General features: G+C 39.4%; 2 protein-coding genes across 6 annotated transcripts; both read right to left on the reverse strand.

Moving 5' to 3' along the window:
* Positions 1-9,858: 9,858 nt before the first annotated feature.
* Positions 9,859-78,284, reverse strand: TAF1 (TATA-box binding protein associated factor 1). Of its 5 annotated transcripts, none has more exons than XM_014794880.2 (39): positions 78,076-78,284; positions 76,899-77,013; positions 76,640-76,756; positions 73,170-73,289; positions 71,805-72,046; positions 71,182-71,400; positions 70,572-70,790; positions 70,003-70,210; positions 68,594-68,770; positions 68,091-68,218; positions 67,886-67,993; positions 67,584-67,757; positions 66,947-67,120; positions 66,612-66,716; positions 64,571-64,771; positions 64,268-64,409; positions 63,747-63,877; positions 62,961-63,041; positions 58,612-58,761; positions 58,309-58,428; positions 57,846-58,021; positions 57,046-57,224; positions 55,402-55,612; positions 54,763-54,928; positions 53,150-53,361; positions 49,872-49,980; positions 49,540-49,638; positions 49,070-49,247; positions 43,354-43,421; positions 41,107-41,229; positions 40,244-40,336; positions 40,077-40,161; positions 21,815-21,882; positions 21,360-21,476; positions 16,798-16,923; positions 15,892-15,993; positions 15,467-15,623; positions 14,427-14,604; positions 9,859-11,749 (listed from the first exon to the last, which is right to left on the reverse strand). In XM_014794880.2, the coding sequence occupies exons 1-39, from the start codon at positions 78,253-78,255 to the stop codon at positions 11,530-11,532; spliced, it is 5,778 nt and encodes a 1,925-aa protein (XP_014650366.1). In that variant the 5' UTR covers positions 78,256-78,284; the 3' UTR covers positions 9,859-11,529. The 5 variants fall into 5 exon arrangements, with proteins under 5 accessions (XP_014650366.1, XP_014650367.1, XP_014650365.1 ...); XM_014794881.2 differs by having other exon boundaries at positions 55,402-55,615; positions 71,805-71,983; positions 78,076-78,283; XM_014794879.2 differs by having other exon boundaries at positions 55,402-55,615; positions 78,076-78,283.
* Positions 78,285-82,813: 4,529 nt separating this feature from the next.
* Positions 82,814-91,368, reverse strand: LOC101403005 (rho-related GTP-binding protein RhoG-like). Its single transcript, XM_087427250.1, has 2 exons — positions 91,276-91,368; positions 82,814-87,207 (listed from the first exon to the last, which is right to left on the reverse strand). The coding sequence occupies exon 2, from the start codon at positions 87,190-87,192 to the stop codon at positions 86,617-86,619; it is 576 nt and encodes a 191-aa protein (XP_087283376.1). The 5' UTR covers positions 87,193-87,207; positions 91,276-91,368; the 3' UTR covers positions 82,814-86,616.
* Positions 91,369-111,778: the final 20,410 nt, after the last annotated feature.

Consider the following 111,778-nt stretch of genomic DNA (forward strand, 5'->3'; position numbering starts at 1 on the left):
TACCACATCTTCCTTATCCATTTGTCCCTTGGTGGGCACTTAGGTTGTTTCCAAGTCTTGGCTATTGTGAATAATGCTGCAATGAACACAGGGGTGTACGCATTGGGGTTTTCATGTTCTTTGGATAAATACCCAGTAGTGGAATAGCTGGATCATATGGTACTTCTATTCTTAATTTTTTGAGGAATCTCCATCCTGTTTTCCATAGTGGCTGCAACAGTTTGCACTCCCATCAGCAGTGTATGAGAGTTCCCTTCTCTCAATATCCTCTCCAACATTTGTTATTTCTTGTCTTGTTAATTATAGCCATTCTGATGAGCGTGAGGTGATATCTCATTGTAGTTTTGATTTGCATTTCCCTAATAATTAGTGATGTTGAACATCTTTTCATGTGCCTGCTGGCCATCTGTATGTCTTCTTTGGAAAAATGTCTGTTCAGATCTTTTGCTCATTTTTTAATTGGGTTGTTTGCTTTTTTGTTGTTGAGCTGTATGAGTTCTTCATATATTTTGGATATTAACCCTTTATCAGATATATGGTTTGCAAATATCTTCTCCCAATTGTTAGGCTGTCTTTTCGTTTTGTTGATGGTTTCCTTTGCTGTGCAGAAGCTTTTTAGTTTGATTTAGTCCCATTTGTTTATTTTTTCTATTGTTTCCTTTGCCTGGTCCGACATGGTATTTGAAAATATGCTGCTAAGACTGACATTGAAGAGCCTATGGCGTATGTTTTCTTCTAGAAGTTTCATGGTTTCAGGTCTTACATTCAAGTCTTTAATACATTTTGAGTTCATTTTTGTGTATGGTGTAAGATAATGGTCTACTTTCATTCTTTTGCATGTGGCTGTCCAGTTTTCCCAACAGTATTTATTGAAGAGACTTTCCTTTCTCCATTGTATGTTCTCGGCTCCCCTGATGAAAATTAACCCATAGATGTGTGGGTTTATTTCTGGGCTTTCGATTCTGTTCCATTGATCTGTGTGTCCGTTTTTGTGCCGGTCCCATGCTGTTTTGGTTACTATAGCTTTGTAGTATATTTTGAAATCAGGGAGTGTGATACCTCCAGCTTCGTTCTTTTTCTCAGGATTCCTTTGGCTACTCAGGATCTTTTGTTGTTTCCTATAAATTTTAGGATTCTTTGTTCTATTTCTGTGAAAAATGTCATTGGAACTTTGATAGGGATTGCATTGAATCTGTAGATTGCTTTAAGAAGTATGGACATTTTAACTATGTTAATTCTTCCAATCTAAGGGCACGGAATATCTTTCCATTTCTCTGTGTCTTCTTCACTTTCTTTCAACAATGTTTTATAGTTTCCAGTGTACAGGTCTCTCATTTCTTTGGTTAAATTTCTTCCTAGGTATTTTACTCTTTTTGTTGCAATTGTAAATGGGATTGTATTCTTAATTTCTACTTTGTTGTTAGTGTATAGAAATGCAACTAATTTTTGTATATTGATTTCATATTCTGCAACTTTACTGTATTCATTTATTACCTCTAAAAGTTTTTTGGTGGATTCTTTAGAGTTTTCTATACATAAAATCAGTTCATCTGCAAATAGTGACAGTTTCACGTCTTCATTTCCAATTTGGATCACTTTTTTTTCTTTTTCTTGCCTGACTGCTCTTGCTAGGACTTCCAGGACTATGTTAAATAGGCATGGTGAAAGTGGGCATCCTTGTCTGGTTCCTGTTCTTAGAGGCATAGCTTTCAGTTTCTCTCTGTTGAGTATGATATTAGCTGTGGGTTTGTCATATATGGCCTTAATTATGCTTAGGTACTTTCCTTCAATACCCATTTTATTCAGAGTTTTTATCATAAATGGATGCTGTATCTTGTCAAATGCTTTCTCTGTAGCTATTGAGATACTCCTGTGAGTTTTGTTCTTCATTTTGCTGATGAAGATTAGTCCTGAGCTCACATCTGTGCCAATCTTCCTCTGTTTTATACCTGGGTCGCTGCCACAGCATGGCTGATGAGTGGTGTAGGTCCATGCTTGGGATCCAAACCCACGAACCCAGGCTGCCAAAGCAGAGTGCACCGAACTTAACCACTAGGCCATGGGGCTGGCCGCCTATTCTTCATTTTGTTAATGTGGCGTTTCACATTGATTGATTTGTGGATGTTGAACCACCCCTGAATCCCTGGAAGAAATCTCATTTGATCATGGTGTATGATCTTTTTAATGTACTGTTGTATTCAATTTGCTAGTTTTGTTGAGGATTTTTGCATTGATGTTCATCAATGATATTGGCCTGCAATTTTCTTTTTTTGTGTTGTCCTTGTCTGGTATTGGTATTAAGGTAATTTTGGCTTCATAGAATGAGTTAGGAAGCTTTCCCTCCTGTTCAATTTTTTGGAAGAGTTTGAGAAAGATATGTATTAAGTCTTCTTTGAATGTTTAGTAGGATTCACCAGGGAAGCTGTCTGGCCCTGGACTTTTATTTTTTGGGAGGTTTTTGATTACTCTTTCGATCTCCTTACTGGTGATTGGTCTATTCAAATTCTCTATTTCTTCTTGATTCAGTTTTGGAAGGTTGTATGATTCTAAGAATTTATCTGTTTCTTCTAGATTATCCAATTTGTTGGCATATAGCTTTTTGTAGTATTCCCTTATAATCTTCTGTATTTCTGAGGTGTCCATTGTAATTTCTCCTCTTTCATTTCTGATTTTATTTATTTGAGATTCCTCTCTTCTTTTCTTGGTGAGTCTATCTAAAGGTTTTCAATTTTGTTTATCTTTTCAAAGAACCACCTCTTTCTTTCATTGATGTTTTCTATTTTTTTTTAGTCTCTATTTCATTTATTTCTGCTCTGATTTTTCTTATTTCCTTCCTTCTACTGATTTGGGGCTTTGTTTGTTCTTTTTCCAGTTCTTTAGGTGCACTGTTAGATTGTTTGTTTGAGATTCTTCTTGCTTGTTGAGGTGGGCCTGTATCGCTATAAACTTCTCTCGTAGAACCGCTTTTGCTGTATCCCATAAATTTTGGCAGGTCATATTTTCATTTTCATTTGTCTCCAGGTATTTTTTTATTTCTTCATTGACCCAATAGTTGTTCAGTAGCACTTTGTTTAATCTCCACATATTTGTGCCTTTTCCAATTTTCTTCCTGTAGTTGATTTGTAATTTCATACTGTTGTGGTCAGAAAAGATGCTTGGTATTATTTCAGTCTTCTTAAATTTATTGAGACTTGTTTTATGGCCTAATAAGTGATCTATCCTGGAGAATGTTCCATGTGCATTTGAAAAGAATGTGTATTCTGCAGTTTTTGGATGGAATGTTCTGTATCTACTAAGTCCATCTGGTCCAATGTGTCATTTAAGGCCAATGTTTTGTTATTGATCTTCTGTTTGGATGATCTATCCTTTGGTGTAAATGGAGTATTCAAGCCCCCTACTATTATTGTGTTACTGTCTATTTCTCCTTTTATGTCTGTTAATAATTGCTTTATATATTTAGGTGCTCCTATGTTGGGTGCATAGATATTTACAAATGTTATATCCTCTTGTTGGATTGTTCCCTTGATCATTATGTAGTGCCCTTTTTTGTCTCCTGTTACAGTTTTTGTTTTAAAGTCTATTTTGTCTGATCTAAGTACTGCTGCCCCAGCTTTCTTTTCATTCCCATTTGCATGGAGTATCTTTTTCCATCCCTTCACTTTCAGTTTGTGAGTGTGTTTAGGTCTGAAGTGTGTCTCTTGTATGCAGCATATATATGGGTCTTGTTTTTTTATCCAATCAGCCACTCTATGTCTTTTGATGGGAATATTTAGTCCATTGACATTTAAAGTAGCTATTGATAAGTATGTACTTATTGCCATTTTGTTACTTTTTTTCTGGATGTTTTAGTAGTTCTTCCTTGTTTCTTTCTTCTTCTCTTGCTCTGTTCCCTTGTGGTTTGATGGTTTTCTTTAGTATTATACTTAGGTTCCTTTCTCTTAATTTTTTTGTGTATTTATTATAGGTTTGTGATTTGTGATTACCATGAGGTTCATATATAATAACCTACATATATAGCAATCTGTATTAAGTTGATGATCTCTTAAGTTTGACCTCTTGCTAAAAGCTCTACTCTTTTACTCCCCTCCTCCCACATTTTATGTTTTTTTTTTCTCCACAAAGGCCCCAGTATATAGTTGTACATCCCAGTTGTAGGTCCTTCTAGTTCTTCTACCACATTTTATGTTTTTGATATCACATTTAACCTCTTTTTTGTGTGTGTGTATCCATTACCCTCTTATCATGGAAATAGATAAGTCTAGTACTTTTGTCTTTTGACCTTCATATTAGCTTCATAGGTAGTTGATCTGCTACCTTTACTGTATATTTGTCTTTATCAGTGATTTTATTGTTTTTTGTTTGTTTGTTTTGATAATTTTCTTATTCCTATTTATGGTCTTTTCTTTTCCACTTAAGTCCCTTTAGCATTTCTTGTAAGGGTGGTTTATTGGTGACCAACTCCTTTAGTTTTTACTTGTCTGGAAAACTCTCTCTCCTTCCATTTGGAATGATAACCTTGCCAGGTAGAGTACTCTTGGCAGTAAGTTTTTTTCCTTTCAACACTTTAAATATATTACGCCACTCCCTTTTAGCCTATAAGGTTTCTGATGAGAAGTCAGCTGATGGCCTTATGGGTTTCCTTTGTATGTAACTTGTTGCCTTTCTCTTACAGATTTTAGGATTCTCTCTTTATCTTTAATTCTTGACATTTTAATTATAATGTGTCTTGGTGTTGGCCTCTTTGAATTCATCTTGTTTGCTGCTCTCTGTGCTTCCTGTACCTGGATGTCTGTTTCCTTCCTTAGGTTAGAGAAGTTTTCAGCTATTATTTCTTTGAATAGATTCTCTGCTCCTTTGTCTCTCTCTTCTCCTTCTGGGACCTATGTTGTCCCAGAGGTCCCTTAGACTGTCCTCATTCTTTTTCATTCTTTTTTCTTTTTTCTGTTCAGCTTGGGTGATTTCCTCTAGTCTTTCATCCAGCTCACTGATCTGTTCTTCTGTATCATCTACTCTTAGTCTGCTATTGATTCCCTCTAGTGAAATTTTCATTTCTCTTATTGTATTTTTCAGTTCTGATTGGTTCCTTTTTATATTTTCCAATTCTTTGTTGAGGTTCTCACTGAATTCATCCATTCTTCTCCCAAGATCAGAAAGAATCCTTATGAATGTTAGTTTGTACTCTTTATCAGGTAGATTGTTTATCTCTCTTTTGTTTACTTCTTTTTCTGACGATTTTTTCTGTTTCCTTATTTGGAACATATTCCTTTGTCTCCTCATTTTGCCTCTTTCTCTGTGTTTATATCTATGTATTAGGTAGATCAGCTATGTCTCCCGATCTTGGGGAAGTGGCCTTATGTAAGAGATCCCTTATGAGGTCCAGCAGTGTGCTTCCCTCTCATCGCCAGTTCCAAATGTTCCAGGAGTGTCCCCTGTGTGGGTTACATGTGTCCTTCTGTTGTGGCAGGGTTGCCCTTGCTGCAGGTGCCCATGGAGGCTAGGCTGTCTTCCTGGCTGGCTCGTTGTCATTCTCAGCTGTGGCTGCTATGGTCCCTTCAGTCACTTTATCGGGCATGGGGAGCCCCATCACAGTTGGCTGCAAGGTCGAATAGCTCATTCCTGCTGCAGTTTTTCTGTCAAGTGGGTAGGCCCCCAGCATGGCTGCTTGCTAGACTCAGGGGCCTACAATTGCTGTAGGCCTCCAGCCTGCAATGCTGTTGTCAGCTCTCTCAGTAGTGCAGCTGGGTGGAACTGGCCCCAGGCGTGGCAGCACACAATTGTTTCTGGCGTTGGAAGGTGGAGCCAATCCCCTATGTGGCTGTTTGAGAAGCACAAGTCTGCTGCAGCTGACAAGCCCCACCACCCACAGGCCCACAAGCTCTGTTAATGCAGTCCTGCCCCGTGTGCACCCCCTGCCCTGCAGAGGCAGACCCACTTGCCCTGCTGCAGAGGTCCCAAACAGTCCACCTATGCCGTCCCACAAGTTGCCTAAGGGCTTGCTGTTGGGTGGGGCCAGCCTCTAGAGCAGGCTGCATGCCCTGGCTGAGCTGGATTAAGTTGGTGCTCTAGTGGGTGGAACAGATCCCTGCACTAACAGGCCAGGGGAAGAACTCCCATGACGTCTGCCAGCGTCTGTGTCAGCATGCCTGTACTAGGTCACAATAATGGCTGACACCAATGTCTCAGTCCCTGGGGAGGTGCTCCCAGCCGTCTCCTGCCTTGCTGAGATGTGCCCAAAGCCTATCAAGTGAGTCTCTTTTCACCAAAGGACTGTGCACCTCTCTTTCTGGTGATTTTAGGTTGCTTTCTGAAAGGGGTGGATTTGTGCATGGGCTGTTTAAGAGTAGGCTTTTCTGTCTCTTATATTCGATAGCTTTTCTGGGGGTATTCCCCATTGTTATTAATATCCAGCAAAGCTAGATATTATGACACTCATCTTGGTCATGCTGAGTTCAAAAGCTGCTTATTGTGGCAGGCAAAACTCTCCCACTCAGATCCCCCTGCTCCTCCATGGAAAGTTTCATACCTTAAGATTACTCCCAGCCATGAAGCGCCACGGCTGGAATGTGGCTTTTTCCTCTCCGGAAAGGAATTTCTGCCTCTTCCACCTCAGTCAGTACTGTCCCTCGTTGGGGGGGGTTCTTTTTATCCAGTTTGCAGGTCTCTCTCAGGGGTGAATGTTCCAAGGGTAGTTGTAAATTTCTTGTGTCCATGGGAGGAGTTGAGTTCAGAGTCCTCCTATGCAGCCATCTTCCCGAGAATCTCCCTACTTCTCACTCTTATTGATTGGTTTGTTATCTGCCTCGCCCACTAAATTCTAAGCTCTTTGAGGGACAGGGCAATGTTTTATTCACTGTTGTATTCAGAGCACCTAGAATAACACCTGGCACTCACTAGCCTCAATCAATATTTATTGACTAATTAACCGAAATATCCCCCACATTTAATCAGTCATTTGTAGATTCTACCTCCTAAATTTTCTCAAATTTCTTCCCACTGTTCTTGCCTTATAACTGACTCATAACTTGCCTAAATGACTGCCACAACCATCTCCAGTCCTGTTCTCCTACAATCCATATTCCAGATCGCTGGTCAAGTGATCCAACTCCTTCAATAGATCCCAATTGCCTTTAGGATTAAGTCCAAATTCTCTAGCAAAGCATACAAAGCTAAAGCTCTCCGTGATCTGGACTCTGGCTAATTCTAGCTCTTTCCAGCCTCTTCATGTACACGATCCTCTAACTATCCCTAACTATTTAGTCACATGCTCTTTCCACATGCTGTTTTCTCTGCCTGGAATGATGCCCATTCCTTACTCTCAACGGCTTCTTTGCCTGGCACACTCATACTAGTCATCTCTGGAAGATCTGTCTCCCTTAGTTCCAGAGTTGGGGTTACATGTCCTCCTCTGTACCTTTATAAGACATTGTGTTTATCATTTCATTTATCACACTATTGTGTGGACTTGTCCATCTCCAACACTGTATTCACAGCACCCAGCACAGTGCTTGGTGCACAGTAGTCAAGAAATGATTACTGAAAGGAGATCCACCAATCTCTCTCTTATATCCAGGACCTTTTCTACTTCTACACCCTGACAGCTGTGTTGCTAAGTACCTTTGGAGAAAAACCACACAATAAATTGGTACCATCTCAAACTAATGGTCTTTAGCCTCATTTGTGTATTCAACACCCAGCAATCCTTTTATGGATCCCTAGTCAGCTCCAGCTCCTATTTCCCTCAGAGACCATTCAAAAGAAAAAAAACACTTAAACATTAATAGAAGGGTTTACAGTGAAAAGAACAAGCTCTCTCCCACTCTACCTCACTCCTAGAGCTGTTAACAGTTTGAAGTGCACCTTGCCAAATCTTTTCTGAGTATACAACATGGCTTTATATCCTCTTCGTCCCCCACACAAACGAAATCAAATGCTGCCTACTATTTTATGACTTATTTTTCAAGAATATCTTCCATATTAGCACACACATATTTTCCTCATTCTTTCTTAACAGTTGCACATTTTTTCACTAAATGGATGTACCATAATTCACCCTCTCTGCTACTGATAGACATTTATCTGGTTTCCAGTTTTTCATTCTCTCTCTCAGGAGTTCGACACTGTTATTCAAGCTCCCATCCCATTTTCACTTTTCTCACAAGGACGATCTTACTGATTTCACAGAGGAAACTGAAGCTATGAAGTGTGAACTCCTCCAGCTGCCTCTCTCCCTTATCTACACACTGATCTATAACCACATCCATCCTTTTCTCTATCTCAGGAGAAAAGATCTCTTCTCCTCCCATAGGGAATGCGAGCTATGCTAACGAACATTCCCTCCTAGAAGGACAGAGGTCTTTCTCACAATTATCCTCTCTTGCTTTTTTCCAACTCCTCCTTCTCTACTGCTTTCTCACCTAAGCCTACATAAGCATGTTTATTTATCTTCCATCTTAAGACTCTCTCTCTTCCATTCCTCACAGCCTAGCTTCTTGAAAGAGTACTCTATGATCTCTATTGTCACTTCCTCATCTTCCATCTCTTCCTCACCCTGCTGCTGGCTGGCTTTCAATCTCACTACTCTAAAACTGCTTTTGCCAGCTAAAGTCACCAGGGACCTCCTAGTTGCCAAACCCAAAGCTCTCAGTTAGGCTTCATTTACTTTACTTTACAACATACATGTTGTCTTTTTTTCCCTTAAAACTCCTTACTTGGTTTGAGAAATATCACTCTTCAGGTTTTTCTTCTATTTCTGACCACCCCTAAATATTGTTCTTCACCAGGCTTCTGTCCTCCATGCTCTTCTGACTCTACCTGTGCTTCCTGGGTGATCTCATCTACTCCCAAGGTTGCACAAACCCTCAGCTTTCTACCTATCATATTTTAAACTTAACATGCTTCCAACAAAACTTAGCTATTTCTCCTACCTTCCACTGTCAACCTGTTCAGTGAATGGCATCACCATTTACCCAGTCACCTAAATCAGAAACCTAGGTTCTGCTCTTTTTTTTACTTTCCATTATCCAATCAGTCACCAAGATGTACGTCTCATTCCATCCCTACTGCCAATGCCTCAGCCAGTTTAAGTTTCCATCACCTCTCATCTGGCATCACCCCTCCCCAGTCCATCCATTTTCACACTGCTGCCAGAGTGATCTCTCTAAAAGGAGCTGTTGGTCCTGACCCTTGTAATCACTATACTACGTATGTTCCCTATTTCTACTCATCCAGAACTACTTGTTCCAGGAACAGACCACGTAGTTTCATGCCCCTAAACATTCTGTTCTCTCTGCTTAGAATGTTCTCCTCCCCTCTCCTCCCCTCCCCTATGACTATCTGGCAAACTCCCCTACTCTTCAGGATCTATCTGAAGGGTCTCCTCTGTGAAGCCTTCCCATCCTTACTCCACAAGCTGAGTTGGTAACTCCTTCCTCTCACCACAGAACCTTGTAAATATTTATTGCAATGATCATTTTTTATTAAACTTATTTCCATGTCTCTCTCTCATTCTAGACCTTAAATTCCCTGCCATCAGAAACTATATCTTACTTCCATATCAGCATCTAGCAGATAGACTGCTTGATAAAAATAGGTGGCTTGACAAATGTTGAATGAATGAATGAGTACCATGTACCCACTCAATCTCCCAAACCAAACTTCTGGAAGCCACCTTCCATTCCTCCTTCTCCACCTGCAAATGCCAATTGCTCATCAAGTTCTGTTGATTCTACCCCCTAAAGATCTCTCAAATTCATCTCCCTCCTCCCCATCTTAATGCCACAGCCCTATTTCGGGCTCCTTTACCCTTTTACTTGAACTAGATTTGCTCCCCTCCAAACAAACGACTCTCCACACTACTGCTGGGATTTGAAAAAAAAAATTTATTACAAAAATAATACTTGTAAAAAAATTCAAACAATACAGAAATAAAAGCAAAATACTCCACCCAGTATACATATAACCATATAGCCCCCTCCCCTCCAATCCCATTCCCTGGAGGTTCTCACTGGGAACAGTTTAGCGTATATCCTCTTACACCTTCTCCTTTGCATATACAAGTATATATATAAACATGTAGAAATACACACACATGGTTTTGTCTTTTACAAAAATGGGGTCACACTTGTCTGTTACATATGCCGCTTCAATTTATTTCTTCATTCAATATACAGAAAATTTCTAAAACACAAACCAGATTCTATCACCCCATCAGAGCTCCTCATTTCCCATAATATAAAATGCACATTCATTGGCATCAAATTCAGAGCTCTTGATGATATGCTTCCTGCCCATCTTTCACTCTCATCTCTAGCCATTCCAGCATTAAAGGACTGGAACATAAACCACCTTAAATCCTTTCTGGAACAAGGCAGGTACAAACAAACAAACAAACAAACTAGGAACACACTCTGCCATTGCTAGACTTCAGCCTTTTCACTTCATGTTATACTCTGCCTGGACTTTTCCATCTGGCAAGCTCCTACTAATTCTTCAACAATCAGCTTAAAAATTACCTCTAGGAAGACTTTCCTGACTTTTTCAGACATGATCACTATTTCCCCCTATACTTTATTTCTAGCTTCGTAATTGCACTTATCTCACAGTACTATAATGATTTATTAACATGTTTTGAATTCCACTCCCCCTCCCCCAACTTGATGGTGAGCTCTTTGGGTAAAAGAAATGTGTCTCATTTACCTTTGCATCCCAAGGATTTGATAGAGTGCTTATCACGGAGCAGATGCTCAATAACAAATCTGTTGAGGATTTTATGATTCTAGGAACATTTATTGAGTACTTATTATGCACAGAACCATATCCTAAGCATGAAAAGAAATAGAAGACACAGTCTTTGCCCTTAGGAACTTACCATTTTCCTACCATTTCCCCTGGGGGGACAGGGACAGAACACATTTACATGGCAACATATCATTTCTGATATATAGGCTGTTTCAGAGATTTATAGTCATTTGCCTCAAATCCATTTAGGAACAAGGCATTGTATACTTAAATAAATAATAAATAATGGGCATTTTGTCCAATAGGTTTATGTTTTTAGTGTGGCACAGGGTCCACCAGAACTCAATTCTCTGTCCCAACATGGGGGCTGTCACCTGTTCCAGCCTGCAAATTAGAAAACTGAGATGATACCATGCTTGGAAAATTTCTAATACATCAAGAGGACATAAAGTTATTAGTCCTTTCATAATTTCTCCTCCTGCCCCAGGGAAAAATGATACTAAGAGCAATAAATGGAGTTAAAGGAAGGTACTGGAGAAGGAGGAGACTGCTCTTTTTGTTAGCGGAAGGGTTAAGGGAGTTGCTTGATTTTAAATCAAAAGGTGACATTGCCCCAGGAAGATCAGGAGAGGTGATTTATTATCATTTACTTACTATTTTTTAAAGGCTAAGGTGTTCGTTAATCTGGTGATTTCAGGATCAGACACTGTACAAATATAAACAAATTGGGGAAAGGTGAACCACCTAGGCTGGAGAACAGGGATGGCTGACCAAGGAGGGCCAAAGGAAGCCTCATTCATCAGAGTCCAAGTCACTGTCCCCAGCAATCGAGTGGAAATCCTCACTGTCCTCCTCGTCCTCTGACAGGTGGACCTGGCTTAGTACGCTCGGCCCAGAGCGCTGCTCTTCCTCCTCATCTTCTTCCTCCTCTGATACCTCATACCCACCGATGCTGCTGAAGCTTGTGTCTTGGGTGTTCGACTTGGGATCAGGCTCCTCATAGCTCCCATAACTGAGAAGAGAAATATGTCATCTCTCAAGCTCGGGCACCATCCTCTAGCTGACCAGTCCCATTTTCGGTGCCACCAAGGGATCAGCCCATCTCACCTCCCCTGGACACTAAAATGACTGGTTCTGGGCTGTTCTACAGGTTCCTGAGAGAAAAAAGAACCTGTTCAAAAACATCAACTTGCCAACTTCATATACACAATAACCTGAATGAAAAGAAACTCCCCTACACCTGAACAACACACAGACCATAAATGCTCTGATAGCCTCATGGTTTCAGCTACCACTTACAGCTTCACTCATCTACACTGCCAGTTAGTCAACAGTCCTGAAGATCCTACCTCGTCAATATATCTTGTCTCTATTCCCTCCTTTCCATCTCTACTCTGCTGCCTTGGCTCAGTCCTTTGTTATCTCAGGCCTGCACCACTGAAATCAGTCTTCATGCCTCCAGTCTTGCTCTCCTCCAATTAATTCTTCACACTTCTGCCAGAGTGCTCTTTATTTTTTGTTTGTTTGTTTATTCTTAATTTTAGTTTAAAAAAAAATCACACAAGTAATGCACGTTCATTGGTATAAAAAAAAAGTATACACCAGAAAAAAAGAAAAAAATCACCAATAACTCCACCACCCAGAGATAATCTTTTGATATATGACCTTCCAAATTTTTTTCTATGTACTTCACTTAGATACTTAAACATTTTTGTTATTTACAAAATTGGAATACTCTACATACTCTTCAGGAATCTGCTTTTTTCACTATTGATTATAACGAACACCTTTCCATGTCAATAAACATACATCTATAGTTATCATTTTAATAGCTGCATGGTATGCCACTGTATGGTTGTAACATGATTTAACAGTCTCTCACTAGGACATTTAAACTATCTCCAATTGTCCCACTATTAGAAACAATGCTATGATCAACATCCTTGTACAAACATCTTGATGAAGGTGTTTTACTATTCCCATAGAATAATTTCCTAGACATGGAATTTTGGGGCCAATGGGGATGCACATTTTTAAGTTTTTGATTTATAATAATAAATTGCTATACCTCTCTCACCCACTCCATTTTATCAATTTACACCACCAGTCGTTTGAGAATGTCTTTTTCCTCACACCTTTTCCAACACTGGGCATTATCATTCATTTTAATCTTTGCCCATCTTACAGGTAAAAAATTGCATTTCATTGTTTTATTGTATATCTTTGATTCTTAGGGAAGTTATTTTTCCATATATTTACTGGCCATTTGCATTTCTTTGTGAATTGTTAATTCATGTCTTTTGCCCATTTTTCTTTTGGGGCACAGCACAATCTTTCCAAAATGTAGATCTGATCATACTACTCTCATTCAATGTCTGCCCCAAACTTTCAGGCCCTTCATGATTTGGTCCTTACCTACCTCTTTAAATTGTCTCCATCACATGCACCATGAATCAAAAGCTCCGGCCACACTGAGCTACTTGCATTCTCTAGAAGCGTTTCATGCCTCTGTGACTTGACATACGTTGTTCTTGCTCTCTTGAGTGCCGCTGCCGCCTTCTTCATCTAGGTAATTCCTATTCCGACTCAGCTCAGTTTCCTTCTCTAACCAGCTCTCCTACCCCACTCCTACTGAACTCCCAGAAAAATCTAGTGCTTGCCCATCACAGCACTTTTCAGGATCATCTGTTTACCTATTTTAGGTTTCCACTAGACTGAACTCCCTGAAGGAAGGGACCATATCTTAGTTGCTTTTGTACTTGTGATAAATATTTGCTGAATGAATAAAGAGTCTAACTTCTTACAAGATACCTTTGGCTACATGTATCATATGTACCTCAAATCCAACATGTCCAAAGACAAATTCATTTTTATCCTCCTTTTGCACCCCATCTAACACCTGTTCTTCCTCTTTCCTATCCCGGTGACATTCCCATTCATTGTATATCTGATCTCCTTATCTCCTAAATCCAATTGATCTACCCTCTTAATAGCTCTTGAATATGCCCCCTCCTTTCCCCCTACTCTCAACAGGTCTCAGTTGAGATCCTTATCATTGCCCTAGAGTTATGCAATATGCAAATTTGATGTTACTTCCTTTTCGTTAAAGTGATGATTCCCATTACCCAAAATCTAAATGTCTTCACGTGACATTTAAGGTCCTCTATAATATAATCCCTTGCTACTTTGGGAGCCACAACTCCCAAGAACCTCCCTTGGCTCTGGAACATACGTTGTTATATTTCTGTGCCTTTGAACATATTGTTGCATCTCTAAGGATCTCCTCACCTGCTGCCACTTATCTACTTAGTAGACTCCTATTCATCCTGTAAGGCCCAGTTCAAATGTTCCCTCATCTGTAAAAAACCTTCCCTGATTACTCCAAGCAGAGTGAGAGACACTCCCTCTTCAGTGGTGACTTGGCACTTTGTACCTAACTTATGCTATAGCACTTATCACATTGTATTTGTAATGATTTTATTTGTATCAGTCTCTTCCACTAGACTGTGAGCTCCTCAAGGGCAGAATATGTCTTGCTCCTCTGTGTACCCCCAAGGGCCTAGCACAGTGCCTGGCCCTAGTAGGTGCTCAGGAAATGTTTGATGGATGCAAGTAATCTGATGCTGGGCCCTCTGACATCATAGCTGGGCAGTGACGCCACAGCCCTGTAGCATGTTGCTGCCCATTACCTGATGTTGCTATCCTCCAAACCATGAGAAGCCTCCCCACCGTCTCCCTCATAGGACATCATGCTTTCTTCATTTTCCATGCCCATCCTTGTGTTCTCCTGAAGCATGCGGGGCTGTTTGGGTCTTATCCCACCAGATCCCACATCAGAGTCACTTCCGCTTTCACTCAGCTGGATAGCTGTGAAAAGAGACAGATCCTGCAATAAGCTTGACAGAGTTAACATCTTCGGCTTGGTCCTCCAAAGCTAGTTACTCTCACACATCTACACAGGCATCTTGCCTGGACTCCTCACCTCAGAGGAGTGCCTCGGGTCAACACTGGTGAGAGCTGTAGTGCGGAAACTGAATCCAAATAACCACTTCCTTTTTCCATCTCAGTCCAATCTATTTGTGTTTTTCCTATCATCTCCTCCTGTACTTTTTCCCTGCCATTACCATCAACCCACAAAACATCCCAAAGCAGGATCTTTTCTCTTTTTTTTTTTTCGTGAGGAAGATCAGCCTTGAGCTAACATCCATGCCAATCTTCCTCTTTTTGCTGAGGAAGACCGGCCCTGGACTACCATCTGTGCCCATCTTCCTCCACTTTATGTGAGACACTGCCACAGCATGGCCTGGCAAGCGGTGCATCGGTGCGCGCCCGGGATCCGAACCCAGGCCGCCAGCAGCAGAGCGCGCGCACTTAACTGCTAGGCCATGGGGCCGGCCCCAGGATCTTTTTTCTCAATTTTCCTTCCCTATTGCCACAAATAACACTTCTTTGTCATCTTTCTCAAGCATTCATACCACAGCTGCTACTTGGGCATTGCCTTTTCCACTGTTATCTTTTGTACCTCCTGTGTTGTATTTCTTCACTTCCTCTAAGGCTACTGAATTTGATCATCCTCTGAGTGAGTACTCAGTACTCTGAGATAAAATTAATGGGACTTAAATAAAAGAGCAGCTTCTGGTAACAGCATATATGGCCAAGAGCTTCCTATCCAGTCCTGAGGGTGCTATGGTGAGCTACAGAGAAACAGAAGCAAATGAGCAAGATTTACCAGAGAAAGGATTATCTCCTTCTTCATCACTCGCGGCATCTTCCTCATCATCTTCTCCTTCAGACATAAGCAAATCCTCATACAAGACACTGGCTTGAGGCTGTTGTACAGTTCCTTCCTCTTCGTCTGCAAGATCACCATCTGCATCTTCACCTTCCTGAATAAGATCAGTTTGGGTCCAAGTCCCATCAGTCGACCAAGTAAGAGACCAGAAGCCACCACCAGCCCCCAGTTTGCTGCCTCACAAAAAGTTAAGTAATTTTGGTGCATAGTGTTATTTTGCTGGTTCCAAGGATTAAAGTCAGATTGGGCCTCACTATGGAGACCCTCTAATATTGCCCTGGGATTTGGCCTGCCCTGTACTGTTGGGGCTCCTATCATGTAAGGGTATAATGTAACCATAAGCTTTCTATAAGCATACTCACTGGGGCTGGAGTCTTAGGTTTCCCATCCTCCTCCTCATCATCAAACCCTTCAATATCTACATCAGAGTCTTCCTCGCCCAGCCTACCTCGGCCCTGGCGCATCTGAGTAAGGAACACAAATAGCACATCATTGAGGGACGTGCTGGTAGGAGGAGTTAACCAAAGGCTCTCACCCAGGACGGATGCTCCTCCCTGATAGTCCAGCCAACTCCACACCTAGTGGGGGCTGTTTACACTGCTCAAAGCATGTGCATTTTCCCCATTCATTCTTTGGAAATCATGGGTAGGAAAAAAAACCCAAAGAAGAGGAAGATCCTCGGTCTACTCTTCCTGTAGCATCACAAGGAGACTCTTCATTTCTAATCCAAGCTTTCCTTAGCTTCTGTTGGACTCTGTGGGACAGAAAAACCCTCCTGGGTTTTGTACTCTCCAGTGGAACCCTGACTGAGATCAGTTGATAGGATTTCTCACTTCAGATCAGGAGTATCTTCTGATACCTCTAGAAAAAGCTAATTTTAAAAAATTTAATTTAATTTTATAAATAATTTTAATTTAGATTATAGTATACATACAGTAAAGCATCAGGGCAATTATTTTGAACTCTGTCTCTGAATGCAGTTGGTCTTTCTAGTCACCTGTCAGGTTGCTCTGATGCCTCATATACTTTTCACATCGTGCCTTCCCTGAAGTTCTGCTGTGCCTGACTCTACCCATGGGGACAGACAGAAGACAATGCCAGTCATGTGACCTGTCACCATCCCACCTTGAAATCACATTTCTAAGCCTTCATTCTCAGGACCAAGGGGCCCAATCATCTTTGACACATGTCCTATATCACATCACCACTTCCCCATTCCCCACCCCAAAGCATACTACCAATCTCACAAGAGAAAAAGAACATCCTACCTGTGTCACCTGCTTTTCTGGAGTGGCAGTGGGAATATCCAGGACAGACATATTGCTCTCATCTTGAAATACAGAGGCATCTCGAGACATACTGAGGGATGTGTTGGTATCATACAAATCAGGAGGCTGTGGCACAAATCATACAATTTAGCTTCTATTTAGAAAAGGGAGTAAGAAATACAAAGAACTCCCCTTTAGAGCATTCATTGCAGAAAAGGGTCATGCAGAGCAATCCATTTAAAGTGAAAACACAGTTTGACACAGCTTTATGGACGGGTTTTTGGGAATCTTATAAATGTTGTTCATTCTAGCAGAGAGGCATCTGATGTACATGATCATAAGCCTGAAGCAGAAAAGTATCAAAGCTATGGGACAATTCTATGTCCTAACAGCTTTTCTGGTCAATAACCTAGTTTCTTCTAAGCTTTGTCTTCTTGTTTTTAGGCCTAGGGCTTCATAGCAGTGCTACTTTAATTGTCTGGTTTAGAGACATCTAACAGGAAATGGAATAAAAGAATTTCAATTCCAACAAGAGCATGGAATGGCTTAACAGCTTATGAGCTCATCAGAGGATGCTACGAGGCAAAATGGTGTGGTGAAAAATCATGGGCTTTGGAGTAAACTGTTCTGGGTTTGAGTCCTGGCTCCACCATTTGCTAGCTGAGTAACTTTAGCAAATTACTTAATCTCTCTAAGCCTTGGTTTCCTCAACTGTAAAACATGGATGATAATGTCTACCTCACAAGGTTGTTGGGAGAATTAAGAGATATGTGTAAGCTCCTTACTCAATGCCTGGTATTCAATAAATTACAGATCCCTTCCCTCTTCCCGCTCCTGAAGAGAACAAGGATTTAGCAAATGGACTATTCAGTGATAGGAGGGCAGGAGGGACTAATAAAGAACAGGCTGGGGGCCAGCCTGGTGGCATAGCAGTTAAGTTCGTGCACTCAGCTTTGGCGGCCCAGGGTTCGCAGGTTCGAATCCCAAGCATGGACCGATGCACCACTCATTAAACCATGTGTGGAGGCATCCCATATACAAAAATAGAGGAAGATGGGCACAGAGGTTAGCTCAGAGCCAAGCTTCCTCAGCAAAAAAATGAGGAGGATTGGCAACAGATGTTAGCTCAGAGCCAATCTTCCTCACACACACACACACACAAATAATAAAAATTAGGGGAAAAAAACCAAAAAACAGACTGGAGAAGTAGGAAAGAGTTTTCTAAAAAGCTGGTTGAGGGCAGAAATATTCTATAGCTATTAAAAAATCATGTTTTCAGACTCTTTAATGAAATAAAATGCTCATAATATAATGTGAAGTGAAAACAAGACACAGAACTATATTGACCAATTTCACTTTAAAAGTGTGTCTATAGGGGCCGGCCTGGTGGCGTAGCAGTTAAGTTCCCATGCTCTGCTTCGGCGGCCCAGGGTTCGCCAGTTCGGATCCCGGGCGCAGACCTACTCACCGCTCATTAAGCCATGCTGAGGCGGCGTCCCATAAAGAGCAACTAGAAGGATGTACACCTATGACACACAACTATCTACTGGGGCTTTGGGGAGAAAAAAAAAAGGAGGAAGATTGGCAACAGATGTTGGCTCAGGGCCAATCTTCCTCAAAACGAAAAAAAGTGTGTCTATAAATGCGCACACACACACACAGTCACAAACACACAGACACGTCACAAATTTGAAAGAAACAACAGAATGTTCACAGTGGCTGGTTCTTTCCACTTGGACTTGACTGGTGGACTTGATTTTAGGTAACTTATTTCTTCTTTATATTTTCCACTTTTTCACAATGAACATGTTACTTTTATCAACAAAAAAAATCCACTTATGTGTTACTTTGTGTTTTTTTAAAAGCAAACAAGCAAGGCTGATTAAGAAGAGAGTTTTGGAGAAAGAGAGGAAAACAATTCAAAGCTTTACCGAGCAGATAAACTAGTTTTGGAACAGGAGAAGAGAAAATCAGGGAATAAAAGGGTCTGTGGGAAACTGGAAAGTGAGTAGTTTTGGATAAAGTGATAAGCTGAATGTATGATGCAATATAAGCCAGGTGGAAACTGTTAAGTGAAAATACATTATTGACTACAGTAGTCCCCACTTATCTGTGGTTTCACTTTCTGCAGTTTCAGTTACTTGCAGTCAACTGCAGTCTGAAAATATTAAATGGAAAATTCCAGAAAAAAACAATTCATAAGTTTTAAATTGTACGTCGTTCTGAGTAGCTTGATGAAATCTCCTGCCATCCTGCTCTGTCCCACTTGGGATGTGAATCATTCCTTTGTCCAGTGTATTCACACTGTACACTACCTGCACATTAGTTACTTAGCAGCCATCTCGGTTATCAGATCAACTGTTGCAGTATCGCAGAGCTTGTGTTCAAGTAACCCTTATTTTACTTAATAATGGCCCCAAAGCACAAGAGTAGTGATGCTGGCAATTCGACTATGCCAAAGAGAAGCTGTAAAGTGCTTCCTTTAAGTGAAAAGGTGGAAGTTCTTGACTTAATAAGGAAAGAAAAAAATTGTATGCTGAGGTTGCTAAGAAATCTACAGTAAGAACGAATCTATCCGTGGAATTGTGAAGATGAAAAAGAAATTTGCGCTAATTTTGCTGTTGCACCTCAATCTGCAAAAGTTATGGCCACCTCGTATGATAAGACTTTAGTATAGGAAAAAACATAGTATATACAGGGTTTGGTATTACCTGCAGTTTCAGGCATCCACTGGGGGTCTTGGAACATATCCCCTGTGGATAAGGGGGGACTACTGTAGCACCATTTAGAGTTGGAAGTAAAGTGTGATTACTGTTATGTTTCTATACAACCAGAATCGTATTATGACAAGTTAAACTTACGCAAACACTCTTGAATAACATTGGGTTTGAGAGTAGTAATGACTAAGGACAATCACTCATGTGCATCTTCCACAGGTTAAGAGGTAATGAATTGGGCTTACTATTTTAAAATGTGTATATGTGAGTGAAGACAACGATGAGAGGGTGAAGTGAAATAATGAGGAGGCACTATCTACACCCTGCTCTTCGTAGGAAACCCTCTAACTGCACCAAACAACAGCTACTGCTCAGGAGGGAGCACAGTTGCCAGGTTTTCCTTAGCCCTTTGGGATGGTGACTTTTGGATCTAAGGCTTTGACTCACCAAAGGACCAGGCTTAGGCTGTCATAGACTAGAGCAACCCACGTGCCACTCAGTGGCTAGATTCTCCTGGGGAATGATGGCTTTAACTAACCAGAAAGGGCCTTGTGGATGCTATGGGCCTCTTAGCAAATAGGGGCTTCCTGGGCGACATCACTCACCCAAGCCCCCTTGACCCAATATGCCCACAGACTCCAAAAGCCTTTCCTTGTTCTAGGCCTGGAAGAAGTATCTTAGGGTTCTTTATACTTGACCCCTCAGTAACCTAGGTTCTGGGGTGAAAGAGGAAGTAAAAGATAAGACAGGGAAAGGGCATGAACGAGATAGAGACAGCATCAGTCCAACAGAGATCACAGAGGTTGCATTCTCAGTTCAGAGTGAAACCTGAATAGAATGAAAAAAAGTTTTCCAGTGGGAATTGGGAGAATTTTACATTAAAATATTTGGTTAAATTTGGAAGGGCCTCTGAGGACTTTGTAGACAACTTTCATCCAGATAAGGAAACAAACATTTACTGAATGTCTACTATGTGCCAGGCAAATGAACTCATTTAATGTTTACAACAATCCTGACAAGTACATTTCAGAGAAAAGGAAACTGAGTTAGAGAAGTTAACTTCCCAAGTTCACAAAGCTAGAGGGAGGCAGAGCTAAGACTCAAACCCAGGCCTATTGCCTGTTTTATGCCAAACTTCATGTACTTTCCACTTTACCATAGTGCCTCCAATACCAGAATATGCTATATTCTGGTAAGTCCTATTCTTCAAATATGCCAGCCCTCTAAGAGTATGGTATAGATAAAATATCCTCTTAGCATATTCAAGGGTCAGAAAAACTGAAACTTTCTTATTAATCCTGCTCTCTAGTCTTTTGACATGTAAATTTAAGAACATTATAAATATTACCTGTCTTCATTTACAAGGAGAGGGAGTCAATCCAGGAAAATGGGTCACATCTGAGCTACACTGAGATACCTCTGAGGGATGAGTAATCAGTCATCTATAAGGCACAGGAACAACGTGGCCCATGTCTATAATGGATAAGTCTATATTCTAGGCATGTCCTAGACCCCCAATTCACAGGCAAGGGAGCTCCTGACACTCAAGAGGATGCGTCTGGCCACAGCAGTCAGGGATCTGGTATTCCTAACTATTGCCTAAACAACTAAGACCCCACCCCACTCATTCATCCCACACCTGCCTCTTCTGGATTCAACAAGGCCACCAAGACCCATGGCCCTCACTCACCTTAGCCTTTGAGAAGACAAGAAAGCACACGAATGGCATATAAAGAGGAAGGACAGAGAAGAAGGGTATCTCAGTAAATATATCTGTTAACATGCTCCCAATTTCCCAAACCAATAAGAAAACTGTAAAAGGAGGTTCCCAGTCCTCAGACTCACCTGAGGTGTGTAAGGCCCTGGGGTCATTGGGTCCAAACTTTCTAATTCTGCTTCCTCCAAAGCTGCTTCTTTAGCTGTACAAATATCCTTCTCAAGTTGAGTCAAATGCTCATCATACTGAGAAATAAAGAAAATTAGTGAATTCATTCAACATGTGTTTTAGGCATTGGGGATACAAAAGTAAACAAAACAAGGATAAAAATCCCTGTCTTCATGGAGCTTCTATTCTAGTAGCAGGACACATGATAATTAAAATAAATAATTATACAGTTTGTTATAAACATTTAGTGCTAGGTAAGAAAATAAAGCAGGGAAGGAAATAAGGGATGTGGGCTGAGGGTTAGGGGTGGGATGTTCCATTTCAAAACAGGAGAGGCAGGGAAGGCCTTCTCACCCAAGAAACGAAGGGATTCCAGAAAGCTAGATCTCAAGGGGACCTCCTCTTTACCACCTACCTCAGCCAATGTCTGGTAACAGACATTCACAATCTCCTGGGCAGTCTTAGTATACTGACTCTCAGGCCCTATAAATGAAAAAAGAAAACACCATTACCTTTGCAAACTTCAGTTCCAGAAATTTACATACTGTCACCAGCAGGGGTGTTCCATTATCCCAGACCCACAAAATCATGCTTCAGCTTTAACTTGGACTCTTGCTCTACTTTTAGAGGTGGAAAATTTCAAACATATACAAAAACAGAGACACTAATATAATGAACTCCCATGTACCCATTACCCAGCTTCAATGATTATCGACACATGGTCAATCTTGTTTCATTTAAACCTCAACTTTCACAGTCCTCCATAATTATTTTGAAGCAAATTCCAGCTTCATTTCATTTCATCCATAAATTGTTCAGTATGTATCTTTAAGGACTCTTTTAAAAAATAACTATGTATGATACTATAATGATAGATACATGTCATTATACATTTGTCTAAACTCATACAATGTACAATACCAAGAGTGAACCCTAAGGTAAACTATGGGCTTTGGGTAATAATGATGTGTCAATTCAAGTTCATCGAATGTAACAATTTACCACTCTGGAGAGGGATATTGATAATGGGGGAGACTATGCATGTGTAGGGGCACAGGGTATATGGGAACTCTCTGTAACTTCCACTCAATTGTGCTCTAAACTGCTCTAAAGAATAAAGTCTATTAAAAAAACCCAAACAAACCAACTATATTACATCTAAAATAATTAACAATAATTTTTTAATATTATTAAATAGCCAGTCAACATTCAAATTGCCCCAACTGTTTCATAAATGTTCTTTTACATTTGATTTCTTTGAATCATAATCCAAATAAAGTCCACATGTTGCATTTGGCTGATGTGTCTCTTTAAGGCACTTTTACTATTAGGTGATTCTTAACCAAACTATACAGTTCCCCATATGGCCTTTGTCACAAGTTGCAAACTGGTGACTTGCAGGTCAATCCAATTTTGTTTGGCCCACATAAAAAGTTTAGTTTGCGCGACTGGATTGAGCTGTAAACCCATAATACAACACTTTTTTGTATGTAAATTATACCTCAATAAAAAGTTAAAAAAAATCTTAGTTGACATCATTTAACAACTAACAGATTTCATATAAAACCCCAAATGTCTGGCTTCTCTTAAAAAATTAAAAGATGTGGCAACAGGGGGTCAGCATTCCCACAAGATACCAATGGCTGGAGCTGAGTAGCAGGGACCCCTTTTAGATAAGGCATGTGTTCTCCAGGTTACCACAGTCCCCAGAAGGTTTACTTAACTCATTTATACCTGGACCCTGAAGGCATCTGAGTTTTTTAATCCCTGCCTTAAGTGCTTTATGATAGTCTCGAATATCATGTTCATTCAACCATTCATTCATAAAACATTTTTGAGTACCTTCTATGTGCTATGCATTATACGCTGAAATGAGTAAGATATAGACCATATCCTCAAGAAGCTTATAGTCTAGTACAGTGAGATAGACTATAAACAAATAGGGTAATACAATGCAATGAAAAAATACAGGGTTCAGTAGAGGCACAGAGGGGGAAGTGGCCCATTCTGGGAGGTAAAAGGGAAAGAGGAATTAGGAAAGGCTTCACAGAGGAGGTGATCCCTGAATTAAACCTACTGTTTATCAGGATGTAAAGGATAAAAAATATACTACATGCACGTGTGAAGCTTTCACGCCATACCTACTCTCCTAGCTTGTAATAATACAAGCTATTATATGAACAAAGAAGTCTCTTCCAGTTAAAACCTCTCACAAGTATAGGCCATCTATTTTTTATTTTTATTTATTTTTTTTATTATTTTTGTGTGTGTGTGAGGAAGATCAGCCCTGAGCTAACATCCATGCTAATCCTCCTCTTTTTGCTGAGGAAGACCGGCTCTGAGCTAACATCCATTGCCAATCCTCCTCCTTTCCACCCCCCCCAAAGCCCCCCAGTAGATAGTTGTACATCATAGTTGCACATCTCTCTAGTTGCTGTATGTGGGACGCGGCCTCAGCATGGCCGGAGAAGCGGTGCGTCGGTGCACGCTCGGATCCGAACCCGGGCCGCCAGTAGCAGAGCGCGAGCATTTAACCGCTAAGCCACGGGGCCGGCCCGGCCATCTATTTTTTAAAAGATATAAAATAAAGCTGTGTCCTGACACAAGTTGACTGTGCCAAACACAAATAAACCAGAAATAAAACTAAGTTGACCATCAAGATACTTAAGACACATATGAAGACAGCTAGAGCTGGCTCACAATCAAGAATAGTTTGAGTGATAAGAAGACTGCAGTTCAAGTTTCTAGAGTTCTGATCTCCTAGGGCTACCAGTAGGTTGGTCCTCAAAATACTGATGGAGACAGACCGCAAAAGTTATCAGACAAGCTTTCATGTCGACAGTAATGCATGAAGCTAGAGAAAAGAGGCTGCATACAGGTTACAGGCCTCCTTCACGGAGTCAGTACAACAGCAGCTTTTTACAGTATACTGGCTCTTCTACCTACAGGGACCTGCCTCATGGCTAAAATTCCAACCTACAGATTAAAAATTCAGCCCTTACTCTACACCTCAGTTTTGAAACCTAAACATAAACCAACCCTTCAACATCTCAGTGCTCTCCTTTATAATACAGGGGAAAATGAGTTTTATACATTTGCAAAGTTTTCTCTCTTACTTTAAACCATTTTGAAGATGGGACCTCTTCCCTCCCCATTTTCTTTGCAACACACAACTCTAAAGAAATACCCACTAATGATACCCCCAGAATATAAAAAAAATACACTTATTTACACAGCTGACACATTTGTCTATGTGTTTTGATTCCTACCTGTTTGTGTCTGTTCTCAGGTTTGACAGTCCATGTTCTCAAGAGCTGCAAGGGTTTCAGCTATTTAACTCTATTACTCTACTATATGCAAAGTAGCATTAAAGTATTTTTGATGAAAGATGGTGGTGGAGTTGTAAAACCACTGTTAACACCACCAAAAAAGGATAAAAATACCCAGATGTTTTCTTATCCCTACCTATACCAGGAATTCTTGAATGGGGTGGTAATGAGAGAGAGAGAGAGCCATGAACCTCCCGAAACTGTAAACAAAATTCTGCACGTAACATACATTTTTTCTGGGTAGAGGATCCGTGGTTTCTCATCAGACTCTCAAAGGGGTCCATAACCACCTCCACAAAGCTAAAAATATTGCTCTATATTCTGCAGCAATCAAGAGCTTACTAGAAGTAAGATGATCAGCTTTAATTTTCACAGCTTAGGAAGAAAAGAGTCCAGTGAAGACACATACAAAGATAAAAGGGCCTCTATGGGAATAATTAAAGTGCTGGTTTGGGCTACTGTGGGGTAAAAAAGAGTAAGGAGAAACTGAATTCCAATTTCCCAGTCCCTAAAGGGTTACTATACAGAAAATCAGAATTAATTTATAAAGTAATTTCCAGAATGACACAATAATGAATATGAAAGATAAGGTCATCTGTGAATTATTAGGCCTACAGGAGTATTCTCCCTACAGGAGAATAAGCTACCTATTTACAAAAATGAATGTTTTTCTGAATATATTTTGCTTTTTCTCTCTCTCCTTTTGCATGGCAAAGCAACTACAAATACCTTGTCAAAGAAATATATTTATTTATACTTTGCCTCATTCCAAATAAGAATTGGCAGTAGCCTACACAATATCACATATAATTCAAATCCAAATGTCCTTAAATAGTGGTAATTCCAATGACAGCTTTGGAAAGTTGATATTCCACGAAAATTAAGAAAATTCTTTTTGTCATTTCTAAGTTAATTTGGGAAAACAAGTAGTATTGCTATCTGAAAGGTTTCAGAGAAAAATATCAGTCAAGTTGGTGAGCAGTCTTGCACCACCAAGGAGAAGAGGAGGTTAGTGATCACTTCTAAGCTCACATTTCCTTTGAGAACCTTTCCCCAAATACTAAAAATAACCTTCCTCCTAGTGCTCTGCCAAAACAAGCATAAATTATTATCACGACAGGGAACGGTGCGGGGGATATGCATGTGTTAATGTGAACCATTAAAATTAAAAAATAAAATAGAAGCTCAGTAGCAGTCAAAAGCTTTTTAAAAAAAATCAGTGCCAGATTTAAAAAGAGAAAAAAAAGAAAGAAATCTGCACAGCTAATTCCTAATGAAACTAGAATTATTAAATTCAACTATGCATAGTCCACAGATCCCAAAGAGATGAGCTTGGGCTCTCCCAATTCTTAACTACTTATCTCAAATTAGATCCAGAAAAGGTAAAAAGAGAAGTGAATCTAATCTTTCAGACTGTAGATAGGCTCTTTACATTATGCAGAATGTGGACCAAATGCAAATTAAGATGTTTAGTTTCCAAGATAAGAGGTTTGATCTCTCAAACCAGAGTAACAGAACCTCACTCAGAATCTGGACTAGAAACTCAAGGAGCTACAAACTACCCAGAGGGAATTGGGGTAATAAATCTCACTGGGCAAGGGGAGGATTTACACTCAGGACCTACCTGATGAAAAGCCCCAAAGAACCTGAAAATGCTTGTTTTTCCCAAATGAACCACCAGTCCATTTAGCAACTTTAAAAAAAATATATAGCCTTGGCTAAATACACTCATCTCATATCTGTACAACTACTAGAAAAATAACAATATAAACACTTCAAAACACCTTTCCCTGTACAAATTTTTTTTTTTTTTTGGTGAGGAAGATTAGCCCTGAGCTAACCTCCTTGCCAATCCTCCTCTTTTTCCTGAGGAAGATTGGTCCTGAGCTAACATCTGTAACCATCTTCCTCTACTTTATATGTGGGATGCCTGCCACAGCACGGCTTGATGAGCAGTGCATAGGTCCGCACCCAGGGCTGAACCTGCGAACCCCGGACCACCGAAGTGGAGTGTGCAAACTTAACTACTATGCCCCTGGGCCGGCCCCCATAGAGTAAAATTTATAATAGGGTTTGACTCTTCATTTTTAAGCACTTACTATATAAGCCAGGTACAGTGCCAGGCTCTGGTGATTTAAAGATAAAAAATAAAAAACAAAGCAGAACAAACAAACAAAAAAGAAAACAAGTGACAGGTTCTTGTTCTTGATGCCCTTCATGGCCTCATGGAAGATACATACACACAAACTCATAATTTCAATAATGTATAAAGTACTAAGGGACTGTAGACAAAATAGCAGCTGTGTCAGAGAGGGAGGCAGTGTTCAAGAACTTCACTGAAATTGTTCTCATCAAGTCAACAGTGATATGCTAACTGCCAAATCCAGTGGGCATTTTTCAGACTTGACCTTAGAAGCTCTGTTTTATATTTGCAACGGACATTCACTTTTTCTTCCTTGAAACTCTAATCCCATGGCTTCTACAGTACCACTCTCCACTCTTTCCCGGTACCGCACCTTTATCTATTAGTTCATTTCACAGATAGTTACTGATACTGAGTAAAATATTATCTTAAGCACCAGGGATATAAGATAGACGTGGTTCCTGCCCTCATGAAGCTTACGGCAATCACTCATTAGATTTAGGCCACTAAGTCTACCTGTGCCCATTTTTCTTTCTATACTCTTAGCCCAACTCTACATGACACCAACTACAATAGCTTACATAGAATAAATATGAGGGAAGTTAGCACTGATTTATATCCTTCATGGTAAGGTTTTGTTTTGTTTCTCCTGGCACCACAAAGTTGCCTTGAAAATACATTATGGAAACTCCAGGGCTGAAAGCAAGCCTACTTTTCTGTGTCTCCTTTTTCTTTTAATAAATAAAAATCTTTATTTTCCCAAATGATATTTTGTTAAATGTGAACTTTGTTGTAGCCTTAATATTTTCTGGTGCATATTTGTTTACTGGCATATTATACTATCTCACTCACCACAAGTACAGGACTTTTGGTGAGATGCTGCCTTATACCAGATTGCTATATCACTAGCTTCTAGCTCAATACAGTATGTAAGAGAAGAGGGCTAGTTAAGTTATGGACATCATACATTTATTCTCTATCAAATTTAAGCAGAAATTGAATTCTTGCACAACAAAGCAGTATTCTCATAGAAATGAAATGCCAAATTACAATTACCACTGGGCAATCTCTCTCTACTTCAGCCACAGCATTTTTAAAAACAAAGCGGAAATCCAATTTAGATATTTTTTTCAGAAACATACATAATGACATTTAACTCTTCTGCCTTTTTCAGTCACATATGAACAGATTTTACCTAAACAAGATCACACACTTACATGAATGAAAACTTGTCCATAACATATGGTCAAGTGAAAGAAGAAAATTGTAGAACAGAATGTAAATATATGATTTAACTTGTCAAAAAAGAAAAAGTATATGGTACATATAGAAAAAGGTCCAGAATGCTTCACATCAAACCTGACACTGGCTACCCTAGAGAATGGGATGGGAAGAGGGAAAGGACAGAGAGATTTTTCTTTTTCACTTTATACAAGTCTATATGGTTTGATTTTTCTAAGTGAGCATGTAAATTTTTATGATGGAAAATTCTGGTTTAAGTTATATACTTGAATTTTATTTTATTTTTTATTATTATTTTTTTTAGAACATTCTTTTTTTTTTTTATAATTTTACTCATTTATTTTTTTCCCCCAAAGCCCCAGTAGATAGTTGTATGTCATAGCTGCACATCCTTCTAGTTGCTGTATGTGGGACGCGGCCTCAGCATGGCCGGACAAGTGGTGCGTCGGTGCGCGCCCGGGATCCGAACCCGGGCTGCCAGCAGCGGAGTGCGCGCACTTAACCGCTAAGCCATGGGGCCGGCCCTATACTTGAATTTTAAAGAAATAATTTGATTGGCAAAGATTTTTAAGCACTGATAATTCCCAGTGTTGGAGAGGGTTGTAGGAAAACAGGCATTCTCCCTCATTGTTATTTTTACTATAAACAGATACAATCTTTTGGAACACAGTTTCAGAACGTCTATCAAAATTTCCTACGCAAATATTCCCACAAGCATGCAATAATATCAATGAAATACAAAAAGAGGGAAAAGCTGCTTGCAAACCAGCATTACAGAAATACTTTAAATGCCCAACAGGGGAATGGTTAAATAAATTACAATATATATATCTATGCTATGGAATACATTAAAAAGAACGATATGTACTAACAACAAGACAGGATCAATAAGATGTCAATTCTCCCCAAATTGATTTATAGGCTTAACTCAATTCCTATCAAAATCCTGATAAGACTTTTTTGTAGATATAGATAAGATTCCTCTAAAATTTATATGGAAAGGCAAAAGAATAAGAAAACAACTTAGAAAAAGAATAAAGTGAGGGGAATCACTCTACCTAATAAGATTTACCATATAGCTATGTAACCACAGAGGTGTGCAAAGGGACAGATACATAGATCCATGGAACAAAATAAACCCAGAAGTAGACCCACACAATCAACTGATTTTTGACAAAGGTGCTCAAAGCAATTCAACGGAGTAAGGATAGTCTTCTCAACAAATGACAATGGAAGAACTGGACATCCACAGGCAAAAAAAGAACCTGAATATGAACCTCATACCGTATACAAAAATTAACTCAAAATGGATCATAGATTTAAATGTAAAACACTAAAACTATAAACTTTTAAAAGAAAATATAAGAGAAAACCTTTGTGACCTTGGGTTAAACAAAGACTTCTTAGAGATATATCAGAAGCACAATCCATAAAAGAAAAAACTGATAAATTGAACTCCATCAAAATTGAATATTTCTGTTCTTCCAAAGATATAGTCAAGAGACTGAAAAGACAAGATACATACTGAGATAAAATCTTAGTAAATCATATATCTAATAAGGGACGTGTACACCTAGAATAATATAAAGAATCCTCAAAACTCATTAATAATAAGAAAACAACACAACTGAAACTGGGGTAAAGACATAGACACTTCACTGAAGGAAACATACAGATGGCAAATAAGCACATGAAAAGATGTTTAACATCAACAGCTATTAGACAAATGCAAAGTAAAACAACGAGACAGAAGTACAGCTAAAATTAAAAAAAATAGTGATAATACTAAATACTGCAGAGAAACTGGATCATTCACACACTGCTAGCGGAATTGTAAAATGGTACAGGCACTCTGGAAAAAGAGTATTGTAGTTTCTTATAAAACTAAACATATGTTTACCATCATACTCTTGGGCATTTTTCCCAGAGCAATGAAAATTTATATTCACACAAAACCCTGTACAGAAATGTTCACAGCAGCTTTATTCATAATAGCAAAATACTGAAAACCTGAATGTCCTTCAATGAGTGAATGGTTGAACAAACTCTGGTACAATGGAACACTACTCAACAAATAGAAAAAGGGAATTATTGATACATACAACAATTTGGATGGATCTCAAGAGAATTATGCTCAATGGAAAAAGTCAACCTCATAAATATTGTATTATTCTTTATATAACACATTCAAATGTCAAAACTACAGAGATAGAGAACAGATAAGTGGTTGCCAGGGAACAAGGACAGTGCTGGGTGCATGTGGCAGGGGATATGGATACAAAGAGGGAGCATCAGGGAGTTAGTTCTGTGGTGATAGAACAGTTCTAAATCTCGATTGTGGTTGCGGTTACATGATGGCACAAAATTGCATAAAACTATACACACACACACACACATGAATATAGACTTGTTTTAAAAGGTGCAAACTGAATAAGGTCTGTAATCTAGTTAATGGTAATGTAGCAACATCAATTTCCTGGTTTTGATATTGAACTACAGCTATGTAAGATGTCATCACTGGAGGAAGCTGCTGAAGGGTATACAGGACTCTCTGTATTATTTTTGTAATTTCTTGAGTCTATAATTATTTCAAAACACAAGTTTAAAAAAGAGGATCAGGATATATTCATGATCAAAGACAGCAAATTACAGAATAACTATAAAAATGGCAATTTTTGTAAAAAAACCAAAAATTTTTTAAAACTATGCATAATTATTAAACATATTTTGTACAAGTACAGAAAAAAGTATGGAAGGATATACACTAAACTGTTACTTCTGGGGAATGAAACTATGGGAGATAGGGGTGGGAGGGTAAGCAGAAGCTTTAATTTTTAATTTTATATATTTCTATTTGACCTTTTGACCTTTCTATAAGAAGTATGAATTTTTTTTTTATTTTTTAAAAAAGAGATCTATCTGACAGGAATGTGAATGACAGGTTAGAAAGAGGTAAGTCTAGAGGTTGGGACATTGGCCAGGTGACTATTTATTGTAATAATCTAGGCAAAATATGAGGGCTTGAGTGATATATTGGAAGTTGGGGATTTATTCAAGGGAAAGAATCAAAACTCTGAGGTTTCTGGATGTAGCTACTGGGTGATGCTAGCGCCCCATTAAACCCAGAATAGAAATAGTAAAGGAGTGAGTGGAGTAAAGGACAGAGGAAGAAAGTTGGAATAGAGAAGGATAGAAAACATTCCATTTGAGGCATGTCTGAAGTTCCACTGGGACATCTAAGAGAAAATGTTCACAAGGTGGTTGGGGATATAGATCTTTGCCCAGAATAGAGTTGAGAGTCATCAGGAAAGAGGTGAGAGTTGAAGTTATAGGAACAGGCAGAAAAACATTCAGTAAAGGAGACTGAAAAGGAACGGTCTAAGAGGTAGGAGGAAAATAAGAGCTGAAAGTTATGAAGCCAATCATAATACAGTTTCAAGGAAGAAATGGTCAGTGATGTCAAATACTGGGATGAGGTCAAGATAAGGACTGAAAAGTGCCCACTATATCTGGCAATTACGTGATCCTATTCACTTGGTTATGGTGGGCAGGGTAGAAGCCAGATTAAAGCTAAGTGAGGCATAAATGGCAGGTAAAGAATAGGAGAGAGATGTTACATACTCATAAAGAAATTCTGATCCATGCCACAACATGGAAGAACCTTGAAAACATTATACTAACTGAAATAAGCCAGATACAAAAGGACAAATATTCTATGTATTGTATGATCCCACTTATATGAGGTACCTAGAAAAGGCAAATTCATAGACAGAAAGTAGAGCAGAGGTTACCAGGGGCTGGGAGAGCGAGGTTAGTGTTTAATGGGTAGAGTTGCTGTTTGGAATGATGAAAAAGTTCTGGAAATGGATAGTGATCAAGTGATGGTTGCACAACGTCGTGAATGTACTTAATGCCATTGAATTGCACACTTAAAAATGGTTAAAAAGGCAAATTTTTATGTTGTGTATATTTTACTACAATAAAAACATACAAACAAAAAAGTCTGGCTGTGAAGAGAAAGAGAAAGGGGGGCCGGCCAGGTGGCGCAAGCGGTTAAGAGCACGCGCTCCGCTGCGGCAGCCTGGGGTTGGCCGGTTCGGATCCCAGGCGCGCACTGACGCACCTCTTGTCAAGCCACACTGTGGCGGCGTCCCATATAAAGTGGAGGAAGATGGGCATGGACGTTAGCCCAGGGCCAGCCTTCCTCAGCAAAAAGAGGAGGATTGGCAGATGTTAGCTCAGGGCCAATCTTCCTCACAAAAAAAAAAAAGGGAGAAAGAGAAAGGGTGGCAACAGAGGCTGAAGCAGGATCGAGGGAGATTTTATTCTCTTCAACGATGTAAGAGACTTAACCTTTATGTAGGAATATTTATATCTTGGCCCCAATCTAAGAAGAGTAATTGACAGGAAAAAAAAGAACCTTATTTATTGATGGCCAAACTTACAGAGTAGTCTCATAGGACAGACTTAGAACCTAGTATACAGAAATACTTTAAGCATTATATTAACCAATGAACAATACTGAATCATCTATTCATATTCTTCAAACTGACTGAAACCTTTAGAGTTAATAACCAGTTGGGGGGAAAAAAACCACATGTACAATCGCAGCAAAATTTTTAAATCACCTAGGAATAAACTCAACAACAAAAAAATAGATGCTCAATAGCAACAAAAACTATAAAATATATAGGAATAAATTAAACAAAAGATGCCTAGAAATTATATGAAGAAAACTAGAAGCCTTTATCGAAGGACATAAAAGAAAATGTAAGTAAAGAAAGAAACATAAGCTCCTAGATAGAGAAATGTAATATTATGATATACACTCCTCCAAATTAATCCATAAATTAAATAAGATTTTAACACTGCTTATTTATTTATTTGGGGACAAGTTAGACTCGAGCAAAAATGATTCTAGAGTTTATTTAGAATAACTGAGTGAAGACAGCCAAGGAATTTATAAAGTCTGAGTGATGACCACAGTGATACTATCTGGTGATAATAGAGCAGAGATTAGACAAATAGAGAAATAAAACATAATAGAAAGCCCCTAAAGAGGTTAAAGAATATATAAGAATTTAGTACATGATAAGCATAGCATTTCAATTATTAGAAAAGGATAGACTATTGCATAAATAGAACTTGGACACTTTGGCTAATCATTTGGACGATAAAATAAGTTATTTACCATATACCTTAGATTCTATTTTTAAAAATTGATAAACATTCAAATATTTAAAATATTATAGGTATTAGAAGAAATTATAGTAGGATATCTTGGGGGTAGGGAGGGTCTTTTAAAGAATTATACCAAAGATAGAAATCATGAAGGAAAAGATTGGTAAATAGAACTACATAAAAATGAAGTTTCTCTATGTCAGAAAACACCATAAACTAAATCAAAAGACCTTCTGGGCATAATGGACTAACTGCTATTGAACTAGTTTTCCCACTGTAACCAGAAAATTGGAAATAAAGGAAGTGAGCCCTACAACTGTCCTTGTCTTTCTGCTGAACCCAATCTTACTCACCAAAAAAAAAAAAAAATTAAGATACCTAGCAAGACTGGATACTCATTTCCTTAGGACAACAATCAGATGAAATAAAGTACATACTGCTTTCAATGGAATATGTACTCTTCCAGTTTACTACAATCCAGACCTGGCCCACTTCACTCATTTACATTACCTGCCTGGCCCCTGTAGGCCACTGGAGTTTAAGATCTCTGCTCTTCACCTTTACTCACCATCATTAACCCATTCATATTCTCCAAGGACTTACACACCTGGCACAATCTTCCTCTTGGCTCTAAATGCCTCCCCACCATGGTGGGTTACTCTAATGTTCACATGAACTACCCATCCAAAATCTTTGCAAAATCTTCATGCCAATGGTTTGTACCTCCACTCCACCCAAACATATCCATGCCTATATCCAGCATATTGTCTTTACTGAAAACTGCTTCACCTCTGAAAGTTTCAATTCCAATATCCTACTTTCTTATCACAGCCTTGGATCTATCCAGTTTTTTCATTCTCTCTCTCTGATCTCAAGGAAACTTACAGGCCTATTAATTCTGGTCTCCCAACCTATCAAGCCTCTCCCTGGCTTTAGTTTCTTCCCTAATCAGCCCCCATGCTTTGAAAACTAAGGCAATGTGTAGCAGTATACTAAAGTAAGCTATAGGATTATTGTGGTATATCTCCCTTTATCAGCAATTTTACTTGAAGATGGAGGTGGGGGGAGATATAAAATAATTTGGTAAGAAATTTAAAACATGTTAAAGTACAAACAGATAAGCCTAATGCAAAGTTTGCATAAATTTTAAAGATAAAACTCAAACTGCCAAAGAAATGTCAAACTTTTGTACAGCTGTTTTGGGATACTCCCCTAAACTGGAGACTATGTAGTCACAATCTTCTGCTATAAAGGGTCCTTTGGTGACAAAGTTTGAGGAGCTCAAACTTCAACCTTTTTTTTTCTTGCTAACACCTTCAATCTCCGACCTTTCCAACATATCAAGAAAACAAAATCCCAATCCTGAATCGATTCTATCATCTGCCTTCTCAGTTCCCTAACTTGGTTTGATGAGCACTGACAAAGAAAATTACACAACTGTGCCAATGGATGCTGCTATAAAAATTAATGGTCTCCAACTTCAGCTTGACCCTCAAAGGCAGCTCAACAGTTGTGAAACGTCCTTAGTAAGTTTCTTTTCAGATTTCCTACAACAGATAATTCAAACCCTTATCTACATTCCTCTTCAAATTCCCTCTCCTACCACTTCACCTACTCTCAGCAAAAGACCCTGTTTCCTACTTTACAGAGAAAATAAGAAGTGACCAGGCAGAAACTTTCTCAATGTCTATTTTCCCACCTCCATAGGGACCACATCTCATATCCTTAATTTTCTTCTCTTTCACCTATACAAAGGTCCCCTCCATCCAACTGTCCTCATCACCTTCAACATGTTGGTTACAGTCTTCCTTCTTCCCTTCACAGGCAAGTTTCAGTCCCCACTTTCTTACTTCCCATTCATTCATATCCTCTGCAGTCGGGCTTTTGATTCTACCACTTCACTGAAAGAAGCTCTTCTAATGACCATTCTCTTTGGTCTTCTCTGTGGCACTTGACCTACTGGCCACTTTCCTCTTCTCTTGGTTTCCAGGATATTATTCTCTTCTGGTTTTCCTTTCATTCTAGCCACTCCTCAGTAGTCACCATCTGATCCCTTAAAGGTTGGAATTCGTCAAGTCTATTCTCATCCTACATTCTCTCCTAACTAAACAGTAGTTCCTAACTTTTTTGGGTCACATACAACTTTGATAATCTGCTAAAGCTATGGTCTTTCTACCCAGAAAAACATACAACCATATTTTACATACAGCATCAGGGGCTTCAAGGAATGTACCCTACTCCCTATTTAAGCTCATCTACTAATATTCCTATATGATGATGATTTGAAAAAATATCCATATTTACAGTACAGACTTCTCTTCTGAGCTTTGGACCTGTATATAGCTAACTATCTACTAAAAGCCGTCACTCGGATATCCTACCCCAGCACAACACACCCCAAATTGAACTCTACCACTTTTTCTCCAAAACCACTCCTCCTATATTAGTCAATGGCACCACCAGTTGCCCAAGTCAGAATTCTGGATGTCATCTGATTTATCCATCCTTCCAAAAATGAAAATTTATGTTTTTTTAATTACAAAAGTATTGTGTGCTCAATTAAAAATAATTCAAACACCTAAGTACAAACAAGTACAAATGAAAATTATCCTTTAGTAATTCTACTCTATGGCAACAATTGAGCTAAACAGGGACTGATCTCTTTCGATGGGGTATGTGCTCTCCAGTTCATCAGTCCCAATTGAGCCCATTTCACTCATTTATGTTACCCGTCTGGCCTCTATAGGATCTGAATTTGCAACCTCTTCTGTATATACTGTTGAGTAATCTAGTTTTCAACAATATATCTCGGATATATTTTGAATCAGCATATACAAATAAACCTTGTTTGCTTTAGCTAATCTACCATTTTGATAGCTAAACAGTATTCCACCACATAGATGCACCATAATTTATATAACCAATTTCCTACTGTTGGATATTGAGAATGCTCCCATGTTTCTGTGATTACAATGTTGCAATTACAAACGTGTACATTTGTACATATGCCTTTGCAAACTTGTGTGGAGTAGTTCCTAGAGGTGAAATTGCTTAGTCAAAGGGAATGAACGCTCACAGTCCTCTAAAAAGTATGTACCAATTCGTGTTTTCACTAAGAGCCTATGAGTACTTGGCACTATCTTGAATTCTGTGTGTCCTTTACCCATACCCCAACTTCCAACCATTTATGAAAATATCAATTCTACTTCCTCAGCATCTCTACAATCTGTCCCTATCTTTCTATTCTTATTGCTACTTGCCTTAGTTCAAGTCCTCAGTATTTTTAACTTAGACTGTTGTCAATAGTTTCTTTACCGGTCTCCATATCTCATTCCTCTCCTATCTATTCTTCAGATAGCTTCCAGAATGATCTTACTAAAATATCTGAAATGACCCTCTCTCCTGTTAAAGGCTTAGTGTTACATACTAGGCCTTTCATGATTTGGCCCCATCTACCTTTAAAAACTCATCTCTTAGCACTAAAACCACCTCCCACTCTGCACTCTAGCCAAACTCGACTATTTGCACTTCCCTATTCCAGGCATTCTCATCTACTTTTGCGTTTGTGCTCTCTGCCTGGAACTTCTTCCCCACCCTTCTCCAGTTGACTATTTGCTTGGCACAGTAGGTGCTCAATAAAGAATTAACTATTATAATCATCATCCTTCAAAATTCAGCTCAAAAGTCACCTCCTCGAGGGCCGGCCCCGTGGCTTAGCGGTTAAGTGTGCGCGCTCCGCTACTGGCGGCCCGAGTTCGGATCCTGGGTGCGCGCTGACACACCGCTTCTCCAGCCATGCTGAGGCCGCGTCCCACATACAGCAACTAGAAGGATGTGCAACTATGACACATAACTATCTACTGGGGCTTTGGGGGAAAAAAAAAAAAGGAGGATTGGCAATAGATGTTAACTCAGAGCTGCTCTTCCTCAGCAAAGAGGAGGATTAGCATGGATGTTAGCTCAGGGCTGATCTTCCTCACAAAAAAAAAAAAAGTCACCTCCTCTAGGAAGAGTTTCCTACCTTCCATACCAGTAGAAAACTTGGAAAACATACAAAACATGAAAATGAAGACAATTCTAACCCTACATCTCAGAAATAACCGCTATAATCACGTTGATGTGTTTCCTTCTAGTCTTTTTTCTATGTCTATGTATATATATCTTTTTTAAAAAAGCATAACTAAGATGAAATAAACAGTTTCATGTTCTGCTTTTCACTTAACATTGTGAGCATTTATGTCATTAGTTTTTAAGAAAAGAGCTTTCAATCTTTACATAATAATCCATCATACAGATGGCACAATAACTAACCATTCCCTTTATATTAACCATTCACATTATTTCTCATTAATGTAAATAACATTATCATGAACACATTTGTCTACATCTCTGCTTAGGACAGATTATCTTACCGTGTGGTAAGCACTTACACGCATTATTTAATCCCCACAAGAGCCCTCTGAGGAGGGTACTATTATTCCCATTTTACAGATGGGAAAGCAGAGGCTAAGTTACTTGCCCAAAGTCACATTGCTATTAAGTGGTGGGGCCCATATTCAAATTCAAGTCTACCTGACTATAAAGTCTGTTCGCTTAACCATTTTTAGGTCTCTCAATGCTGCCAGAGAGCTTTCCAGAAATGTCTTACAATTTTACACTGCCAACAGCAATTTGTGAGAGCACCTGCCTCACGTACTGAGGACTTTAATGAATACTTTCATTAAAAAAAAAAATTGAGCTCATCTAATAGGTGAAAAAATGGTACCTCTTTGTTTCAATTTGCATGTCTTTGATTACTAGATGCAACTGAATATTTATTCATGTTCATTAGCTATTTAATTTTTGTCTTCTGTGATTTGTCCAACTGCCCTCTGCTCATTTTTCAATTAGCGTCTTCTGGGTTTTTGTTATTGCCTTACATAATCTCCTCGTAAATCTGCTCTATATCTTAAGTCAGCCATCACCGGGCCAAGCAGCCTTTCTATAACACTCTTGCTTGCTTATCACTTGTTATCATCATTTTTAGACATCTGTGAGCCTACCAACATTTCTATTATCAGAATTCTGGCTGATGAGCTTCAGGTATTTTCAGGAGATAATAATGGAGAGACACCTAATGTGACCAAGACCATTTCCACTCTCTAATTTCCCATGAGCAATATGAAGAGCAAAGGGAGAAAGCAGATTCTTTTAACCCAACTCAGATGGAACGAAAATGGAAGACCCATCACCTACCATTTCCCTTAATGAAATATACAGGTTCTAGTCAAGTCTAGTTCCCCGAACTTGCCCTGTTCTTTCATTCCTCCATGATATTGAATATTCTGTTCCCTCTGCTCAGAATGCCCATTTCCTCATCTGTCTTTCTGGTTGTCTCCTCCTTTACCTCCTCCCTCCAATTCTCTGTCCCTTCTATCTGGCAAACTTACAGTCACCCTACTTGGGATGCTGAATATTGAGGGAGAAAAGTCATACAATCATGTGGATTTTTAGTTGAGACCTGAGTATGCTAGGCAATTCTCTCAAACGCCCTTAGCTCCCTCTTCTATTTTGCTTAAGGAGTTATATGGGATTGTCATTTTGCTGCTTAATTTCTTCAATGTCCTCCCACTTAAAAAAGCAAACTCTTAAGTATGGCATATGGCACACAAGGCCCTCTATGATTTGACTCCTGTCTACCTCTCTACATATAACCAGTCATTCACCAACATCGACACTTAACTGCAACCCCAACAACTTCTTTCTTAAGCCTATAATGTAATTTCAGGCCTTGGTGCCTTTACGTATTGCTGTTCTCTCTGTCTAGAATGTTTTCTCCTCCACATTCTTTACCTAGCAAACTCCATTGATCCTTTAGAACTCAGTATAAGAAAACTCTCTTCCAGAAAGCTTCCTCTAATCCCACTCTAATTTAGACATTCTGTTTCTGTGTTCCTCTGGCACTCTGTGCACGCATCTAGCATATTATTTAAGTTCTGTAATTTTTCTTTTCCGTTTCCCCAACTAAACTATAACCAATTCGGGAGCAGGGACCATAGCTAATTTGATTTTATATTTGTAGCATCTATCAGCACCAGCACACACTAGGTGCTCAATCAATGTGTACTTAACAAGTGAGACATTCAAAACTGAACTTTATTAGCTTGTTTATGAAGCCTTCCCCAAGCCTTAGGTTGAAGGTGCTCCTTCCTCTCCTCTAGTGCACTTTGTACATTCTTCTAATATAGCCCTTGTCAAGCTACATGTTAACTCTCTCTCTCCATCAACTGGATTGTGAATTCCGTCAGGACAGTGACTATGTCTTTTCCATCAGTAGATTAAGTAGCTAGTACAGAACCTGGCATATACTATTCAACCAGTTCACGTATTAAGAAAACACTCCACGCTCTGAGGAAGCTCACCGTGGTCTACAGTCACACATTTCCCTGAGCTCCATCTAAGGGCCCGGGGCATAGGTGAGTTTTCACATTTCATGGAAAGCAGTGATGGCTCAAAGCCCAAAGTAATATCCATTTGATTTTTATTCTCATCTCATTTCTCTGTGCCTTCCAAAGTTTAAAAAATAAATGTGCACTGCTTTTTCATATTAAAAGTTATTAGCAAACTTTACAGAAGACACACACTAAAACATGTGCCTGCTTAAAAAGCAGAGCAAGTCACTTGACTGATTCTGCTGACTACCCCTGCTCAAGGCTGCTTTATGCACTTAAATTTTAATAATGCTAACTAATGTTGGATGGACACATTGATGGAAAAGGAGAAAAAAAAGGAGAAATACCTACCATTGTACTTAACACTGTTGGCCAGAATAAGGTTGACATCATCTAGAAAGCTCTCTCGACTCTGATACTTGTGCTTGGAGATATTCTGAGATTAAAAGAATCAGGGACTTAGACACATGTACAAAGTTACTTGATTCCAAAAAGACACATTAGATCAAATCACCTACCTTACGGATAGTCTCTAAATCCATTGGACTGACAATCACTTTGTAATAATCTGGAACAAACTTCTTATTAACTGGGTGATGAAAAGGCCAAGACTAGTAAAAAGAAAGCATGAGAAATTAAATGGAAATCATCCTTTATACCAGAGATTCTCAACCTTCACTGGATCACAAATATTCCTAAGATTTCAACGAAAGCTATGGATCCTTTTCCCAGAAAGACACATAACCACACAAAAGTTTGTATATAATTTAAGAGGTTCATGGATTCCTTTAAGGGTTCCTATGCAGTGATAGGATAAAACCCCCTGCTCTATATTCACAATTAAATTTTCTTATTCCCTAGTCCCATCCAGAAGTTTTACAGCATTACACATACACAACATATGCCTACAACACAAAAGGAAACTCAGTTCAGAATTCCTAGAGAGGATCATTACAACAAAACGACACATAGAATCACTTTGTAGCCCTGCCACAAAGTTGCAAAAGACAAAAAATGAAACAAAAGAAAACAAACAGTGGCTAATTACCAAACTGTTATTTGTCAAGAAGCACCTCTAAATCTAAAGCCTCCCATTAGCTGGCATCCCAATTTCTGTCCTGGGCTATTCAGGAGCATTCAAATACTGAATGTCAACAACAGGAAGAAAGAACCTTTCTACATCCACAGATTCCTGGCCTCTTTGATTTCAATGATAACACATTCATAAAGCAAAAAGGTCGGTTGTTAAAATTATACACCAGTTTGACCTGACAAACACCACCCCCCACCAAACTCCCCAACATACATACACATGTGCACCCTATCATCCTTTCCTTTCCCCTGTACTATCTTCACAATATTCAGCATAGAGACTACTTACATCTGGAACTGCCATCATTTTCTGGGTGACAATGTTGTCCAGAATGAAAGAAAATGCCACTTGGTCATCATCATCCAGCAAGGGGTTGATAGCTTTCTCTAAACGAGCCAATTTGTCTTCTTTCTGGCATGAAACAAAGCAAAGGAAAGGTAGAGGTTTCCCTGAGGTGTGATCACCATAGAAAATTAAGGATAATTAAAGGTTCAGTTGTCTATTGTCCTTGCCCCAAAAAGTCTAACTGAATTGTCGACTATTCAGTTCCAGGCAAAAAGTCCACATAAGAGAAATTATATTCCGGTAAAAGGATGAAAAGGGGTGTAACAACTACTCCTTTAGGTATTCTATCTTCTATTCTTACAGATCACCAAAAATGTACATCCTTGGGCATCACTAGCTTAGCTCCCTGAACAAAAACACCTTCACCAAGTTAGGTTTTAATATCACACTGTTTTTGCTATAAAACTATTGCTGAAAACACTCAACACATTATTGCTGATTAGCGACTTTTGTGTAAGGGAATCTAACTCAATAAATTCATTTCAGACTGTATTAGGAAGAAGTGTGTGTTCCAGCTGCTCCATATGCTCACCAACACTTAGTACTGTCAGTCTTTTTGTTTGTTTGTTTAAGTCTTTTTAAATTTTAGCCTTTCTGGTGGCTATGTAGCGGTATCTAATCATGGTTTAAATTTGCATTTCCCCAATGATCAATCAAGTTGAGAATCTTTTGATGTTTACTAGCTACTAGTTATCCTCCTTTATGTATACTTATTATGTCTACTTCAATATTAACATCATTATCATACTTATATTTTTATAAGTTTATAAGGTGTCATTTTTTTTTTGGTAAGAAGATGGAATATAGATTATCTTTTTAAAAGTTAAGGGCCGGCCCCGTGGCTTAGCGGTTGAGTGCGCGCGCTCCACTGCCGGCGGCCCAGGTTCGGATCCCGGGCTCACACCGACGCACCGCTTCTGCGGCCATGCTGAGGCCGCGTCCCACATACAGCAGCTAGAAGGATGTGCAGCTATGACATACAACTATCTACTGGGGCTTTGGGGGGAAAAAAAATAAACAAATAAAATTATAAAAAAAAAAAGATTTTTTTAAAAGTTAAAATTCCTCCCTGCCAGGTTGGAGGATGGGGATAAGGGGTAAAAGGGCACATTTATATGGTGACTGACAAATAATAGTGTATAACTGAAATTTCACAATGTTATAAACTATTATGACCTCAATAAAACAAAAAGTTCCTCCCTGCCAAAACACAACCTCTTAGCTCCAGCTGACTTCCTGAGAAGTCACTTTCCTTGGCCCTTTCTCAAGAGTTATGTGGGTTCTACCTCATACACTGCCGCTGGGAAAGCAAACTGGTACAGCCACTATGGAAAACAGTATGGAGGTTTCTCAAAAAATTAAAAACAGAAATACCACATGATCCAGCTATCCCACTACTGGGTATTTATCCAAAGAACTTGAAATCAACAATTCAAAGAGACTCATGCACCCCTATGTTCATTGCAGCATTATTCACAATAGCCAAGACGTGGAAGCAACCCAAGTGCCCATCAACTGATGACTGGATAAAGAAGATGTGGTACATATATACAATGGAATACTACTCAGCCATAAAAAAGACAAAATCTTCCCATTTGCAACGACATGGACGGACCTGGAGGGTATTATATTAAGCGAAATAAGCCAAGCAGAGAAAGACAAATACTGCATGATTTCACTCATATGTGGAAGATAAACAAACACATGGACAAAGAGAACAGATTAGTGGTTACCAGAGGGGAAGGGGGTTGGGCGAAAGGGGTAAAGGGGCACATATGTATGCTGACGGATAAAAATCAGACTATTGGTGGTGAGCATGATGCAGTCTATACAGAAACTGATAAACAATAATGTACATCTGAAATTTCACAATGTTATAAACCATTATGACCTCAATAAAATAATTAAAAAAAAAAGAGTTATGTGGGTTCTAGATTTTAATCCTAGCTCTACTATTCAGTCATGATGCCCAGGGCAAGTCATTTTCTTCTACAGACCTCAGTTTTTCCATCTACAAAAGGAAGGGATTGGATTATATGATTCCTAAGGTCCCTTCCCGACTCTAACATATCAAGGATCCACTACTCCCACATTTCTCTACTCTTCCTTCTGTTACATGCCCTACTTTCTCAACTCTGCTACCTGCCACCTTCAAATTCCACTGTCTTTCTCTCATTTTAAATGTCTTACCTCTTTGAGTTTTTCATCACAGAGATCCAGCATGGATTGAGAGATCTGGGTCAATGAGTGCTTCGGCCCTAAATTACAGAGGAACAGTAAGAGATGGGACCATTAAAAACGGGAGGCAAGAGCTTCCAACACCTCCCCAGACTTTTAACACATTTACTTAAGCACCTAAATATGTGCCAGGCACATAGCTGCTGGGTTAGACAAATATACCAGTCTTATCTTCATTTTTCAGTGCCTAACACACAGCAGATACACAATATGGCTCAATCAACTAATTTTGACTCTCTTCCTTATTTGCGTATATCTACACATGGTAGTGCTATTGATACTGCTGCCTTTAATATCTTGAAAATGACACTAGAGATGGGGAATGACAATTTGTTTAAGGATGGCTGAGGAGATCAACGCATGATTTATAATCTTTCCATACTTAGCATACAAAATTTATGACTATAATTTTTGTTTACAGAACTCATGGTTTGTGATGTCCTCCCAATATACAGCTAACCCAAAGCCTTTGTCATAAAAGAATCTCCATTCCACCTCAGACTATTACTTTAGTTTCCTTGAAATCCATAACAGAGCTTCAGAAAATCCTCAAACTATCTCCTACACTCTCTGCTATGGCTGCCCTAATTTAAGCTCATCATGGGGATAGTTAAAACATTTTCATCTAGACAGTAATTCTGACTACTTCCTTTCAGTATCCTTTGCTTCATTATCTTCTTCTGTCTATTCTTTTCTATAAGTGTTCCCCAGAACCTAAACCTCAGCTCTATCCTCAACTACTAATTAGTTTAGCATTCATTTATTCATTCAACAAATGTTTAATGACTGCCTGTGATATGTTCAATGATGAGAATAAAGGGAAAATAAGACACAGTTCCTACCTTAGACAGTTCTTGGTTTTGTCAAAGAGAATGACATGAAAATAAATCATTGCAAGACAGAGTATAAGTACTTGAAGTATCCATGGATGAAATGATACGATGTCTGGAAATACAGACTAAACTATAAACAAGATCGGCCATGTGCTGGTAATTGTCGAACTGGGTGAATAGGTGCACTGAGGTTTATTCAGTCTTCTCTCTACTTCTGTAAATACCTAACAATTTCCATAATAAAGTTTTAAAAATCGAGTAAAAAAAGCGCAAATATAGGAATATACTGGTTGCTATGAAATATGGAGGGGTTGCATATGAAATATGTTGTAAGTTGTTTTACAACAACTAAATCTGCGTGCTAGGGAGGAGTAGGGAAGGCTTGCTGTGACTGACATTTGAGCAGTGTCATTAATGAAGAGTAGCAGTCCATCAGGTAGACAATAGGGTAGAAAGACATTCCAGAGGGAGGAAAAAGTGTGCAAAGACACAAATATAAGCTAATTCACTGAAACATGAAGTAGCACATTTCACAGCAGGAACCACAAGTAGTTTGGAAGAACTGGAATACAGGTATGTGTGGAGGAAAAACAGGAAATGAATGGAACTTGGAAAGGCAAGGGGGCCATATAAAAAAGGCCTAACAGGCGACAGAAAGCCACTGAAGGGCCAGCCCCAGTGGCTTAGTGGTTAAGTTTGGCACACTCCGTTTTGGTGGCCTGGGTTTGGTTCCTGGGTGTGGACCAACACCACTCATCAGTAGCCATGCTGTGGTGGCAGCTCACATACAAAAAGAGGAAGACTGGCAACAGATGTTAGCTCAGGGCAAATCTTCCTCAGCAAAAAAAGGAAGATTGGCAACAGATGTTAGCTTGGGGTGAAACTTGCTCAAAAAAAAAAAAAAAGGAAAGCCACTGAAGATTTTAAGCTGGAGAGTAATTTTTCAAATTTGTGTTTTAGAAAAAAATACCCTGTCAATGGTGTGAAGAATTAAGGCAAGCAGCAGAGGGAAAGTTTGGAAGCGGTTGTAAGAGATCAAACAAGAGATGACAAGGGCTTCAACTAAGATAGTAGCAATGGTGACTGAAAGGAAGGGGATATGTTCCAGCAAAATTTACAAGATACAATTTATGGAACTTAGTGATCTATGGAAGAGAGGGTAGAATCAATGATGGCTACCATTTCTAGGTTGTACAACTAGATGGATGGTAATAGTATCATCATCTAAAAAGGCAATCAATCAGGTAAAGAGTTGCCAGTAGGGCACTGAAAAATGGACATGTCTGGTAGGCAACTGGAAACACGAGTATGGAACTCAGAAGAGAGGTATGGGTTGGAGATAGTGATATCAATAGATATACGGTAGCTGAAGTCATAAGAATGAAAAAGGTAGGAAGTGATTAGAGAAAGCATTCCTGGAAAAGGGAGAAGAGAGTATCAAGGAGGAACAAGTGGTCGATAGTGCCAAATACACTCAAGTTCAAGAAAGACACTTCTAAGCACATGCAAAGATGCTCAACATCACAGACAAATACTGTATGATCTCACTTATATGTGGAATGTGAAAAAAAAAATCAATCTCATAGAAAAAGAGATCAGATTTGTGGTTACCAGAGGTGGAGGGTGGAGAAAGGGAGAAATGGAGGAAGCTAGTCAAAAGGTACTTATGTTTCTAAGTACTGGGGATGTAATGTACAACATGATGACTATAGTTAACACTGCTGTATGGTATACATGGAAGTTGTTAAGAGAGTAAATCCTATGAGTTCTCATCACAAAGGACAAAAAAAATTTTTTTGTATCTGTAGGAGATGATGGATGCTAACTAAACTCATTATGGTAATCATTTCATAATATATGTAAGTCAAACCATTATGCTCTACACTTGAAACTTATACAGTGATCCATGTCAATTATATCTCAATACAATTGGAGGAAAAAAAAGATGCTCTACATCATTAGTCATTAGGGAAACGCAAATCAAAACCACAATAAGATGCCATTTCACATCCATCAGGATGGCTAGAATAAAAAAGATGGACAATAACAGTGTTGACGAGGATGTGGAGAAATTGGAACCCTTACACATTATTGGTGGGACTGTAAAATGGTGCAGCTGCTCTAGAAAACAGTTTGGCAGTTCTTCACCAAGTTAAACATAGAGTTACCATGTGTTACCAGCAATTCCGCACCTAGGTATATATCCAAGAGAAATGAAAACAAATGTCCACACAAAGGTTGAACACTAATGTTCACAGCAGCATTCTTTATATTAGCCAAAAAGTACAAACAACCCAGATGTCCATAAACTGATGAACAGATTTTTAAAAATGGGGTATGTCTATAAAATGGAATACTATGTGGTAATAAAAAGGGATGAAGTACTGATACATGCCATAACATGGCTAATACACATTAAAATTGACCACTTCAAATGAGTGAATTGTATGGTATGTGAATTATATCTCAATAAAGCTGCTTAAATAAAAGATATTTCTGAAATGTGGCCACTTGATCCAGCAATTAGGAGGCTGCCAATACTCCTGCAGAAGGCAACTGTGGGGTTGTGACAGGTGTGAAGGGGAAGAGAACAAGTGGAGAAGAGTATACGGAGCATGGTGGTTAAGAGCACAGGCTCTGGAGGTAGCTATATCTGGATTCACACCTCTGCCACTTTTTAGCAGTGTGACCACCTGGTCAAGTCACTTAAACACCATAGGCCTGTCTGTTCATCTATAAAATGAGGATTATAATAGTACCCATTTCAGAGATTTCTTATGGTGAAATAAAGAAAATAATGCAAGTAAAGCACTTGGTGCCACTGGTAGTATTACTTTGTTGTTAGTGTCGTGGAGTCAATTCCAACTCCTAGTGACCCTGTGTACAATATAGCAGAACCCTGCCTGGTCTTTTTTGCATTGTCATCTCACCTTCCAGGGCTATATGAGACAATGCTCCACTGCTATTCACAGGGTTTTCAGGGCCAATTTTTTCTGAAGTGCGTGGCCAGATCCTTCTTCCTAGTCTGGAAGCTCTGCTGAAACCTGTCCAGCACTGGTGACCCTGCTGCTATTTGAAATACTGCTGGCATAGCTTTCAGCATCACAGCAACACACAGCCACCACAGTATGACAACCGACAGACGGGTGGTGTGGCTCCATGATCAGGAAATAAACCTGCACTGTGGTGGTGAGAGAGCCGAATCTTAACCACTAGACCACCAGGGCTGGCTGGTAGTATTACAACTACTACTATTATTAGCAGTTGGGTATGAGGAAGAAAGAAGAGTGAGCTAGAGGGGGTGTAAGGCTGTGAGAAAGTCATAACTTTTAAATTTCCAACTTTTTACTAACATCTCCACCTAAATGACCCACAGGTATCTCAAGCTCTACATACAAAGTCATCTCTTACTTTCCCATTCCCCTTGCAAACTGATTTTTTTTTTTTTTTGGCGAGGAAGATTGGCCCCGAGCTAACATCTGTTGCCAATCTTCCTCTTTTCACTTGAGGAAGATTGTCGCTGAGCTAAAATTTGTGCTTATCTTCCTCTATTTTGTATATGGGACACCGCCACAGCATGGCTTAATGAGCAGTATGTAGGTCCACGCCCGGGATCCAAACCCGTGAACCCCAGGCCGCCGAAGCAGAGCACAGGTATTTAACCACTACACCACTGGGCTGGCCTCATCTTCCAAAATGATTTTAGTTTAAGTATTTAGCTTTGCAACTTGAATGTCAGTTGGGCCTAACGAATTTATTCTTCCCTTGTATGTGCCTGGCACTCTGCTAGGCCCTGGGACTACAAGAGATGAATAAGAGAGAGTCTCTCTAGGAGGTCACAAAGTGGTGGGAGAATCAGATACATAAATAATTATATATAACACAGTAAGAGCTATAAAAGTTGATTTAATTGTGCTAGGGGGGCAAAGAGGATTGAAAAATGGATATTTCGGGGAATTCGAATGAGTTTTCATGAAGAGATGATATGAGTTGGTCTGGAAATATGAATGGCAATTCACCACTGAAAGAGAAGAAAGAGCATCCCAGACAGAGAGCAAAGACATGAAGAAACGGCATAAGATATTTAGTGAAATATAATGTTGAATGTGGCAGGAGTCTATAGTAGGCCTGCTTATGAAAGGTCTTAAAATCTAGGTACTACTACTGTCCCACATTTACAGATGAGAAAACTGAGAAGGCTACGAGAGGCCAAATAACTTTTCTAAGGTAACTCAAAAAGTGGCTGAGTTATGATTCGTACTCTGTTTGTACTCTTAATCTCTACACTTATATATGAATCTGTGCTCAGGATATAACTGGAAACCAGAAAACTTGATCCTTTACACACAGAAGCTGTATTGTTTCCCCCTCTTTAAGACTCAGAAAACAGATTTCTTCCTCCTTGCCTTTCCAGCTTTTGAGCAAAGTGGACATACAACAGCCCCTGTAACAGATCTGTAGACCAAATCAAAGATTCACACACAGCGAACATGGTCATAACAAGCCCATACTCTGCACAGGTTCCATCCACACCAAATGCCTCTCCCTTCTATTTCCCTAGGCCCACTTCTTCCTCCCACTGCTCCCCATGCAATTGTTTCATTTCAACAGATAGACTCCAAATTCTCCAGAGGATAAATTAAAAAGTGGGAATAAAAAGAAGCAATATTTATTAAATGACTAAAATGTTTACTACCTGATTTTCATAACCCCAAAATACACTAATACATTGTAGGTCCTTTCAGTCAGTCCAATCTAATCTGAATTTAGGACTAGTAAGGGATAAAGAAAGATCTGAAAGTGACCTCTGCGGTCAAGGAACAGGTGATTCTTACCATTGTAGGTTGCACTATTTTTCACAATTAACTCCAAATGCTCTCTGAACTCTTCCCGAGATGGGTAGAGGCGTTTACGCACATTTTCACGGAGTGTTTGTAAGTCCATTGGTCGAGTGATAATTTTGTAGTAGTCCTTTACAACCTTTGCATTGACTGGAGTGTGGAAAGGGTATGTCTGTGCAAATAAGAGCCAGCACCATCCATGAGCAAAGAACACTTGCCAGAGCCAATTCCTGAAGACTCTCTCAGATCTTAACTGTCTACCTGGCCATCAATTCTCAAAGAAATCTTTCTAGATAGAGCAGGTCTGAGTGTTTCCTCTAGTAAACTGTTAAAAAAATACTATATCCCAAAGAATTAGGAGTTCCAGGTACCTAGGACTATACTCTACTGCCCTCTATCTGAAATCACAGACAGAACAAAGGCCCTTGCTATCCCTACTGTAGATATGAATGCAATGAACTCACATTTGGAAGATCTCTCATGTCATTGATGATAGACTCCAAGATGGATGACAATGTCACCATGGGGTCTGTCCGGCGCCGGTGGATGGACTTATGAGGTCTCTAAGGAGAAGCAAGAAATCAGAATGCTTCTTTAGATAAAACAAACAAACAATACTTTCCAGCTAGACAAATATATTAAATATATTTTGGAAATCTTGTAATGAACAGTACACATAGTTTTCAGGGCAAGGCCAAAGGGAGAATCTAAAGCTGTGTCAGAGCTGTGACTTAGAGGGCTGGGGAGAATCAATGAGAACCCCATCTGGTCAGAAAGAAGCAATGCAGATACTCACATTCAAATAGTCACAGTGAACAGTGGTTCCAACTCGCCGTTTCTTCTTAGGAGGAAGTTGCTGTTTAGGGAACTTGAGAACCAGAGATTTTCTGCGAACCTCATCGGCACTGCAATCAATAACAGTTTCATAGCATGCAGTCTCTATTTCTAGTCCTCAGATAAAAAGCAACTACAATGAAAAAGTCCAAAGTACCTGAGCATGAGACAGGAGAGGAAAAAGCCAAACCAAAGGCCAGACATCCATTCTAAAGCTCAGATCAGGCAAGGCCTCACAAGATCTCCAAATTAATAAAAAACTAGACACACCATAATTTCACCTCAGTTTCCTATTTGGAAGATAAGGTAACTAGGCCAAAGGAATTTCAAGAATCCTTCTAGCTCCAACATTCTATCTTAAGGCTAAAGTGCTAGGAAACTTAACTTATTCAGAACGGAACAAAGTAAGAAATTAAAAACTGGTTTGAAAAGAAAAAACTAGTTTGAGTTTCCCTCAATCATTAAAAGCCCATCTACCTTCTTCCCTTCCACTGTATGAGATCAAGATACTACATTCTCCTTTTCTAATGTGCTTCAAAACATAATGACTATCATAGATACTGATAAATTAAATCAACAAGGATGGAAAAAAGAACCCAAAACTTAATAGAAACAGAAACAAAAGAACATATAGGGCCAGCTCCGTGGCGTAGTGGTTAAGTGTGCGCACTCCACTACTGGCAGCCCGGGTTCGGATCCCGGGCGCACACCGAGGCACCGCTTGTCAAACCATGCTGTGGCAGCATCCCACGTAAAGTGGAGGAAGATCAGCATGGATGTTAGCTCAGGGCCAGTCTTCCTCAGCAAAAAGAGGAGGACTGGCATGGATGTTAGCTCAGGGCTGATCTTCCTCACAAAAAAAAAAAGAAAAGAATATAACTGTATATCAAATTGATTAAAAATTACACAGAAAAAGGAATTCTAATATATTTTGAATATAATACCCTGACTGTACAACTTCAATGGCATATAGTCCAAGGACAACAAACTACAGAAAACACTTTGAACCTACTTCATAGGTTTATTGTTGGCAGTGATATTGTTATTGTAATTCTCAAACTATTTTGTACGTATCATAGGACAGAGCAAATGAATAAATATATTGATTCTGGGAACCAGAGAAAGGATACAAATATGAAATGGGGGAAGATGAGGAAGAATCTGTAGATACAATTTGAATTGGCGGTATTGATATGAAGTTGTGATTTACAACATATGTATATTTCCTAGTTCTATCCACTAAGAGCCTAGAACCAATGACATCTCAGTGGCAATGAGCACACCTAACATCTAGATCTTGGTTTCTAATACCATTCCTCAATAAAAGGAACCAGGGCTCCTTAGAGAAATGGCTGATTCTAGGTGTGGGACAGGGAAATTTCAAGGAGAGCCTGAAATATCTTGTGCCAGAAAGCAAAGAAGTTCTCAAAGATTTATAGGGTCATTTCAAAAGAACACAGGTTCTGGCTTGAAGGAGTCAAATTTGGGACAATATGGGCATCAAAATTAATAATGATGCTAATGAATTATAATACAGCAACTTTGTAGTTAATATATCATATTAAGAATTATACTAAGAGTTTCAGAATCCACAGTAATACTCAAACAAAAAGGGAGAGGAAGCTCTTCTTTATAGAATGCCAGTTAATGTAGAAAGAATGCTAGAATCAGAAACTGTTTTGCAACCCTGAATGTAATAACTGAGTTAGGCAATGATCATCAATAAATGCTAAAACGACTGAGAGAAAGACTGTTAGGGAACAAGATATTCACCACACATTAATTACAAAGGGAAATTACAGAGGGATCTGGGGATCACCACTTTATGACCAAATAGTGAGAAAACCTGACATGTGCTTCCTGATGTGGTGTAGTAAGTACATAATATCACCTATGTAGTAATCTTGCTAAAGACATTTAATCTGAATATAATCAATAAGAAAAAAATCAGACAAATCCAGAACATGGAATATTTTATGAGACAACTGGCCAGGACTCTCCAAAAAATTCAATGTCATGAAAAACAAAAAAGGTAGGGAGGACAGTCCTAGATTAAGAGAAACTCAAAATACTTAATGGTTGAACTGGGATTGGATCCTGAGTTGGGGGTGCAGGGGCAGGCAATAAAGAACATTGAGACACCTGGGGAAATTTGAATAAGGACTGACTGCTAGATACTATTGAATTAATATTAATTTTCTTATGTACAACAATAGCATCATGTTGTCATACCTTTATTCTTAGGAGATGTGTGCTAAAGAATTTATGAGTGAAATGCCATGATGCCTGCCACTTATTTCCAAATGGTTCAGCAAAAAAAAAATGTTTTAGATATAAAAAGATGAAACAAATGTGACAAATGTTAACAGTTGGTGAATTTAAAGCAACAGTATACTGTATTATTCTTTTTTTTTTTTCTTTTTTTTTTGTGACGAAGATCAGCCCTGAGCTAACATCCATGCCAATCCTCCTCTTTTTGCTGAGGAAGACTGGCCCTGGGCTAACATCTGTGCCCATCTTCCTCCACATTATATGGGATGCCGCCACAGCATGGCTGGACAAGCAGTGCCTCGGTGCGCGCCCAGGATCTGAACCCGGGCCACCAGCAGCAGAGCGCGTGTACTTAACTGCTACACCACAGGGCCAGCCCCCTGTATTATTCTTTCAACTTTTCTGTAGGTTTGCAGTTTTCAAACTAAAAAGTTAGGGGAAATTTTTTTAATTTAAAAACTTCTCCACTTGATTATCTATTAAATTCTCTGAGAGCAAGAGACAGGTAAGTATAGGCATAGTTCACGTCTCCTTAATCCTTTTGGACGGTCCATTATCAGAACACTCTTAGACTAGGGACCTTACAAATATTACCAGTGCCTGGAAGTAGAATAGGAAGAGCATCTACCAAATGCCACACAGTGTACTACATGCTTTATGTAGTCTCTCTAGTTTTATCTTCATAACTACCCCATAAGGGTGGTTTTATTTTGTAAATAAGGAAAGTGAGATTCAGAAACGTTAGGTAGCATGCCCAAGGGCAAGTGGTGGAGCCTAATGAGTGTTTTACAACAAAAGACTGTAATTTTCATTCCTGACAACAAGTAGTGAGGAAAATCCATCCAAGTTCCTATGCCTCAGTTCCACTTCAGAGAACATATCACATCCACCCCTGTCACCCATCAACATCACCAACCTCTCACAGATCTCTCCTGTGGCACTTCCTGCCTGCTATCGCTTACCCCTTACCTCTCAATTAGCTGTTTCCCCAAGACAATCTTGGTCCCTTCAACCTTGATAAGTTCTTCATTATCATTATGAATGACTGTCTTTTCCAACTCCTCCTCCTGCTCTTCTGTCATGGCAACAGGGTTGGAAGGTGGAGCATTTGTTTGATAATAGAGGGGGCAGAATTTGTTTGTCCTCATGTGCCCAATGGCACCACAAGCCCCACATTTCAGCTGCAAAAGGAGAAGTATCAACACATCAGAAGTAAGGAGGCTGCACGATGTTAGCTTTAAGAAAGACATACAGGGGCCGGCCCTGTGGCGTAGTGGTTAAGTGTGTGCGCTCGGCTGCTGGCGGCCCGGGTTCGGATCCTGGGCGCGCACTGATGCACTGCTTGTCAGGCAGCGTCCCATATAAAGCGGAGGAAGATGGGCATGGCTGTTAGCCCAGGGCCAGTCTTCCTCAGCAAAAAGAGGAGGATTGGCATGGATGTTAGCCCAGGGCTGATCTTCCTCACAAAAAAGAAAAAAAAAAAAAAGAAAGACATACAAGGCAAGCGAGAAACAAACGACAAACGCAGGCTCAGAACTTTTGTTCTAACAGAATTGTTATACACCTTTCAACCAGAAGCCACTGGACAAAAGTTATGTTATAGAAATGACACATTAAAAATAAACTGAAATTCAGAGACTGAACATTTCTTTAAAAATCAAGTGAGGAAGAAAAGGGAGAGGATTTCCACTGCCAATTTAAGTTGTAAACTATGAAAATATTAAATACGCAGGAGAAAGGCTGTTGGAAGCCCAAGGCTGCATTTAGCAGCAGAGGCAGCCAGCATGAGTATTTCCAGCCCCAAGAAAAAGGATCAACACAAGTCTCCACCTCAGTGTTGCAGCTGACCTCAGTTTCATTTGTAAAATGGGGTGAATACCGCATCATATGTATATAATATCACATAAAAGAAAAGAATATTAAAATACTTAATGACCTCAGTACATGTTAACAGCAGTTTACATTTGTTGAGAATTTTATAAAGTGCTTCCCATGCATTATATCACTTAATACACCACCACCACGAGACAGGTATCATTTTATAGAAAACAAGTTTGGAGAGGTTAAGGTCACAGAGCTATTAAATGGGAGAACCAGAACCTGAATCCAGACCTTGTTTCCAAGTCCATGGCTCTTTCCACTGTACCACAGCTGCCTCATTTTACAGTGCACGTTACAGTTATATTGCACAGTAATATCTGGAATCCTATCTCAGTTATGAAAAGCAACCTGCATTGTATGTTTTTTTTCTGTTGCATCTTTTAACACGTACAATTTAAAAATAAGATGTACGTGTGTGTATATATATGTACATAAATGCACACATAAAAAAACCCACCAAACCTATCTCAACTCCTGGAAAACATTTCCAATGAAGTATAAAATGACACCGAATGGCACCAGATTAGGTCTGGTGTTGTTGGTACCAGTCACACTAATACTGATAACACCCAAGTAGCCACATCACTTCAAACTAGTTTTCCACAATACTGCCCTCATTCCCAGTAAGGGAGGATGCCAAAACCTAAGGGATGCTTTCTTCCTTTGCTTTGTTAGTTATAATCACGCCACATTATATTTACTTTTAGGTCAGGACGTTCCTTCATTTTTTTGGGCTTCTTCTCAGGAGGACCCTTAAGCTTCTCCTTTTCCTGGTTCCGCTTAAGCCGCCTCAGTTGCTCTTGAATCCTCCGCCGTTCTTTTCGCATCTCTTCTCGATGCTGTTCATCAAAAAGGGCAAATTTTCGACTGAATAACAGGGGGAAAAATATCATAGGACCATAAGCAAACTTAAACCAAGAAGACTGTCCTGATAGCTAAATATCTCAGAACTAAAGTAATCTATCCAGACTGAAAGAAAAGGGGCTACCTGACATTCCCATCTCCCCAACTCATCAGCCTTCCATTTGCAGAGAGGCACCTCTCTCAGAATGAGAAGTCCTGAGTAATCCCTGAGATTTTTGCCAACCAACCGAAACGCAAAGGACTCAGATGGAACTGAAAACATGCCTTTATTTTGCAGCAAATTTGCAATTCTCCCTGTGATTTGGCTCTGTTCAAACTCAAATATCTAAAAGGAAGATGGTTCCCAATTAACACAGACTTCCAGGGACAACTGTGCAGAATCCTGTCACTAAAACTCAAGCACACACCCGCATCCCCATTCCCCAGCATTATCATCATTCTCCTTACCACACTGGAAAGTGATGAGTCAAACTCACATGAATTCCTCATCCTTTGTGGTCCGTATGCGCACATAGGCATCAATGACAGCTGGCTTTCGGACCGTCTCACAGCGAACATACTCTTTCCCCTCTTCATCTCGAAACGTGCGATAAATCTTGAGACAACGGCCAGTGGCAGAAGAGTTAAGGCTAGTCACAGAAGCTGTGTCATCATCTCTGTGATTGTTTCCTGATGCTGCTGAGCCTGCTGCTGCAAGGCAGAAAAAGATTTCCACACATTCCCCCTACCACCCAAATGGCCGTTTTCTTGGGGTTGAGTGGAGACCTTGAAGCTCAACACGCCACAAAACTATGGTTCTACAGAAAGCACCAAAGTCACCACCAGCTCCAAGAACACACTGATATGTCCTTTCCTGACTTCATTTTACCACTGCCAATGTTCCCATTTTTTAAGTACAAAAAGTTCTGAAAGGATCTCAAAGAAGTATGTTTGTTATAGAGGAGAGAAGAGCAGTAGCTGTATTCTGATTCCTCCGAACAACAGTGCAAGAGGAAAGCCCAAGCAGGAAGTAGTTGATGATCACATTAAAGAAAAGCACCCAAGCACCCAGGGAAAAAATGGCACCACAGAAACAAGTCCAGAGTCTTAAGGCCTAGAGTGTGCTTCTCAAACTTTAATATGAATGAATAGGAATCAACTGAGCATCTTGTTAAAATACAGATTCTAATTCAGTAGGTTTGGGGTGAGGCCTGAGATTCTGCATTTCTAACAAGCTCCTGTGTGATGTAGATACTGCTGGTCCAGGACCACACTGGGGGAAAGGCTTTATCACATCCTTACAAAGCAGTCAGAACAACAAAATTACACAAAGCTTTTACAGACAGGAGAAAACAAAGGAAAGACTACTGTGAGTGAGAATAGTCATTTAAATCTTCATCTTCAGCCTTATCCTCTCTCTCAGTATCTACATCCAAGTTTTCAATTGCCTGCTTGTCATCTATACTGGGAAGTATCACGGGGACCTCAAACTCCACACATCACACCTTCCCTTCTTAAACCTGCTTCTTTCTCTGAAATGTACTACATTAATCAATGGTACCACCATCTTTCTAGCAAGCCCAGAGTGAAATCTTAAGGTCACCTTGACTTTTCTTCTCTTTTCATTCTCAATGTCCATATCCCAAACCAGTTCAGGCCTTTATCATCCCAACCCTCAACTTCTGCAATTTTTGGTTGGTGATTTTTAACTCTTTCTAAGGTCTAAGACATCTTTGAGAATCATCTGAAAACCATGGATCTTCTCCTCAGAAAAGGCACATGTGAACAGAATTTTACCTGTGATTTCAGAGGGTTCCAGAACAACCCCTCAAATTCATCTGTATTAAATTCTGGATTCTATATTAAAAACTCTTACCCTCTAGGATGAATGCCCAAGCCCTGGCTTGGCCAGGCCTGATACAGACAGAGACATGAGTGGATTGGCAGCATCTCTTCAATCTGTGCCCCACAGACAAACCTAGAGTCCAGTTTGCAGTAATCTCTCTACCTCATCTACAGGCTTTTCTATATTCATCCTCTACTTCTTCTGCCTCCAGCTTTGCCTCAGTTATTACTCTGCAGTTATTTATACTTTTTCGATCTTTCTCTTTCTTGTCTGTCTGCGAAGCCACTACCCTCACCCAATAGCATCCGCTGTAGTTCCTTCCGCTCCTGCTCCTCCCGTTCACGTGACAGCTGAGAGCTGGTTTTCTTATTCTGCAACATGTTCTCGATGTTCTTTCCCATTTCTTCAAAGTCACTGTCCTCAGCTGAGCTGCTGTCTGTGTCAGTTGATAAGACTTCAGTTGAAGACAAAACCCTTAAGAGAGAAAAATCATGTTAAATTAAGATGAGGGGAAATATGAAAGTGCAGAGAGAGCTGAAAAAATATAGTTTTAGGCAAGAGTAGGAAATTGGGAAATTAATCTTAAAAAGCAACACTCAAAATCCACTAAGACATGCAGCCCTTAACAGAAAAGCTTTACAAAGTTTTCCTAGACATTCAGTCAACAAGGCAACGTTGAAATGTTTGAAATATGAAATAGTACAGCAACTCTTTCAGAATTCCTGGAGAAAGCTTGAGAAACAAATTAGCACATTGGTCATTTTTAATAGGGCCTTACCATCCTCTCACCTCTAAGCCTTCAGAAACAGTCCTATCTGTCCCCTATCACCATTGCAATGGCTGCCAGGACCAAGTAGGCCATAAAAGTTGCCATGGAACCTAGAGCTCAAACCTAGCACCTCTTGCCATTTAAAACCTTTGCCAAGTTGCTTTGAAGGGAGTAGATACTCTAGCAGCATGATGAATACCACCCTGAAATCTCAGATACCTGACCACCTAGTTAAATTATTAGGTGACTTCCTCTTCGATATAAATTAGTGTCTGCAACCCCTCCCCTCTGCAGCTTAGATTTTCTGTAGCACTACAACAACACACTTGTTCTGTAGGTCAAAGATGCGCTGACATTCCTCTTTGTAACGCTCTTGATGCTCAGCCACAGAAAACCTTGATCCACGGGCAAATTTACTCATGGGGCCTTCTCCAGAACGGGCCTGTTCTGTTGACATTGTGCGTACCACATCAATCACTTCCCAGCGGGACAACTTTTTAATCTGCAAGAGAGATAGACACACACATATACACAAACCATGCAGGGATTTCAAAGGAGAAATCAAGGCACATGGTTAGAGAGCTAGACCAAAAAAAAAAAAAAAAAAACAAATTCACTCAAAGCAGGTTAAACAGAAAGCTAACTACTGAAAAGGTATCCATCCAAGATCCAGTCTACTACAAGTTAAACCACAAAATTCTCCAGATAGTTTCTTACACCTGCCTCCTAGCTTTTCCCTCTCTCTACAAAGCCCCTGGGAACCTCTAAGTTTTCCTCTGCCACACCCACCTCTTCCTCAGGCACACCAAATTTACGTAGAAGTTGCTTGGCATTTTTCAGAGAAAGACGACGGAGGTCTGCATCTGTGCCTGTCACTGTCTTCTTCACTGGCTGAGGCTCCTTATCATCCTACCTCAAAAACAAAACAAAACAGGTAAGAATCCTAATAAGTTGAACTCCTTATAGTAGGTATCTAAGTCATCCTGTCAACTTAATTGCTTTCCAGATTCTCCACCCCATTCATCTCCATTCCTTAATCTCTATTTCTTCCTCCTTTGACTTATGCCTTCTAGAAATTCAGATAAGTCTCACCTTCTGCTGTGTTGGTTTGTTTGGAATCTTCACATAGGAGAATCCTTCACCACATCCTGTGGGATCTGCCACCCCAGTCACCTCCAGGAGACACTTGCCCTTCATGGCAGCAATGAAGGCCCTTGTGGTGTTCCAAGGAGCAGTGCGAACCTGAGGTAGAGAAAAAGATTCTAAGGGCAGTGGGAAACATTTGCTTTATGTCTAGCCATACTTAGAAGGTTGGAATAATTAAAATAATGTAAAATTTGATGCTTTCTTAAAAAGGTACAAAAGGTACACAAAGGTCAATAGTTACATAAAGCTTCCCAGTACTCAGCTTGTTGTTCTTCTTTCTTGTGGTACTTACATCATATTAAATAGGGGTCAAGATCTCAGCCAGTGTAAGGAGGAATATGTGCAACAGTGGTACCCCTCAGCCCCATATCCCTTGGGCTTCACTGAGGGTTTTCAAAGACAATGTTGCCCCCACTCTCATGATGCTCAAGGAGGTAAGTTAGACTGATGATTACATTTGATTGTCCAATTGCTCAAGTGGCTTCTTTAGAATGACCTATATATTGTCTATAGAATGCTTTATAAAGCACTGGCCCCAACCCCAGCAGCACAAAACCAAAGTCCATTCTACCTCTGCCATTGGTTTGGTCAAAAAGGCCTGTCCTCTCCTGGGACCCTGAATAGTGCTTACCGACCCCACAAAATAATCAGGGAATTAAGACAAAGGGAATGTGCTTGTCCACACAGACCAGTCAAGAGTGTACATGATTAGCTAGAAAGTGGCCAATTCTCTATTTAAGACTCATTCTTGGGGCCGGCCCAGTGGTGTAGCGGTTAAGTGTGCGCGCTCTGCTGCGGTGGCCCGGGGTTCGCAGGTTCAGATCTCGGGTGCACACCGACACACGGCTTGTCAGGCCATGCTGTGGCGGCGTCCCATATAAAGTACAGGAAGATGGACACAGATGTTAGCCCAGGGCTGGTCTTCCTCAGGAAAAAGAGGAGGATTGGCGTGGATGTTAGCTCAGGGCTAATCTTCCTCACAAAAAAAAAAAAGACTCATTCTTGAAGGCCATTCAACAGAATCTTTAATTTCTGAAATTATTAGACATCCACTCATTTTTCACTTCAACCTCAAAAGAAGAGTACAACAATGCTTCTTTACTCATTCTGTCTGACATCCTATACAATCATTCACTCGTTTAACAGATATTTATGGAATATCTACCATATGCCAAGCACTACTTTCTCACGGACCTCACATTAGTGAGGGAAAGACAAGTAACCTTTATCAAATTCAATACTGCATGATCAGTGCCATGATAAGAAAGTAGAAAGTGTCATATGTACATAAAGAAAGGAAGGATGATGATCCAATCTGGACAAAGGATAGGAGTGAAGACAAGAGTCAGGGAAACCTTCCAAGAGAACATAACTTGTAGATGGTCAGATGGTAGAGGAGCAGAGAGAAAATATTCTAGGCAGAGAGAATAGCAGTTGCAAACCTCTGTAAGGCAACATAAAGAAATTTAGGGAACTGAAAGAACTTTAGTATGTTTAGAGCTTAGACTACAAGATGGGCAGTGATAGGAGACGAGAGGAGATTAGAGTTATTTATAAGACCCAAATCACATAGAGCCTTGTAAATCATATTAAGGACTTCTTCCTAAAAAAAAATGAGGACCCAAAAAGGAAGTCTTTGGGCAAGAGAGTGATGTGATCAAATTTTTGTTTTAAAAGATCATGCAACTTTTTAACAAATGATGCTAGAATAACTGGACATTCATATGCAAAAAAACGAACCCTAATCTATACCTTGCACCCTATACAAAAATTAACTCAAAATGGATCTAAACATAAGCTATAAAACAATAAAACTTTTAGAAAAAAACATAAGAGAAAATCTTTGTGACCTCGAGCTACATAAAAGTTTCTTAGATACAACACCCAAACCACAAGCAACAGAGGAGAAGACTGACAAGTTGGACTTCTGCTCTTCATGAAACACTGTTAAGACAATTGAAAGATAAACCACAGATTGGGAGAAAATCTTTGTAAATCACATACCTGATAAAGGACTCGGACCTAGAATACATAAAAGAATTCTCAAAACTCAACGATAAGAAAACAAGCAACTAATTAAAAATAAAAATGGGCAAAAGAGACAAACAGATACTTGACCAAAGAAGACATCTGGATGATAAATCAGCACATGAAAAGATGCTCAACATCCTTAGCCATTAGGGAAATGGAAATTTAAAACTGTAATGAGAGACCACTTCACACCCACGAGGAGGGCCATAATAATAAATAATAATAATAAAAAAGAAATAGAAAGTAACAAGTGTTGACAAGGATGTGGAGAAACTGGAACCTTCATACACTGCTGGTAAGAATGTAAAATGGTGCAGCCACTGTGGAAAACACTCTGGCAGTTCCTCCAAAGGTTAAACATAGAATTACCAGATTACCCAGGAATTCCACTTTTAGGTATTTACCCAAGAAAAAAGGAAACATATGTTCGTAACAAAGATTTATGCATGAATATTCATAGCAGCTTTATTCATAATAACCCAAAATTGGGAACAACCAAAATGTCCTTTGATAGGTGATTATTTAAATAAACTGTGGTATATCTATACTATGAAATACTATGCAGCAATAAAAAAGAACAAACTATCAATACACACAACAACCTAGATGAATCGCAACATAGTTACAGAGTGAAAGAAGAGAGACAAGAAAGAATACATACTTTCAACAAATGGTGCTGGGAAAACAGAATATCCACATGCAAAATAACACAGCTGGACCTTTACCTTACACCACATACAAAAATTAACTCAAAATGGATCAAAGACCTAATGTAAGAATTAAAAATATAAAACTCTTAGAAGAAAACATAGGAGAAAAGCTTCATGACACTGGATTTGGCAATGATTTCTTGGATATGGAACCAAAAGCACAAGCAACCCAAGTAAAAGTAGATAAATTAGACTACTTCAAAATTAAAACTTCTCTGCATCAAAGGACACAACAGAGTGAAAAGGCAATCTATGGAATGGGAGAAAATATCTGCATATCATATATCAAAAAATAATTAAGTGTTGGCAAGAATGTGGAGAAATTCCAACTCTTATACACCACTGATAAGAATGCAAAATGATGCAGCTGCTTTGGAAAACAGTATGGAGGTTCCTCAAAAAACTAAAAATAGAACTACTATATGATCCAGCAATCCCATTTCTGGGTATATACGCAAAAGAATTGAAAGCAGGGTCTTGAAGATATATTTGCACACCCACGTTCACAGCAGCACTATTCACAATAGCCAAGAGGTGGAAACAACCCAAATGTCCATCAGTGGATGAATGGATAAACAACACGTGGTATATACATACAAAGGAATATTATTCAGGCTTAAAAAGGAAAGAAATTCTGACACATGCTACTACATGGATGAACCTTGAGGATATTATGCTAGATGAAATAAACCAGTCACATAAAAACAAATACTGTATGATTCCACTTAGGTAAAGTACCTAGTCAAATTCAGAGACAGGAAGTAGAACGGTGGTTGCCAGGGCTGGGAGAGGGGCAATGGGGAGTTAGTGTTTAATTGGTATAGAATTTCAGTTTCACAAGATGAAACGAGTTCTGGAGATTGGCTGTACAACAATGTGTATGTACTTAACGCTACTGAACCGTACACTTAAAGGTTAAGATGGTAAATTTTATGTTATGCATATTTTACCCCAATTAAAAAAAAGAAAGAGTATATACTTTATGATTCCATTTACCTAAAATTCTAGAAAATGCAAACTAATCTATAGTGACAGAAAGCAGATCAGTGGTTGTCAGGGGACAAGGAGAGTGGAGAGAAGGAAAGAGGCAGGAGAAACGGATTTCAAAGGGGCACAAAGAAACTTTTGGGAGTGACAGATACACTCAATATCTTGTCATGAGGACTTCACAGGTATAAACAGACATCAAAACAATTAGTGTACATTAAATATGTGCTGTTTATTGTATGTCAATCATTTCTCAATAAAGCTGTTTTCTAAAAAAGGATAAATGGGATGTACTAACAAAAATTAGTGTAGGGGCCGGCCCGGTGGTGCAAGCGGTTAAGTGCGTATGCTCCGCTGCGGCGGCCTGGGGTTCACCGGTTTGGATCCCAGGCGCGCACCGCTTGTTGAGCCATGCTGTGGCGGCGTCCCATATAAAGTAGAGGAAGATGGGCACGGATATTAGCCCAGGGCCAGTCTTCTTCAGTAAAAAAGAGGAGGACTGGCATTGGATGTTACCTCAGGGCTGGTCCTCCCCACAAAAAAAAAAAAAAATAGTGTAAAGCTTACCTCATCATCAATCTTCATCTGGAAATCTTCTTCATTTTCTTCTTCTGGAGCAAAAAAGGACTTCTCACCATAGCCAGCATCCTGGAAGAGGACAAATTCATGCATAAATCAATCAATAAGTTGGAAAACAAAAAGCCCAAGTTTCACTGAATACCAAGTACAGAATATCAAAGCACATTCTGCACAGAGAATGGATTTTGTAAAGTCTTTGCTGTATCTATCACCATTCTACATCCTTAGGCTATCAGAAGACATATTACATTTCAAGGAACTTAACTGACACATGGATAGTTAATGCCCATAAGGAAGCTAAAGAGAGATGCTGATTAACTCAGACTCATTAACTCAGTGGGACAGAGTTGCGCTATCCCACCCCAGCTAGATCTTCCCTATTTTGGCCTGATTAAGGATACTAGGCTTCTCTAAACCTCATGTCTAGCACCATCATCATCTCTGCCCACCTGGAAGGCTATGAGAAGTACTTTCCCTGGTTACATGGCTGTCTTGTAAAGAAGACAGATTCAAGTCACCACGCAAATGGACGAGCAACGATTTCCAAAGCAAAACAATATGCCTAAGTCTCTCATTAAGCCTTCCCACTGAGATTTAGCTACACTGTAGTTTTCCCCAGAACTGATGTACACAGAGTACCTCACATAGTTTGAATTTTTAAATAACCAGTAATAATCTAGTAACCATCATTTCTAAGCCAGTGAGGATAGTCTTTATCCTCATCTCTGAAAAAAAACCCATGGCATCAGCAGTGCCTAAGAGGAAGGTGTTCACCTTCAGTCGCTGCTCTGCAGCTATCATGCTATAGTAAGCACAGCACTGCTCTGGAGACACCATAGCTCTGATCTCTTCTTCAGTCGGTAAACGAAAATCAGACTTCAGCACCCACCAGTTTGAGTCCATCCCTAGAAATGACACAGAGAAAATGAGACTGTTCTGAATTCCAAAGGCTCGTTCATTGACAGCAACAAGGAGAGCAAACAAAGACTGAATCAGGCAATGTCCTAGAAGGTGTCAGGCCTACCCACAGTTAGGCTGACTGGCCAAGAAAACCCCTGCTGCTAGGTTTCCTACATCTCACATAAGACGTTCCACAATCACATTGACTCTCCTGGCAGGCAAAATCAGAAAGCAATCAGAACCTCCATAATTAGAAGATCTGCTACCTCCTCCTTTTGATGACTATCAGTTTCTGTTTTTATTTTATTAGCTGGATGCTTATCCTTTAAGTGAAAGGCATAACTCCTTTCTTGGAAAGAGGCAAAGAGGACTGATAATCAGTCACGACTGATAACCTGTGCGTTTGAAGTCAGCGCAGAGCTTTAGCCTCTTCCGGATGCTGCTTTCTGAATGGGAAGGAAAGGCTTTTTTTATATCTTCCATTCGGATCCGCCGTGGCCGATCTTTACTCTTCCAGAAGAGGCGGTAAATAAAAACCTGCCCAACAAACCAAATGTTTTTTATTTGGCAAAGTAATGGATAAAAGTCCTCACCAGGGCCCCTTCCCCTCCATGTGTTTGATCTTTCCTGATGTGCCCCCAAATCCATATACCCTTTTTATGTGTACCCTCTCCCCCTCCCTATCCACTCATTCTTACCTGGAGAAAGTCTCGAATATGTGTGTTGGCCCTTTTGGAATTGGGTCCAGGAACTTCAAACAAGGGACACTGCTGGCCAACCACAAAGATATCCACTAATTCCCGAATATAGTACCCTTGTCTTGTCCGAATGATAAGGAAGTCAGTTTCTGGCATTTTATGAAGATAAATTGGAGCACGAAAAAGGTTGTTCTCAAATGCCTAACAAAAATAAAAACACAAAGATTATATACAGAGAAGCCCTAGGAAATTTAGTCAACTAATGAGAAAAGAAAAATCAAGCTTGCCTGCTCTCCATCCCCATTGTGCCATCTAAGATCTATCCAGTAATATAAATAGATTATAATATGGACTATCAAACAGGATTGGACAGATAATTGTTTACCTACTGGCTATCTTTAAAAGTCAGTAGTGGAGAAACTACAGGATGTGGACTCAGATGACACTGGCTCTGCTACTCACTGTATGACATCAGATAAGTTATTTAATATCTCTGACCTTAATTTTCCTCATCTATAAAATGGAGATACTTAAAATGCCTATACTTCCCAGCATGGCTGTAAAGATTATATATGAAAATCACTTTATAAACTACCAAGTACTATACTACTACCCTGGACCCCAGCATAGCCCCTGACATAATATAGGTGAGATCAAAACATTTGTTAGATAAATTAATAAAAAAATAAAACAACAAAAACAAAAACAACTAATGAAGCAGAAAGTGTGCTAGAGAAGACAGACTAAACCCACAGGACAGAAACACTTGAGCTTGTTTGAGCTGCAATCAGATGGGGATCAACTGTCACAAGAAGCCTGTGATTCTAAGGAAAGACCTGTCAGAAAATCAGAAAAGTGGACAGAAAGAGAGGGGATCTTCAATATATGGGTGTGGAAAGAAAATTCTAAATGTGAAATGTAGCGAGAGAAAGAATTACAGGAGAAGATAAAAAAGGATCTTTAAGAGACGACAAAAGTAGCCACAAAAAAAGAGGCTGGATTGGTAGAAAATCTCAACAGACAGTTATGGGGAGAGGAATGCCAGGAACAGTATAAAGATGATACTCAAAATCTGGTGGGAAATGGACTATAGACATAAAGGATAAAGAGAAAAATGAGCTTTGCAGATGCTTTAGGAGAATAAGCAACAGTGATAACAGAATAAACTAGGTACAAGATCAGGAGAAATGGTTAAGAGTGCCAAGAGAAATGAAGTGGAGGAAAAAAGCAAAGCAGGAGTGTGCTAGAGATTTCCTAACACCCTTAGTGGACCTCTATACTTTCCTTTAACAAAGTATGTAAAAGCTAGGTTACCAGAGGGCCTCTCTACACCCATCAGAACAAAGAGGGGGAAAAAAACAACTTCCCTATGGCTGGACACTGTAGATGGCATGGTTCAGGTGTGGTTCGACACTCAAAATGACCACAACTAATGTAATCAAAACACACCAATTTTACACATACAAATTAAACATTCATAAATTAACGATGGTAAATTATTAATCCCAGGTTGACTTCTCTACGCCACCCAGATGTCTCTGGACTTCTTATCAGTGTGTTTTCAAAAAATTACTTTAAATTTAGCTTACAAATAACATATTTAGGAGCCAGTTTTTTTTTTCTTTGTGAGGAAGATCAGCCCTGAGCTAACATCCATGCCAATCCTCCTCTTTTTGCTGAGGAAGACTGGCCCTGAGCTAACATCCATGCGGATCTTCCTCCACTTTATGTGGGATGCCGCCACAGCACAGCCTGACGAGCAGTGCATCAGTGCGCACCCGGGATCTGAACCCGGGCCGCCAGCAGCGGAGTGCACGCATTTAACCACTACACCATGGGGCCAGCCCCCTGGAGCCAGTTTTAATAAAAAGATCGAACAAAAGTTTTTTGGATTATAATCGTTTTTGGATTATACTGATCTTCCCCATATCTGATGTATGAATAGTATCTCAATCAACTAGAATTGGTTCTTTCTGGGCTGACCAGCTCCTCATCTGTCAATTTCCCTAGGAAAGAGTTATAACAGGAAAGACATCCTCACCTGCAGTAACTGGCCAGGATGGAGAGAGCCCAGGAAAGGAGACGTATGGCAGTAAACAGTTTCTCCATATTTACAGTCTGGGGCTCCAGGATCTTTTCCGGGTTTCTATAAGGAACACAGCAGACCCAGTTACTATCACAGAAAATAATCAATAAGCCTACACAAAATATTCCACGAGCATGGCATTTCACTAATATTACTAACTACAAAAAAGATATCATTCCTTTCTTCCAAGAAATTCACAGTATAAAAAAGACAATACATGTTCACAGATTATCGCTGGATATCTAACTGCAGCTATATTAATAACAAAGATTTTCTGAGCAGAGACTCACCCGCTTATAGTAGTTTTTTATCTTTGTTGCCATGCCAACCTGCATCATTAATGGTCCATTTTCCTCACTGTATTCTGCAAGAATAAGATCTCCATCTTTGCCTGTAAGGTCCTGAGGTGTGCGCATAAAGAACATCTCTCCACCACCTGAAGCTTGCCTTTCTTGTTCTCTCATCTGCCGAGCACAAGAGAATATAGTCCAGCTTTGATAAGACAATAACTACACACATTGATGCTGTTCATTCTGAGACAATGACACCAAACACGATTTTACCTTGCCTTTTTTTTCAATTTCATTGCAAAAATTTTCACATAAACTTGAAACTATGAACACTTATTATCCCACCACCTAGATACAACTGTTTATATTTTGCCATATTTGTTTTATCTGTAACTATCTCTCTCTAGATTTTGCTGAACCACTTTTGAAAGTCGCAGTCATCATGACACCTCATCCTTAAGTATTTCTGCATGCACCTCCTAAGAATAAGGACATTCTCCTGAACAACAACAATATTCTATCACATCTAAGAAAATAAACAATAATTCCCTAATATCATCTAATCTCCAGTCCATTTCCCCAATTTGTACTCCAATGTCTTTTACAGCTGTTTTTTCTAACTAGGATTCAATCATACCTTAGCCTTCTTTTTGATGTGCTTTAACAAGGGCTGGACTGAGTGGGGACCTGGCTGAGACAGCGCCCCAAAGGAGTACTTCTTCAGAGGTGGGCGATGGAACTGCCGGAGTTTGATGGGCCCCATGTGGGTGGGAAAGAAGGGCTGCCGTAATTCCACAGCAGGAATTGAATGCTAAGACAGGAAATACAAAGGTTCAAATTAAATATTAACTCCAGCCTAGCGAGGCAAGATTTACCCACATCCTCCATCAGAACAAAGCAGTGGTTCCCATCCACCACAGAAAAAAATGCTACTTTTACCTGGATAATATTTCCTCCAAAGGTGCCTCGAAGACCCTGTTGTTTAGGATAGTAATATTCATCATTGGAGAGATTCCATGGATCTTTCACTTCTGGCTGAGACATGTTCTAAAGAGAAGTCATCAAATAAACCTTAGTGAGACTACCCTTCTCTGCTACCTTTCTTTGTTCTTCTAAACACCAAGTCCCTTTTCCTTTCACAGACCTGCTGTGGTTCCTCCTTAATGACTCCTGTTTTCCCTAAGAGAATTCGACTCTTCTTCAGAGATGATTCCTTTTTACTCTCCTTGGAGGGGGAGTTAGAAGTGGCCTCTTCTTTCTCATCAGGAATTTCTGAGGATGAAACAAAAGTCACTCTGGAGTTGCTATCCCTGAAGATTCACCTTTCCTACCGACACCTTTGCAGTTCCTAACCACATCTCTCATCCCACTCCAGACCACTTCTAGTCTGTCATTCACTCTAACCAAACAAAGTACACTCCTGACATCTCAAAGGTACTACTTTCCAACATTCCTACATTATGAATTTTCCAAAAACAACACACAAATACCAGAAACTGACAGCTATAACTTTGCTCTCTCAAACTGCTACCTAGAAACTTCTAGTCTTAACCTTCTCAGCCCTTCTGCTTTCCCTGCCCCTTGACATTAGCAGCAAGCTAACGGTCAATTATAGAGAAGGAACACTGGCCTCTGTCAGTACCATACCCAAAATGAGATTCTCATCATTGGGATCAAGTGTCAAAACAGGAGGCTCCAACAGGCGGGGCATGGCCTGAGCATCCCAAATGATGTTGTCCTCCCAGCGTCCATACACCAGCTCCTCATTGTCAATGGGAAAAATGGAGTACCAAGGCTTGTCATCATCCAGGGTGGCTGCAAAACCTAGTCAAAACAGAAGGAGGAAACACTCAATAACAGACAAAACCTTTATCCCCTTTCAATCATGATTCTAGCAAAGGGAAAAGGAACAAAGGTTAGTAGAGTTACTCATGTAGCTACTGAAAAGGATCCTAGTGGATACAGTGTATTTCCCACTTTAAAAATGTTGCAGAGAAAAATGTCCAAATGTTTAATAAGTGACTTGTTAAATAAATTATGGTAATAAATGATATGATAAAATAAGCTAACAATAAATGGTAGTAAAATATATTATATTAAAAACAATAATTATTGGTAAATTATGAAAACATCCATGTAAGAATACCATGCAACCAATAAAGTATTTAGACAGAACGGAAGGAGAAAGGGAAAAAACCATTTCTTATATTTAAAAAATAAGACATTTTTGTTTTTCCTCCAAACTATAAAAGTAATCCAGGTTAACTGAAGAAAATTTCGAAAATACAGAAAGGCATAAAGAAGAAAACTGAAGCTGTCTGTGATCTTACAAACCAGAAATCACCACTGTGAACCCCACAGTATATTTCCTTTTAGTCAGCTTTCTATGTTTATATAGTATGCTTTTTTTTTCAGTTACACAAACAGGATATCAAATATGCCACTTTATATCTGTTTTTTTCCCATTTAAAATGAGTTTCTCATGTCATTAAACATTTTTTATCAAGAACTTTGAATGACATAGAATAATATTTAAGTGAAGAGCACAGTATATAAAACTGTATCTATAAAAATGAACTCAACTACGTACACACACAGAAGACAGAAAACTGAAAACAAAATACACCAAAAAGTTAATAGTTGATAATCTCTGGATAGTAGGATTACCAGTGATTTTTGACACTGTGCTGTATTTTCAAAGTTTTCTACATTAAGCATGGCATACCTTTTTTCTTTTGCGTATTTAAGTAGAGAAAAAACAAATTCGAGAATGATAAAGACAAAGCGGCTTTGGAAACAAAAGTAGACTATAAAGACAAAGCATTATAGTTCAGAAAGATCTTCAACTTCAAAGTGGTTTTCACATTTTTCTAATGAGAAATCAGAGTCCATCCTAGTTTGTTAATAGTGTAAAAAAATTCACTACGGACTAGAATCAGGGCTCAGATTCAAAGCATTTCACTGTCCCTTAGCAGCAGCAAAGATCACAGCTAAGCCCACTTAGGATGACTGAGATGAAGAGCAGTGTGCAGAACACAGCTGGCACAGAAGCACACCTTGCTGAACATTGTAAGCCATGGCATTCCTAGTCATGCTGGAAGGAAGCCAGCCTGCCAGGCTTGCACGCTGAGGTTTTGTCCCTTTGTGTTTGACATCCTCCCCATCCCAGATGATATCATCTTCCCAATGCAGCTGTGTCACCATTAGAAAGTTTTCATCAGCCAGAAGATCAGTGCCATTGTTTTCTTCAAGTTTCCTGAAGTCCTGTAGAAGTAGGGAAGGAACAACAAATCCCTGAATGGTCACTGGTCAAAGTCCCCACTCCAAATCCCACATCAGCTATATCAGATACATCAAATGTGGTCCTTCACTCAATAGAAGAACCTGATAATGGAGGAATATCTGCCTCCTCCCACTCCTAGTCTGGCACAGCACTCATTTCACAAACAGAATCCTTGCAATGGGGCCTAGTTGCCAGGGTGATATACCATCCAAGCAAAAGGCTTAGACACCTAAATCTTCCACCAAAGAAACCCTACCCAATATCTCCCCAATTGAAAAGTAAAGTAAAATTGATAGGGCCCTGGGCACACTGATTCCTTTCTTACACACCAGTGTTGCTTACCTCCATCATTCTACATTTTATCACAGGTTCATGCTCCATCTTTCTCAGTTTGAAGCCATAGTCAAACCCACTGCCATCTTCAGGGACACCCAGCATATCATACCACAGTCGGGCAGGCCCATAACGCCACTCAGCCACTCTTGGTTTGGTATCGGTTACTTTATCTATATCTCCAGTTGATTGGGAAAACTTGGACTCCATGGGAGCCATCATTGTGATCTGTAATAGAACAAAGAAGTAGAAAGGGAGGAGGATTTCCTGATCCCAGATGTCCTAAGGCTATAGGGAGTTAACAGGCAGGAGGGGAGCTTAGAGGAACAATAAGGATGATTCTTGAACAGGACTGGCGTTAGAATGTAAACAATGGAGGTATATCATGGTACACTCTGCCTATGGTTCAAACTCTCCTATTCACCAGTGTGTGTATCACCATCTGCCTGCCCCTAATACTTTTCTATTACAATAGGGAAGGGACAGCAACCGGGATTGAACTCATGATTACTCATTGATAATCAGCACAGGACCTTGCTTGCTAAGGTGTTATTTCCAATTCAGAAATAAGCTAGAGAGAACTCATTTGGTCTTAATCCCAGGTCTCTATTTTGCCTACTTCATCATCAGAGAGACACTGTTCTGGAGGTGGTGGTGGAGCATAGTCGTAGTTCCACAAAGACTTCTGGTTGACTTCTGATTCTACTGAGCACTCCACCTCCTGGGCCTGCTCTTCCTGTATCAGCTCACGGTGCTTCTTCTTCCTCTTTCTCCGAGCACTCCGCCAAACAGATGGGACATTCTTCCCTGGTCCAAAAAGACGTAGGAAGCGTAACACCTACAACACAGAACATGTTACTAAGTGAGAGACTCAATGTCAGACAGGAAAACAGCAGCAGCTGGATCTGGAAACTCCCTTGAGGGGTCTACTCAACTGTGGGAGAGGGATCAAGGAGTGCTGAACTCAGATTTATAGCATCTACCAAGAAAGTAAAGAAGTGTCCCTTAATAATTTGGACTAGTTCTTTTAAGACAACAAAGATAATTTCTAAAGAGAACTATATAAATCACATGTACTATCAATATCAATGGGTACCACTTAAAAAAAGAGACCTAATACAACGTCATTAAAAAAGGTAACCTTTAGATCTTATCCATTCTATATTCAGCATCCTAACAACAGAACTCAATATTTACAAGAGGTCAGCGGTTTGCAATGTGGGCATTCTCCATAGAAAGTACCTTCCCAGGCCGAAATTCTGGGAAAAGTTCTGTGACACTTGGCAACAGCTTGGTGGCATCATGCTGCATAATCCCAGCCAACGGTAGGGTCAGCTTTCCATCCTCAGATTCTGCCTGTGTTGCTTCCTGAGGTCCCATCTCAGATTCTGAGTCAGAGGAACTACTGAAGTCCACTTTCTCTGAGGCCAAAGAGGAAGGGGCAATGATGGAGGGCAAGATGATGCCTTCTCCATCCTCAGACACTGCAACAAGGAAGAGAAACCCCTTTGGCATGTAACTGTGAGCATATTTCCTCAAATTCAGCCAACACTCACTCTAGGTTATATGCATGGCTCAATGGTAGGGGATACAGTTCCAAGCACCCATATTACTAATATGCAACCCAGAAAACTCATTCCAATTCATTATCTCCCACCATCCCCAACTCACCTTGTACCTGGTACCCTAGGGTTGTGATGAGAGAAAACAAACACTATTACTACATTTACTATTTTCTGTAAGTATATGAGGTTAAAGGAATGTGACCAATAGCAAAATTATATAGCACTTTTATACCAGTCAGGTCTTATCATGTCTGGTTCAGGGACCCATAAGCTGGAGAACTTTTTAAGCCCACAGGATAACAATGAAATTATTTAGCATAAAAAAAGATATATGACATAAAGTTAACAGATGCTCTTTAGCCTGCAGACTAAAAAGGAAATGGCTTAAAACTCTAATAGGAGGAATTTAGGTTAACATAAGCCTCAAAATACAGGAGATCAAAGACACTGCTCTTCCCCAATCTTCTAGCCTAGGGCAGGGTTAGTATTGTTGCCAATGTAGGAATAGGTGAGATGACCACTGAAGACTCTGCCTTTGAAATCTCTGCATCTGGTAGTTGGCTCTATATGATTTATACACATTCTAGGGTGCCTTCCTCATTTAATCATTTATTTTAAAGAGAGTCATCTAAACAGGTAGTTTCCAATACCAATATGCAGATCAGTTGCATCAGAAATTACTTAGGGGAACTCTTTGAAATTCCTGGGCTCTACCCTAGATCGTCTGAATAAGACTCTCCAGGGGTGAGCGTCAGAAATCTGTATTTTTTTTAAAGACCTGAAGTGATTCTGATGGGCAACCAGATTTGAGAACCACTGACCTAAACTACTTTTTCTTGAGCTCATGTTAAAATACTGTTGCCAAATGTTTTAAAAGTAAAACTTCCCTTTAATATTGAAATTTGAAAATTGTACGAACCACTTCTGGACGTTGTATCCTTTCCCAGCAGCTTAATTTTAACAGCCCCCTATGTACATGCCAAAAGCCTGGACTTAAGAATGGAACTTCCTCCTTAGACGAAAGTAGACAGTCTCTACTTACCACCGGTAATAGCATCCTGGTCCTTATCCTTCTTCATTGGTCCTGGGGGTGGAGGTGGAGGCGGCATCAACTTGCAATCAATGTCTTCACAATCAGCATCATAGTCATCTTCATCATAATCTAATAAAACCAAGAAGATGACCTCTTCAATATCCAGAATGTCACACAACAGCCTTGAGCTCCCTTGTCACTCAAGAATTTAAAGCACCACATGAAGCACTATGCAGATCCCTTAAGAACACACAGGAGATGCAGCTTGTCTTTAGAAAGAGATGATATCATGAGATTGCCAAATGCTATAACACTATGTATACCTCAAACAGGAATTTAGGGAGCTCCCAAGAACTGTTTAAAACCTCTACTCCTTCTCCTGATCAAACCTTGTTTTATTTTTTATTTTCACCCTGCTCGATCTCATAATTGAATTTAACATTCTTCTTTCTCTGTCAGTTTTCTTTAAAACTGGACTTTCCCTCTTCTCACCTCAAGTCTTTGAAATGTTTTTTCTGTCCACCTTCTGCAGTCTGTTATTCTTTTCACTGCCCTTTAACCACTGGCATCACTCAATACTTCGTCCTGAACACTCAGCTTTTATTCCTCTATGCACTTTCCATTCCCTTTCTCAAGAATCACCTTTATCCAGATTAAACCCAAATCTACATGTCTTGCCCTGACTTACCCTCTTCTACAATCGCACTGCGTGTTCTGCTGCCTAAAGAATCTTTCCACTCAGATATTCAACAAGTGCATCTCATATTACACTGAAATATCCTTCACCGCTTTTAAATTCCCTTTTTTACTATCAATACCACCTCCATCCTCATTTTCCCATCTTATGACTTTAGTCTTCTGTCTCCTTCACCAATCTCTCATCCCCCAACACATCTTTTCCAATCAGTAATTATTAGCAGTCATTACAACAACTTCCATTTATTGAGCTCCCATTATGTGCCAGGTAATTGTAGCTATTTTATCTATAACCCTCCCAATAATGCCGCAGAGAAGGAATTATTCTGTGATACACAAGTTAAGTGACTTACTCAGGACTTACAGATTTAAGTGACAAAGTCATAATTCAAGCCTGGCTTAACAACAAAGCCTGTACCCTTTCCAACACACTTCCTCACTCACCAAGTCCTACTAATGCTTTATCAGCAACTCCCAAGTTTGACCCTATCATGTTCCTCAATTGTCACCCTACTCCAGACCTTGATAACTTTACATCCAGCCTGCAAGAACAGTCTCTAAGTTAGTCCACCCCTTTACTCTTTTTCTAATCAAAACCCTAAAGCAACAAGTATCACCTTTCATTTTCATTTAGGAAGGAAAGGCGACTAACACTTACAGAGCATCTACCGTGATACTGTACTTGTAGGTGCTTTCACACCACATGATAATGAACTTAAATTCTCACAAAAGCCCTATTAGTGAGGTAGGTATTATCAACTTTATTGCAGACAAGAAAACTGAGGGATTATTACAAATGAGAAATCCAAGCTTCAGAGACTGAGCAACTTTCCCACGGTCAGACTAAATACGGAGTTGGGATCTGAATCTATGACATTCTGACTCCCAAGTCCATTTTCTTTTCATTAGACCACCCTGCCTCTTACTCAACAATCTATGTTGGTTTACAATCTTTTATGGCATCAAATCCCAAGTAACGCAGACATAAAGGTGCTGTCAAATTGCTCTGCCTTGGTTCTTGCTATTTGGCAGTATGTTTTCCACTCCTTTCAAGAAAACCTGCTGGTCAATTCCCTCCACACTACTTGTTTATTTCTATCTCCAAACCTTTACACAAGCCATGTTTCCAAACCAAAATGTCCTGCTTCCTTTCCATCAAACCTTGTCTTTCAAAATCTTGCTCAAAATTCACCTCCATGAAGCCTTTTCTAATGACCTCCACCCACTTCTAATTACTCTAAAGAAGCACCCTTGTAAATCAGGCTGTGTGAAGCGGCCAGTGAAAGGGAAGAAGGCAGCTAAGGGCATAGATGAAGGCACCCTCAGAGAACAAGAGAATGTGGAAATGAGCATCCTAGAGTACCGAGACTCTATCAAATGCAGCATCCTCCCTTTCCAGGAGGTCGGCTCATAAAACCCAACTAGGAAACCCCCACCCATCCTCTTCCTTACCATCCCTAGCCAAGACAACAAACCCAAACCTGAAAAATACAACATCCCCTAAAAATCAGAGCTGCTACCACCTCATCCTTAGCCTAAGTCAGGGTGCTCAAAAACAACAGTTATGCTATTTAACTTAGCAATTCTGGCAGCCCCTCAAAACTAAATATAACACTCTATACAGAAATATGAGCTTGTAGCTGGTTTATGTCTCTTATTATGAATAATTATGCTTTGCATTCACTTATTCCATATTCCCCAAATGATAACAATATCCCTGAAGATAAGGCATCTATCTTCTATTTTTCTGGGTCACTTCTTGGGTATGTGGTGCAGTTAATTCTCTTTATGTAAGAAGCACTCAAATCCACTACCTGGCCCTGAAGAAAATAAATTCAAGTATTAACCAAGGTTTTATCTACATTTCTCAGCAGCCTGAGATCTAATTCAAATAAGTGGACAATGAATAAACAATGAGCAACTTCATATAAAAGTCTTGATCAGCAAGAGGTAGTGTAGGGCACTGGAAAGAATGAACTATGACCAGAAGCTCTAGGTTCCAGACCATGGAACTGAGCTCTTCAAGATCAGAAAATGGATTTTATTATCTTGGGACCATACTGTCTATCATAGTCTACAGCACATAATGGGTGTTCAATCAATGTCTCATGAACTGAGTTCTTGAATCAGTCAAGGTCTGCCACTAACTAACTGCAGAACTTTTGATAAAGTTCCACATTTTATCAAACTTCTCTAAAGTTCAAGTTTTCTTTATCTACGATGAGGTTACAAATAAATAATCATTAAGACCCCTTCCAGCTCTGACATTCTGATTCTATAATGTAGCACCTTACACCAGAGAGAAAAATCCATGTTGTGAGCAAGCATTAAGTGTACTGTATCAGCATACAGGTGGTGAGTGACTTACATAAATTGAGCCAATAAATACATGTGCTCATTTATACATAACACTGTATACTTAGTCCTTCTTGAAATATCAATTCCTTGAGGGCAAAGATTGAGTTTAAATAGCATCTATAACTGCATCATGAACCCTGCAGGTACTCAAATACCAGATGATACAGAGGAAAAGCATTATCATCCTTACTTGGCATTTACCAAGGATGTGGCACTACCAGTATGAGGAATAAAGGTCTGAGTATGGCAACACTGCCCCAGAACACAAAAAGATAGCTGCTACTTGGAACTGAGACGACAAAGGAGGAAAAGCAGAGCAAAGGCATAGAAAGTAGGAACAATGGCAGAAAGTGTGCATAGAAACAAACTGGACTACAAGCAAGCAACTGCACTGGAATGCTATATCATTGACACCAAAGAATCACCTGAATGGCAAAGGGGCTGCAAGCTCCCTAATGTTTGCTGGTATCTCCGGCTTTCATCTTCTGCTACCTCATTGATGTCTGAATAGTCCACAGCATCTTCTGTACTCCTGATCCATCCTATAAATAAAAAAGGGGAGAGGGTAAAATCTCAACAAAGAGCAAGTAACTCTCACTCCCTTAGATAATTTCCACTGAAACGTACATGTATAGTAAGTGGCTAGCCTCCTCCCCACCTTACCCACCATGACCCAGACTTCACCTTCATCATTTACCAGGGCACCGTCAATCCCAGTCAATTCTTCATTTGCTGTGAGTTCAGTGATCAGGCTGCCCAGACCCAAAGCCCCCAAGCCTGCCAAGTGCTTCTTACATTCCTGAAAAAGGGACAGCACCAGAGTCGAAGGTAACAACTAAACCCAAGCTTCCCACACCACAAGGCATATTTCCCTGGTCCATGACAGAGCTATAAATCCATATGAAAAACGACTCTGCCTTGTGCTAAGAGGGGCATCACATTCAAGAACTGTAAAGTAATATCTCCCACTAAACTCCACAATGATCAGATCTTTATTAACATTATGTCCAATTTCATCACCATACTTTAAAATAATATAAGAAAAGATTGTATTCAAAAGAACCACCACCAAGACTAAATGAACGGAACAATAATTCTCTGAATAAACGCTAAGGCAATTGAGGTCATTCAGCTTAGAAAAGGCAAGGCAAGAACTTTTTTGCTATCTCTTGTATGTGTTTGTATGTGCTGCAGGGGATGAGGAATATTGGTCAATATATTCTCCTTGAGAAAATAAGTCTAAATGAAAGTAGATGAGTTTCAGTTCGGCACAGGAAACAATTTCATGAATGTCAGTGAACACCGGGACGACCACCTAAGAAATGCATTGGGACCAAAAGGGGTCTGCCCTGGATGGTTTAAACATTCACTGTTCTAAGAATTGGGGCCTAAACCACATGATTTGTTGCAGGTTTTGTCCACTTCTCTTGCTCTAGAGCCATCTCAGGTCAGCAGTGTCAGAAATGCAGACAGTTTCAAGAATCTCCAAGAAGGTTCTCACAGCAACGGTTTGAAAGCAATCTCACTACGTTAAGCTGCTATTTTTCCTACTGCCTAGTCAGGAAGAACGTTATCTCCAAAGCCACCCACATCAGCGCCCCTGACCTACGGGGACGTGCCCACCGTTCTCCTCTCTTCTCCCCACCCTCACCCAGAACTGAGTCCCCTCACTCTACATTACAGGACAATCTACTAAGATGGTATCTGCGTTCCTTTGCTCTTACGTGAACTGCGCCCTCCCACAGAAGAATGGCCATATCGCCCTCTATTTTTATTTCCTAAGCACCCTCTACTCTCCTCACTCTACCTACTCTCCTTAGCGGCACCACCCCCAACCCTATCCCCACGCCCACCCCCTCACATCATCCAAGACGCTTTCCCCCTCCAGCTGCCCAGCTCCATTGATGTTCCCGAAAAGGAAACCGGTTAAAGAAAATGAGCCGCCTCCAGCAGAATCTTCATCGCTGTCTGTGTCTGACATGATGGCGGCTGTGGTGCCGGCCGCGGCTGTGGACAGCAGCAAATCCCAGCTTGGTCCCATACACCGGAAATAAAAACATTCGTCGCCCAGAAGTGACTCAGACAGCTCTTTGACCTTATTAGCCCCTACCGGAAGCGGAATGAAGAAAAAAATAACCGGAAAGACCGGCCGTCCTACGAGAAAGGAGACTTGGTGTACCTACTTTACTAATGACTTTTGATTCGACCATACGCGATCAGGAGGCTGGATATGTGGAAAGCGGTTGGTCAAAGAAATGCTCGGTCCCGCCCCCTTCCACTTATCTGCGCGCGAGCCTTCTCATTGCGCCAGATAAGAGCGACGGCTCTCCGTCCAATCAGAAGGAGCCACCTGGGTCACGTGGCTTACGTCCTGGTAACGGCAGGTCTTCACGTCACAGTACACGGAAGTGAGAATTATAACAGATTCATGTTGTCTGTGCTATCTACTACTTCACCGCTTGGTCCCAAAGAGAAACTGGCCGTAAACTGCAGTGTGCAAAAGGTACCTTTGCAAGTTAGTTGTTTGGAATTGACGTTTTCCCATAGAAATGGGTTTTTCCCCCCGTTTTATTTCGGGAAATGTAAAAGATGAGTAGAATGAACAGCTGACATTTCACTTGAATTCACAGTTGTTAACATTTTGCCAGGTTTTTTGTTTCTGAACCATTTGAAGGTGGATTACAGATATCATGATTCTTCACCCCTAAAAATAGACATTTTTCTCCATAACCACAATACCATTTTCACATCTTTAAAAATTAACATTAATTCAATATCCTTTAACATACAGTCCGTATTTAAATTTCCCCAACTATCCTAATTGGAGCATTTTGTGTTTCAATCCAGGATCTGCTCAAGGTTCATGTATTGCATTTGGTTATCTCCCTTTAATCTCTTAATCCAGAGTCCATCAGCCTTTTCCTTTGTCTTGCATGACACTACTTTTTTGGAAGAATCCGGGCAGTTGTCTTGAAAATATTCTATATTCTGAATTCGTCTAACTTCCTTCAAATTGGTTCAGGTTAAATATTTTACCGACCATCAGAAGGCACAATGTCAGGTTGTCCCGGTATTGGTGATGCTAAATGTGATCACTTCGAAAAAAAATGGTGACCACCAGATCTCTCCATCACAAAGGCACATTGTTCCTTTTGTAATTAGTAAATAATTTATGGGCTGATACTTTGAGATTGTGTAAATATTCTGTTCCCCATCGCCCTTGCACCCAATGGTTTTAGGATCCATTTATGATCCTTGCCTGAATCAATTATATTGGGAGAGTGCAAGAGGGTGATTTTTCTAATTCTTTCTTTCTTTCTTTCTTTCTTTCTTTCTTTCTTTCTTTCTTTCTTTTTTCCCCCAAAGCCCCAGTAGATAGTTGTACATCATAGCTGCACATCCTTCTAGTTGCTGTATGTGGGACGCGGCCTCAGCATGGCCGGAGAAGTGGGATCCGAACCCGGGCCGCCAGCAGTGGAGTGCATGCACTTAACCGCTAAGCCAAGGCGCCGGCCCTTTAATTCTTAAATCCCTTCTACATTTATTAACTGGACTTATTCACTAAATAAGAACTTTCCCTTTTCTTACCTTTTTCGCATTTTTTATTTTAATGTGTTATAATTCTAGGACTATCATTATCCTTTTTGATGCTCAAACTGGCCTGTATTTGTCCAGTGGGAAACACTTCACTCTGGCTCCTGTGTCCTTTCAAGATGACCCCATTTTTTGAGCACTTCCTTGCTTTTTGGCACAAGGTGTTCTAGGCTTACTCTGTATGTTCCCTGTCCTGGACCTGATAGAAGCCATTTCTCCAAGGAGCTCTGGGTCCTTTTAGGGGGGAATGGTGTTGAGAAACCAGGGCATCATTGTTTGTAGAGGCCCTTTCAGTGAAGAGAGCTAAAATAAATAAATAAATAATGAGTTTCTACGAATACCTCCAATTTAAGTCCAACACCACAGGGTTCTTCCCCACCTTTCCCCATTTCATATTTGTATTTTACTTCTCTTACAATAAAAACTCTGGTTTCCAACACCCATATATTTACTCTTTTCAGAATTGCAAGACCGATAACTACCAACAATAAACCTAACTAAAGTTCAGAAGTTCTTTGTGGTTTTCTGTCCTTAGAATATATCCTGCTAAAGATATACAGTGTACTGTGTTTAAAAATTACTTGAATCATTTTTTTCCTCTGTGGAGTTGTTTCTGTTTGTATTCAACTTTAGAATTTGCTTGTATTATCCTTTTTTTATATAATTTCATTTTTAAAATATGTAAACCTTTACATGGTTCAAAGTCAAACTATATAAAAAGTATTCCCAGAGAAGTCTTGTTCCCATGCCTATGCCCTCTACACCATTCCCACCCATTCCCTATAAGTAATCATTTTCATTAATTTCTGGTTTATCTTTCCTCTGTTTATTATTTTTTTATTGAAGTATAATTGACAACATTATATTAGTTTTGGGTGTACGACATAATGATTTGATATTTGTACTTCCTGTGTTTCTTTTTGCAGATATAAGCAAAGAGTGTATATATTCTTATTTCCCCTTTTTCGTTACACAAAAGGTAGCATAGTATATGTACGTTAGTGCACCGCTTAACAATGGGAATATGTTCTGAGAAATGCGTTGTTAGGTGATTTCATCATTGTGTGAACATTACAGGGTGTACTCACACAAACCCAGATGGTATAGCCTACTGCAAACCTAGCTATATGGTACTAATCTTATGGGACCACCGTCATATATGTGGTCCGTTGTTACCCAAAACGTTATTAGGCGGCACGTGACTGTACTCTTTTCACCTTGCTTTTTTGCCCTTAATAATATAGCCTGGAAATCACACTGTACCACTTCATAGCACTCTTCCTCATTCTTTTTTATGGCTGCTTAGTACTTCATTGCATGGATGTCCCATGGAATATTTTAACAGTAAACATTTCTAGGCCAAATGACAAAGGTCTGCCAAAACCTGCATAGTAGCTAAAATGCTGCACTTTGGTAATGAAAAGTTAGTAGAATACTATTGCTATACTAATATTTAAGACTTTTAAAAAAGCAAAATGAAATATGTTTTTTAATGTACCTTATACTACCTCGTGGATGTTTGTTCTTGAGGAAAAGCAGATTCAATGAGAAGTAGATGGAGGCTTGTAGAATGTGGAAGGGGATTTCAGATTCTATAAATATTAAAGATGCCATTCTTGACTCAAAATGTGGTTTTGCATAAATTTATCATATGACCCAGCAATTCCACTCCTAGGTATATACCCAAGAGAATTGAAAACATGTCCACACAAAACCTCATACACAAAGGGTCACAGCAGCATTATTCATAATAGCCAAAAAGTAGAAACAATCCAGTTGTCTTTCAACTATGAGTAGATAAAATATGGCATATCCATTCAATGGAATATTATTCAGCAACAAAAAGAAGCGAAGTACCCATATGTGCTACAAAATGGATGAACCTTGAAAATGTTATGCTAAATGAAGGAAGCAAGTTCCAAATGACCACATACTGTTTGATTCCATTTGCATGAAATGTTCAGAACAGACAGAAAGTAGATTAGTGGTTGCCTAGGGCTGGGGATGGGAACAGGGGTTAACTGCTTGAGGGTTCTCTTTGGGGTGATGGAAATGTTCTAAAACTAGATTTTGGTGATGGCTGCATGACTTAATAAATTTACTAAAAATCATTAAATTGTATACTTGAAATGGGTGAATTTTATGGTATGTAAACTATACCTCAATAAAGCTGGGTTTTGTTTTGTTTTTTTTTTTGAGGCAGATTAGCCCTGAGCTAACAACCATCGCCAATCCTCCTCTCTTTTGCCGAGGAAGATTGGCCCTGGGCTAACATCCATGCCCATCTTTCTCTACTTTATATGGGACACCGCCACAGCATGGCTTGACAAGCGGTGCGTAGGTCTGCGCCGAGGATCCAAACCTGCAAACCCCAGACCACCGAAGTGGAGCACATGAACTTAACCACTACACCACCAGGCCGTCCCATCAATAAAGCTGTTTTAAAAAAACAAAACAAAGCATGGTTTTGCCCTTCCTCACCAGCACACTTAATAGTGCACCAGCACTATATACAATTATCAGCCAGGATTAGTTCATTTTTATAACAAACAGAGAAAGGATATTTTCCTGAGATAACTGGAAGAGGCAAAGGACATTAAATGATATATGTCTTATCTTTACAACCCCAGCTCCTAGTATAGTAATGCCTGTAACACAGTAGGAGCTTGATCATTGTTTACTGAATGTAGTGTAATAAGTGAGAAAAATCTCCTACAGGGAACTAACTGGTCTGTCATTAGTGAAAACCAGGAAATGAAGCCAAATCCTGGAGATGAATAGGTGAGAGGTGGGTGGGAACTAGAGAATCAATGTCAGCAGGGCAGACAGTTCTCTAGCCTGATTGTCTGATGTAGAAAAATAAGTACAGTTACACATAGGGGCAATGTGAAATACAACAAATAGAGTTATTTCATCCTTTGTAAGTTGAAAAGCATTTAGAAACTATTCAAAACAAAGGGTGGGGGAGTGAGGATTGCTTTGATTTTTAGAAAGCAGAGACCCAGTAAAATCAGAAACATTTATTACCGTTCATTATGAATAATTTAAAAGTGATATTAGCATGTTAGTCTTCATACAAATTCCTCTTAAGTACAAAAATCAAGATATCATTGTATGCTTAGGGCCATCAAATCAGTCCAGTACAAAACCACTCTCTCAGACTTGTGGATCACACCTCCATTTATTAGAGGACACGAGTTTGCCAAACCAAACCCAGGCTTACATTTGGGAATTTGCCAGGCGAAGGGGGAGCAGGAGGCACTATTAAATTAAAAGCCAATTTAAAAGATTTCAGTAGCTAAACAAAAAGTTCCCAGAGACACCCGTGATAGCCATGTTTTTAGCCCCTTTCAACCATGAAGGCCTGTGAGCACCCCAGGCAGCATCAGTCAGAACATCCTGAGACTGGAATACCCATGAGCAATAAGTGCTTTTGTTTGGCTGCCTGTGGGAAAACTCAGTGACTCCACACAAGGGCAGTGAGCACACACGCTCCCAGGCCGGTTGACTCCTACAGTCACCACACTACTATAATAGCAGCCCCACTTTCCAAAGTGCTACTGGGCCTTAGTTGAGGAGGGCCACCCTCACCCTCTTCCAGTTAACACACTGCTCATACAGAATCCCTGCCACCCCTCACAGGAGGTCCTGGGTTACACATCAGAAAATAGATAGGGTACATTGAAATTGAGATAGAAGCCAAACGATGAAATCCAGGCATTTGTGACAACATGGATGGACATTGAGGGTATAATGCAAAGTGAAATAAGTCAGAGGGAGAAGGTCAAATACCGTATGATTTCCTTCATTAAGTAGTAGATAATAACAACAATAAAGAAACACATAGGGACAGAGATTGGATTGGTGGTTACCAGAGGGGAAGGGGGGAGGGAGGAGGGTGAAAGGGATAATTCAGTACATGTGTGGTGATGGGTTGTAATTGGTATTTTGGTGGTGAACATGACGTAGTCCATGCAGAAATTGAAGTACAATGATGTACACCTGAAATTTTTACAATGTTATAAACCAATGTTACTGCAATAAACAAAAAATTTATATAAAAAAAAAAAAAGAGTGTATTAGCAGGATAACTTTAGAAAAAGACATCATAGCCATTTTGAACCAACAGATGTTTAGAAACATTTAAATAATAATAAAAAGCAAGACAATAAAAAAAAAAAAAAAAAAGAAGCCATATGCTGGACCATACTATCCATCCTGGATCCTCCACAGCTTTAGACAATCAACGGTGTAGAAATGGACACCAACGAAGTACTGTGTGAAGTGGAGGGTGCAGTGATGAAGGAAAAACAGAACACTTTAGTCCATGGTGAAGGAAAAGGAAGTAAAGAAGGAAGAAGAGAGAGTTTATGTAACCTTTTATCGTCTATCAATACTTGATATCTGCTTGACCTCCAAGTTCCAGATTTTCGAAGAGTGGGGTTGCCAGATTTAGCAAATAAAAATACAGGATGCCCTGTTAAATTTGAATTTCAGATAAACAGCAAATAATTTTTTAGTGTAAGTATGTCCCAAATATTGCATGGTACATACTTCTTATACTAAAAAATTATTTGGGGGCTGGCCCAGTGGCATAGTGGTTAAGTTTGCACGCTCTGCTTCGGTGGCCTAGGGTTTGCAGGTTCGGATCCTTGGTGCAGACCTATGCACTGCTTAGCAAGCCATGCTGTGGCAAGCATCCCACATATAAAGTAGAGGAAGATGGGCATGGATGTTAGCCCAGGGCCAATCTTCCTCAGCAAAAAGAGGAGGATTGGCAACAGATGTTAGCTCAGGGCTAATCTTCCTCACCAAAAAAAAAAATTATTCATAGGGGCTGGCCCCATAGCATAGTGGTTGAGTTCAGTGTGCTCCATTTTGGTGGCCCGGCAGCCTGGCTTCATGGGTTCGGGTCCCAGGCGCAGACCTACACCACTCGCTGGCCCTGCTGTGGCGGCAACCCACATATAAAGTGGAGGAAGATTGGCACACATATTAGCTCAGGGCTAATTTTCCTCAGCAAAAAAATATTATTTGTGAAAAGTCATTGTATTTTATCTGGCAACCCTATCCTGGTTGTTCAGTTAGCATGAAGCTACTCTGATCAGATCTTGTCAAAGAGCAACAGCAAGACTATCACTGAGCAAAGCACAGACACTTCACCCACCACAGGAGGAAGAGGTATGTGATCCTTTTAGCTCCATTTCCCAAACGCTTGAAAATCCAATGCTATTTTGGCACGGTGAGAGGGTATGTGCACGGTGGGGTTGTCAACCATTATTTGCCAGATGGAGAAGTAAGTTTTCCTTCCATATTAAATGAAGAAGGTCAAAAATACAACTAGGGAGAAGGAGAAGCAGGTGCACTGGAGTATGGAATGTGACTCCTAGTGTCCCAGAGCAGGCTGAGCAACCCCAGCAAAATCCCCACAAGGGTGACAGACCCTGGAGATCCAACATACTCCAACTCTTTTAGAGTAACTAAAAGACCTCAAAAGGCACACAGGGCTGACCACACACAGAGGGAGATGTACAGAGGAGGGAGGAACAGGAAGAGCAAGGGAGCCTTTAGAGTGACTCGGAGGAATGATGGCAGAAGAGAAGTCTCAAAGGGACTCACAGAACTCCCTGACAATGACTGGCAGGACATTTTGTTTGGTTGGTTGGTTTTATTTAGGGGGTTAACCTTCAGTAGTCTTTCCCTAAAGTGGAAGGTGACAGAGAGAAGAAAGGGCCACAGAGAAGCCTCAGAGACACAACTTTTTGGAGGGATTGTTAATTCCACATTGCCAGACCCATAGTGCTATCATAATGTGATAGCAGATCTGACCATCAGATCCCACATCCAATGCACTATCACAACTAAATGCCAAACCCATCTTGTGAGGATGGAAGAGGAACCAATAACAGGTCCATTGCTGGTAAACATTCCTCTCAAAGGCATGAAGAGGGAAACATCAAAAAGAACAGGATCATATTATGCTTTTCTTTTCCACAGCCTCCTCCATGGGAATTCCTAGTTCCTATTAACCCAGCATCTCTGAAACTGTGTTCCCAAAGATGTTAATAGGTGTTGCATGGGACCAAAAAAAAAAAAGTTCAGTGAAATAAGTTTGGGAAATGTTGCATACTTATTAAAAGTTATAAATTCCTGCAGTAGAGGAACCTGTTCAACTTTATTTAAATCACTGGTTCCTGACTTATTTGACCACAGAACCCTTTTAAGGAACATCTATTACCATTTCACAGAACTTTGGAAAATACTGCTTAACCATTTTTGCAAAAAAGTGTCTCATCTCAAGAATGGGAAGAACATGTCAACATTGGGAACACCCAGGAATCAACACATAAAATAGTATTCAAAAATTAGTATTTCAGAAAATTTAAGACAATGATCTGAAAATTGGAGAACCTTGTCCTTCTGTGAGGCACTTGCTCAATGGTAAATACAGCCAGGAAAGCTGAAATTAGATTTAAAAGCAGACAAGCAAAAGCCTACAAAGAACAGTACTAGGCTGCTCTGCTTAGTCGTGACTTGGCCAGGATAGAAAAGAACAGCACTTGGTGGTATCTCCTCTTAACCCCTTTGACAAAGGAGACACACGCTCTCAAACTTCCTCCAAAAGGTTCCGACCAAACTTCAAAGCAGCCTGTACAAACTAGCCTGCTTTTGTTCCTCCAAAAGCCGAATAACCTGAAGTCTAGGGTTTCCAGGAGAAAAGACAGATGGCTCATGCTGACATTGTTAAATGCTGTCAAAGGAATCCCCCCTTATTCTTAGGTGTAGTTCCCAAGTAGCACCCCAAAAGCTATAAGAGGACACACTTCTTGGTGTTCTTCTTGGTGGCAGGGTAAAGCACAGCCCGGACAGCTTCCAGAAATACCTCGTGTACTCCATCCTGCATCAGGGCCGAACATTCCAGATACTTCACAGCCCCCACCTGCTTAGCCAGGGAAGTGCCTTGCTGAGGAGTTGTGGGCACTAGGCTCTGTTCTTTCAGCTTCTTCACTGTCTCAAGGTCACTCCGCAGGTCCCTCTTGGTGCCTACCAGCAGAATAGGTACATTGGGGCAATGGTGGGAGACCTCTGGGTGCCACTTATGCCTCACATTGGCATAAGAGGATGGGTTGCCAATGGAAAAACAAATGACAAAGATATTGGTCTGGGGGTAGGAGAGCGTTCGCAGTCTGTCATACTCCTCTTGTCCAGCTGTGTCCCACAGGTTCAGGCTGACGATTTGGCCATCCACAGATGTCTGGGCGCTATAGTTGTCAAAGACAGTGGGGATATACTCCTCAGGAAAGGCATTTGTTGTGTAACTGATGAGGAGGCAGGTCTTACCTACAGCCCCATCTCCTACAACCACACATTTGATTGTCTGCATTCTTCCCTTGGAGTCCTAAGTACAAGAGAGAAAAAGAATGTTCACAGACACTTGGTTAATTTAGGGAGCCTAAGCTTTATAAACATTTCTCTCTGAGGAGAAGAGAGGAGGTAAGATCCCCACTGCCCATCCCTTTCACACCATAGAAGAGTCAGTGGGAAAGGTTGTATAGGGCAAGAATTCTTACCGTGGAGGCCATGGACTGCTAGAGGATAGGCAGAGGTAGGTCCTAAAAGCCACATCTGAAGTTGTGTGCAATATTATGTGTATGTGCATAAGTGAATTTTTGCCAGAAAGAAGATCCAAAGCTGTCATCAAATTTTCAAAAAGGGCTGTGAGCCCAGAAAGATTAAAAACCATTTGTATACATAGGTATTTATGTTACACTATTGTCATAAGGTCTGGATGTACTGTATCAAAGGTGCTAAAATAGAGTAGATGCTCAATAAATGGTAACTAATTAAAAAAAATTGGTATAGAAAGAAGCTTCCCAAGGTTGAAACAAAAGAAATATGGCTCTCACTTCAGGTTTGTGGCTATAGGCTCAGCAAATGAACCTCTGTTCCTGAAAAACAGTGACATCATAATATTGGAGGGAAGGAAAGGTAGACCAGTCAGACTCAGCCATATAGAGAAGTTGTTAAGAGTCCAGGCTCTGAAGTCAGACTGCCTGGAGTCAAAAATCAGTCCTCTCTTTGCCTAAGCTTTGTGAACTTAGGCAAGTTTTTAACCTGAGGCTTAAATGAAAGAATGCATGTGTAGTACTTATTAGTGCCTGCCACATCGGAAGTACTCATTAAGTGTTAGAAGCTACTGTGACTTTGTAATAATAATTCTTCTACTATTCTACTGCTGGGGAACGCAAAAGTTCTGTAATGTGATTACAATGCTAGACAAAGCAGGGGTCTCATTCCCTCCTACCTTGTCTGAGTAAAACTACAGGTCATAACACCACCATACTCTTGTCCACTTCTTCATGAATGAAGTATTTGAGAGTAAATGGTACAACACAGATGATCTCCAAGAAGCATGTTTACTACGAGCCCCAGGTCTATACCTCCATAGTACTACCCTGTCAATGCCATGCCCTGTCAGTGCCCCACAGCGTTCCATTTTCTTTAGCTTCTTAACTACTGCCCTCATTTCAGACCCGATCCTGATAGCATTAACTTCTTCAAGTGTCAGAACATGGAGGAAAGGGGATAAATTGTCATATATATTTGATTATTAAAAAAATTGAGACTCAGTTTCTCACCTTGGGAATTTAGGGGAATAGATACATCCCCCATCCTGGTGTCTTATTAGCTAAGGCCTACATTAGGCCCATATCATAGACAAAAACAAAACAAAACACCTCATTTGGGGTCAAGGGAAAGAAAAGTTGGCCTTCCAAGAATGCTTCACACAGGCCCACTAGGGGTAGCTCTCTCCCCTCACAGCCAATTCTGACCAGCAAGGCATTCCACCTAGAAGCCTTCATTAGCACAGGTCCCAGAGCTAAAAGTCCAGAGCGTAATTCAGCTCTAGTAGGCAACCATCGCAGGGTATTCACTAACCATCAGCTCTGTCTTTTTCCATCTAGGAATAGGCATAAGGACCAAACACGCAAGGTCAGTGGAAACAGGGCAGAGTCACCACCACGTTCCTTGAGAATAGCCTTCCTTGACTTTCCCAGTCTGGATTAATTTCTTTCTCCTCTGAATTCCTATGGCAGTTACTGCCTATACAACTCATCCTGCCAACCTCCTCTAGGTATCATACAGTTTCCAGCATCTCTGCTCAAAGTGGCTTCTTTCAGGACAATAGTGCATCTGAGGGGGATGCTGAACCAGAGCAAAACTCTTAGGCATAAAGACCAGTTTGCACCCCAAGCTCAGCTCCTCATCTCTGTAACTAGGAAAAGGCATCTACACTCATTTCTACTTGTTTATATCTACCAATACTCCTTGTATATATGGTCTGCAGATGGGCACTCAAGTCACACTGATGGCTGAGGACCTAGATGATAAAGTGCAGCTAGAACATCCCAGGTCTGAGACAAAACCCAAAACATCCTCACCAGTAGCAAACAGTCTGTGAGAGGGAGGGTTCAGCAAAAGTCCCAGGTATTTTGAGGGGGGCTGCTTTGTACAATTGACTCATTTATTCAGCCCACATCTTCGTTATACTATTTTTTCTACTTGTGTGTATGTTTGAAATTCTCCATAGTTAAAAGGTTTAAAAATAATACTTAAAAAATATATCCAAAAGAATTGAAAACAGGATCTCAAAGAGATTATTTGCACACTCATGTTCATCGCATCATTATTCACAATAGCCGAGAGGTGGAGCAACCTAAATGTCCATTGATGGGTGAATGGATAAAGAAAATGTGAGATATATATATATATATATATATATATATATGAATATTATTCAGCCTTAAAAAGAAGGGAATCTTTGCATATGCTACAATATGGATGAAGCTTGAGGACATTATGCTAAGTGAAATAAGGCAGTCACAAAAAGCCAAATACTGCATGATTCCACTAATATGAGGTATCTAGAATAGTCAACTCATAGAAACAGAAAGTAGAAGGGTGGTTGCCAGGGGCTGGGGGAGGGGGAAACGGGGAGTTGTTTAATGGGTATAGAGTTTCAGTTTTGCAAGATGAAAAAATTCTAAAGATCCGTTGCACAACAATGTACATATAGTTAACACTACTGTAGTGTACACTTAAAAATGGTTAAAATATAGCAAAAATGATACTTTTTTTAAAAGGTTGGGAGCTCTGAGAGAAGACGAGGAGTTACAAGAGAAAGGCGAATATTCTGTTCATCACCCACATGAGAAAAGCTTGTTTACCTCAGCTCCAGGATTTAGCATGATGCTGTCCCATTAAGGATCACCCACAGCTTTCCCCTCCTCAACACCTCCACTATCCACACTCTCCCAGGTACTACTATAGGCAATGCATTGCTAGGAGGGACTCAAAGGGTAAAAACAAACAAAAAAAGAATGCTAGAAGCTTACAGTCTTGTGGTAAAGGCAGGACTTATATAAAAAGGCAAACAATAATACACAGTAATGCATGGCTTGGAGGGAAAAAAAATGTTGCTATGGGGAAGCAAAGGGCAACTAAAAATTGAGAGCCTGTTATAGGCATTGTGCAAAGTACTTTCACATATCTTATTTAAGCCTCACAGTAGCACTGTGAAGTAGACATCAGAGCAGCTCAGAGATCTTGAGGTATGCCTCTAGGCTTGGAAATTGGGAGAGGCCTGGAGCTGCAGAGACCAGCACCCCAGAAGGCTCCCTTCTGAGTTAGTCATTCACTTTTAGCCTTGGAATTATAGTTTCTTCAAAATCTTCCAATCCTATCTGACAAAGCATCCTTCTTCACATGTACACTCTGCACAGCAGCCAATTTTCTCCTAGGTTGGACACACAATATAAAAGACCCAATAACAGTCAAAACAAGAACACAGCTCAAAGTATTACTGTTTCTAGCACATTCTCCTCAAAGCCTCACCCTTTCCACAAGTCTGAGTCTAATCTGCTTGAAAACACTCTAACTTTCTGAAACCAAAACAATTTAGCAGAAGACTCCCACTTTTATATACTACTTTCTACAACTTAGTTATCTACTAAATCTGGGAAGCTTTTTCACATTGAAGACTGACTTCTTTGGCTCAAGTCCAGTCAAAGAAGACTTCAGGGTGCTGGGGGTGAAGGAAGCCATGTGAACACTCCCCAACCCGAAGCCAGGGGAGATTATCCTGCGCCTGGAAACAACCAGAGAGGCAATCCTAGTGACCTATCAATAGCCACCACAAGCCCGCTTGGTGCTTCCCTCACATCCTTCTTCACCAGGGGTAGTTGGTTCTGGGACTTCATATGGACTCGTGAGCCTGGGTTAGAGAGGTGCCCCACCTCGGATTCACGTATAGGAAGAGCTGGCTCAATCTCCCCCAAAATACATACACCTCATCCCACCCTCAAGTCCCTTCCATCCCAGGAGTGGCAACCGTCCCGGGGATGGGGAGGCTCGATGAGAAAAGAGCGAAGTGGGGGCCGCCCAGAGGGTTCTCAGTAAGGATTACCGGGCTAAGTGGCCGTCCTTCGCGCCGTTCCACCGCAGCTGGCAGAGCCTCCGGGGTGTCTCTCGCTGGGCTTGGCAGGCCCGGCGGGCTCGGCGCCACATCCGGGCAGCGACCGAGTCCCACCCCGTCATTGGACGCAGTCTCGACTCGGTGCCCCGAGACCTCCTGGGAAGTGGAGTTCCTCTAGGGCCAGCCTCGTTGTCTACAAGTCACAGGCTGCTAAACGACACCTTCGGGTAATCGAGGATTACTTAGATCCGGACCCCAGCACGAGTTACTCGGTTCGGAAGTCCCCAAGCCTCACCTTTCCCTTGGCAAAGTGAAGCCAACCCTTCCTCCCCAGACCCCTGTTTTCTCCTCAAGACTAATATTAACATAAAGAGGCAGTCAGTGAACAGAAAAAGTGTTAGGAAAAATGGAGGCGATAAAAGAAAATGAGGTAGTGAGCGAATTAGCATTGCTGTCTGTCACCATATATTAGTTTGCATTTTCTGGAGTTTTATATAAATGGAATCATACAGTATGTACTCTTTTTAACAGCTTTATTGAGATACAAATTCACATACCATACAATTCACTCATTTAAATTGTACAATTCAATGGTTTTTGGTATGTTACACTATTCATTTTTAAAATTGGTAAATATTTGTGACAAAATTTGCCATTTTAACCATTTTTAAGTGTACAATTCAGTGGCATTAATTACATTCACAGTGTTGTACAACCATCATCATTGTCTATTTCCAAAACTTTTCCATCACCCCAAACAGAAACTCTGTACCCATTAAGCAATAACTCCTCATTCCCCCTTTCCCACAGTTCCTGGAAACCAACCTCTAACCTACTTTCTGTCTCCATGAATTTGACTTTTCTAGCTACCATTCATCTACTGATGGACATTTGGGTTGTTGACAGCTTTTGACTATTGTGAATAATGCTGCAGTGAACATTGGTATACAGGAATCTGGATTTGTTGATTTTTCTCTATTGTTTTCTATTTCACTGATTTCCACTTTGATCTTCATCATTTTTGTTCTTATAATTTGAGTTTTATTTGCTCTTCTTCTTTTTACTGAAGTGAAAGCTGAAGTCACTGAGACCTTTCTTCTGTTCTAATATAAGTGTTTTCTAAAATTACCTAACTACTGCTTTAGGAGAATGCCATGAATTATATGGTGTAGTTTCATTTTCATTCAGTTCAAAATATTTTTCTAATTTCCCTTTTGATTTCTTCTTTGACCCATAGATTATCTAGAAATGGATTATTTAGTTTTCAAATATTTGAGGATCTTCCCAGAGATGTTTCTGTTATTGATATGTAATTTAATTCCATTGCTTTCAGAGAATATATTTTGTATGACTCGAATCCTTTTGAATTCATTGAGACTTGTTTTGTGGCCTAGAATATGGTCTATCCTGGTAAATACTCCATGTGCACTTTAAAAGAATGCGTATTTTGCTGTTATTGAGTGGAGTGTTCTATAAATGTCAGCCAGGTCAATTTGCTTAATAGTGTTGTTCACTTCTACTATATCCTTGCTAATTTTATGCCTACTTGTTCTATCAATTATTGAGAGAAGGGTATTGAAATCTCTGACTAGAACTGTGAATTTGCCTATTTCTCCTTGTGGTTTATCAGTTTTTGATTCATGTATTTTGAAGCTCTTATATTAGTTGTACAAACGTTTAGACTTGTTATGTCCTCTTCATTAATTAACCCCTTTACCATTATAAAATTACCTTCTTTATTCCTGATATCTTTGCTCTGGAATCTACTTTGTCTGTTATTAATATAGCCCCTCCAGCTTTCTTTTGACTAGTGTTATCATGGTACATCTTTTTAATGTACTTTTACTTTTAACCTATTTGTGTCTTTGTATTTAAAGAGCATTTCTTGTAGGCAACATATGGTTGAGTCTTACTTTTTTACCCAGTGATCGTATCTACCCTGTAATTGGGGTGTTTAGACCATCTACATTTAACATGATTGTTGTTGATATGGTTAGGTTTGAGTCTGTAATCTTGCTATTTGTTTTCTATTTGTCCCATGTCTTTGTTCTTTTTCCTCTTATTCTCCCTTCTTTTGGATTAATCAATATTATTTTTATTCCGTTTTATCTCCTTTGTTGGCTTGTTAGCTATACCTCTTTGTTTGTTATTTTAGTGGTTGCTTAAAGGTTTATAGTGCACATCCATAACTTATCACAGTCTACCTTCCAATGTTGTTTATACCACTTCACGAAGAATATAAGAACCTTATGTTAATATACTTCCATTTCTCTCTTCCTGGACTTTATGCTATTGTTATGCATTTTACTTTTACCCCAAAATACACTGTTATTATTTTTGTTTAAACAGTTAATTTTTTAGCAGACTTTATTTTTTAGAGCAGTTTTAGGTTCACAGCAAAATTGAGCAGAAAGTATGCAGAGTTCTCATATACCCCCAGCACCCCCACACACACACAGCCTCCCCCACTATCTCAAAATCCCACACTACCAGAGTGGTACATTTGTTACAATCGACAGACCTACATTGACACATCATTATCATCCAAAGTCCATAGTTTACATTAGGGTTCACTCTTGGTGTTGTACATTCTACGAGTCTTAACAAATGTATTCACCATTACAGTATCATACAGAATAGTTTCACTGCCCTAAAAATCCTCTGTATTCTACATATTCATCCCTGTCTCCCCCTTAACCCAGAGCAGCTCTGATTTTTTTACTGTCTCCATACTTTTGCCTTTTCCAGAATGTTATATAGTTGGAATCATACAATATGTAGCCTTTTCAGATTGGCTTCTTTCACTTAGTAATATGCATTTGAGATTCGTCCATGTCTTTTCAAGGCTTGATAGCTCATTTCTTCTTCTTTTTAATAGAGTTTATTTTTTAGAGCAGTTTTAGGTTCACAGCAAAATTGAGCTGAAAATACAGAGAATTCCCACATATTCCCTGTACGTCAAACACACAGCTCCCCCATGATCAACATTCCACACCAGAGTGGTATATTTGATATAATCAATGAACCTACATTGACACATTATAACTACTCAAAGTCTATAGTTTACATAAGAGTTCACTCTTGGTGTTGTATATTCTATGAGTTTTGACAAATGTATAATAACATGTATCCATTATTATAATAGCATACAAAATAGTGCTCTGCCTATTCATTCCCCTCTCCCCCTAATCCCTGGCAACCACTGATCCTTTTACTGTCTCCATAAGCTTTGCCTTTTCCAGATATAATATAGTTAGAATCATACAATATGTAGCCTTTTCAGATTGGCTTCTTTTGCTTAGTAATATGCATTTAAGGTTCCTCCATGTCTTTTCATGGCTTGATAGCTTATTTCTTTTTAATGCTGAATAATATTCCATTCTCTGGATGTACCACAGTTTATTTATCCATTCACCTACTAAAGGACATCTTGGTTGCTTCGAAGATTTGGCAATTATGAATAAAGTGCTATAAACATCCAAGTGCAGGTTTTTGTGTAGACATTAAGTTTTCAGCTCATTTGGGTGAATACCAAGGAGCGGGATTGCTGGACCATATTGGTCAATTATCTTTTCAAAATAGCTTTATTGAGATATAATTTACATACCATAAATTCACTCATCTTAAGTGTACAATGAAATGACTTTTAGCATATTTACAATGTTGTGCTACTATTATCACAATCCAATTTTAGAACATTTCCATCACCCCCAGAAAGATAGCTCATGCCCAGCTGCAGTCACTCCTTGTTCCCAACCACCCAGCCAACCACTAATTTACTTATTGGCTCTACAAAGTTGTCTTTCCTGACCATTTCACATAAATGGGATCAAACAATATGTCGTCTTTTTGTATCTGGCTTCTTTCACTTAGCATGTTTTTGAGTTTCATCCATGTTGTATAGCATGTATCAGTACTTCACCCCTTTTTTTTTTATTCTTTTTTAAAATTATTTTGTTGAAGTCATAATGGTTTATAACGTTTAATTTCAGGTGTACATTATTATTTATCAGTTTCTGTATAGACTGCATTGTGCTCGCCACCAGTAGTCTAGTTTTTATCCGTCACCATATATATGTGCCAATTTACCCCTTTCGCCCACCCCTCAACCCCCTGCCTCTCTGGTAACCACTAATCTGTTCTCTTTGTCCATGTGTTTGTTTATCTTCCACATAAGAGTGAAATTATGCAATATTTGTCTTTCTCTGTCTGGCTTATTTCGCTTAACATAATACCCTCAAGGTCGATCCATGTTGTTGCAGATGGGACAATTTTGTCTTTTTTATGGCTGAGTAGTATTCCATTGTATATACATACCACGTCTTTATCCATTCATCAGTTGATGGGCATTTGGGTTGCTTCCATGTCTTGGCTATTGTGAATAATGCTTCAGTGAACATAGGGGTGAATAAATCTCTTTGGATTGTTGATTTCAAGATCTTTGGATAAATACCCAGTAATGGGATAGCTGGATCATATGGTATTTCTATTTTAAATTGTTTGAGAAATCTCCATACTGTTTTCCATAGTGGCTGCACCAGGTTGCATTCCCACCAGCAGTGTATGAGGGTTCCCTTTTCTCCACATCCTCTCCAACATTTGTTTTTTGTCTTGGTAATTATAGCCATTCTGACAGCTGTAAGGTGGTATGTCATTGTAGTTTTGATTTGCATTTTCCTAATAATTAGTGATGTTGAACATCTTTTCATGTGCTTGCTGGCCATCTGTATGTCTTCTTTGGAAAAATGTCTGTTCATATCCTCTGCCCATTTTTTGATTGGGTTGTTTGTTTTTTTGTTGTCAAGTTGTATGAGTTCTTTATATATTTTGGAAATTAACCCCTTATGAGATATATGATTTGCAAATATTTTCTCCCAGTTGGTGGGTTGTCTTTTCGTTTTGTTCTTGGTTTCCTTTGCCTTGCAGAAGGTTTTTAGTCTGATGTAGTCCCATTTGTTTATTTTTTCTTTTGTTTTTCTTGCCTGAATAGACATGGTATTTGAAAAGATGCTGCTAAGACCGATGTCAAAGAGCGTATTGCCTATATTTTCTTCTAGGAGTTTTATGGTTTCAGGTCTTACATTCAAGTCTTTAATCCATTTTGAGTTCATTTTTGTGTATGGTGTAAGATAATGGTCTACTCTCATTTTTTTTTTTTTGCATGCAGCTGTCCAGTCTTCCCAACACATTTATTGAAGAGACATTTCTTTCTCCATTATATATTCTTAGCTCCTTTGTCGAAGATTAGCTGTCCTTAGATGTGTGGTTTTATTTCTGGAGTTTCAGTTCTGTTCCATTGATCTGTGTGTCTCTTTTTGTACCAGTACCACGCTGTTTTGATTATTATAGCTTTGTAGTATATTTTGAAGTCAGGGATTGTGATGCCTCCAGCTTTGTTCTTTTTCTCAGGATTACTTTAGCTATTCAGGGTCTTTTGTTGCCTGTTGCATCTTGTTTTTTAATCCATCTAGCTACCCTGTGCCTTTTGATTTGAGAATTCAATTCATTTACATTTAGAGTGATTATTGATATATGAAGGCTTAATACTGCCATTTTATCTCTTGTTTTATGGTTATTCTATATTTCCATTGTTTCTCTTTCCTTGTATTTCTGACTGCCACTACAGTTTGGTGGTTTTCTGTGGTGGTTTTCTCAGTTTTCTCTTTATTTATGATTTGTGTCTCTGCTCTTATTTTTTTTTTAGTGGTTACCATGAGGTTTGTATAAAAGATCTCATAGAGGGAAGGGAGTTGGTGGGTGGGCACAAGGAGTGAACGGGCACATTTATATGGTGACTGACAAATAATAATGTACAACTGGAATCTCACAATGTTATAAACTATTATGACATCAATAAAAAAAAATCTCATAGATGAGATAGTCCATTTTCTGATAGCTTCTTATCTCCATTAGCCTAAGCAGGTTCCTTCCATTTCCTCTTCTCCTTCTAAGTCATTGTTGTCACAAATTATTGTTTTGTGTTATGAGTTTGTGATTAAAATGAAGTGTTTATACTTATTTTTGATGCTTTCCTTCCCTTTATCTTTTATGTTATAATTAAGTGTTTGCTAACCTGTTCTGATAGAGAGCTGCAGTTTTCTGATTTTGTCTGTGTATTTATCTCCTTGTGAAAGGCTTTGTAGACCTTTGCCTTTTTGTTTCAGGTATGAGGGCATCCTTGATCATTTCTTGTAAGGGAGGTCTACTGGTGATAAACTCCCTCAGCTTTTGTTTATCTGGGAAAGCTTTTATTTCTCCATCATATCTGAAGGACACTTTCACTGGATAGAGTATTCTTGGCTGAAAGTTTTTGTCTTTCAATATTTTGAATATCTCATTCCGGTCTCTTCTAGCCTGTAAGGTTTCTGCCGAGAAATTCACTGAAAGCCTTATAGGGGTTCCTTTGTAGATTATTCTCTTCTGTCTTGCTGCCTTAATATTTTTTCTTTGTCATTGACTTTTGCCAGTTTTACTATTATATGCCTTGGAAAAGGTCTGTTTGCACTGATGTAATTAGGAGTTCTATTGGCTTCATATACTTGTAAGTCCAGTTGCTTCCCCAGGTTTGGGAAGTTCTCAGCTATTATTTCTTTGAAAAACCTCTCTGTTCCTTTCTCCCTCTGTAATACCTATAATCTTTATGTTGCATTTCCTAATTGAGTCGGTTATTTCTCGAAGAGTTTCTTCATTTTTTTTAAGTCTTAGTTCTCTCTCTTCCTCCACCTGAAACATTTCAAGATTTCTGTCCTCTAAATCACTAATTCTGTCCTCCATAACATCAGCTCTGTTTTTTAAGGTTTCTAGATTGTTTTTTTAATCTCATTCATTGTATACTCCATCTCCAGAATTTATGTTTGTTTTTTTCTTAGAGCTCCAATCTCTTTATTGAAGAATTCCTTCTGCTCATTAATTTTATTCCTGAGTTCACTGAACTATCTTTCTGAGTTTTCTTGTAACTCATTGAGTTTCTTTATGACAACTATTTTGAATTCTCTGTCATTTAGATTGTAAATATCTGTGACTTCAGGATTGGTTTCTGGAGACTTGTCATTTTCCTTCTGCTCTGGAGTGTTAATGTGGTTCTTCATGGTGTTTGATGAAGTGATCCTTTGCTGGCGCATAGTGGTAGTATCAGGTCATAGATTCCACCTGCCACCTTTTGGGAGTGTGTGGCCAGGAGCTGTTTTCTGAACCTGCCATGTCTGCTGGAAGTTATGCTGATAGAGTTCATCTGTGTTTGCCTGCTGGCCACAGCCACTTGGCAGGTCACACACACATGAGCAGGCACTCTGGTGTGGAACTGCTGCCTCGGCCAGGGACCCGCCAAGCTGGTGTACTAGGCAGGGGGTTGGTGCTTTTTTTTTGCACACATGGGCCTGCTCTGTGCTCACATGCAGTTCCCCTGGGCTGCTGCACTTGGTGGGGGGCCCATGCAATTGCTGAGCCGTACCACTCACTGTGAGCATTCCCATGTGCCGAGCTGCACTCTGAAAGTGAAAGCGTTCATACACAGGCCTACCTGCTCCCCCACCTCCTCTTAGAGTTGTGCACCAGCTGCTGTGTGAGGACCTGTGACCAAGATCACTGCCACTGGGAAAGGGGAGGGGATGTGCTCACCTCCTTCCACTGCTTCCCGGGTATCCAGTACTCCCACCTTCAGATGTATGGCTGCATGGATCTCTCAGACATACTGTTGTGCTTTGTAGGGAATCCTCTGTTGGTTAATGAATGTCCATTTGGTTGTAGCTTAGGGGAAAGAGGCTAAAGGAACAGCTTGCTCTGCCATGATGCTGATGTCACTCAAGTACTTCATCCCTTTTTATTGCCGAATTATATTTTTACTTTAAAATAAAATGTTTAGAGGTATAATTTATATGTCATTAAATAAGCTCATTTTAGGTTTATAGTTTGATGACTTTTGACAAAAGTATGCACCATGTGATTACTGCCACAATCAAGACATACATTTCTATCACCCCAAATAGTTCCCTGTACCCCTTTGCAGTCAATCCCTACCACCCATAGCCCCAGAGGACCACTGTTCTGCTTTCTGTTACTAAAGATTAATTATGCTTTTCTAGAATTTCATATAAATGGAACCACACAGCATATACTCTTTTGTGTCCACTTCTTTTGCTCAGCATAATATTTCTGAGATTTATTCATATTGTTGGGCATAACAGTAGTTCATTCCTTTTTATTGCTTAGTAGTATTCAATTGCAAAGATACATAGCAATTTGTTTCCAATTTGGGGCCATTATAGATAAAGCTGCTATGAATATTTGTGTATAAGTCTTTTTGTGGACATGTTTTCATTTCTCTTGAGGAATACCTAGGAGTGGAATTGTTGGGTCATTGGGTAGGTGTCTGTTTAACTTTGTATATCAACATTATAAGAAACTACCAAATAGTACACCAAAGTGGTTGTAGCATTTTACGCTCTAATATATGAAAGTCTCAGTGGCCCCACATCTTCACTATCACTTAGTAAATTCTAATGGGTATATAGTGGTATTTCACAGTGGTTTTTATTTGCATTTCCCTGATGCCTAATGATTTGAGCAGCTTTTCATTTACTTAATGCTATTCATTTATCTTTCTTTGTGAAGTGTCTGTTCAGATCTTTTGCCCATTTTATTATTAGGTTGTTTTCTTAATTTGAGTTGTAAAAGTTCTTTATATATTCTGGATACACATCCTTTGTCAGACATATGTATTGTGAACATTTTCTCCCACTGTGTGGCTTGCCTTTCACTTTCTTAAATGAAATAGCAGAAGTTTTTAAAATTTTGATGATGTCCAATCAAATTTTTCTTTTATGCTTAGAGCTGTTTTTGGTCCTTTCCTATGTAAGAGATCATTGCCTATATTCTTATATATTTTATAGCTTTTGTTACAATTGTGAATGGAATTTGTTTTTACAACATTTTCTACTTAGTTGTTGGTTATATTTAGGAAAGTTATTGATTTTGGTATTATATTTTATAAGTGGCCATTTTGAATGAAAACATTTCTTTTTTGGTTTAATAACATGTAAGTTGATTCTTGGATTTTCATATCAACTGGAAATAGTGACAGTTTTGTCTTTACCTTGCCAATATTTATACCTCTTATTTTGATTTCTCATTTCACTGCATTGGTTAAGACTTCCAGCATAATACTACATGGTAGCTAAGTTACCTATGAAGGTCTGTGATTAGGTTTTGGGGAATAACAGTGAGACTGGAGAGAAGCTAGAGATACTACAAAGGAAGAATCAATAGAACTTGGTAACTAACTGAATAAGGGGGATGAAAGAGAATTACAGTTTAGAAATAACTAGAATGGGCCGGCCCCATGGCTTAGCAGTTAAGTGCACGCGCTCCGCTGCTGGCGGCCTATGGGCCGCACCTACGTGCCGCTTCTCCGGCCATGCTGAGGCCGCGTCCCACATGCAGCAACTAGAAGGATGTGCAGCTATGACATACAACTATCTACTGGGGCTTTGGGGGGAAAATAAATAAATAAATAAATAAATAAAATAAAATAAAATAAAAGAAATAACTAGAATGTTAAAGCTTAGCAAGAGAAAGAATGATGTTGCCATTATCAGAAATGAGGAAATGAAGAGAGTTATTTGGGGGGAAAGATAATAAGTTCAATTTTTGATATTTTCAGTTTGAGTTTACAATGGGGCTTTCATGTAGAGGTGTCCTATAGGCAGTTAGAAATAGAGGTGGAGTTTGGGTGAGAGGCCTGGGCTAGACATGAAGATTTTAGAGTCATCAGCAAAGGTGATAGTTTAAACAATGTGGATTAGTTACCCGAAAGAAGGAAAGTTAGAGAAAAAGAGAAGAGAGTTCAGCATTGGGCCTCAAGGATGCAGGTAGGAGGAAATAGAGGAGCCAAGAAAAAATAGAAAAGAAGGATTTAGAACAGAAGAACATCTAGAATAGCTTTAAAAGTTATAAGGAATAGTCAATAATGTCAAACAGGAAAAAGAGCTTAAGGGAAACAAGGAATGGGAGTGGCAGAGCTCCTGAAATTGTCAATAAAAGTATCCATAGGTCAGAACTGAAAAATAAAACATTTTTGAAATACTAAGGGAAAACTAAACACAGACTAGGTATTAGATGGTATGGAGAAATTATACATTTTATTGAGTGTGATAATGGTATTGTGGTTGCATTTTTTTTAAGTCTTTATCTTTTAAAGATGTGAGCCAAAATATTTAAAAGTGAAATGATATGATGCCTAGGTCATGCTTTAAAATACTCAAGCAAAATCTTTAATAATAATATTAATAATAATAAGTGAGAGGGATAGATAAAACAGTAATAACAGGGTGTTAATTATTATTGAACTGGGTAATGGGTACATGGGGGTTCATTATACTATTTTCTCTCCTTTGTCTATGTTTGAAAATTTCCACAATAAGAGGTTTATTTATTTATTTGTGAGAGAGATTGGCCCTGAGCTAAATCTGTGCCCACCCTCCTCCATTTTTGTACATGGGACGCTGCCACAGCATGGCTTGATGAGTCATGCATCGGTCTGCGCCTGGGATTCAAACCTGCAAACCCAGGGCCGCCCAAGTGGAGCATGCACACTTAACCACTACACCACCGGGCAGGCCCCCCACAATAAAAGGTTTAAAAATGCATAGTTTGGAATGACCACCAAGACATATTGTTAAGACAAAAGCAGGATTCAGAACATGTGGATGGTATGCTATCATTTGGATAAGAAAAGAAATAAAAAGAAAGACTATGAATATTTGCTTGCATATGCATAGAATGTCTCTGATAAGATACACAAGAAACTGATAACTTCAGTTGTTTCCTAGAAGGAGAACCTATATGGCTTGGGGACAAAAGTGGGAGAAGATTTTTAATTTTTTCCCCCCTAAAGCCCCACTAGATAGTTGTATGTCATAGCTGCACATCCTTCTAGTTGCTGTATGTGGGACACGGCCTCGGCATGGCCAGAGAAGCGGTACGTCGGTGCGCGCCCCAGATCTGAACCTGGGTCGCCAGCAGCGGAGCGCGCGCACTTAACTGCTAAGCCACGGGGCCGGCTCAAGGGAGGGAGATTTTTAAATTGCATATCATCTTAAACTTTTTGAAATTTTGAAACCATGTAAATATTCAAAAATTAAATAAAATTAAAAATAAATAAATAATTTCTAATAATGTGGCTGTGACTTCTGTACAATTTTTAAGAAAGGATTCCTAAAATAAAAGAGGTGTAACGTAGCCAAGAATTTTAATGTCTAGAACCAATATTTGAAATAATTTTACAAAAACATTAGAGATGGCAAAGAAATATGAATGGAGAATTATAGATATTGAATAATTATTGCTGTGTACAGAAAAGGTGTAAGTTTAAATATTTTTTTAAATATAAGGATAATTACTTGTTGACTAGAAATAGGAACTAGAACTAGAGGGGAAAAAGGAACAAAGACAACTTGATTGGTCAAGCAAAAGTCAGGAGGTAAAAATATAAAAAACAAGAAAGCGTCATAAAATAACATGAACTAAGATGGTAGCATAAAACCTAAGATATTACTAATCACAATAAATAGGTTAAATTTCCCTATTTAAAAAAGACTATAAAAACTGAGTTTTTAAAAAATCCCATTATATATTGTTTACAGGAGACAGAACTGAAACAAAATGACACAGAAATATTGAAAGTAAAGACACATCAGGCAGATATCATTTAAAAAAAAAACAAAGCAGAAATGGCAATATTAATATTAGATAAAGTAGGATTCAAGACAAAAGGTATAAAATGGTACAAGAAAGGTACCATTTGTTTAAATGGGCAAAGGGCACAATTAACCAAGAAGGAAGATACAGCTGTCATTGAACTTTTCATACAGAACAACATAGTAGTGAAATATAAAGCAAAAAACCTATTAGAAATACAAGAATATGACTAAGACAAAATTATGGTGGGAGACAAACATTACTCAGACTGACAGATCCAAAGAGCCACATCAGGTAAAAATATAGCAGATTTGAATATTACAAATAACTTGTTGGATTTGATAGATTTGTTTAGAACTTGGTACCTCAAAATAGACTACACATTCTTTTCAAAGGCTGTAGAACACTTAGAAAAATTCATCACGTACTAGGCTACAAATAGTAATAAATTCTAAAGAGTAAAATAATACCAGCTAGATGTCATGGAAGATGGCAGAGTGGGAAGCTCTAGGAATCCATCCCTCCACCTAAACAATTATTGAGCTGGCAGGAACTGTTTGAAGCAACAATTTTGGAACTCTGGAGTCTAGTCAAATATTTGCTGAGTCCAGGGGAGAGCTTGATAAAGAGGCTTGTAAGTTTTGGTAAACTTCTTGAAATGTTGGCCTTTCACATAGCAGTTGCCATCCCCCAGCCCCGAGGCAGGCAAGTAAGGGGACAGTTCCTGGTGCAGCTTCCTGGAGCCTGAGTGGGCAATAAGGACATTGTCCTCCAAATATCAGGATTGTGTGGTTTGATTGCTGATTGCTGTTTTTGATGGTTGAGAGGCTGGCACAGAGGCTGGCCACTGTTTTAATCCCCATGGGCTGAATCAGTTTACAGGGGATTTAAAGAGATAGTACTTAGGTTTTTTGTTTTGTTTTGCTTCTTTTACCCCTTTGGGGACACAGACATTTAAGGAAATCTTTGTCAGGTTACTGGCTGACCACAGAGATAACAGAATAGAAACTTCAGTGACCATGCACAACAAGTAATACACACTTTGCAAAAGTAGTTGGCAAACGTCACAAACAGATGGCTCCAACCCTCAACAAGCAAGATTCATCAATCCCAGAGGAACAGGAGAATTAGATCTCCAGAGTTACCACAACAAGAATGCTCAAAATGTCCAGTTTTCAAAAAAATTTTTAAAATATACAAATAAACATGAAAGTATGGCCCAATCACAGGGAAAAAGGATTTGAGGAAGAAGGAAGAAGAGGAAGCCCAGACATTAAAAGTACTAGTCAAAGACATTAAGTCAAATGTCTTCAATATGTTTGATGAGCTCAAAGAAACCATGGACAAAGAATTAAAGGAAATCAGGAAAAAAATGTATGGGAAAAAATGAGAGTATCAATAAAGAGAGAGAAATTACAAAAAGGAACCAAACAGAAATTCTGGAACTGAAAAGTAGAATAACCGAAGTGAAAAAACTCACTAGAAGAGGTCAACAACAGACTTCAGGAGGCAGAAGAAAGGATCAACAAACTTTAAGATGAGAAAATTGAAATTATCCATGCTAAGGAGAAGGAAAAAAAGAATGAAGAAAAATGAACAGAGCCTTAGGGACCTGTAGGACATCATCAGATGTACCACTGTACACATTATAGGAGTCCCAGAAGGAGAAAAGAGAGAGAAAGCAGAAAAAATATTTTAATAAATAATGGCCATAACCTTCCCAAATCTATATATATGTCCAAGAAGCTCAACGAACTCCAAGCAGGATAAATTCAAAGTTCCACACAAAGACACATTACTGTCAAATTGTCAAAACCCAAAGACAAAGAAAGAATTTTTAGAGCAGCAAGAAAGAAGCAACTGATCACGTGCAAGGGAACCTCAATATTAACAGCTTATTTCTCCTCAGAAACCATGGAGACCAGAAGGCAGTATGATGATATATTTAAAGGTCTGAAAGAAAAAACTGTCAACCAAGAATTCTATATCTGGCAAGACAATCCTTTATGAATGAAGGAGAGCTGAAGACATTTCCAGATAAACAAAAGCTGAAGGATTTCATTACCAGTAGACCTGACCTACAAGAGAAACTAAAGGGGGAACTTCAGGTTGAAATGAAAGGAAATTGGACAATAACTTGAAGCCATAAGAAAAAATAAAGAACACTGGAAAAGGTAACTAGGTAGGTAAATACAAAAGCCAGTGTTATTGTACTTTTGTTGTAGTTTGTTACTTCTCTCTTTTTCCTATATAATTTAATAGGAAAATGCATAAAACATAATTGGAAATCTATGTTAATGTGCCAACAATCTATAAAGATGTAATCTGTGACAATAACAATATAAAAGGAGAGGGATGGAGATGTATAAAAGCAGAGTGTTTGTATATTATTGAAACTAAATTGCTATTATTCAAACTAGGTTGTTATAAATTTAAGATGTTAATTGAAATCCCACTAAGAAAAGAACTTTAAAATATACAGAAAAGGAAAGAAGAAGAAAATCACAATGGCACACTACCAAAAAAGGCAGTAATGTAGGAACTGAGGAACAAAAAAACATATAAGACATAAAGAAAACACATAGATTAATGGCAGAAGTAAATCTCTCTTTATCAGTACTCACATTAAATGTAAATGATTTAAACTCTCCTAGTAAAAGGCAGAGTTTGGCAGATTTGATTTAAAAAACAAGATCAGGATCCATCTATATGCTGTCTACACGAAACTCACTTTATTTTTATTTTTATTTTTTGTGAGAAGGACTAGCCCTGAGCTAACATCTGATGCCAATCCTCTCCTTTTTTCTTGAGGAATATTGGCCCTGAGCTAACATCCTTGGCCATCTTCCTCTACTTTATATGGGATGCCACCACAGCATGGCTTAACAAGCAGTGCGTCGGTGCACGCCCAGGATCCGAACCTGCGAACCCCGGGCCACCGCAGCGGAGCACACACACTTAACCGCTTGCGCCACCAGGCCGGCCCCAAGAAACTCACTTTAAATCTAAGGACACAAAGAAGTTGAAAGTAAAAGTGTTGAAAAAGATATTCCATGCAAATAGTAACCAAAACAGAGCTGAGGGACTATATTATTGTCAGACAAAATAGGCTTTAAATCAAAAAAGGTTACAAGAGACAAAAAAGACATTAGATATTGATAAAAGGTTTGATCCAGCAAGAAGATAGAACAATTGTAAACCTCTATTCACCTAACAACAGAGCCCTAAAACATGAAGCAAAAATTTGACCGAATTGAAGGGACAAATAGACAGTTCTACAAGTTGGACACTTCAGTATTCCACTTTCAGTAATGGATAGTACAACCAGACAGATCAATGCAGAAACAGAAGACTTGAACAAGACTATAAACAAGGTGACTAGTGGCTCGGGGCTTCTGGATAGCCTCAGAATGGGGGGTGATAGCCAGGGGAACCAACCATGTGATTAGACAATTGGAACTTTCAGCCCCATCCCTTGACCTCCAGGGAAAGGAGGGGCTGGAGGCCGACTTAATCACCACTGGCCAATGATTTAATCAACCATGCCTACATAATGAAGCCCCCATAAAAATCCTAATCAAAGGGGTTTGGAGAGCTTCCAGGTTGGTGAACATGTGGAGGTGCTGAGAGGGTGCACACTCGGAGAAGGCATGGAAGCTCCACACTCCTTCCCTCATACCTTTATGTATCTCTTCCATCTGGCTGTTTCTGAGTTTTACCTTTTTATAATAAACTGGTAATCTAGTAAGAAAACTGTTTACCTGAGTTCTGTGAGCCATTCTAGCAAATTATCAAACCCAAAGAGGGAGTTGTGGGATCCTCTGATATGCAGCTAGTCGGTCAGAAGCACAAATGACAACCTGGACTTGCAGTTGGTGTCTTAAGTGGGGGCAGACTTGTGAGACTGAGCCCTTAACTTGTGGGATCTGATGCTATCTCCAGGTAGATAGTGTCAGAATTGAGTTAAATTATAGAACATCCAGTCGGTGTCTGCTGAGACATGGAGAATTGCTTGGTGTGGGAAAAACACCCACACATTTGGAATACAGAAGTATTCTGTGGGTAGAGGAAACAAGTATGTCCCTTTCCCACACGATCTACCAAAACTGACTTATGAAGAAAAAGAAAATCTGAAAAAACCTATAACTAGTAAGGGGATTGAATCAGTAATGAAAGACTTCCCAACAAAGAAAAGTTCAGGACCAAATGACTTCACCGGTGAATTCTACTAAACATTTAAAGAAGAATTAACACCAATCCGGGGCCGGCCCCTTGGCTTAGCAGTTAAGTCCGCGCACTCCGCTACTGGCGGCCCGGGTTCAGATCCCGGGCGTGCACCGACACACCACTTCTCCGGCCATGCTGAGGCCACGTCCCACATACAGCAACTAGAATGACGTGCAGCTATGACATACAACTATCTACTGGGGCTTTGGGGAAAAAAAAGGAGGACGATTGGCAATAGATGTTAGCTCAGAGCTGGTCTCCCTCAGCAAAAAAAAAAAATAAATAAAAGAGGAGGATTAGCATGGATGTCAGCTCAGGGCTGATCTTCCTCACAAAAAAAATAATAAAAAAATAAAAAAAAGAATTAACACCAATCCTTCTTAGACTCTTCCAAAAAATTGAAGAGGAGGAAACACTTCCTAACCCATTCAATGAGGCCAGCATCACCCTGATACCAAAGCCAAAGACACCACAAGAAAACTGTGGGCCAGTATCCCTGATGAACATGGATGCAAAAATCCTCAACAAAATACTAGCAAACTTATTTCAACAGCACATTAAAAGGATCATATGCCATGACCAAGTGAGATTTATCCCTGGGATGCAAGGATGGTTCAACATATGCAAATCAATCAATGTGATATACCACATTAACATAATAAAGGATAAAAATAATATGATCATCTCAATAGACACAGAAAAATAATTTGACAAAACCCAAAACTCTTTCATGATAAAAAGCACTCAATAAACTAGGAATAGAAGGGAATTTCCTCAACATGATAAAGGCCATATAGGAAAAAAACCACAGCTAACATCATACACAGTGGTTAAAAACTGAAAGCTCAAAGCTCTTTCCATAAGATCAGAACTGTCCGCCTTTGCCACTTCTATTCAACATAATAGTGGAAGTTCTAGCCAGCAATTAGACAGGAAAAAGAAATAAAAAGCAACCAGGTTGGAAAGGAAGAAATAAAATTATCTCCATTCACAAATGACATGATGTAGAAAACCCTAAAGATTCTACAAAAAAAAATTGTTACAGCTAATAAACAAGATACAAAATCAACACACAAAAATCTGTTGCATTTCTAATGAACAGACAATTCTTCAAGGAAGATATACAGATGGCCAATAGGCACATGAAAAGATGCTCAACATCACTAATCATCAGGGAAATGCAAATCAAAACAACACTAAGATACCACCTCACGCCCGTTAGAATGGCTATAATCACCAAGACAAAAAACAACAAATGTTGGAGAGGATGTGGAGAAACAGGAACCCTCATACACAGCTGGTGGGAATGCAAATTGGTGCAGCCTCTATGGAAAACGGTATGGAGATTCCTCAAAGAATTAAAAATAGAGATGCCCTATGATCCAGCCATCCCACTACTGGGAATCTATCCAATGCACCTGAAATCAACAATCCAAAGAGGCTTATGCACCCCTATATTCATTGCAGCATTATTCACCATAGCCAAGAAGTGGAAGCAACCTAAGTGTCCCTCGACTGACGATTGGATTAAGAAAATGTGGTATATATATACAATGGAATACTACTCAGCCATAAAAAAGACAAAATCGTCCCATTTGCAACAACATGGATGGGCCTGGAGCGTATTATGTTAAGTGAAATAAGCCAGAAAGAGAAAGACAAACACTGCATGATCTCACTCATATGTGGAATATAAACCAACACATGGACAGAGAAAACTGGACTGTGGTTACCAGGGCAGTGGGGGTGGGGGGTGGGCACAAGGGGTGAAGGGAGTCATATATGTGGTGATGGACAAGCAAAAATGTACAACCCAAAATTTCACAATGTTAGAAACCATTAAAACATCAATAAAAAAAATCTGTTGCATTTCTATACATCAGCAATGAAAATCACAAAACATTACTGAACTAAATTAAAGAAGACAAAAATAAATGGAAAGACATCTCGTGTTCATGGATTGAAAGACTTGATATTGTTATGATGAAACTATTTCTCAAAGTGATCTATAGATTCAATGCAATCCTGATCAAAATCCCAATGGAATTTTTTGCAGAAATAGAAAAATCCATCCTAAAATTCATATGGAATCTGAAAGGACCCTGAATACCCAAAACAATCTTGAAAAAGAACCAAGTTAGAGGACTCACACTTCCAGATTTCAAAACTACAAACTACTAAAATGCTCCAGTAATCAAAACAGTGTGATACTGGCGTAAGGACAGACATATAGACCAATGGAATAGAATACAGAGCTCAGATATAAACCCTCACATAAATAGTCAATTGATTTTCAACAAGGGTGTCAGAAGATTCAGTGGGGGAATTGACAGTCTTTTCAACAAAAGCACAAGCAACAAAAGAAAAAATAAATTGCAATTTATCAAAATTAAAATCTTTTGTTCATGCAAAAGAATGAAACTGGACTACTATCTTACACTATACACAAAAATTAACTCAAAATGTATTAAAGACTTGAATGTAAGACCTCAAACCATAAAACTCCTAGAAGAAAACATAGGTGGGTAAGCTCCTTGACATAGGTCTTGGAGATGATTTTTTGAATCTGACTCCAAAAGCAAAAGAAACAAAAACAAAAGTAAACAAGTGTGATTTCATCAAACCAAAACGCTTCTGCACAGCAGACGAAACCATCAACAAAATTAGCAGGCAACCTACTGAATGGGAGAAAATAATTGCAAATCATATATCTGATAAGGAGCTAATATCCAAAATATGCAAAGAACTCATACAACTCAATAACAAAAAACAAGCAATCCGATTAAAAAATGGGTAGAAGATCTGAATAGACATTTTTCCAAAGAAGACATACAGATGGCCAAGAGGTACATGAAAAGATGCTCAACATCATTAATCATCAGGGAAATGCAAATCAAAACCACAATGAGATATCACCTCATACCTGTTAGAATGGCTGTTATCAAAAAGACAAAAAAAAACAAGCATTGGCGATGATGTGGAGAAAAAGGAACCCTTGTGCTCTGTTGATGGGAATGTAAATTGGTGCAACTGCTATGGAAAACAGTATGGAGATTCCTCAAAAAATTAGAAATAGAACTACCATATGATCCAGCAATTCCACTTCTAGGTATTTATCTGAAGAAAACAAAAACACTAATTCAAAAAGATATATGCACCTCCATGTTCACTGCAGCATTATTTATAATAGCCAAGATATGGAAACAACCTAAATGTCCATTGATGGATGAATGGAGAAAGAAATTGTGGTACATATATACAATGAAATATTATTCGCCCCCCAAAAATGAAATCTTGCCATTTGTGACCACATGGATGGACCTCAAGGGCATTATGCTAAGTGAAATAAATCAGACAGAGAAAGACAAATACTGTATGATCTCTCTTTATATATAGAATCTAAAAAAAAACAAGTTCATAGATACAGAGAACAGATTGCTGGTTGCAAGAGCTGGGGGGTGGGGAGGTGGGGGAAATGGGTGAACTATGTCTTTTTTAGTTTAAATAAATTTAATAAAAGTTTAAAAAAAAGAGAGAAATTGGAACCCTAGTGCATTGCTGATGGAAATATAAAATGTTTGCAGGTGCTGTAGAAAAGATTTTGGTGGTTTCTCAGAAAGTTAGACATAGAATTACCATATGATCCAACAATTCCACTCCTAGGTATATACTCAAAGAAATTGAAAGCAAGGACTCAAACAGATACTTGTATACCAATGTTCACAGCAGCATTATTCACAATAGCCAAAAGGTAGAAATAACCCAAGTGTCCATCAACAGATGAATGGATAAATAAAATATGGTATATACATGCAATGGAATATTATTCAGCCATAATAAGGAATAAAATTCTGCTACATGCTATGATAAATATGAACCTTGAAAACATTATGCTAAGTAAAATAAGCCAGACACAAACGTTCAAATATTGTACAATTTCACTCCTATAAGGTACCTAGAATAGGCAAATTCATAGAGACAGAAAGTAGAATAGAGATTACCAGGGGCTGTTGGGAAGGGACAATGGAGAAATGGAGAATTATTGTTTAATGGGTACAGAGTTTCTCTTTGGCATGATGAAAAAGTTCTGGAAATAAATAGTGGTGATGGTTATATAACATTGTGAATGTATTTAATGCCACTGAATTGTACACTGTACAATGTACCATTGTACAATGGTAAATTTTATGTTATATATATTTTGCCTTAAAAAAATACAAAAAGAAAAAAGAAAGTCAAAAGCCAAAGGAGAAACTCCGAAAATATATTTGAACCCATATGACAAAGACCTGATTTTCTTAGTATACAAAAAGTTTTTACAAAGCAATAAGAAAAAGAGAAATAGAAAACTAGGCAAAGAACATGAGCAGTATACACACACACCCACCCCACACACACACATATACACATACAAAGGAAATACATGTGATTTTTAAGCATATTAGAAAGAAGCTTAGGGGCCGGCCCAGTGGTGTAGCAGTTAAGTTTGCGCACTCCGCTTCGGTGGCCCGGGGTTCACAGGTTTGGATCCCGGGCGCGCACCGACGCACTGCTTGTCAAGCCATGCTGTGGT

This window comes from Ceratotherium simum, chromosome X (assembly GCF_057802395.1).
Source record: "Ceratotherium simum simum isolate JZ-2026a chromosome X, ASM5780239v1, whole genome shotgun sequence".
Lineage (NCBI taxonomy): Eukaryota > Metazoa > Chordata > Mammalia > Perissodactyla > Rhinocerotidae > Ceratotherium > Ceratotherium simum.

What these genes read in the sequence shown, in the direction of transcription:
- TAF1 (XM_014794879.2), bottom strand. Translation starts at nt 78,255, where the DNA reads ATGGGACCAAGCTGGGATTTGCTGCTGTCCACAGCCGCGGCCGGCACC. An exon ending in CGCTGACTTCAAACGCACAG is followed by an intron (nt 63,878 to 64,267) that starts GTTATCAGTCGT and finishes TGTCATTTCTAG; the next exon opens with GGATGGACTCAAACTGGTGG. An exon ending in GGGAAACAGCTAATTGAGAG is followed by an intron (nt 49,981 to 53,149) that starts GTAAGGGGTAAG and finishes TATTGATTGCAG; the next exon opens with TGCCGATGAGGTTCGCAGAA.
- LOC101403005 (XM_087427250.1), bottom strand. Translation starts at nt 87,192, where the DNA reads ATGCAGACAATCAAATGTGTGGTTGTAGGAGATGGGGCTGTAGGTAAG.